The sequence below is a fragment of the Pantherophis guttatus genome, chromosome 3 (genome assembly GCF_059756535.1).
Source record: "Pantherophis guttatus breed Tessera chromosome 3, ASM5975653v1, whole genome shotgun sequence".
In the NCBI taxonomy this organism is placed as follows: Eukaryota; Metazoa; Chordata; class Lepidosauria; order Squamata; family Colubridae; genus Pantherophis; species Pantherophis guttatus.
The window spans coordinates 179,696,198-179,840,376 of record NC_142065.1 but is presented as its reverse complement, the minus strand read 5'-3'; the positions used below and the strand labels follow the sequence as shown (position 1 = coordinate 179,840,376).

At 34.9% G+C, this 144,179-nt stretch overlaps 1 protein-coding gene across 15 annotated transcripts; it reads left to right on the top strand.

The window, feature by feature from the left end:
- Window positions 1-44,843: 44,843 nt before the first annotated feature.
- On the top strand, window positions 44,844-126,223 carry EYA1 (EYA transcriptional coactivator and phosphatase 1). 15 transcript variants are annotated; one of them, XM_087890676.1, is made up of 19 exons: window positions 44,844-45,827; window positions 50,676-50,725; window positions 52,174-52,301; window positions 53,777-53,839; window positions 64,720-64,797; window positions 70,176-70,245; window positions 70,529-70,671; window positions 74,034-74,156; window positions 76,720-76,802; window positions 79,518-79,704; window positions 81,946-82,079; window positions 82,911-82,994; window positions 91,119-91,208; window positions 111,717-111,775; window positions 111,970-112,130; window positions 112,320-112,434; window positions 114,162-114,283; window positions 114,681-114,781; window positions 122,835-126,223. In XM_087890676.1, the coding sequence occupies exons 3-19, from the start codon at window positions 52,178-52,180 to the stop codon at window positions 122,913-122,915; spliced, it is 1,818 nt and encodes a 605-aa protein (XP_087746802.1). In that variant the 5' UTR covers window positions 44,844-45,827; window positions 50,676-50,725; window positions 52,174-52,177; the 3' UTR covers window positions 122,916-126,223. The 15 variants fall into 15 exon arrangements, with proteins under 15 accessions (XP_087746802.1, XP_087746800.1, XP_034285849.1 ...); XM_087890674.1 differs by having other exon boundaries at window positions 81,943-82,079; XM_034429958.3 differs by having other exon boundaries at window positions 74,019-74,156; window positions 81,943-82,079.
- The last annotated feature ends 17,956 nt before the right edge of the window (window positions 126,224-144,179 follow it).

Below are 144,179 nucleotides of genomic sequence, written 5' to 3'. Positions count from 1 at the left end.
TTCTTTGAGGAGATGTAGTAACAAATTAATTTCAGTATTTCAGACTATAATTAAATCAGTCATTATTTGGAAATCATGATTTATAGATTTGTGGGTTAAATGAACCAGTTGACATTTATAGAATAAAACAAGATTAAACAAATCATAGCTTAATGTATTTATAAACATAATATTAGGGCTACTAGTTCTGGCAGACAAAAATCTGAACGTTGGATAGATGATAGATAGTTGGATAGATGATAATAAAAACACAACTGTTATTTAGTAATTCTCTGGGATTGTTTGGCCTCGATGTGGTAGCCCAAATAGTAGATTCTCTCTCTTTTTTAAAAAAAAATGTTATTAAAGATTCTAATTACTAAAAACAAATAGAAATAAATAAATTTAGAGAGAGCAGGAGAAATAGAAAGAAAGAATAAAAAGTGCAAAGAAAGAAAAATATATAAAGAAGTGATTTTCAATATGGCTTACAAAAATAAACATATGTAACTCTTCACCCAACAGGGTTGCAAAGAAATATCTCTTCTTCTTATAACCCAAACATAATCCATAAATCATCAATTTTTTTCAGTCCTGGTATCAGCAAAAAATCTGTAAAGGATTATCAGAATGAAGGTGAGAGATAATTTCAAGCACATTCTATGGGACAATGTCTTTTTAGACGAAAAATAAAGTTTATTCACTGAATAATAAATTACTTTATAATTTTTCAGAATATTTGCCAGAATGATCTTTATTTTGTGTAGCGTTCTTCTTTATGCTGAACTTAGTTTGTTTTTGGTAAAGGAGTGGAAATGTAAAATGATCTATAAGACATAATATAAACTTTCAGAAATTTAGAACATTTTTCTCTAAATCATAGTGGTTTTTTTTAAAAAAAGCTCTAAATCTTCCTTCCTTCCTTCCTTCCTTCCTTCCTTCCTTCCTTCCTTCCTTCCTTCCTTCCTTCCTTCCTTCCTTCCTCCCTTTCTCTCTCCCTCCCTTTCTCTCTCCCTCCCTGCAATATCCATGTAAATATTAGGCAGTCAAGAGAAAAGAGCAGTGTTTTTTTTAAAAGGCAGAGAGAGAGACAGAGAGAGACAGAAAGACAGAGACAGAGAGACAGAGAAGCTGCCTTCCTTTGCCTCTTTAGCCAGAGCAATGACTAGGAAAAACATTGTGCTGCCTCCTTATTCACTTCAGCTGCAACCAAAAACCTGTTTTCCTACCAAAGCAGCATATTTGTTTTAAAGATCAGCCTAGTACATTGAAGATAAACACTCCTGACATATGTATAGATGTTTCTCCATGGAAATTTTCACATATAACAGCCTGCTCTTAATTTTATACTGGATAATTATACAACCATACACTGCCGATTATTTCAGGTGTTCCTGTGTTGGGACTGTTTGAAACATATTGCATCTTTACAGCCAACATAACTTGGAAGAAGATCTTTTCAATAGAATACCCTCAGGGGATAAATGGAGAGTCTGTAAGTAAACAGCATGTCATCCCAGAGGAAAGAATTATTGCCATTAAAGCAGTAATTATTTTTGTCATAACTGAGTGGTTGGAAATTCCTTAAAGCACAGCCCTACTTTTAAATGATCTTGAGAAATGGATTTATTACACTAGGAAAGGTTAAAGGCCACCTCAAATCTAAACTGCAAATGTATTTAATTTTAGAGTTATTGCTTTATCCGTGGTATAAATGTCATAGGAAAAATCCACTCTGCTTGTAAATTAGCAAATTTTAGTCTGAAAACGGGTTAAGTTGTTAATTAGTTTTGTTAACTCTGCTCAGTTTATCTGGCTGAAGGGTGCTGTAGAATAAGTGACAACCTGTAATGGGGCTGTTGGTAGCACTTGAAAATCCTATACCATCAACCTAAATAACTGAAACTGATGTCCAAAATAACTGCAAGAGATCTACCAAACACTGGCAATTCTGCCATAAATTCTTGTGAGCCAGGATCACTTTTGCACGTACACAGAGTAAGTACCGAAATAGGGAAGGATATAGATTTGAAAATGTGGATTTTAATAATAGTTAATTATTGGTTTATTTTAAATATATATAAATTGTTGTTCTCAAGGACAATGCAACGTTCAAATAAAATGGCATTTCACAGCTCACTTGAAAGCAATCCCTGAAAGAGCCAAATATAAATTTCGCAGAAGAGAGGACTTCTCCACCAAAAAGACTGACGTGTCAAACAGTTTTCTAAATTCAACTATAGTCCGTCTGCAAATAGTCTTGAAGAAGATGTCATGGTTCAGTACAATTCATGCTGCATATGATTCTAGATTCTAAAGAACCAGTTTGGTGCAATTGTTAAGGTGCTGGACTAGAAACCGAGATACTGAATTCTGGGCTTTTCCCTTAGGCATGAAAACCAGCTGGGTGACTCTAGACCAGTTACCTTCTCTCAGCCAATGTGCCTCACAGGATTCTTCTGGAGAAAGTAGCAGGTGGGATCCTTTCAGTAAGTACTGTGCTTTGAGTTGCCCCAAATAAAGACAGGGTATCATTCTAACAATACATTCTTCAATTATTGTATTACAAACAATTAAAAGCCCAAAGTCAATTACATTTTAAGTTTAACCAGTGCAAAAGATTTAATTATGGGTAGAAATTCCAAAAATATAGCTATAACTTGTCTAATACTGGCTAGTGTTGAATATGCATAGCAAAATGGCAGTTGAAAATTTCTAAGTGGCATAATTACTTTCTAGAATTAAAAAAAAAAAACATTCTAAAGAGTTATTCATGGGCAATGAATTCTACTTAGGCAGTTTGCAATAAGTGACACATTACTGACACATTCCTGAATGCTTTAGATTAAAATTATCACACATTGGTTTCTTGGTACAACAAAGTTATGAAGTAATTATTTCATTGATGTAAATGCATATAAATCAAAGTATATGACATGGAAAATACCATCACTTCTCATTTACAACCAGAATCACCTGATTAGCCACTGCGAGAAACAAAATGCTAAATTAAGGTAGACCTTGATCTGATTTACCAGAGCTATTCTAAGAATTGTGTTTTTAAACTGGCATTTTCTGTCCAAGTTTTAATTTTTACACTAATTTTGTTTGTTTTGTTCATCATAGGATGAAAAACAAGACACATATAACTTATGAAGTAGCTGTGATCAAGAATTGTTAAATACTATCAAAACAATAAATAGCACGTAATTTCTAGACGGAAAAATGTTGCATCAGACTAAAACAAAGAGCCTATTATTCATACACATGGGTTGTCCATGCCTGCATTACCACTGGTGCAAAGGTTCATCTTTCTATTCTATCCTTCCCCTGTATTGTGCAATTTCAACTAAAGACTAACCATTACAGATAGTCCTTGACTTACAGTAGTTCTTTTAGTGGCCATTCAAAGTTACAACGACACTAAAAAAGTGACATGGCCATTTTTCACACCTACAACCATTGCAGCATCCACTTGGTCACATGATCAGAAATGATATGATGCTTGGCAACTGGCTCATATTTATGACGATTGCAGTGTCCCAGGTCACCCGATCCCCTTTTGTGACCTTCTGACAATCAAAGTCAATCGGGAAACCAGATTCACTTAACAACCATGTTACTAACTTAACAACTGCAATGATTCACTTAACAACTGTGATAAGAAAGGTCATAAAATGGGGCAAAATTTAACAAATGGTTCACTTAGCAACAGAAATTTTGGGCTCAATTGTCATAAATCGAGGACTATCTGTATTAGTCTTACACTGTGTGTGTTAGACTAACAACTCGCAACTGATATATTCCAGATATACTCAGTCTTCATCTCCCCAGTATTCTAATTCTGCATGTGCTACGTCTAGAAAGCAGCAGGTTAAAAAAGTAAGAGTTGGACTATAAGCACAACACATTGTTTGGGCCAAAAGGTTAGGTGAGCTCTGTGGTTTTTCATGATTAGGACTTATTGTTTTTACCTTAAGCATCATGGCTTATCGGACTGTTATTTTAATTCTTATACTCCACTCAGTCTCATTGTCATGAAATAGGTGGCTATATTAAATAAACATATTAAAAAACAAACTTGTTTCAAAAAGCTGAAATTAAGCATAAAGAATCAAGTACATTCATATAGGTAAATTTTAATTATTTGTTTTGTCATCACATCTATTTTTCTGCACTTGTTAAAAATTCAGGGGGATGGAAGCAAGACATCTGATTATAGCTTATTTACAGATTGGCTACAAACATTTAATATATATTTTCTGCTTTTAAGTTTTTTGTTTTGAATTTTGTGTAGGTATACCAATATTATATGTGTCACTTGGGACCTGGATAATGTAAGAGATTGATTAAAAATGGCGGAAAGAAAGTTTATGTCCCATATCTTTTAGATTGAAATATTTTTCTCCAGATGTGGCTATACTTGAGGTAGCAATATAGGCGTAAGTGCCTGATTTAAAATAGTTTAAGAGTAGTAATATAAGATTAGACAGTCTGCCATGAGCTTTCCAGCAGTCATGGGAACATAGAGCATATGTTGCTGTTGTTTTTACCTTTCCTGTAAAGTCTTGATAAAGTTGTAGCTTAACTCTTAACAGCAAAAAACAAACAGCTAGCAAAGTTTATTTTCCTTTTGACTGAGTTTTGGGCCCATTGTTCCGCTTGAGGACCCGTGTTTGTTAGTTTTGGCTCACAAATTCCTCCTCTTCCTTAAGAATAAACTATCCTTAGGCACTTGTACAACTATGCATTAAATGACTGCATAGCCGTTTATTCACAACCCTGAACTCCAGCAGAATTCAACTGTGTGACTTCCTGGCTTAAGCAGGGGTGCATCCGTAATGTAAATACCTAGTTGATTTTGTGGAAAACTAGGACATTTGTTTGTTCTTGAAAAATATTCTTGCTGGAAGCTTTCCTTTAAAGTTGGCAGCATGCCTGCTCAGCTGTGACTAGGGATACTGATCTGATTTCTATGCTTTCATGGACCTTTTTTAAAATACCTTTTTTAAAAAAAATAATAATAATTCAACATTAGTTTTGCTTACAAGGGACATGGCAGAATAAAATCACATTACAAACATTGTAGTATTAGATTTTATCACCATTTATTTCTTTTAGTCTGCCCAGGGATTTCTACATGTTCAGTAGAACTAATTTGCAGTCAGACACTGAGGTCTTCTAGAAGGCCAGCAGGCTCCACAAATTAATTTATCCAAATAACCAATCCCTCCTAGGCCAACCTTCGAAAGACACCAGAACGGACTAAGCACGCAAGGCAACCTTTTGAAGTCTGGAATGTTTTGACTGACTTGAAACAGGCGGCTGGAATGAAAGGATAATTTTCAATGACCCATGGGGATTTTTCTTTCTTTTTTTCCCTGCCATTTGCAAAACGTAGGTAAACCAAAGAGAAAATGCTTTGGTCTAATTTAGAAAGATTAGCAATCCGGAATATAGCCAGGCATAAAGAATCACAAGATGAGGCACACACCAGAAAATACTGTAATTTTACAATAATTCCAACATTAATTATAATAATTCTTTGTCCAATTTTTTTTTTAAAAAAATTGACATTTATATTACTTATCAGAATGTTGAGAAATCACAACAATGCTTTAAGCCATTGCATTTGTTTTTCAATCTATTTCAACAAATGGAGGCATACTCTTAAAAACCAGCTCTGCTTGGTTTTGGATTTCAAGCTATTGTAACAATAATATTTTAGCAGTTTTATTTCTGCCAATTTTATGTTATATTTTAATTTGCTGCATATTGATTTAGTATAGTGGATATATAGATAAGTAAGTAGATACAAATCCTGCAGATGGAAGTAAATTGGTGCTCTGCAGAGGAACCCACATGCAAGCATACTAATGTATATGTAGATTGCTTTCAATGCATCTGTTTTCCATTTTGTATTTCTGAGTTTCTACAGCAGAAGAATAAAATATAAATTATTTGTTACAGAGTAATTCTATCTAAATTTATAAAAATGCACTACTTGGCCTAGCAACCTGTGTAAATCCAGGCATTGTGGCTTGTATACCATATCTTATAACAGAGTTGTATGGGACCTTGGAGTCTTCTAGTCCAACCCCCAGTTCAAGGAGAAGACCCTATATCTATGATGGCGAACCTATGGCACGTGTGCCACAGGTGGCATACAGAGCCGTATCCGTGGGCACGTGAGTGTTGCCCTAGTTCAGCTCCAGCACGCATGCGTGCACCATCCACCTGATTTTTGGCCCTTCCAGGCCCACTGGAAGTCAAGAAATGGGCCATTTCCAGCTTCCGGAAGGCCTCCAGGGGGTGGGAAAGCCGTTTTTGGCCTCCCCAGGCTCCAAGAAAGCCTCTGGAGCCTGGGGAGGGTGAAAAACGGGCCTACCAGGCCCACCGTGCCATCACGTGCCAAAAGCAGGGGGAGCACCGGGGGGGGTCACGGGTGCATGTGCGGGGGGTGGGCCACATTGAATTATGGGTGTGGGCACACACACGTGCAAACCCCCTGTGCTCCCACCGCTTTTGGCATGTGATGGCAAAAAGGTTAGCCATCACTGCCCTATATGATTTCAAAGAAATGGCTGTCCATTATTGCTTATTGTGTTGTGCAAGCCCAGCATATTGTAACTTATTCAATTATCTGTAGTTAAACAAACCATTGCTTAGTGCAATATATGAACCCAGAGTGATCAATTTGATAGCAAATCATATTTTTGCTCTGGTTGGAACTGTGACTATAGTTCATGTTATCAGCTACTGACAATAGCTCAAATTACCCTAGCATTGGCTTAACATTGAAGTTCTTTTAGCATATGGTGGCAATTCAGGTGGAACCCTTTGGCTGATGGCTGTTTGAAACCAGACTCTAATTTATCCCCTGCCATCTGACTAATTTTTTAAAGAATTCTTTTAAGAAAATTAAATGAAGGTTGTCATACTACATAGCAATGTTGCAATCACTAACACCATCTATATTTTAAAAACAGTTCTTAATTCTTGATATCAAAATGAGACTGCTAGCATTTTTTCCAACCAGCAAATGTTATTACAAAAGCTTTTTTCTTTTTAATAAAATGTGTTAGTTGCAAAAGATGCTATCAGATTCCTTCTGATTTTTTTGCCAGCATAAGCTAATAGTGTTCCCATCCCGCAATGTCTTAATTCCATGTAAGTTCCTCGAAAATAATTATTCTTCGAAAATAAAAAAGTGGATAGTATCTAACTAGTGCTTTGACTGCAGGAATGACTGCATACCCTAGAAAAAAGGTGAGTGGGGACTAGAGATGGGATAGTATTGAACAACATCAATTTTCCTTCTGATAAAGAAATGTTTTGTGACATGACAAGATTTTGGAAATTGACAATGGCAGAAATTTTATGATAGTGCCAATGAATATCTATGTTAATTTCATGAGCTGGTGAACTTAGAACAGTGAAAATGAATTTGGAGGGCAAAGTATTGAAAATATATTTTATTCATTTCAATTAAACTTTTCTTTTGATTCAAAATTCAGTCTTACCAGAAGAACCTAAGGAACTGTCCAATATTATAGATAAGGTGGAGCTGTCCAATAAGAATAATCACTCAAGATTCTCATTAAGAATACTATAATCAAAAAATACTCCAATGTTTTAACAATATGGGAATGGTTGGACAAGTAATACTGACTGCTTATAGAAATGTACTATAAAGTAAGAAAGAAACAACAGTTATTTTAGGTACTAAGAAATGTGTTTCAGTATTGTTTTCAGTAAAGAGTATAGAATCCAATATTCAAATATGGGCATGGCAATATTAAACTACAATTAATTTGTCATCAAAAATAGACTGCTGTCAAGAGCGCTTTACCTCTGAAATGATGACCTGCATGGTGAACCATTAAAAATTCTGGAAGATGCTTTTCAGTAAGGCCAAGGGACAGGCAATTAGAAAAAAGTCACAGAATGTTTTTTTTATACATGACAACTGCAGCGAGGCTATAATATGCTCAAAAGTGAAAATGTTTGACACTACCACAATGGAAGAATGGTTGATAAAGATGATAGAACTTACAGAGCTGGCTAAAATAACTTCCTTGGTCAGAGAAAAGACAATATTTATATTTATGGATGACTGGAAATCCCTTACAGACTTTCTGCATGAAATAGAAAAAAAATGCACTTATAACTTATGGTTTAATTAGAAAAAATGAATAATAGAAAAAATTGAGCTTTTTGTAATCATAGAGTAAGAGATAACTTTGTAATTGTATTTGCTGCAAAAGAAATCTGAAGCTTTTTTTCTTTTATTCTTTATTTATGCACTTTTGTTTTTGCTTTCTTTTTTCCTTTGTTCTGTATTGGTTTGTGTTAGTTTTTATTTCTCTTAACATTTTAATAAAATTAATATATAAAAACAAGACAGTGGATACAATTACAGAATGTTGCCCTATACCTTCTCTCCCTTCTTATGCTACCGTTAATTAGGGTCGTGTCTATACAAATAGGAAGGTGTCTCCTTATTTCCAATGTTAGCATGTTGCCCTGGATTTTTAAAACTGCTTCAGCCCCTTCTGCCTAGACTACGGCTCCTGTGTATCTCCATCAAGATCATCTTATTCTTTACGGTTCCTCTGATTTAAGGCAGTTTCCTCTGCCTTCATTGGAAATCACATTTCTTATCATTTTGTTCAAACTGGATTAAAGAGATTTAAATCTTTAGATTTTAAACTGGTCCATCCTAGCATCCGTCTGGGCTTCCGAAAGGAATAATTTTCAACTGCCCTGTTTGTACGTGCATTCGTTTGCTTTTTATTCAGCAAAATTATATCATTTTTCACAAATGAGAATGGTTCTGCTGTTATTTACAGCTGGTGCTTTTTGTGAATGAAGAGATAGGATCTCCATTCTAGCCTTTCTGCATCAGCTATTAGTAATTTATTACATGAAGGGTTATTGAGTTTGTTTTATGAATCAATGTACACGCAGGATCTTAACTGTCTCTCTCATGGCAGCTGTTTCTTTACTTACACTGCCATGGCTGGCATGCAAGGTTCCAAACAGAATGTGGAGCAGAATGCGGGTAATATATTTAGTTCTCGGCAGCCGACAGCATCAGGCACCAGTAGGTCTTGCTCCAAAGGAGGGGTCAGCTACTTTAACTGCAGCGCAAAACTTGGCTCAATATAACTTGTTCTTTGGGGTAGCTTTGTAAAAGAATCGTCATGCCATTTTTATGTTACTGTATGGTATAATGCAAAGTGATTTGAATGAGAAAAATAAACAGGCTTAAAAGTGAAAATAAATAAATCTGAAACAAAAACAGGATGCATCTTTATTCTTTTTATTTTACTATGAGTTCTTTTTTCTTTTTTTGTTCTGAAGCATGAATGCAGCTGGAAGGGAAAACAGTATTTCTGCAAGTGAAATGAGCCTCTAATCCTGGCAATAGTAGCCAGAGATTCCTCAGAGGATCATCCAAGACTTAGACATACTGTAACTATAAGAAACTGCAGCTGTCAAACTGCTATTATTATTACCATTCTGACAAAGCACCATATCAATTCACACACAAAATTTCTATGTGGAATAGATGATAAATGTTCTTATATTTGATCCTAAACATTATTAACTACAGCATTGTGTATATAATTATATTTTGTGTATAATGTTCAATAAGCACTATGCACATATTTTTGAATAATTGTCCCACTTAGATGCTTATAAACATCAAATATTTCCTTTTCAGCTCTAGTAGTACAATGATATTCCTAAAAGAAATCCAAAGTGTCTGCCTTTTTCATCTTGGAATCAAACTATATCCAGGGCTTGGTACTTTAATAATATTAAAACTTTAGTATGGGGAGCTATTGTCTCATGAGAACACTTGTATTTGATTAGAGTCTGTTGTATATGAAACTGCTACAAATAAGTGTTTCATAAATGCCAGACCCTGATGTCCTATTTAATTTCTGCCTAACTACAAAAAAGAGAGTAACTCCTGATTTTTCAGATAGAGAGTTCCTATTTTTAAACAAAGTCTTTGAAGAACTAAACTTGCAAGACAACCTGCTTCCAATCTGTTGCCTAGCTTCTATCATTTCAGGCTGTGAGTAGCCATTCTTTAGGAAATCCTGGAAAAAGTATGATTAAAGTGAGATGGAAAGGGAAATCCAGCTTGTTAGAAAACGTGGGTTCTAAAAGAGAAAAAATCCTTGTGACAGTGTGGGTAATGTGTTACCAGCAGTGCAGAGCTGCTGCAAGCCTGTGTCAAATTTGGCCAATTTCATACACAATGCTAAGCCAAAGTTTGCTTAACCACTGATTGGTGAATAAACCACAGTTGGTTGTGATCATACATTGTGTAAAGCCAAATGGCATGGTTTGAAAAACAGCAATGGCTGGGTGCATATAACTCATTAAGCCACAAACAAGCATACCACATTATAGCTTAGCAATGCCTGGCATGGGAAGTTAGTCCATTACTTTTCCCATTTTGTTCATTATGCAGGGTAGGCTTTCATCACTTTGTCAGTTCTCAGCCTTGGCATGACCATTGGGCTGCAGTAAGCAAATATTATGCGGATAACGTAAAATGACAGAGAGGGATAGCTATCAATTAGCAGCAACTAAGGGAAATGGCAAAACTATCTCTTCCTTTTTTTTCCCCATCTGTTTCGTAAGTCTGTTATCATTTGACTTTGATATTTATAACTTTTTCATCTCTGATTCATCCAGAGGAGACTGTGGACTATAATTAGTTTGAGTATTTATGTTCAACTTTTACACAATGAGTTATTCAGCATTTATATTGCTGTTAACCAAACACATTTTTGTGTTAGCATTTTCCCTGAACTGTGCAGCATGTAATTTTATAGTGCTTTGTTTTGATTTTATTGCCTGAATAAGCACAGCAATGTTTTAGCTGATGAGCGAAAGTATAAAAAGAATTATAGGGAATACTATTTCCTTCTGATTTAAGTGGAGTTATCTAATCTCCTGCTCTGCATTGAAACAAATGGTAGAGCCAAGGGAGGCATTAAGCTTAGCAATCCTTCCCCTTCCCCATTTGCTTATTCAATCAATATGGGTTATGGGATTCAGTATATGCATCCAGATATGCACAATAAAGCTTTTCCACATGAAGGGAGTTGAAAAAGACTTAGGCTATTCTCCATTTAATATTATTTATGAGATTTAGCCAGGATCTCAAGGTAGCTATATTAATATATTTTTTCATTTTATCCCTTCAACAACAACAACAATCCTGTGAGGAAAGCTAGCTGAGAATGTGAGACTGTTTCCAAGTACTCACTAGGTTTTTATGACTGTGGGTTGAACTTGATTCTCAGCCTCAGCCCAATACATTAACCATTGGGCCACTCTTCTATACACAGGAGCCTCTTTTATTTTTACATGCACTCATACAGGCTCCTTCTTGCACAGTGCACATAAACATTGAGAGTAATGAACTCAGCAGGAGATTTAAGCTTTATCTGAAGTACAGAGCTACTGTACTAATCATTCTTTCCAGTGTTTTAGCTATTACTTTGATAGCAGAAACAGAGAATTCCTTCAGGACTATGACTTGAGTAACTTTACTTGTCAGATGACTAATTCCTGCATGGAAAAAATATATGGAGTCACACAGATAATTTATTTTCTGAAAATTCTAAAGGTACTGGTAATTCAAGAGTGGACAGAAGACAAAATGCCTAGATCTGCAGTTCATATGCTATTCAGAAGATATGCAGTTCAGATGAATGAACACTCAGTATTTACTGAGATCATTTTAGAAGTAGCAAAATGCTGGCAGCAAGAAGCCAGGGACTACCAACTATCAGCTGCAAGAATCTGGACATCTACTAGGTAGCATAAACAAAATCACTACTTAGATTGCTGCCCCAAAGAACCTGCAAAGAGTATGTTAACAGAAGATTCTTGAGAGCACAGAGAATTGAAAAGTGGAAAAGTAATAATGTCCAAGCAATCATTAAATACTTTGTTGTTTGGCTTAAGCAAACATTGAAAATGATTTGAAACATAAAAGATATCATATAAGCACAGGACATCTCATTAAAGAATCCATAACCTTATTCAGATTTGAAGGTAAACCTGAAAAAAGGTACTGCTTGAAAAAGATTATGAATGCCTAAATCACTTATATTCAGGCAAAATACAAAGCAATTCTTCCAAATAGTTCTGGAAGAGATTCAGCTCTGACTGCTACGGTTGATAGCTAAAGCAGATAGCATCAAAAAAAGAATAAAGGCACTTACATTCAGATGTCTTACAAAGATTAGAATAATGCAACCAACAACTATCCCTGTGGCATTCTATGGATTGGAAATTTGAACTTTTAAAAGCGACAGAAAGAGAATTAATGCTTTTATATTTTGATATTGGATAAAACTCATGAGAATATCATGGATACAAGAAAACAAACAAATTGTCATATAACAAATTGATCAGGGTAAAATTATCATATTTTGGACACATTATGCAAAGATCCAGCTACATTTTGAAGTTAATAATATGGGAGGGGAATAGCTAGCAAGAGAAGAAGAGGACAACCCATCATAAGAGGGTGGACTCAATTACATTGGTAGAAGGTGCATCATTGAAAGACTTGAAGGCTGGGGAGAGAGCATAGTGGAGAAGATCTATCTGTAAGGATGTCAAACTGGTGGCAGTAATCAAGGTGGCAGCTCTGCTCCAATTTACGTGCATCAAAAGTGTAATGCATGTGTAATGCAGATCCAAGCTTTGACTGCACATTTGTGCCGCCATTTATTTATTTATTTATTTTATTTTATTTGTATACCACCCTTCTCCAACAGGACTCAGGGCAGTGAACAGCCATGGTAAAACATAACATATAAAATTTAAAAGCAGTTTAAAAACATTAAATAATTTTGGCTATCCATTTAAAACAACCCGGATTAAAACCAATTACAAATTAAAACCGAAGGGATGGGATCAAGCCAGTCTGGCTAGGTGAAAAAGATGTGTTTTCAGGGCCCGACAAAAAGTCCGGAGGTCTGGTATCGTGCGTATCTCTGGGGGTAGGTCGTTCCAGAGGGCAGATGCTGCCACAGAGAAGGCTCTCCCCCTGGGGGTCACCAGCCGACATTGTCTGGCTGACGGCACCCTGAGCAGGCCCTCTCTGTGCGAGCGTACTGGCCGGTGGGAGGGTATTGGCGGCAGAAGGCAGTCTCGTAAATACCCCGGCCCTAAACCATGGAGTGCTTTAAAGGTGGTCACCAACACCTTGAAGCGCACCCTGAAGACCCCAGGAAGCCAGTGCAGCTCGCGCAGGAGAGGTGTCAGATGAGAGCGCCCCATCGCTCCCATAATCCCCCGCGTGGCCGCATTCTGGACCAACTGGAGCCTCCAGGTGCACTCCAAGGGGAGCCCCATGTAGAGAGCATTGCAGTAGTCCAGACGGGAAGTGACGAGTGCTTGAGTGACTGTGCGTAGGGAGTCCCGATCTAGAAAGGGACGCAACTGGTGTATCAGGCGAACCTGATAAAAAGCCCCCCTGGCCCCGGCCGTCATATGCTCTTCTAAAGAAAGCTGTGTATCCAGGAGGACTCCCAAGTTGTGAGCCCTTTCCGTGGGGGCCAATGACCTTTCTCCTCCAGAGAGGCTTCTATATATAAGAAGTTCTATCTGAAAAAAATGTTATTATTTATTTATTTATTTATTTATTTATTTATTTATTATTTAAATTTTTATACCGCCCTTCTCCCGAGGGACTCAGGGCGGTGCACAGCCATAATAAAACACATATATCCATAAAATTTAAAAACAGTTTAAAACATATTAAATAATTTGGCCCTATATTAAGAACTAAAACACCCATTAAAATCCGTTCTTAAGCCAGCCCAGCCTGTTGAAACAGTAAAGTCTTAAGGGCATGGCGAAAGGTACGTAGGTCAGGGACCATACGAATCTCTGGGGGCAGTTCATTCCAGAGGGCAGGTGCCCCACAGAGAAGGCTCTCCCCCTGGGGATCGCCAGTCGACATTGTTTGACCGATGGCACTCTGAGGAGTCCCTCTCTGTGGGAGCGTATTGGCCGGTGGGAGGCTATCGGTGGCAGAAGGTGATCTCGTAGGTATCTAGGTCCTAAGCCATGGAGTGCTTTAAAGATGGTAACCAGCACCTTGAATCGCACCCGGAAGACCACTGGCAGCCAGTGCAGCTCGTGCAGGAAAGCTGTTATGGGATATAACAGAATAGTTTTCCTTCCTAAAGGAAGGTTTAGGATAGTTACACATCTGTGATTTGAAAGAAGTACTACAGCTGGATTTGGGTCTGACAATCACAGCAGCCGGTGAAGAATTCTCTGCAAACTTTTAAATGTTAATGGGTCATGATTCTATGAAAAACTGTACTATTGTTTTGTGAATAAAAAAAATCATGAAATTTAAGGATACCATGTAAGTTTAAGGCAAGTTTTTGCAAATGAAATATGAATTTCATATTATTATACTGGCATTACTATTTGATTTAGAGGAGCAGACTTAAGGATTTAAAATGAATTCGAAATACATGCTTTTAAGAAATGAATGAATGTGCTTTGAAAGCACAAATAGAAAAAAATATGCATATGTATCATAATTCAGAATAAACCACTCCGTCAAAAAAAAATGAGTCATCTTACAAATTATAGAACAACTTGCCAAGGGATTTTTTTTGGTGTGTGTGTGAAGTTGGAAGCCTTTTTCTTCATTATTATGAATTACCTTGAGGCAAACATTTTTCAATCAGAACTGATTTGCATAACATTTGTCAGGAGGAAAGTGAAGCAAAATAACTTTATTTAAAGATTTCCCTTTGTTTTAAGTGTCATTAGCAGTTCTGACTAATCAGATTTTTACAATCTCATCAGGCACTTTTAGAATATATCTATGAACTCATCTGGAAGGATGCATTTATTCCTGAGTGTCCTGTATTGCATTACAACCTAGTAACGAGTCAGCCTGCTGCAGATGTTTATGTGAAATGCAATTAACACTCTGCCAATTTACTTTTTATAGGGATACAATCAATTTTTATTCATTTTAGAACCAGAATGCTTTCTTTTATTGTGTGTGGCCTCTGCTCTGATTATATCACTAAACAAATTATTTCTCCGTTTGTTGTAAATGGTTATGTTTAGTCGTTAGGGTGTCATATTATAAATGGATAACATCAATCAAACGTTGACTATAAGTGTTATCAAAGTATGCCTATGAAATTAGTGTTATAGAGCTTTCTTTTAAAAACATCCAGAAGTGTCAGTAAAAGCAGTTTCATTGGAAGGACCACTTAATCTATAGTTCTTGAATTAGAAATGAAAGAATTGTAAGACTTTACATAAAGCTTTCCATGAATTCAGGAACAGATAGAATATGAACTCCACTATGCATATTAATTGGACTTGGGTAATGAGTCTTTGTGAGTGTCTTGGTATCAAAATACAGCAAATAAGTAAATCAAAAACCATCAGCTGTAATTGTTTCTTAAGCCACCTTTAGTTTAGGACAATCAGTTTTGTCACAATAATCATACATGCGCTTTCAGTTGGCTATGGAATGTCATATGCAAACAGGTGTTCTATGTGTATAGTTTCCTCCCTGGTCTAATCTAAGTGGATATAGCATAATAGGAAAGGCATATGGTCTTAAGCCATGCAACTGCCTAATGAATTTCTTCATAGACAGCTGTGCAGGAGAAGCCATAACAAAGTTGTGAGCACATATTTGATTCTTGAAGCCTTTACTCAAGAGTTGTAGAAAGGGGAGCTAGGATGAAAAGTACCGTATTTTTCGGAGTATAAGATGCACCAGACTATAAGACGCACCTACTTTTTTTGGTGAGGAAAAGAAGAAAAAGAAATCTACCTCTGAGCAATTTTGCCTCGTTGCAGCAAACAGCAAACAGCCTGCTATTCTTTCATTTTCATTTTCAGCATAGGTTGATTAGCACAAGGGGAAAAAAAATCTGCTCCAGCAATTTATCTCCTTGAAGCAAGCAGCAGAGCCCTGTGCAAAACAGCTGAGAGTAAAACAGCTGAGAGTCGGGAGGCCGATCCAATCAACTTGTGCTAATTAGGCTGTGCTGAAGCTGAAAGGAGCTGTTTTTTCTTGCTGTTTGCTGCAAGAAGGTAACTGCTGGGAGGCAGAGGCCAAATTGTGGGGGCCATTGGGTGGGCAGGGCTATATTCAGTGTATAAGACGCACTAAATTTTCACCCCCTTTTAGGGGGGAAAAAGGTGCGTCTTATACTCCAAAAAATATGGTAGTTTGTTCTAGTGATTAAGGCGCCAGGTTAAAAACAATGAGGCTGTGAATTCTAGTCCCATTTTAGGCATAAGAACCACCTGGGTGATTTTGGGCCAGGCACTCTCTCTCTCTCTCTCTCAACCCAATTCACCTGTCAGGATTGTTGTTATGGGGGAAATAAAAGGAAGAAGGAGTTTTATATATATTAGCCACCTTGAATTATTTATATATTTTAAAGAAGCTGAATAAAAAAATATTTTAAAAAGAAAAAAAAAGAAAGCTACCCTTGCTTGATACCAATAGACAGAGCCATAATCTTATTTTGTCTAAGGTAACTTCAGATGTCCTATTATCAGAGCTATGCATTTTATCACCCAGTTAAAAATGTATTTAAAATCAGGATCCTGGCTTTAATTCTTTTATTTCACCAAAGAAATTGTCAATTGTACACAATAGCCATGTGCATAAGTGCTAAATCTACACATGTGTAGTTTTGATTCAAGTATTAAATGCAATGAGCAATGTAACTTCTTATCTGAAGTTGGGAAAGACTTGCCAGTACACTCAATCTGCTCATCAAATTGTGTCTGATTGTGGCTGCAATCTTATACCTACACTCCTTGATAAAGTCACATTAAATTCAATTGAGTTATTTCCATATGACTGTTGTAAACATTCTATGTATGGCCTGTACAATATGTATAATAGATTTTCTAATGTGGTTTCTGGATAACGTGGCTTTTGGAAATGAAGTTATCAAGAGCATTTCTGTGTTTCTCACAAAGTTGCTGTAGCACTCAGTTGGCAGAACTGGGCTGCCAAAACTAATACAATTATTAGACAGCAGTAAAGAGTTACAATTTTCTATATCTCTTCACTGCAATCGGATGCCCAAAGTTTTGCAGCTCTGATATGGCACTGCTTCCTGGTAGCATGACCATCTATTGTGCAAATATGCTTACATGCTTTGCAGGACTAGGCTTTGAAATAAAAACTTATTACATCAATGGAAAGTGGAACAAGAGTGAAATATAAATTGGCTTATTGAAATCTCTCTTAACTATTAATGCATTGCCATTTTTAGAAATCCATGAAATTCATGAAATACATGAATTAATAAACTTAAGTGTATAATCATGTCATCTTTTCTATACTGGTGTTGCACTACACACTTGATACAACAACTTAAGCTCCAATTTATGAACAGCAATAGCCCTTGATCTGATGCTCTCCAAATGTGTAAGGATGCTGCAATTCTTGACCAGTACAGCTAATTGTCCCATTACTTATGGAAGACTGAAATATTGTATATAAATGGAAAAGGGAATATTGTATTGTCAAGTCTGCTTCTTTTACAACTTTTTAAAAAACTCTTAAATTCCATCCCTTCCATTTGTACAGTCATTAAAAAGTTTGGTAAATCTTAAAGAATATAAAGAAAATCTAATTGCATTCATCTTATTCAGCAAAGGAACAGTGTTCCTAACATGTTGACTGCTTTAAACTGTCCTCACCTGCAGTGTCAATATTTAACAAAGGAGAAATCTTCCCTTGGTAAATTAATAAATATATAAGTGGCATAATTTTCTTCTTCTTGGAAAGTGCATTCAGATATTCAAATTGAATGCAGGATTTTTTTTTCTTGCAATTGGAAAACTGAAAACAAAAAATTCTGACAACAGATTTCTGAATAGGCATCTGCATATAGAGGTCTGAAATTTAAATGAGCAGTGAACTATAATGATGTCCTTCCCCAACATAAATTTGTGTACTTTGCGTAACAAGATACAAAGAAAGAAAAGGTTGGATTGTTACAGAAATAAGAGAATGAGTTCAAAGTGGTATTGCGATGTAGGAAAAGAAAGTCTGCATGTGTTGACACTGAAAATACATTTTTAAAAAGGGAAGGATTTGGAATCGAAAGCTCCTCATCTTCCATTAAATTAGCAACTGCTGCTCTTAACTATATCAGTATTTCCACTATAAAATACTCTTTTCCATCTCCTAGAAACAAATAACTGCTTTACAATTATCTGGGGCTTTTTTTTTCATAAAATAAAAAAAAAATAACTGAAAAATCCATTTCCAATTTACTATAAAGGAAACTTACAAAAGTAATTCTTTGTAACAACTTTCTTAGTTTATGTTTTGTGGTTTTTATAACTTAATAAATAAACCATTTGAGGGCTGATCATCTATGGAAGAGGACTGATACAAATTTTAGCTATCATTTACTTATTCCAATTTCATATCACTTGCTGAGAATTAACCACACCTTGTTATCAAAGGTGCTATTACTAATACTTTAAAAAAATGGAGACTTTACTTTGCCTTCCGCAAATGACAAAGGACATTAGCTTCAACTTTTACACTAACATGCAGTTTTAATTAACATCTAAGTCTCTTTCCTTAAGGGTGATGCTGTGCCTTCTCTGTATCTGCCCTGGCCCTTTGGAATAGGCTCCACCTGAGTTGGAGGATAGAAGAGGATAGAGGAGGATTCCTCTTTCAAATCTTCTGAAAGTCCATGAAGAGCTAGCTCTTCTTCCAAGTATTGGGCTAGGAAGAGGTTGGATGGGGGTTGTGGGGGGCAGGGGTCAACAAAATGAATGGTTCTCACACCTTGTGTGAAGGATATAATGTGTTTTATGGTGTTGTTTCTACTGGGTGCTGTGAGTTGCCTAGATTCACTGTGTGAGCTGGCAGCCATATAAATTCTTTAACTAAATAAACAAAACCTCCACAAGTATATATGAAGACAACAAGTCACCTTGGGGATCCTCCTCCCCCTTTCCCTCCAAAAAAGATAAATAATCGAAACGGTTCAAAACAATTTAGGAAACTGTAAGAAATCTGATAAAAATGCTTTGTGCATTAGCTTTGTACATTAGCTCTGGAAGAAAGGCACTGCCATTTTGATAAATCTTCATTGTTGTGCTTGTAACTATATATTATGTCAGATACAGTAGACTACAATTTCCATACTTCCTTGTCAGCATGGAAAAAGTCTAATACAACTGTAAGGTACTAGGGGTAGATTGTGCTAAAATATTAAAATGGCTGATCCTAATAAATAATAGACATTATCTGCCCTTAGAGCTTTAATGGTTCTTAAAAACATCAAAAATAGAAAACGTGTATGTTTATTAGCTTTAGTAGGTTGGTTTTTGCTTGGATTAAACTAATTTCTTTAGAAAACAAAACAAGATAATTCTAGCCTTTTTTATACATCTCAGTGCCCAGTGTTTTATATCCAAACAGAGGTACTAGAAAGAGCAGAAGTAAGATAGCAATATGGAACTGAGTTTAGGAGAAGAAGCATGTGAAATTATTTACTTGCCCAAATCCTAGTTTAGCTATACTATGATATGAAAATTATTCCAAAATGAATTTTAAGTAGCAATTTGGGCAAAGTGAGAGAATTGCTCATAAAGGTATTTTTAGAGAAAGTCCCAGACATACTGTAAGGAAACACATGGAAAGAAATCGTTGAGTTGATAAAAGAATAAGAGAATTTATTTATTTATTTATTTATTTATTTATTAAATTTATATACCGCCCTATTCCTAAGGGACTCAGGGCGGTGAACAGCGAACGATAAAAATACATGTAATACAAACGTTAATAAAAAAAAACCCAATTAAAATATACTAAACACTCTGGTCCTAGATAATTCAAGACATCCCAGTTTAAAATAAAATCAAAAAGCAATATAAAGGGAAAGTTAGGCCAGGCCGGCCTGCTGAAACAGGAATGTTTTGAGGGCACGGCGGAAAGTGCGCAGATCCAGAATCTTCTGTATCTCTGGGGGGAACTTGTTCCAGATGGTGGGTGCCCTCACAGAAAAGGCTCTCCCCCTGGGGGCCGCCAGTCGACATTGTTTGGCTGACGGCACCCTGACAAGCCCCTCTCTATGGGAGCGTACTGGGCGGTGAGAGGCTATTGGTGGTAGAAGGCGGTCTCGTAAGTACCCCGGTCCTAAGCCATGGAGCGCTCTAAAGGTGGTAACTAAGACCTTGAAGCGCACCCGGAAGACCACAGGGAGCCAGTGTAGCTCGCGCAGGAGGGGAGCCACATGGGAGTGCCATGCTGCTCCCATAACTACCCGTGCGGCTGCATTCTGGACCAGCTGGAGCCTCCGGGTGCTCCTCAAGGGGAGCCCCATGTAGAGAGCATTACAGTAGTCCAGGCGTGAAGTGACGAGGGCATGAGTGACCATTTTTAACAAGTCCCGATCCAGAAAGGGACGCAACTGGCGAATCAGGCGAACCTGATAAAAAGACCTCCCGGCCACAGCCGTCAAGTGTTCTTCTAAAGACAGCCGTGAGTCCAAGAGGACGCCTAAGTTGCGAACCCTCTCCGTGGGGGGCAATGACTCATCCCCAATAGTCAGTGATGGCACCAATTGACTATATCGGGACGTCGGAAACCACAGCCACTCGGTCTTGGATGGGTTGAGCCTGAGTCTGTTCCTCCCATCCAGATCCGTACAGCCTCCAGGCACTGGGACATCACTTTAAGGGCATCTGAATGAGTTCAGAGCAGGGGTGAAATGATCCCGGTTCGGACCGGATCGCCTGATCCGGTAGCTGATCCGGGTGGTTCGGAGAACCGATAGCAAAAATCCCTGCACCCCCCCCCCATGCCCAGCTGAGACGCAGCATCATCAGAGGCTATTTTTTACTTTTAAAAGCATTTTTTTTTACAACCTCTTCGGCCGAAAAAATGCTTTTAAAAGTAAAAAAAAAGCCTCTGATGATCGTGCGGCTCAACTGAGATCGTAAAAGGCTTTTAAAAGAAAAAAACCCTTTTTTTCTTTTAAATGCCTGTGATGATCCAAGCTGAGTTGCCTGATTGGCAGGCAATGATTTTTAAAAAACTCAGCTTGGATTGTCAGAGGCATTTTTTTAAAAAAAATTGATTTATATGCTGCCCTGCTCCGGAGACTCGGGTGGCTTACAATGCGCTAATCATCCTTTTATATATTTATACAAAGTCAGCTTATTGCCCCCACAACTGGGTCCTCAATTTACCTACCTTAGAAAGGATGGAAGGCTGAGTCAACCTTGAGCCTGGCAAGATTCGAACTTGCAGTAATTGCAGGCAGCTTTAGCTTTAACAGGATTGCAGGCAGCTTTAGCTTTAACAGGATGCTTTAGACCACTGTACTACCAAGGCTTTTTTTCTTTTAAATGCCTCTGACGATCCCAGCTGAGTTGCCTGATCGGCAGAGGCTTTTTAAAAAAGCCTCTGCCGATCAGGCAACTCAGCTGGGATAGTCAGAGCCTTTTGAAAGCATTTTTTAACAACCTCTTCGCAAAGAGGTTGTAGAAAAAATGGTTTTAAAAGTAAAAGAAATGGCCACACCCACCCAGTCACATTACTCCCCCACCAAACCACGCCCACAGAACCGGTAGTAACAAATTTTAGATTTCACACTGGTTCAGAGTGATATTGTTGTGTAACCAAAGGAAAGTTTGGATGTTTTGACATAAGAGCTGAGAGATAAGGGAAAAATCTGGGACTGATATGAAACCAGCTAAAGATTTGACAAGAGAATTTTATGATGCAATTTAAAGTTAAATATGAATAATGTATATACCTTGTAAATCAGGTATAGCTCAATTTTTCATTTGTTTTAATCTATGACATAGATATGCTTTAGATATAAAAATTACAATGCATACACCTTTAGAAAAATGGAAAAACCACACACACTTTTAGTATTATATTAATGAATTAATGTATTTGGATTAACTTTTTCCAGGGCAGAAATTATCTAAATCAAATAATAAGCTAATGCCCAGTTAATACAGTATTACAGTATTACAGTATTATTACAGTATTAATACAGTATTATTAAGAAGTTAAACGTAGGTAGAATATTCAAATTGTTTCACGAGAATAACTTTTTGAGGCTGATTATTGTCAGTTGGGAAGTGTCAATCTGATTGATTATTTTCCTTCACCTTGAATCATTACCTGCTTCATTTCCATTAATTAATTCTAGTGCTTGAAATCTATACTTGAGAAAAAGTTGTCAAAAAGAAAAAAAATCACAATTTTGAAATAAAATCTAAAACAGACAAACTTAACCATCACGTATTTTTAAAGGCTGGGATTTTGGATTGTTGGGAGGAGATGGAAGATTATCATGGTAGATAACATGGAAGTCTAATCATCTGGCACTATTAATATCAATATCAAGGTAATCAAATGTCCAATAGGCTGCCAAACCAGAATGTTTTGAAATACCTGACAGGAAATAATGCATAATAATGCGGTCCCAAATGTGAAGACTCTCAATTATGCCAGATCACTTTCTTTGTTCTGTGCTAATATCTAAAACAATATTTCTTTTTATGTTTCCTTCTAACTTATCAAGTACATAATAAATGAGTATCAATGAATTATATTTTTATTATTATATAATACAAAAATCAAATTCTAGTGTAAGATTTTGTCCAACAATAAAAACATGAAAAAATGAAACAAAAAATGATGTTATGATGATACCCAATTATACATCTCGCTGAGATCCAACTAAATGTCAAACAAACTTATTTTACACATTTACTTCTAGAAACAAAACTAAAACTACTTTTTAGTCCTATCTTAGAAGTTGTTTGATATTACATAATGTTCTGCAGTTGTCCCAAAAAATTCAATTTTCTATTTATTTGACTTCAAATCAGCAGATATATTTTTTGCATAATGTATGTCTACTGAATCAAGGATTTGTCTATTAAGTGAAGATTTTACTGCAAATGATGTCATTTATGTGAATTATATGGTTTTAAATGGCATAAAATTCATTCTTTAGACTTTTGGATTAACAAATATTCCTTCATTTCCTAACTGTGATGCTAACTCAGACTATTAATGTCCCAAAGATGCTTTTTCAAAAGACAACTGGACTTTGTGTTTCCTTGACAATGTTTCACTTGTCATCCAAGAAGCTTCTTCAGTTCTGACAACCTGAATGACTGAGAATCTCCATAGACATTCAGAATACTAATTTTGAATGGCCAAAGTTACAAGATTGTATGGTTTGTTGTAACTATCCTACATAACTGTGGTGGAACCCCTGATTAAAGTGGCAGACTAAAGAGATATACCTGCATGGAGTTGTCATAGATTAGACTAGTGAAACTTTATCTACTGGTTCCCAAGGGATGCAGCCACGCTGGTGAGATTTTTGTGAAAAAGGTGATTAACAACAAAGAAACTGCTTTGGCCTATTTACAAAGATGTTCTGGTTCCTTGCAACTGACATAATTGTTTAAATGCTATAGAATGAGGATCGAAAAAGATATGCTTAATATGGTGCTTTTGAACTCAGCTTGAAAGTTGTGAAATTTTCAAAATACAAATATTGGTTAACATAAATAATCAAATAAATTGGAAAAAAATGATTGGAATTGTAAAATTGAATATGTTAACTATCAGTAATAATTAAACAATCAATTATTCCAATTAAAAGTTGAGTGATATAGAACTTTCTTCTTTCTAACAATTATAGACACATCTGTGTTTGCATACTGTTCTATATTGTGATGGTGATGCAACATTCCTGAAAATGAAAGCTTACATCTATGCTAGATCTGCTTTTTGACATATGCACACATACAAAATGACAAAACGTATTTTTTGTTGCAATGGCCTTTAGCAATATGAATAAAGGAATATATGATATCTTCTAAAGATTTGATAGCATAACTAAAACAGATGATGGAACATAGCTTTCCAACAGGGTATATACAGCCCAGGGGTGAAATGCTCCCGGTTTGGACTGGATTGCTCGATCCGGTAGCGATGGTGGCGGGTGGTTCGGAGAAAATCCCTGCGCCCCTCCCCCATGCCCAGCTGAGCCGCATGATCATCAGAGGCTTTTTTTTTTAATTTTTAAAAGCATTTTTTCTACAACCTCTTCCGACGAAAAAATGGTTTTAAAAGTATATTAAAAAAGCCTCTGATGATCGTGCGGCTCAGCTGGGATCGTCAGAGGCTTTTCAAAGCATTTTTTTCTGCAACCTCTTGGCCGAAGACGTGGTAAAAAAAATGCTTTGAAAAGTCTCTGACGATCCCAGCTGAGTTGCTTGATCCGCAGAAAGGCATTTTATTAAAAAGCCTCTCTGACAATCCCAGCTGACTTGCCTGATCGGCAGAGGCTTTTCAAAGCATTAGAAAAAATGCTTTGAAAAGTTAAAAAAAAAAAAAGTTGGCCACAGCCACCCAGTCACATTACCCCCCCACCAAGCCACGCCCACACAACCGGTAGTAACAAATTTTACATTTCACCCCTGATACAGCCTCTCTGATATATTTAAAAACTCCTTTTTACAGGAATTTTTAAGATATTCATACATTCTCACAGTCTTCCAGAAAAGTTGCAGTTTATTGTTGGGTAATCAGAGACATTTTCAAAAAACTTAGTTCCTGATTTATGATATTCCAGTGCAAAAGCCATTACCGTATTTCAGTTTCCTCTTATGTTTCTGGTTTCCTTTCTTGAACTTTTATCTGAAACAAATCGCCGAAGCTATGTTCATTCACATGCAGTAAACGTATGCTTGTAGTCTACAGAAATCTACCACTATTTTTATTTATGCACAAACTTTGTGGTTGCATTTCTAGTTATATAATTAAGCAATTAATTCAGTCTGGGTCACTTCCTTTACATTTTATGAGTTTGTATTTTGATCGTAATTGTTCACAGAATTTTTCCCCCTCATCCTCAGACACACATTTTGCCCTTCATGTTAATTCATAACTGATCACCTGCAAGACAACTACTTAGTCTGTATGGATTGAAAAATCTAGTATAGATAAGTGCTTCTGGAGACACAACCCCAAACTCTGCCCACTGAAAAAGCTTGTTAATGGGTCCCACATGACATAGCTCTCCGTTTTTAGTATCATATATACATGATGCAGCCATTATAATTTCACTTAGAGCTAACTGTCCAGGAGCTTATAAGGTTTTGTTTTTATTTTCATTCTGACATGGAGACAATTTTTTTATAATATAATAATATAACAAAATGAAGCATCTGAGAAGAAAAAAATGAGTAAATGACAGTAAAAGAAAAAGTCCTCCCTTATGAGAGACTGCAAACTTGTTCTTTTTGAACATTTACCAATTTGTTTAAATGTGCTTTGTAAGCAATGATAACTTGTCATTTTATCATTGATCTGTCCTTCTATCTTGGAGGGATTCATTAAATAATGCATGCACCTCTGTGAATTACCCTTCTTCACTCTAGCATCCCCAGACCATTAGCCAAATATAGCAACATGAGCATCTTTCAACCCATAGAAACCCTTTGGCTTTCATTTAATTAAATTATCCCATTATGAAAACTCTTATAATGAGATTAAATTTAATTATTTAGTAGACACTTATTTGCACTAGGGAGCCTATCAATTATGCATGGGTGTGCTAAACATTTTTCAATCCATCACCTTTTCTTTTCAAGGAAGGTGCAATTTATTAACTGTAACTCAAGTACAATGACAGTAAATGTTCCTCAACGTGCTACAGATTGTTACAAATACAATGTGGAACTTTATGTAAGAAAACGTTGACTATTATTTTTATTGATGCATACAATTTTGTCTAGTCCATTCACATGCAAATGTAGTGAAGGAATGGATTGAAATCAAAAAGTATGATTAATATGATTACTGATGGTGAAAACTTGAGAGCGTTCCTAACGAATAGAAAGATAAGATCTGAGTGTGGGACAGGCCATGTCTAGAATTGATCTTGGATAAAAATAGACCTGGAAGCAGGGAAATAGGAAGAACAAGAATAAATAACAACTTCAGGAAGAGAAAGTATAGGTTTTGTATGAAAGTGGAAAATATATTTAATCAGCCAATAAAAGGCAAAGAAAATGGATATTAATAAAGACATGGAAGCCGCTTAGAGCAGACTGAGAAGTTTCTATATCAATGTATAGGAATTTAGTGAAGTTTGGCTTTGAGAATGAGATAAGAGAGATGAAATGATTGCTGAGTTCTGGGAAGTAGAAAGCATAAGAAATAGTCTCAAAACAGCCCATGTTGAATTTGTTGTTCCTAAAAAGAAACAGTGAGGTGGTCAGCCTTTCAAGATTCTGTTAATACACTCTGCAATAATAAAAGTATTTCTGGAATCTGCGTGAGGGAGTTTTGAATCTTGTAGTAAATTAGCATATTTTAGCTTATGCTTGTTTAATGTTATACCCTGTTTTTGCTTTGGGAAGTCGGGGGGGGCGTGGGGAGGGGGGGTTAAAGGTTGTGTGGGGATAATTTTTAATAAAATTAAAAGATAGATAAATGTATTAATAGAGAAGTAAGAAATGTAGGGGAAATGTCATAATAAAGGAAATGATAATATTAAGATATGATAAATACTGGAGGAGTAAAAAGAAGACACAAAAGATGTATTCAGAAGATACACTGAATGATTGATTATGTATTGTTTGTTTGTTTGTTTATAAAATAAAAAAACTTTTTAAATAAAAAAAAGTTATTATTTTAGGTTAAACATTTTAAAATCTCTTAATACCTCAATAAGACATTCTTCAAAATATAAGTTTCAAAACTTTTTTAAAAGGCTATCCATTAAATTTTAAATTAACAATTTTAATACTTCAGTAAGTTTTAAAAAGCTATCCAACTTTAATTAAACCTTTTTACTTCAATAAAACATTCTTCAGAATATAACCTTAAAGATACTCTTAATCCATTGGGTTAAATTATTTCTAACGCTTGAGTTCATTCTTCAAAATATAAATTTCAAAACTTTCAGGAAGCTATCCATTAACTTTAAAGTTAACCAATTTAATACCTAGATAACTTTTAAAAAGCTATCCATTTTTAGTTAAACATTTTAACTTAAACTTAAAAAATACTAATTTCAGTAAGCTTTTCAAATTTATTACTAAGATCCTCCCCAAAAGAAATTAATCTTCCATTCTTTCTTTCTTTCTATATTTTTTCCAGTCCTCCCCCTGCTTTTATTTTCGAAAATTTTTGAATTTGAGGTTGATGTATCTTTGGAATTTGTTCTCTTCTTAGAATTATTTCCTTTAATTTGGAACCTCCATTTCGACTCTTCCTGCTTGTATAATCAGTCACTTCATTCCTTAAAGATTGATTCTGTCTGTAAAGCCAAGGATTGTCACGGTAAAATTTATCAGTCTGCAGGAAAGAGTCTATTTGCTGCTTTTCAGTTAATTGCATAGAAGCCTCTACCAAAACCTTTTCTTTCCAGTGTGCTAACTTTCATCTTAATCATGACAGCCTCTTTTTTCTCCTCCAAAGTCACATTAGCCTGGTTAATTTCTTCCTCTTTTCCAGCCAGCAAATCATTGTTATTCTCCAAATTTTGATTTTGAACAGTCCTTTTAATTGATTCTAATATTACAGAAGTATGAAAATTTAAGAGTTCTTGTAAGACCTTTAAGTCACAACTTGTGAGTTTGCTGGCTCATATAATAATGATCCTCCATCCTTGATGTCAGCCATATTTCAATTTTCACTTTAAATTTATTTAGCTATCAGGTCAATAAGTCCAATTATTTTCCACACAATTTAGAAGTATAAATTAGTTGAGGTCAATACCATAGTCTTTTCCATTCCACTACCACTTTAAATCTTTTTCTTGATGTGTAATCCAATAGCTTTAACAATGTTGCTAGCATTAACAATCACTTTCACTAATAAGTTTCGTTTTCACGCCCTTAGGCGCCATCTTTTTTTCCCCCCTTTAAACGGAGTTAAAGTTCAGTACTTGCATTTTTTGTTCTCCTGATTTTGCTTTGCCAGCATCCAGGGTCGAAGTTTCTTATAATCCTTAAAATTGCATTGCTGATGTGGTCGCGACCCCTTGTTCTGCATAGAGCAGACTCATCCCGGATCCGGAGCACTGAAGGGCTTTCAGGAAGCTCTCACCCTGCAAACCCCAGGCTTTAAAAAAAAAACCCTGGGGGTCTAGGGGAGCTCTACCCAGACCCTTCTGCTCTTCTCTCCCCCTTTTTCCCTGGGGGAGAGTTTCGAGCCGCTAGACAGCTGATTTTCACTGTTCTAGCGGCAAACGGAATCGCGGGGCTGGAGCTCCTAAAGGAGCATCCATCGGGGATTGCGGAGCCACTGGAAGTCTCCATTGTAACTTTTAAAGGCTATAAGTCGAAGACTACCTGCATCTGTAACAGCTACAAGTTAAAACTTTTGTCAAGGACCATAGATATAAAAGCTGATTTTCCTCAGAGACCAAAGTTCTCTCAAGTTCAAGAGGGTCCAAAAATAATTTTCAAAGTCCAAAGTTCCAAGTAATACAACACAGCATACTGACAAACTTGTAGATAGGGAAGTAGAACATTATTTGTCACAATGACCCAGGCGAAGTGTTGCCTTTTTTATAGCTCTGACTTTATTCATTTCTTAAATGAATCCCACTTCTTTTTTTCTTTGCACAGTAAAGTGCCAAGTTGTAAAGTGTAAAATAAAGTGTAAACTTGTTTCTTTCAAGTAGATGGCTTGACTATCTTCTCGTCATTTACAACTTGTTGCTGGCTCAGGATCTTGCCTCACTCAGGCCAAGGCAATGGCTCAGTCCGTATTTATTTATTTATTAATCAAATGTGCCCATCTTATGTATCTATGTTTCTTCAATTGACTTTTCCACAATGCACTTCTGTTCATTCTTGTGGTGTTCATGGATGCTTGTCATTCTGGACAAGTTGTTCAGCTTCTGAATCTGAAATCTCTCACTGTTTCTGATGCAAAAAAACAGGATTAGAGAAAGTGATGGTCTAACTGGCTGCAGTAAGAAAAAAACAGTCAAACCAGACAAGCAACAGTAAAGCAGGATTAAAGGTTAATCCTTAATTAACATTTAAACAGTGTTTTCAATTAAACATTAATTGATTCTATATTTTTATTAGGATGTTTTTGTGAAATCTTTGATCTTTCTGGAGGCAACGTAACATAAATGTTCAATTAACAATTAACACAAGGACAATGCTTCTTTTGAGGTGAGCATCCAATAGTGTTGCTGGGCATAGAGGAATCCAGACTTTGGTTCTGGAGGCAATCTTGCTGATCTCTTCCTTCTGCCTGCAGCTCATTGGAAGTACAATTTTGAAAGGAACTACAAATCTGCCTCCTAAGGAAAATGAGGTTCTTTCCTTCTTGTGTACCAGTTTCTGCAACCAATTATCTCCGGCTTTTTGTTCTGTAATTATGTCCACAGTTCATGTGATTTATATGATTGGAAGACAAACTAGACAATAAATATTAGAAGCAGGGGATTGAAAAATTCTATCACAAAATTTCAACTTTTCAAAAAATACTCAACGCAGTCCAGCGCTAGACCCTATAGTGCCATGAATGCACGTAAAGGATAGGTGTCACTAATAAAACACACACAAAATGTATAGTGCAACACTGATAGTAAAATCTTCAACTATCTGGAGTAGTGTCTTTTTATTATAAAAATGAAAAGATAGAACAATGTTACTGTATGGTCTAAATTTAATCATTGATAAAACATTAGGATAGTTATGTGCTAATAGTATATGGCTCTTTTTCAGTTTTAATATTTTAATCATAATCATGTATTATTTTTTAAATAATAAGTCACAAAATATTTATTTTATTCTATTTGATTTTGTTACTTATCCTGGTAGAATCCATTTTTGGTCTACCATTAATTTATTCTTAGGTAAGGATATGCAAGATTCTGTTATGCTGACTTCAAATAAAGTTCTTTGCCTATTTACTGTTACAAAATGAATATATTATAGCAGCCACTTTACTCTGACTTGAATGTATGCAAGGTAATTCATAACAATATACTCAAAACATAAATGTATGCATAATTTTCCAGGAGAAACATACTCAAAGCAATGAATGCCATCTTTTGAAACCAAGATCTCTGGCACACATATATGTGCTCTTCCACTGAATAATGACCACTTTCGTGATAATCTAGGCAGGAATCATTGCTGAAGCAAATAACTTTGAAATGGACCATTGGGCCTGCTAGCAGAAACTGAACTATCATACAAAACATATTACAGATTAATTCAATATATAACTTCAACTAATACTGAGACTTATATTGAAAATTATAGGCCCATATTAGATACTGAGCAATATAAAGTGGTGTATAAGTCTAAGTTGCTATTGCTATTGCTAATATAGGGAACTAGATACGTATTGTGTCAATTTTCTGGCTAACTCCCAAGCAGGACTTGTGAAATATCACTCTCTGAGGACCAGAGGAATCAGCTGCATCATACTTATCCTGCCTATCTCTAAATTTAGTTGTATAGCAGTCTGTATTCTTAAGCCTGTGTTCATGTCCCAAAGGAAATAGAGAATTAATTCCAACAGAAATAACTAGAATTTAATATGGGTTTATATCTTCTGGGGCGTCAGCATCAAAGAAGATTTTCCCTTGCACCCTAAACATCAATTCTATCGAGAAATAAATAAAGGAGAAAAACCTATTCCATCAAGAAAATGTATGTGGATGTCTGCCTTCTGCTCATTTTCGTGTAACTTTGGCTTTATCTGTATGAGCAAATCCAGAGAACTCTGCCTACCAGATAAATTCTGACCCGTTCAATCAATAATTTCCAGCAAATTATTTCAGACTGTATCCCTATTTTACAGGATTATGAAAAGAATCTAAGTGCCAAAGCCCACTGTAATAACATCGGCAAAAAGACATTAAGTTGTAAACCTAATCTTGCATAGCTTCTTCTCCGGTAATATTACACTACTAACCAGAGCATACAAAACATTTGCTAGACCAATTCTCGAATACAGCTCATCTGTCTGGAACCCGCACTACATATCGGACATTAATACAATTGAGCATGTCCAGAAATATTTCACAAGAAGAGTCCTCTGCTCGCAACAAAATATCTTATGCCACCAGACTTGAAATTCTAGGCTTAGAAAACTTAGAACTATGCCGTCTTTGGTATGACCTAAGCATAGTTCATAAAATCATCTGCTACAATGTCCTACCTTTCAATGACTACTTCAGCTTCAACCACAACAATACACGAGCAAACAATAAATACAAACTTAAAGTGAACTGCTCCAAACTTGATTGCAGAAAATATGACTTCAGCAACTGAGTGGTCAATGCCTGTAATGCACTACCTGACTCTGTGGTTCCATCCCAACCCGCACAAAATTTTAACCTAAGACTGTCTACTGTCTACTGTTGACCTCACCCTATTCCTAAGAGGTCTGTAAGGGGCGTGCATAAGAGCACCAGCGTGCCTACCGCCCCTGTCCTAAATATCACTTTTTTTGGATTCATTTTATGTATTTGATTCATGCTTATACTTATATATATATTATCTAATACATACTTGACAAACAAACAAAACAAAATAAAATAAAAATAATTGCCTTGAGTGGTGAGTTATTGTTCAAGGAGTCATCCTTTTGTGATCCCTTCATATCATCCCTTTATATCACTGGGACATGAAAGTGATGGCGTGTCTCCCCTCCCTAATATATAAAAATAAAAATCCAGCCTATGCTATCTTGGCCACTGAACCATCTGCTTAAAGTCTATTTACCATCTAATGGTTTTAGGGTCAGATGAGTTATAAAGTGGAATGGAGAGCATGAGATGGGAGAAGTGACCAGTATGTTTTAGCAGGGTTTTTTTATACATTCTGAGAACTCTAGTTTTTCTTTAAAATGGTTGGATGCCGGCTGGCGGGCCCATGGGGGAGGGCCTTCTCTGTGACTGCCCCAGCTCTCTGGAACCAGTTACCTCCTGAGATCCGGACCATCCGCACCCTATTGGCCTTCTGAAAAGCGGTGAAGACCTGGCTTTTCCGGCAGGCCTGGGGCCATTGATCTCGCTCTTGCGATCCGGCGAGATCTGGCCATGAATGGTGTGAATGAGTTTTAATGTTTTTAATGTTTTTAATTTTTAAATGTTTTTTATAATGATTTTAAATGCATTGTGAGCCTTCGGAGATGGGTGGCATACAAATTGAATTAATAAATAAATTTTTCATACTATTTTTCTAGATTTTCTTCAGCTTCTTAAGCTCAGTGGTAGCAAAAAAGGGGTCCTGCTATCTTTATGATATGTTATGATAATGAAAATAAATCAGCCCATTTATTTATTTATTTATTTATTTATTTATTTATTTATTTATTTATTTATTTATTAAGCTTATATGCCGCCCTCTCTCCAGAAAGGACTTAGGGTGGTTCACAGCAATAAAAACAGATAAAATCAATATTAAGTATTAAAAACCCTTAAAAACCCCTTCAGTCCAATCCGGCCTGGTGAAATAACCATGTCTTAAGATCACGGCGGAAAGAGCGCAGGTCAGGGTCCACCCGGAGCTCCAGGGGGAGTTGATTCCATAAGGTAGGTGCGCCCACAGAGAAAGCCCGTTCCCTAGGAGTCGCCAGACGACACTGCCTGGCTGACGGCACTTCAAGGAGGCCCTCCCTGTGGGAACGCACTGGGCGATGGGGAGCTGTTGCTGGCCGCAGATGGTCCGTCAGGTACCCCGGGCCTAGGCCATGTAGGGCTTTATAGGTAATAACCAGCACCTTGAATCTCACCCAGAGGGCAACCGGTAGCCAATGCAGGTCGCGCAGGAGGGGTGTAACATGAGAGTGTCAGAACACTCCCATCACTACCCGCGTGGCCGCATTCTGCACCAGCTGAAGCCTCCGAGTGGTCTTCACGGGCAGCCCCATGTAGAGAGCATTGCAGTAGTCGATCCGGGAGGTCATGAGTGCATGAGTGACTGTGCGGAGGTCATCACGGTCCATGTAGGGGCACAATTGGCGCACGAGACGAATCTATTAGTAGAGAAGAGGTAGTAAACAACTGTTCTTCCTTCCTAAAAGATCCATTCATAGCAACACATTGGTCTAAAATGCTTATACTATATCTGATCAAAAAAATGATTTCTACAATATGATCTATGAATTAGTTATAGAAGAAAATGATCACCTAGCTGATGTGGTTAAAACTTTGTGGTAGTTGTGTGTGTTGGGTGAGGAGGGATTCGTATGTCAGTAGCTCAATATTCAAATTTTAAACACTGCATTATGAATCATGGCAGGATAATCACTGATGAACCTTTTTATCTTTTTTAAAAAGTGATATTCAATTAAGAATTAGGTCATATTAAGGCTTTACGTTTCAACAGGTTGGATTATCCGAGTTCTTCATTCCTTTTACAAGATGAAATAATGGCATTTTTCTATACTGTTCAGATATGTCTGTAGTTCTGTGTGTCATATTGTAAAACTATCATTGACAGACTGAAATGTAGCCATGGTACTGCATCTAAACACCAAGTCCTAGGAGGAAAACTAGAGTTAGGTTTATTTCTTATGTCTACAAATTAATTTGTGGTCCCTTATTATTATATTCATTAAATAATATATAGCTCTAATTATTTATATCACATGTCCAGTCAAAATGTGTATATGTATATTGGATTCATAAAAACAAGCTGCAAGATAAAGAAAAAGATGTCCCAAACATGAGATGGAGAACTGCTCTTCAAAATCAAGAGTGCTGAGTTATGATCTGAGAGAATTTATTTTGTCTCCAAACTATTCAAAATATATGTGAATTGGAATTGCTTTAGAATTGGTGCTTTGGAATTGGTTGCCATCAACATATTGGTATCCTTGGTTCTTACTATCCAAGTCCAAAAACTGACCATATGAGGGTGAGCAATCTGAAATTAAATGCAGGTAAAGCTACTGTTGGTCAATAGAAAACCAGATTCAGTTATTGTAGTTTAGTCTGTTTGGAATAGGCTTGAATTCCTCTCTAAATATGCAAGTGCGTAGTCTAAGGATGCTGCCAATCAGATTTAATGGTAATTGAATATTTTTATATTTATGCCCAATGTACTCTTCATGAGATAGGGCAAAAGTTTTGTGCTGGTTTCAAATAACAAGGTTCCCAGCTCCCAGGTAGCAAGACTTTGCCTTAAGTGACAAGAATAACTATTAAACAGAATGTCAATCAATCAATCAACTTATTTTTTTAAGGGGACTAAATGAAAATGAAGTTCAATGAAAAGAATGATATATTTTTCAGTTTCTGTTGGGTTCAGATCCATTAGTGTTCCGTGTGAAAGGAAAATGTTATAACTTTAGCAGCACTATTCTGAAAAGTCATACTGAAAGATATTAAGAATCCAAATGAAACAAACAAAATGTTAAAAAGTTATGATATTTATGTAGTTACTTACATCTAAATTATATTAAAATAACCAAAATATTTTTACAATCCACAAGGCATGTCACAACTTTTGAGCATGTTTCAAAATTGAAAGTTGAAAAATGTGACATGCCCTAAGACTCCATAGCAATCATGGAACCAGTTGAGGGGGCAATCTTACCTTTGCAAAGTTGCCAAAGTGAAGGAATTGTCTTAAAAAAAATCAGGCAAAACAGCAGCACCAGTTTAAGCAACTGAAGCAGGAAAACAATACTTAGAAAATGCAGCATAAAATCACCCCTAGAGGTAGCTTTGACAGTGGGTGAGGGGTGAGTAGAGAATGATGTCACCATACTGAAACAGTTGAGCACCAATAGAGGCGCAAACAGGTAATGCCGATAAATGCAAGGTCAGAATAGCCTGAAACTGGATTAGTGTGTTACTAAAACAAAAGACAGTTGGAAACTATTCTTCCAAAAAAATTAGTTTCAACACTTCTGCAAAACATAGATAGGATTAAAAAGGCACAAGAATTTAAACCTTCACTTCAGTATAAATAGGGTTTGCATCTGATATACAGCAGGTATACAACTATTTTTCAATACTTCATTTTTTAAAACACTAAATTTGCTTATCAGAGATTTGCATCCTTGAATGCCTGCTTGTGCCTGTTTGGAGGTGCATTGCTTTTGAGAAAAGCCTGACAATCAGGTTTTTCCAGTAGCAGAAGATGCATTTGGTGCAAAATGCTACAGAAAAACTGCTAACAGGTATGCAATCTCATATCACTGATATTGGAAGATCTACGCTGGATGTCGACTGCTCAGTTGTTAAATTTAAGATGTTGGTCATAACTTTTAAAGTTTTAAATAGTTTGGGGTTAAGTCATTGAAGACACAACCAGTATCTTAATTTATTTGGTAATTAAGAGCAATATAAGTTATTCCTTTGAGGACACCTCTAGTTACAAAGGCCAATTTATTGTACTTATAGGAAAATAGTCTTCTCATGTATGGGCTCCAAAATGTGAAATCTCTTCTCATGACATTCCAGAAAGGAATTTAAGACACACTTCTTTATTCTGTTTTTTAAGAATTGTTAATAGTTGATTTTAACAATATTTATATTGTTTAATGTTAAATAATGTCATTTATTGCATTTTGTACTATTATTTTGTCTCATACTGTATATACTAGATTCTGGATTCTTTTGATGCCAGAACAAAACAAGAAATTGAACAAGTCTCTTAAAAAGAATATTGCTATAAAAGTATACATAATAAAGATATCTTAGATGTAGACAAAGATTTATAACACAAAGTTTTGATTTCCCCCCCCCCTTATTCCCATGAATTATTTTTATCGTGTTCCGTGCCTATTCACGTCTGTTTTATTTACCATTCTATACTCCAATTATGTATAATTCTTAATACTAAATATACTACTCTTTAATATTTTTCTACAATATTTTTTTATTTATTTAAACAAGCACAAACTATTTTCCTTTTAAATTCTTTTAAATCATTCTACTTGAACGATTTCTCCTTAGTCTTTTCCAATGATTTGCATGGCCCCAAGCAGACTGGGTATTGCATTTCCCTTGTTTCTTGAAGGCCCTAGCTTCTGTTGACAAGGAATTGGCTCTTTGAAAATTGGTGGTTGTGACTTCCTCAAGATTCCTTCCATTTCTTCACCTTGCCAGCATTTGGCCTCTAGGGTTTTGTGCTCCCTGAATCTTCTCCTTTTCCACCACCATTTCTGTGTTATGAGATTCCTGAAGTTACAGCACCGCTGGTGTTATGGGGGCCATTTTTTTTAAAAAAAATGATTTATATGCAGCCCTTCTCTGGAGACTCAGGGCGGCTTACAATGCGTTAAGCAATAGCCTTCATACTTTTGTATATTTATACAAAGTCAGCTTATTGCCCCCACAACTGGGTCCTCAATTTACCCACCTTAGAAAGGATGGAAGGCTGAGTCAACCTTGAGCCTGTGGAGAATTGAACTCTCAGTAATTGCAGGCAGCTGGATGTTAAATGCTTCCTTAGGAGGCATTAGCCTCCTGGGTCTGCCGGTGCATGCTATCCAGCTTCTCTTATCAGGAATGTTCTTCTTTCTGATGGGTAGGATATAATTATTCAACTGCAGTTTCCTCCCTTCCCAAGGTGTTACTGAAGCTCTCAGTGTGGCTTCAGCTCTTATTTATGGATTGATTATATATATATTTATATAGTTGGAGATCTCACATTTGCAACTCTGAGTAGTGCATACAGGATTAAAATCAGCAAAAGAGAACACAATACACCATAACAAAAATTTAAGGAAAGTAACAGTAACAGGAAAAACTAAACTAAGGTCATAAGAAAGACAAACATAGTGACAGAATCAACTAATCTCTAGCCCTCATGCCCAAGGACTTCCAGAATATTAGCAGGATCAAGATTCCACAAATGTCAGGTGGGAAGGGTGCCAGGAGGGGACTGCAGCCGAGAAGACATGCTTCCTCAGTACAATTAGCAGTCATTTTTAAGAGATGGGAACTTCTTAAACTGGCCTTCTTCCTTTTTATTGCTACTTAATGTTCCAAGGCAAAAGATCTAGCCAAGTTGTTCAGTTCAATTCTGTTTCTTTTTCTCTTTTTGAAATCATCTTTTTATGGTGGTTTTTTCTGAAGGTCTGCTGACTTGTGCTTCTTCAGCTGAACTCTGGCTTTAACTGCTGATTCTGCTCTAGTGCTTCAACCCAACTACTTCTGGTCCTGATCTGTCCTATCTTGTCCTTTTCTGTCTCTTGGGAAAAGCATGAAACACATAGGAGCATGCTATATGCTCATTGTTTCATTCTGGTACTATGAGTACAAACAAACAAATAAATAAATAAATCTTCCTAGTAATAAATAATCACTATCCCATACAGTGGTGTCTTTTGTTTTAGAGAAAATGTTCTAATTTTCAAATTCAGTCTCATTTGTTTACAATACTGTACTGAAGACAAAATTTCCTGAGATTTATATGATGTTTATGAATTAAGTTTGATGAAAAGATAACCAACATTTTCTATACTTATGGTGAAATTTAATTTTACATACATATGGACTGACTGATTGGGCTTAACACAGATACCTGGAAACTGTTTTCACATTAGATGAGAAATGTGCTTAACTATTAATTACTATGTTCAATTGTTACTACCCTGAAAGTGTCTAAAGCCCAATAATAGTTAAAACTTTATTTGTATCTTGTCTGAAAAAGGTCTGTCTTCTGAGTATTAGATAAGCAAACCAAAGCTGCTGTTTTGATTAGCCTATACACAGTTTGGTTTTCTTAACTTCCAGAGCATAAAGTCAAATTCAGTAGGATGAAGCAACTCGGTTTCCTGCAACTATCAGCCTAAGTAAACTTTAAGCTTTATAATGTTGAAAAAAGCCTGTCCAGATTGTATAGTTATTGACATTGCTTAAAAATATCTAGAATACGGGTGCTCTTTCGTGTGTTTCCAATAGCAATGTGATTACAGAGTTCTGTGTATTAAGTTACCACAGACTTTGAATTCTGACCTTCAGTCTAAAACAGCTTTAGAGGTTACTCTTTTTCCGATTTGTGAGATTGCAAAAAAGGAGCTAATGCTTCTGAAAGGAAGGGGGAGGGCAAAATCTTTGAAGCTGCTAGATTCCCTGCTCACATTGCTTCTGCAAATATAACTGCCTGGGCTTTTAAGTATTTCTAAAAGTAAAATAGGAAGTTCTGTGTCTATCATTACTACTTTCATTCTAATATCTTATCCTGCCTGGTTTCAAGTGATGAGTGAAATCTATGGCAGACTAGTGATACTTATACATAGCACAAAATTAAATATATTGTATGAAGGATCCAAACAAGTCATGTTAGTTAACTAAAGTTAACTGATGTTAGGTAGGTATGTCTATAAAATGGACTTCCTTTTTTTGAGTTGGTCTGTTTTGATAGCACTATTACAAACTCAATCCAATCCAAACATTCCTAATATATGATTATCTAATTGATTTGAATGGAACAAATTAATCATACTTGAATTCTTTCTTTTACATAGGTCACAGAAGAACTTAACAACCGATGTAATCCATGCTACATTGAAAAATCAGTGGTGAAATTCCCAATGATGTACTATATATATTAATGTGAGAAACAAAGATCAGATTATAAATGCTGGATCTGGATTACTTCCAATGATCAGTACTCTAAAGAAAATTAATAGAAAATAATGATAAAACAAAACTTTTAATAGATAAAGGTTATTGCAATATATTTATGTGGATGCAATCTGAGAACCAGTTTGGTCTAGTGGTTAAGGGACCAGGCTAGAAACCAGGAAAATGTGAATTAGTCCCATTTTAGGTATGAAAGCCACCTGAGTGGCTTTGGGCCTGTCATGCTCTCACACAATGCCATGCTTGGGCAACTAATGTGGATACAATGCTTGCAGATAATGAAATATGGAAAATTGTTTAATGCATTGAAAAGAAAACAAAGGACATATCTTATTTTATACAATAACACATTGTAGAAATACAGATGGAGACAATAGGTGGGGTGAATCATATAAGATGATGGCGTTGAAATAACTGGCAGCCCTTTTGAATGAATATATATTCAGACATGTTATGCAAAGACCTAGCTCTCTGGAAAAGCTCTCCTAACTGGGAAAGGTCGAAGGAGCAGAAGAGAATGACCAGCAGCAGGGTGGACAGACTCAGTTACAGTAGCAATAAATACACCATTGGAAAGCCTAAAAGAACAGATTAGGAATAGATTGCCATGGAAAAAAATCTATTTGTGTCTAGGACTCAAAAATTACTACTTGATGTCACATAATTAATCAATGAATATTATTAGGGGATTGAAGTAAGAAAGAGAAGGCCTCATAAAAGTCCAGCTCAACCATGGCAGCTTATTTTGTGCCATGGCCAATTATTCTTAGCCAAATCACTGCCAAATGCATTTACAAAGTTACTATTGTGACAAAAAATATATGGAGGAAATAGTACTGAGTTCATAGAGAAAAAGGTTGGATGTAAACCTAATAAATAATAAATAGTAAATGGAATTAAAGGTTTTACATTCTTTTTAGCTGCAATGACAATTAAGGACTTGCTTTATCTTTCTCACTGAAATCAGTAGCTGAGATCTATTTTAAATGTTCTTAGATTTCATAAGATCTCATCCACTGCTAGCTGTACCATACCCTATTAAAGATGAAATATGTTTTTTATTTTTCTTTTGGAATATTTTAAAAGACTTCAGGATGCTAATCACGTGGATGCTAATCTTTTGTCTTTTTCATAAAAGTCCATGAACTGTCTCAGTTATAATTTGGTTGTTGTCAATTAAATATATACCCATAATAATTATGATCAGTCATGAAAAATTAGTATTGTCTGTGTTGAGTGTTTTATTAAAATGAATTATTGACAATCTATCTGGCAAATGACCATGATATTCTGTTCTCTTAGTTTAGGGAGTACATTTTTTTCCCTATAAATCTTTGTGCACAATGTTTTGCAGAAAACTTATAAAGTTCCTGTACTATTTTATCTTGACCTTCTGGGCAATAAAGTGTCGAACTGCTTGTTTCATATGTTTTAAACCTCAGAGGAATTATGCATGAAAAAGAAACTAATTTTAACAGCTAGAAGTTCTAAATCTTATTTTACTATTTGTTACATATCAGTGTAACTGAAACATGTTGTTTTGGAAACAATTTATATTTTAAAAGTTCTTGATAGATAAAATTGAATTACACTTGCATCGCCTATAAACTCCAATAGGGTATGACTTTAATGTAACATGATGTTATAGAACCACAATGACAAAAGTAGTGGCTTTTTCAGTTTCAAAGGTTAGGGTTAGAAATATAATTATGAAAATATAATTCAACATGTCAGGCACTTTTTAGTTCTGCAAGTTTTATTAAACAAACACAATCTCATCAATTTTTCCTCAAAACAAGCAAAGAAGTCATTACTGTCAAATTTATCCTAATAGTAACTATAGGTGCAGGTAAGAAAGAACTATGATAAGTTTGGGATGCTTAAAAAGTGTCAGGAATGAGATCTAAATGATATATGTGGATCCATCCTATCAGTATCATATTTATACTGGGTAAGTTTGTTGGTGGCTTGTTATTCATATTTTTTTCCTGATTGAATGATGTTATTTTTTAATTGAAAGCAAGCCATTCTGAAAGTACTTTGAAGAGAAAGAAAGAAAAAATATAACTAATCAATCAATAAATCTGTCTGTCTGTCTGTCTGTCTATCATCCATCCATCCATCCATCCATCCATCCATCCATCCATCCATCCATCCATCCATCCATCTATCTATCTATCTATCTATCTATCTATCTATCTATCTAACTAAAGAATTTGTGTCCTGATTCCTGTTCTAGAAGTAACTATAACCATAAGGACTTGCGGTCTTTGGAAGGATCTTCAGTCTGCAAAGATATGAGTAAGATTTGCAATTGGTTCATTTTTTTTCTTTATAAACATTCATTAAATTATTTCGTTATTTGTATTAAAAACAGTAGAAAGAGCTTGAGAGTACAATAAAATCTAGTGGGAATGAAAGAAAATACTTTTATCTCTTAAAATTTGGGGTTCAGATGCTTTTTACAACATCACGTGTGGTTAACAATAATATCTGTTGAATTTGGCCAGAATATATGAGTAATATCATTTAAATTGAGTGGTCTGAATAACACCCTCCTGAAATTTATGCATTTCTTCATAACTGGAGTAAATGGAACTTGAGATTTTTAAAAGTTAGAAAACAGAAATAGCAGATTTGTCCTTCTCTAAATTTGTCTACTTGTTTACTCAAGGCATATACCTGTATCTCCTCTTAAAACTATCACTTGAAGCAATTAAGCTTTTTAAAAAATAAATGTATCGATAAAGTAGCATATTTGTGCTACTATGCCTAAAAAGAATTGCTGGATCAATATAGGTAACTTTAGAATCCAATAGAATTGAAATAACTCTGAAATTAAAATAATTTTCTTAATCATTATCTTCAGATTTGATCTGGTATACATTTTTATCAGAACTTCCAAGTACTGCATCTGCTTGAGGGTACTGGCAGTATGTCAGTTCCATATATCTCCAGAAGCATCATGTTTTGAAACTTCACAGCATTTCAGAAGCAGTTTTGTGATATATCACTAGGGACAGCTGTTCAAAAATATTTCATTGAATACAGTACTGTCAATTCTTGAATGTGCCAAAACTAGCTTTTATATGAACTTCTATTTTAAGGAGAGAAAAAAAGTACCTCTTAATACTTCTTCTAATATTCTTTGTGTGTTCACAATATAAATATTGTAGGCCATGCCATAATATATCCCATAATATTTTCATATATGTACAGTATTGTTAGTGCAACATCTGCATCCCAGCAAATTATTCCCATTCAGTATTAAAGTTACTTATGAAGTAAATTGCTATTTTAAAAAATCAAAGATAGCAAGATATTATCTGAAGTTGCCTTATGCTAACCATCTTTGCCCTTTGTTTCAATATTTGAAATGTAAGAGATTCCAGATTGTTTGGCTTTGGACATCATAGGCAGAGATCTATATCCGAATATGCCATACGCAGATTGGGAAGAATACCAGACAGACCATTCTCTCTTCATCTCCAGAAGTTACCCTAGAGACCAGGCTGCATTGTCCCCTTATGATATTTACAGTACTATCAAGCAAACAAAAAGCTTTTGGTTTAGTCCAGCAGCATAGAACGACTTCTGAATTTTTAATAGCATTTTCTTGTGCTGTATCTTAGTGATACTTGCTGATTTACTCAAAAAAGATAGTGTAAACTTTCCCAAAACATTTGAATGGAAGTATACCATCCTTGAAAGCAAATAAAATGTACCCTTTATTATTGTTTTATGGCATTCTGCATTGTCCTGGGGAGAAAGCAACTGTTTAAACATATTCAGAATAACTACAGTGGGCCTATGCAAGTTCATAAACTAAAGCACTTAAGTGTGGTTCAACTGTTTTAGTGGTCAAAGAAGTTCACTGAAGTATGATACCCTGATTTTAAATACATTAAGTCACCCTCATTGATTTCAGTAGAATTTACTACCAAATATGTTATGCATAAGTACTATAATTTGAGAGTGTGGATTGGATATTCAGTGACAAAGAGGAGGAAAATCAATGAGAAGTAATAGTTAACACTCCTCCCACAAAAGAATACACAGTCAAATTATAAAAAGCCACTAAGCACAAGAGCTTCATCTACTATGAAGACAAGATGAAATCAAATACTCAAAATTCTGTTTCCCTCAGATAATGATAATATAGGTGGCTAAAAAGCCTACAGGTGCTGAAAAGCACTGTATTAAAACAAATGTTAGCATAAAACACATGTTCTGATGCTACTACCAAATTTAACACTTTGTTAAATATTTGCTAGCACAGAAATATAATTGCTTAGCAGCATGTTAGTTGTAGTCAAGAATATAATAAGTATACATCATGATTTTACTCAATAATGCAAATCAAAAGCAGATCATTATTCCCAGATTCATATGCACCTGTCTTATTTGAAATAGCTTATATGTTAATCATTAATCATATATGAATAGACATGATTTAAATACAGAGTACATAAAATTACTATTGATTTGTAACACTGAAAAATGCAAAATGTCTAACTAATATTGTATTGTCATTGGTAAGATAACATTTTAAAATATCTTCTAAAAGAATTTGGTTTCAGTCTTAAACTCACTTTCTTGGGTATAACTCTCAGTAAACTGAATTGGTCAGAATAGGGCTGCACTGTTAAAACGTGTGGTTACTTCAAGTCCAGTGTTTGCCATACTGCCTTGTATTCTCTTTTCTTGCCTTTTAGAAAAAAAATCATTGTGTATTTCAAAATAAATATAAAACCACTTTTTCCAATAAAATTTTGTATTAACCATATCCTTGAGAGATAAGACATTACTTTATATATTACTACAAATTAGTTAAATAAATTACTTATGAAAAGAACTCCCAAAATAAGGAGCATTCTGTCATCCCAAAAGTATTTTACCTTAGTAAAGTGTTTCAATGAAATTAAAATATTGCATATGATTTTATTGGCAATGCAGATTAATATAACATTACAAATTCCACTTTGAACGTAAGAATTAAAAGAGGGGATATTTTGTGAATATATGTGTCATGCTACAGAGGCAGACCTAGCAGACATATGTGGATTTTGACCTTAACCTTCCATATATGGAAGTGTCTATCATGATTCTTTTCCTTCACTAAGCAACCAGATTCTGTTCAAGGCTGTCATGGCACAATTTCCTTCCCTTGTGGAAAGTTTACCCAATGTATTTTTTTCTGAAAATATGTAAGCTGGACATTGCACAATATTTTTGTAAAGTATGTTGAGGTTATAAGTTTTTATTTATAACAAATATTATTTGAAGCTAACTTTGTACAGTATTCCAATATTCAACTGTGTACTCATATTACTTCGTGTTGCAATACATTCAGGCACAACTATACCCTTCATTCAAAAAGAGTTTTTACAGATATTTTAACATGTTTTAACAAACAATCTTACTATCTTTGATAGTACATTATTTGTACTGGAACTGGACCAGTATTAATTTAGAAATGGGTGTGTGTTCTCAGATTGGTTAAATTGCTCAAAGCAACATATATTAGCTATCTGGATTTTAAATAGTCATCTTATCTAAGAATTAGCTTTAAAAATTGTCTCTAAAGTATTCCCATTCAACGTTAATATTTAACATACGCAAAGGCAACTATATAAACAAATATTAAGAGTCGTTGTGCAGGAAAAAAATGAGTAGAAATAAGGATAATGCAGAATTACTTCCACCACCACCCCCAAAAAAAGATTGAATCCAAGTATTTTGGATTATTATTATTTTTTTGCCCACCATCGTTTTAATCCCTACATTATAAACACTTGAAAGGTTGCTGGTTATTCTGTCAAATTGCTGGAGGTTGGCACGGGTGAGGGGTTTAGTTTAGCGTTTAACCTTCTTGTTCTCTTTCGTATTTTTGCTTCTTTAAGGAACAACCAGGAACAAAAATCCGATACGCATCCAAACAAGTGCAGACGCGGGAGTTGGTATTGCTGGATCGCCTTCTTTAGCTGTACTTAAAGCAGATCTGGAGAGTGCCGCGAACGCCGTTCTTGGTCGCCTGCTTTGGGGATCGGGCCAAGGCTTTTAAGTCCATCCGCACCTCTCCCATCCCCCAGCTTTGCTCCCGGCTAAGGAACCCGACGCCGGACTAGCCCGCTCGGAAGGTGCAGAGGGAGCTTTTCCGCGCCGCCCGCTCTGCGAAGCTCTACGTGGCTCGGGTAGCGCCGCAGCAGAAAGCCAGCCCGTCGGCCCGCTTCTTGACAGGGCGCGCTCAGCTGCATCTCTTCCCCCACCACCATCACCACCCACAGCTGTTTATGCACATGCCGCGGGATCCTTCATTTGCATACCAAAATTGCTTGCCAGCAAAGGTGGCCTCCGACGAGCCAGCCCAAGGCTGACTTCGATTGTTCGCATGTTCAAACCAATAAGACTAAGCTGTGGTTTGCATTAGGAATAAACAAAAGGGGACGAGTCGCAAGGAGGGTGTGTTGTTGGGGAGGTGGGGGGGGAGGGGGTGAGAGAGGAAGGCGGAAAAGCCTCCGGGCTAGATTGGGGCAGACCTCCAAGCCTGGGCCAAGGTAGAGGCAACGAGCGAGCGCCGACGAGGCTTCGGCTGTTCCTTTGTCTGCTCTTCAGCGATCGTATCTGCGGCCGCGTTTGCGGAGAAGCCGAAGAGCGAGAGAGCGCCTTGGTTTGCTGAGAGAGGATTTGAGCGGGAACTTAGGCGCGCGCCGATTTGGGAACTGGGTGCTGCTGCAGACGGACCCCTCAGTGCCACTTCCGACTTTAAGCCTTCCTGGGAAAGTCCTCGTTGGCTGTTTTCAATTTCGCTCTGGAGACCCGAAGGCCCCCCCGTCCCCGCCCCTCCCGCCGCCGCCGCCACCACCTCACTCTCTCTCCTTTTGCCTCACACAGACGCTTGGCAAGCACAGCCCGCGGCGGCGGCGGCGGCGGCAGCAGAAGTCACCCTCGCTCCGCTCCTCGCCCTAAACGCGAAATTGTCCTCCAGAGCGAGCGGCGCTTCTAGGCTGCGCTTGGAGTGGGGTCGGGGGGTTCCTGGTTTGTTTTGTTGTTGTTGTTGTTGTTTCAATCAGCACAGGCTGTTGAGCTTTTAAAGAATAAAACGATGTGAGCAACACTGGTTGGTTCACGTGAAGGGAGTCCCTAACTCGGGTGGATGCTGCAAAGCCGTTCGCTGTAAGTACAAACCTGTCTGTTTCGAAAACTGCATGGATTTGACAACTGTCCCTTCTTGTAAAACGGTGAGAAACCGCCCCCCCTCCACACACACACACACACACACACACACACACTTTTTTTGGCTCGGCTGAAGTTTTATAAGGAAGTCACCCGCAAGAATGCCCTATGTTGCAAAAACAAGTTTTCCAAGCAACTAAATGATCCCCCACCGAGGGATCATATGCACGTTTCTTCTCTCCCCCCCCCATCCCTGTTAATACCTAATATACGTCACAAAAATTTTTTGCAGTGAAATTTGGCTGAGCTTCCTCTTTATGTAGATGTCTTTCAAGTCATATGTTCTGTGCTTTTAAAGTGTTTATTGTGTTAAATTTGGTTGATATGGACTGTTTAGTTTTCTCAAGTGTTCGCGGGTCACTGAAAATAAATAACCCAGTGATGAGCGATTTAAAAAAAGATCCTTGAATTGGTGAAAGACAATTCAGAAGGAAAGAAAATAAATTTGGAAGAAGGATGTGTGGCAGAAATGTTGACAGCTTACTCTGAAGGAGGAAATCCTGGAAAAATTGCTGAGCATTAAAGGATGACTTTATCAAGCTACCTGACATAATTATAATGTAAAACCTTTGGTATTTCTGGAAACTAAATGCTTACAATTAACTAGCATTAATACACCACTGTATTTATATGAAGCTTCTGAATTTCATCATTCATAAAAAATGTAAGTTTCATTTTTGACCTATTTTATAAATGCCACCAGATGTTTAAAACAGCCAAACCATAATCATGTTAAATTAGCCTCAGATAACAATGTAAGTGCACTTTACAAGGTAAATGATAAAATCTGAATTCAGAATTTTATTAATATTTAAACCAGCTAAATATATTTTTCTGCAAAAGAAAAGTTAAACTGACAAATTTTAAGAATAGATTTCTAGAAAGTAGAGTGTTTTATTTATATTTATATTTTTCTTTAAAGCATACCCAATCTCATTGCTCATTTTTTTCTTGTTTTTCTGAAAGGACTATAGTTTTGTTAATCCATGTCACATTTGTTTAAAACAAATGTATGTATTATTCAAATCTTACTATTTGGGTTGTAGCAGTCCCTTTAAATGACCTGTCTTATACTTTTGGAAGCTGAATCCCTGCACAGTGACAGATTTATAAAACAAGCCATTGTTTCATTTTTCATAAATACAGCAGGGAAGTACATGATTCCAAATCATGGAGAAAAAATGGAAGAATGGCTTGTTGTTGATGTTTTTGGGATTATTCATAGAATTAAAAAAGATCCCTGATTCAAGAGCAGAGATTGTATATATATTTATCAAAAGAAAGATCCATTTTGTACAAATCAAAATATTTTATTTTGACTTCCATGTCTATTTAAGACGACCTAGTCTTTAGTTTTATATTTGAATCATATGTCAATATATTTCATTAGTAATGCCAATATCAGTTGGGTAAAGATCCAATGCTAGTTAAAACTAGTTTTAATAATTCATGCACTTTTGATACATGCATTATAAAGTAATTTTTAAGTAACTCTATGTTTGAAACCGTCAACATTTGTGACTCTTATAAGTCAACTTTTTTTTTTAAAGGGGGGTTGAAAAAAGTAACTAAAAACTCTCGGAGGGGTTAGATTATAACTGGCTGAATATAATTTATTAATTCAAATATAAACTTTAGAGTATTTTTACTTCAGAGAAATTCCTTTTAAATTATAAATTTCTTTTTATAAGAATTGCTTCTAGCAATTTTTTTAAAAGTCTGGAAAACTAATCATTTAGACAAGTACCTTCACTTTACTTGCTCTGTGCTGCTGAGATTTAGAAACCCTTCCCATTTACAGTTTACTTTTCACGGAACATTATTAAATTTCTGGCTTCATACATGATTTTCTGTCAGATGCTTTTGATTTGTAATTTACCAAAGTATAATAAACAGTGCAAAAGTCATGAATTTTCTTCTGCATCCTGAGCTCTGTGGTAGGGAAAATGTGATAAAATGTGTACCTTAAGTTCTGTTTGATGAACTCTTAAAGCAAGTTTGCCTTCTGGAAATAATTTCTGGGGTTGAAGAGCATGGTATTAACAGATTTAATGTGGCTATTCATTGGATTGTTGGAGTAGTATGTGAGGTTTAACAAAATGAGAGAGACAAATTGAATATCAACAAAACCTACATCTGTGAAGAATTATGAAGTTAATTAGGAAAAAAAGACCAACTGAAAAGATTTTATAAGATGGGCACAATTTGGTATTATTTGTAAAGATATTTAACTGTGCACTTTTATGCAGGCCTGCTCACAAGTAAACTTTACAGAGCTTCATGAGTCTATTCTCACCATCCTAATTGTCACTGTAATTTTACTAAAATTTCATGTTTTTAGGAAGAATTAAAAAGCAGTTTTCTTTTTTATCATGTAATGATTATATGGCAAAGAAGTTCCAGATTTTGTCTTTTTAAAACTTATTGATCTGATTTCATAACTTGATTTTTGCATATTGCAATAATCCTATCTTCCATTTTTAGTGCATCAATTCTTCAGTTGATTCTAATTATTGCTACAAACTTCTGCTGTATGGAATGATTTGAGTAGTAAAGCTATGATTTTGAGCAGTTTACACTTTCTGAGTAAAATTTTAAGCTTCAGTAGATGTATATTAATTAAAGTACTAATAAGTATCATTCATCAATGTGTTATTCTCTGTAAATTGGTCATCATACTGTAATTACTCAGTATAGTATAATTTTGCATCCCCCATAGTCCTCCAAAAACATATGAAGTATAGTATTTTGTAAATTATAACTAATGTCACCAACATCTGTGTCTAATTGTTGCTTGCATTTGCATTCTTGAGTGTAGATTTATTTTTCCTGTACCACTATGTGGATTCATTTGACCAATCTAATAGGAGATTAGTAGTTTTAAAGTTATTTTGATTAAAGAATTATTTTTAAATAGTATAATGAATAACACATGGCTTAAATAATCCTTAATAGGGAAAGGATTGCAACTGAAGTATAACACAAAAATGAAGGTCTTCCAAATGAACTCTCACAGCCTCTATAATATTAAAAGATAAGCAAATATTTGTATTATATATGGTATCATATGTAATTCTAGCATACAAAAGACACAGATATTGTATTATTGTACATGATTAGCACATTATATTATATATATTAAATATAATACAAATAATATAAAATATAAATACATATTATAGCAGTTAGTTTAAAATACTACAATATCTGTATACTTAAGAACAGATAGTTTTAATAGTCTACTTTTCCATCTATAATTTATTCAAAGTGTATTCAAGAAGCGTGAGGGAACATATCCTAAAGGCGCAGTTTTGAGTATTAGAGTAAAATGTTTCCATTTAACACTTAACGTCTTTTTAAAAAATCTTAAAAGAATATGGTTTAGTTGTTGCAAACATACACTTGATAGTTTGAATTAGCTTTTTATGGTCTCTTAAAAATACACTATGCGGCATTTTAAAACAACACAAGAAAAATATTGTAGTTCTATGTCTGTTACAGCATGCTTTTTGCCCTTATGTGTAACATTATATGTTGTCTGGCTGATTATAGGAGTGGTGTGTGCTTTCTAAAGTAGTAATTCTGTCTAAGATTAAAAATAACAAAAACTACAAACACATAAGTGAGATTTGCTTAGATAACTTTTATGGCACTTAAAATGCCTCATCTCTCTTGTCTTTGTTCTGTGATCATCTAGGAAATGTCAGTTCAGGTTGGGTGGAATCCTGAATTCAGATTTTTTAAGATAATATATGCCATAGCTGGAGAAGTTTTGTTTGTACTTTTATGCTAGCGATGGATCTTCACCTGAGATACGTATATCACCTGCTCTTTAGAAACACATTTTCTGTCAAGTCTGTTCTTAAATACAGATTATTTACAGGTTATTTTGAAATTTAAAAGCTATTCTACATTATATAAGTCTGAAAAGATTCTGATTTTTTTAAAACAAAAAGTTAATTGTCTTGAAGGATAATACTCATTGAGAACATATAGTAGCTTATTTAGCAATACCATTTTTGTATGTGGGATTCATATTTTAAAAGACTGCATTAAGTTCATTTTTTCTGAGGCATGTATGGTTATTTTTAGCTTAATTTAAATTAGTAGAGGAGGGCACAGATCGAAGGCTACAGAATCTCTGGCCCAGTTAGACATGAAGAAACTTCACAGTTGATTTATAGAAGTATAACATAGCTGTACTTTACATGCTTAGCACTGACTTGAAATTTTTTTAAATTATCTGGAGTCTGAAGTTTAAAACATAAATTGGGAGAAAAGATAAAAATTAACTTGCTAGGCATAAAAGACTGTAAAGAGTTAAAGAGTGGGAGGGAGATATATTTCGGTTAGTGATAATAAAAGCTGGCTGATAGATCTTTAGAGGGTGTTGGAGTGTTAGAGCGTCTTTCCTTAAAATTGCTTGCTCTGTTAATAGGTTCCTTACCTAGGCACTTCTTCCTAAACTACTCTAGGAAGACAGCTTTACATGTTGATTGGGGGAGGGGTAATGCAGTGTGCAGCTGTCATAGACAAGTGATGAATCACTATCCCGTCATTTGGCTGCCTTCCCCATGACATGGGCAGGAGGGGGATAGACCTGCTGGAGGAAACAACAGTTGAAGCTTCAATTTAAAGACAATATGTCTTTCACTGAAGTACTGTCCCCCTCCTCTTTGGTTAAAAAAGAGCATTATGATCCCCAGGAAGATTTCTTTGTTTAGTTAGATTAAGACCTGACATGAACATAGCATAACATAGATTTCTGTTTGTGTCCCTGGTTTGCAGGTGTAAAAATCCCAAGTCAGTTCAGATGTTGCTGCTTCATCCTTTCGCAGGTAAGGTTAAAGTGAAAGTCGCTTCTCTATGGAAAGAAAAGCTTAGAATGAAGTTGTGTTTGTTTACTTCAAGTGACACATATACAAATGAGATTTGTTTCTTAAATTTAAACTGGAGAAATGTTTTCACTCTTTGGAAAATACTTTAAATATTCTGAAATGATTATTTTAAAAAATACTTTTCTGAATTAGAAAAATATTCTGTTGCTTGGAATTTTTTAATCACAGTGATACAGAGCCTTGTATATAAGTTGGAAAACTAGTTCATTTTTAAATATAGATTTGATAAACAGAGCCATTGTCAAAATAATTTATTACAAGAAAGTAGTCATCAGTATTGAAAACTAAATACATTATAATGAATTTTGAAAAATATGCTTCTTTGCATGGGTTTGACAGAATATGAGGTAAGTCTGGAAAGATTCAATTTAGTTGCTTATTGAACTTTGTCTACCTGTAAGTATAATTTCAGATAGTATTTTACAAAAAAAATCCTCCAAGCAAATTTGAAAATCCAAACTAGTAAGTTTATTAGCATTTTGGAAAGTCTAGAATTGATACCAATGATGTTTTCATATTGTAAAAATGAATAAAGTATTTTAGCGCTATCTCTTTATTCAAAAATCATTTTTATTTCAGAATATGTGTTTTGACTATTGCCCTAACATATTTATTATACAAAGCACAAATGGAAATTTATTATAAAAACTGGTATATGTAAGAATGCCAGTATTTTACTAAAGAGAAAACATTGGCAATTTTGTACTTAGCTCAGTTTTTATTTTCTTTAAGTGACAGTTCAAGTACCGCAAAGTGCTAAGGTATATTAATGCTAGAACCATTCATTGTGCATTGGTCTTATCCCTTTTCAGTGGGGCACACTTTATGTAATCCACAAAACAAACACGAGAAGAGACATAATAATATTTTAATGCTGCATTTGTTTCAATAGAAACAGAGGAACAATTAAGTAGTTTGCTAGAGTAAACACATACATCAGGAATATCTCATTCCTTGTCAGTCGACTGTAGGTTCAACGATTGCTTCAAGTGTTTTCTTTGGTTTGGAGGCCCATTAAATTTCAATTGGGTGGTAAATTATATGCAAGCAAGCAGTGTTAATTTTTAATGTGCTTTTATTGTCTCTGACACAATAATTTATACAAATATATGGATATATTATAAGAAGTAACTTGTTTTTGCTATGTTAAGGTTCTAATTAGACATTAATGCATTGTGTATGGAAAGGTGCAAAACTCCTTACCTGGGAATAAGATCCATTGGATTTTATTTCTCACAGACTTTCCAAAGCTATAAATATATGTAGATTTGCACTTACAGAAATGAGATTATGTGTTTGAGGTAGAAAAATTAATTGTAGACATAGCCTGTGAAAAGTCTTGAACTGTTTTTCTATAGTTACATTTCTTTCTTTCTTTCTTTCTTTAGGTCTATGGAAATGCAGGATTTAGCCAGCCCACATAGCCGTCTGAGTGCTGGCAGTGAGTCTCCTAATGGTCCAAAACTTGATAATTCTCACCTAAATAATAATTCCATGACACCCAATGGCACAGAAGGTTAGTTTCTGATCGTGTATGTTGCCTATTTTATATATATATATACCCTGTTTTCCCAAAATAAGACATCACCTAATAGTAAGTCCAATCAGGCTTTTGAGTGCATAGCAATAAGGCCAAGAGCTTATTTCAGGGTTCAAAAAAAAAATGTAAGACAGGGTCTTATTTTCGGGAAAACACAGTAAAAACTTCATTAATTTGCAAACATGAAATTTTGGATTAGGCCTTACCCGTTACATTTGGGGTTTACTATTTGAATGAAAGTGGAGAATATATGGTGGAATGTTTCTCCAGTTCTCTGCATAAAGGCTAGGGATGATTAACCTTTTCATCTAGCTGTTTGTTTGTTTGCTGATTTTAAGTAGCAGCTTTGTTTTGGCATCTGAAAGTTACTATCATGACTTTCAGGTTTAGCATCTTGGAAACCAGACTTCTCTAGTAGATATGCAAGAATGCTTAACTAAATAAATTCTGTTATTGTATACATTTTAATGAATATAAGGTGGTGCTAGGAACCAATTATAATTAGTAGTTTATTTATAGATATTTTGAAGTTTGCTGTTGGTAATGTTTCAGGATTTTTTTTAATCTTGCATGTTCATTTACCTGGTTAATTTGCCACTAAATGAAATATTGTGATATATAAAGAAAGTAATACGGATACTCTGTTGCTATCTCTAGTTTAGGTATATATTTAAAATATTATTTAGTATGAAAATGTGCAAAATAGCAATTTAATATGTTAAAATGCATAAGCACATGGTGCTATAGGAGATGCAAATGTAAAGGACTTGTTAGCGTTCCAATATGCATTGAATAAGGCTATTAGCACAGCAATATTTTAGGGAAACCACACATACAATATGCTGTGTAGGATAAATTAACAATTTCCTTTGAAATATTAAAAAAAAGTAATAGGAAAATTTAACTTTTTTATAAGAAAGTTTACTATATTAAAAGAAAAAAGGTTTTGTTTCACTTGTACATAATACTGCATTCCTTTAATAGAATAGATGGAATAGAATAGTGGATAGAACCCATCCACTGACCATTGTCATCCCCTTCTCCCAACCATCTTTACTCTCAGTTTTAATTAAAAATTACTTGGAGATACATAGAAGGACATCTAAAATGGGAGAGGTGGCGCTATTTTAAATCTTTTGGTTTGGTATATATTGTATAGGTATATGTATGATGAGTATAAGTATGATGATAACTATTTTATTCTGGAGTTAACAACTTTAACTAATTAAACCCACAAGGGTAACTCTTCTTTCTAAACAAACCTATCAGGATGTTAAGTTAAAATTATTTTAATGCAACAATTCCAAATAATTTAGAGAAGGAACAGAACTTAAAATGCCTTACCAATTTAAAAGAAATAAAACTTTTCTGATGGATATTATATACATGTAATTCTGTGACATATATGGAAAAACTACTAGTGTTTTATTTTCTTTGCAATTTCCCTTTAGGTGACATGACTCTGCTCAGCACTGCAGACTGGTTGTTAAATGTTAATACTCAGACCACTGCAGGTTTGTGTAGCCAAGATGAATGCAAAATTGCTAGCATGCATTTTAAGATTTGCAAAGTTGTAAGATTCTGACTCTTGTTTGTTAGTGGTGTTAGTTAACTTTTTTGAAAGGTAATTAATTCACAGTACTATGTACACGTACTTGAAGTAAACTTCATTGATTGCTACAGGATTTTCATGTGTGCCTATATAGAAAAACACACAGTGGGATAGAGTGAGAGTTGCTTTATCTCCTTAAAATGAATTCGATATTTGTTAAGAGGAGTTTCCTTTCCTTTTCCCTCTTACTTTACTTCGATTATTTTGACAAGAATTTGGAGGATACTCAGTTTTTTAAGACAGACAGATTATATTCATTTTTAAATAATAATGTTGGATTTTAACAAAGCATTTGTGGAAATGCAGTCCATATTTTGTTCTTCCATGCTTCATGTGAATTTATAATGTAAGGGGTTAGGGTTAAATAAATAGGGTTAAACCTATTTAGTTTACATGAAAAATAATAAAGGTAAAGTGTTCCTTGACACAAATTCAACTCTTGATTACTATATCTCTCTAGTTTTTCTTATCCACACAAATTCAAATGGTTTTCCATTCCTTTTTTCCACAATATTTCTTCCAATATTCTCTGCCTATAGTCTTGTGCATTCTTGGTGGTGTCCCATCCAAGTACAAGTTTGATCCAACCATACTTAGCTTTCAAGAGTTAGCTAAAATGTTTGCATTGTGCTATAGATAAAATAAGAAGACTGATTGAATAATCAGGTCATTGCTAGTTAATGAAAAGTAAATAATTTGTATAATGTCTTAATAGAAATACAATAATGTTACAGTATATGGAAGAAAGAAATTTGTGTTTCTATAGGGACTTTTTTGCATGTTATAAAACTGATCTCAAAGCAAAATTATATTGCTGTTGAATATATTTGAATTTTATACAATCCAAAGTGCTTTAAGTGATATAATAGAGGAATATGAAACTGCTCTGTTTCAACCCTGTATCAGTGGTGGGTTTCATTTACCTTTGCTACTGGTTCGCTTGTGCGACGCTTCTGTGCATACGCAGAGAGTATTTGATGATGTCCGCGGGGATGGGCGGAGCCTTCCGCCACCGCTACTACTGGTTTGCCCAAACTGGGGCAAACCGATAGCAACCCATCACTGCCCTGTATTCTTTCAATCCTTTCAAATGTACTGCAATATATTATTTTCTGTTATCCTTTTTATACCAAGGTATTATGAGTTAGGTGGAAAAAAAAAATTTGTTATAGTCCAATTTATTCCTGTAACATTCTTAGGAAACTGAGGCTACAATATATAGTATATACTGCCTTGGGAATAAACTCACAGGGCTCAATCAGACTCATTTGTGCATAGGACTTTAGAGTAAATCATAGTATCTGGATGTCATATGCAGGGGTGGGTTCCACTTACCTTTACTATCGGTCCGCAGCGGGAGCGCGTGCTTATGCGCATGCGTAGAAGCTTCTGCGCATGCACAGATTAGCCATGATGACATTGTGGCGGGTTGGCGGAGTAGTTCTATAGAACTATTACCAGTTCTATAGAACCGGACCAAACCAGGAGCAACCCACCACTGGTCATATGGCAACATACAGAGAACATTTTCTTAACCTGTGCATAAATATGTTTATTCAGAAGAAAGTCAAGATCAAATTGATAGGACTTGACATAAATTGCTTCAGTATTACTTATGTTTGAGACATTATTTTATGCATTTATATATTTGTAAGTTTTAAGATGAAGTAATTTAAACTCATTCATACTTTAATCACTGAGAATTTATTGTACATCAGATCTACTCTCCTTTATTTAGATTTAGAACTTTGGTTTATTACTTGTATATTTTTTAAGAGTGTCTATTTTTTCCTTCTCATATATTTTCCCAAGGTAAAATGTACTGTAGAAAACTAAAGCTTAATTAAAAGTTGGCAGAGGTACTTAGATTCCTCACAAGAAATAAAATTATTCAAGAGCAATTTTCTATATACAGTGTGATACTATGATTGGTATAGAAAACTTTAACTATTTAAATAGTTAGAGTTTCAGTGTAGCAGTTGGTATGAGAGATATGAATGTCAGGTTATCCTAAGTACAGTGGGAATTATGCATCCTGCATTTTGAGTCTGAATTTATAATGTAAAAGCATTTGAGGATCACAGCACTGTTATGAAAGGAGAAGCACACTAAAGATTTCTTTTACCCTCTCTAGAGCGTATCAATTTTCTTCAAAGGCAAACTTGTTCATAGTAAAGATTTAAAATGATTATAATATTGAAGTTAACTAGTTACATTAGATACTGATTTTGGATTACTGTAACAAAAATGATGATTGCATATGGTATTGTATCAGTTGTAATATTTAGTGATTTAAATGTTGCAATTGCACCATAGCATTGGTATTATTCTTTTTATTGTGCACCTGCTTACATAGCATTGTTCTTAGAAATACCATACACCATCTAACACTGGAAGTAGATATCTTTTATAGGGCAAGTACAAAAGTCTAGCATTATGGATTCTTTTCAGCAACAAGTGCTGTTTACAGAGGAGCCAATTTTAAAAGAGGGATTTTGCTTTAGGGCAAATTATCCAGAACAACTAGGTGATTTGGGACTTCAGTCCAAAAATATATAATGTGCATGCGTAGGTGATTTTTTTTGTGGAGAAAAGATGTAATGAATGGTTACGCAGAAACAGCCTTTTGGTAAGAAATATGTTAGTGGAGAAAAGTAGCAGTTTTAGAACAATAACATTCTGGTTTAAGCTTATTGGATAAGGTTATAAAGGCCATATGGGCAGTTTCTGCAGATGAAACACCAGTTCACTCTATTTTCCAAAACACTCGCAAAGTGAGAATTGCCTAGAAGGCCTATAGTTCAATTGGAAGTGGGCAAAAAATGTATTGCAGTTATTGTTGTTATTATTTTTTGCATTTTTCATCTTTCTTATATTGAATACCGAAGTATTCTGCTATTAAACATTAGCAATAATTATTTAAAGTGTATGTTAACTTTAAGCTATTATGGTCCACTTTGAACCTGGATAAACAGTTTTATTATAAGCAAGAAATGCATCTTGAATTCTTAGCTAAAGGTACATGGGACTGTACTTCGTTGCATATTTTAGAAATTGGAATATTGATATTTGTTTTATTTATTGATGAAGGTAGGCTTTTGAAGTTAGTTTTTCTAAATATGGATATATTTATTATCTCTTCTTGTTTCCAATTGTCTATTTGAACCATTTGCTGAAATTAAAATTACAATTATTCATATCAATAATTAAATCACCTTGATAATTAATGGATAAATAAAAGTCTACCTAATTTATTACATTTTTACTCTGCTATAACAGTTTTATAAAAGAATTCATAGAAAATAAGTTGCAGCTGTGAATTATTTACAGATGAATACAGTACTAATGACATTGTGGCAATTCAACCATCAACAAAGCTTTTCAAAATTATATCCTTAAATAAAATGCAAACAATACAGTATACAATAAAGTATACAGATTTTCTAATAATAGACCAAACCAAAATTGCTGAATGTGACTTTTTTTTGAAAATTGGTTACACTTATATATTTATTTATTAATTTATGAAAGAAAAAAATAATTTACAGAGTGTTAGATGTGCTAGCAAGCTGTAACCAGTAACTTCATATCATTATAAAGAATATCTGAATTTTTATTAATAAAATAAAATAAAGAATATTTATTATATCTGAAACTTTTGATGGATCATGCATGAGAGGCTGTTGAAGGGGAAAATAGAGGCAAATGGAAAAATAAGAAATGAATATAGATGATTATGATTTATAGATGATGATTATAAACAAAACTATAAATATGCATGTAACAGATATTACTGAGTTATAAGAGTTTGAATATACAGTTTTAACATAAATAATGTTGACTGATGAAACCAATATCCAGGTTTTACTGAGTATTTTGAATTTGAGTCCAAATCTCAAGGCTTAGTATCCATTTGGAGTCTTTCTGGTTTGTAACAAATTGCTATTGCTTGCTGGGGGTACATTTTCTCTGGAAGTTCAGAATTACATACGGTACATGGAAATAATCCTTTATTTTATCCTAATTATGATAATCCTATGAAGGAGATTGGGTTGAAAGTGAGACTGAATGACCTCAAATCACCCAATGAGCTTCAATGACTAGGATGACCTGTGTCTCAGTCCTTGAAATCTAACACCTTAACTACCATATTACACTGTTTGATATATTTTATGTATTTGTACTGTCCTACCAGTTCCATTGTCCACATTTTGCCAACATTGGAATGTTATTCTTGGATGTATCATTCAAATATCTTGTACATCTGTGTGAAAATACAACATCGCCTTTGCCCTGCACAAGTCAAGTAATGTTAAAATGAGGTGTGTCATTCAAGAACCTAACTGCTGAAATATAATAAAATGCTATAGTTTAAGGTATACTTAATGCCCTAGAACAGGGATGGCTAACCTTTTTGCCATTGTGTGCCAAAAGTGGAGGGAGCACTGAGGGGGTCACGCACGTGCGTGCCCTCACCCATAATTCAATACCCCCGTGCCCTGCCCCCCCCGTGCTCCCCTCACTTTTGGCCCGTGACAGCAAAAAGGTTACCAGTGGGCCTGGTAGGCCTGTTTTTCACCCTCCCCAGGTTCCAGAGGCTTTCTTGGAGCCTGGGGAGGGCAAAAATGGCCTCCCAGAGCCTCCGTGTGAGCCCTGTACTTACCTGGCATCCAAAACGGGCCACATGGAGACACCTGGGAGGAGAGGGGCAGCATGGGTGGGGCCAGACAAAAATCAGCTGGCCAGTGCGAGTATGCGCGCTGGAGCTGAGCTAGGGCAATGGCTCGTGTGCCCACAGATATGGCTCTGCGTGCCACCTGTGGCATGCGTGCCATAGGTTCGCCATCACAGCCCTAGAAGTAAACCAAAAGAAACTTTGGAAACATTTCTTTAGATCTTTTCAAGGGAGGGAGGGAGGGAGGGAGGAAATATAAATATATAGATTCACTTACATATCTAATATGATTCAGTGACAGTTGTCTGCCAGGATTCATAGGTTTTGACAGGGAAAAATGTTGCCTATTTACAATAGGTATTGCCTACTTACAGACCTGTTTCTTCTGGAAGTTAAACCCATCTGCTTTAAATCTGCTCCTTAATTTAAAACTCTTACAGAATGATAAAATACTGATACTAGAGCCTTGTTTTTATCACTCTTCTGAAATTATTGAAATCTTGTTTAATAATTCGCAGCAATGCATTTAGTATATAGCAGATAAATAACTTGAGATGGTCCATGTCAGATATGTTACTTTTTAAAATGATGAAAGACCCTTTTCTTTAATAAAAGTAATAAATGTCTATGATACCATATTCTTTTGCTTTTACCATTAATAAAAATGTTATTTAGGATTATGATAGCATTGAAAAAATTCTGCTAGAGTTTTAGACTTCGTATAGCTGTCTAATGGTAAAAGCAAGAACTGCAGTTCTCCCTGGCTCTCTGATTTCAAATCTGACTGAATTTTTCAGCTTCACTAAGCTTCAGGTAATTCCATCAAAAATCCTTATTTTTATGAATATTCACAGATTTTGTTTTCTATATATTAAAATATAACAACATTCTAAATTTGACAAATTAAATGGATTAAATAAATATTTGCTCTTATCTGTTAGATTAAGTGATGAATAATTCAGTCTGAAACAGGAAAAAAAATAGTGTCACCAAAACAAAATAAATGTGATATTTACATAGTGAAACAGACATCATAACAATCTATATATTTCAATCTGGATACATTCAATACTTTTTATGAAGAGTCATCTGGTGGGGTTACACATGGTACTCCATTATACATTGTTTTGGATTGATCTTAAATTTAAAAATATAATTTACTTATTTTGATGACTTTCACATGTCATATTAATAGACAATTAGGCATACAATCTGCTCATCAAGATACCATGCCACCACAACTTATTTTTAAATACTATTTAAATCCTCTATTTTTGTGTGTACATGCACACATATAGTTACAGCATAATTAAAGGGTTAATTTCCTCTTCCCTCATATTGTAATCCAAATCTTGATTAAATAGTTTTTATTGCTGTGGTTATAAAATTCTGTTTCTGTTCAAATATAGTTGATGCTAATCCTTATGAATATCCAATACTGGCCATAAAAGCATCTATCCCAAGACTTTCGGTTAACTGTTCTATCTTCCTTCTGGCTAACACTGCTATATTCATAGAATTTTAAAGTTTATTAGTTTTAAATTCCTTTCAGGTTTGGATTTTGATCAGTTTTTGATCAGTAAACCTTTGCTTTAGTCTCTTTCCCTATTTATTTAAAACATTAACCACTAACAATGGGAAGAATGAACAAAATATCTTTCCAGTACCAACTATTTTACATACAGACAAGAAGATATTAAAAATAGCAACAGTGAAGTGATTCTTCCAAGGTACTATTACAATTCCCAGAGGACAACACTATAGGGCATGGGGATGGGGATGAGATCTCTTTCTCTTTTTTTTTTGCTTTTAATTTTGATTGAGGATTTATATATGCATTAAATGCACTGCTTGAATGATAGAAAGCTGTATATTCCATATTTTAATCTTTTGATCAGCTCCAAAGTGAAGATAAATTCTATGTAAGGGCAAATTCCCTCCATAATATTTAATTCAATTAATTATTTTAAAAATACTACAAAGGTTTACCAAAACTGATCAAAATCCAAACCTGAAAGGAATTTGGGGACCATAATATTTCTCATATAATATATAAAGCATTATATAGTCCCTAAAATTAATATTTTCATGGCAGAAGTATGAGAATCTATTGAAAGTATTAGATTATTGTCTGACTATGTGTCAGAATATTTTAAATAAGAGCTTGTCAGTTTTATACAGACTGGATTAAAAATAAATCCATGTTTTTTATTTGACAAAATCATAAATATTGAATATTTTTATAAAAATAAATAAAATAAATGGCAAATAATAAAGTTAAATATTTAGACTTAATCAACTTTCAACTAAATTAACTTTTTTCTCTATAAAACATTTTGTATATTTTATAAAGAGAGGGTCATGTATTTAAAAGGATTAAGGGTTTTAACTTTTAATTTTATATTAAAATTTATTTGATATAATTATAATTTATTTTATATAATTATAAAATTATAATCTGTTTAAAGTAAAATCTGAAATTGGTGCAAATCAATTTTTAAGTCTCCTTTTATTAATTGTATTTTTATTCTAGACCTTTTATTTATTTATTTAAATGCTACCTTTCTATTTATGGCTCAAAACTGTTCCTTTTATTATTCTGATGTTTTTTGTAGAGATTACTTTGTAATCAGTACACTTTTTTCAAAATGAATGTTCTGAGAAAATTACTAATCAAAGATGTTTTTAGGTATGAATTCGACAATTATATGTAAGAACTTCATTTCTTTTTAACTTTATAAGAAAGAGAAAATAAACAAAAATGTAACATATGCATCAGAAAACATTGCTGTTGGCACTATATGTGCTATTTTGCAATACTCATTTGTTAACTTCATGATAATTACATGATTTTTTACTCATTCAACTCTTAAACAGCTAATTTTGCTTGCCTGGTTCTTCGTTATTTGCTGTGTTTCTATAAGTAAATTTGTTAATATTGGGAGGAGGGAAGGAAAGAATACAGGCATAGGTAGGTAGGTAGGTAGGTAGGTAGGTAGGTAGGTAGGTAGGTAGGTAGGAAGGAAGGAAGGAAGGAAGGAAGGAAGGAAGGTAATGTAATTTTGTCATTACATTACATTACATTACATTACATTACATTACATTACATTACATTACATATTGGCACTCAAAAGACGGTAGCTGTACATTTTGTAAGTGTGTATAATTCCAAAACAAATTCTATATATTTTACTAAATTTACAGAATTCTGTATTATGAAATAAATGCAACAGATGTGCCTTGGGATACAGTTTTCTTTTTTCATAAAATAACTTGCAAGTTATAACTTTTTAGGAGGCTACATATAGAACTCACCCACACACCTGCTTTAAAGACATCTGGTTGCTATCTTGGTGCTTAACTATGTGTTACATTATTATGTAGCATGTGCCCAATCTTTATTTGACTTCCATTTTTATGCACCTCTTGTATATGATAGTCTAGATTTAGATTAGGCCCACACATGTATCTTAAAAACAAGCAGAAATTATGCCTGACAGTTTGTTCTGGAGAAGGGAGCATTTTATTTTGTATTAAAGTATCTTATTCTGGAGAAAATTATGTCTGCAGTGTATTTGTTCTCTCCCTAGTCTGATTTAGGTCCTGTTTGCTTAAGAAAACTGTTGAATATATAATTAGCATATAGCATCGTTTGATCTTTATCAAATGTTTGTTTGTGTGTGTGTTTGTAAGTGTGTGATGTAGTAACCGTTGTAACAAGATCAGGATAAAAGGGATAAAATTAAGATTATAATATAATATTATATAATATTGTAAGATCATGTTAGATTTGGAAAGGGGAATAATTGGCAATATAGGAAAAATATAGTCAAAGCTAGGCAAAATTCCTGCAGTGATTGAATAAGGTTTCCATTTGCTCAAATAGTGGAGTTTTTAAAATGTGGTACAAGTGGTTTTTGTACACATTTGCTGCATTCCAAAGCATATTTTTCTTTAGAATAAAGAATGCATGTTGAAACAACTTACAATATCTTTCTGTTTTCACTCTTGAGACTGCTTTCAGAATATGTCATTTTGCTGCCAAACTTTATAGAAAATTCTTACAAGCTCTTACTCCTGTATCATACATTTTTAATTGCAGCAATTGTTATGTGCAGCAAAATAATTTTGCATCTGTTTCTTAATGCTTGTGTATGCCAAACAATCTAAAAAGCAATAATGTATACATGTATATTGTGTTTGTTTAATTGAATTTGATTTTTTTCCATTTGCCTTCATGATGTTTGGTGGTTAAGGCTTTCCTTAATAGCAGGAAAAGTTGAATATAGAAAAGCCCAGCTTCATATCTTACAAAGTAAAGTGTTATATTCTGTTCTCTTCACTTTCTTAGCTCAGTTTGGCATTTGTAGAAATAAAGTAACTACTGTTTCTTCTACATTATATACTAACAAAAACAGTGCAAATTGTTTAATATTTTATAGGTGCTTGAAGCCTATAAAAGAACTTTTATCATATCATGCAATGTGATGGAGGAAAACTGTTCTAAATAAGTTAAATTCTTATGGAGATTGGCTTTGTTTGTCAGTTCCCATAAGTATTTGGGTCCTTGACAATCAATAAAGCTATAAAAACAATTCCTCAGGATTGAATAAAACGTTTTCTAACCAGTCAGTAGAAATAGGAGATTTCATTCTAAGAGAAAGTACAATATATACTTTAGTAACTCAAAAAGGAGAGAAAGATAACTATAGTTAACACTATTTATGTACAGAGAAAGTAGCTACAGCTTTTCTCTTTAAAAAAGGCATCTTTATAAATTCTTATCTTTATACTGATTTTCACATTGATAACACATCCTGTGTTAACTATCCAATTGGCTTTTTTGTATATTTTCTTTATATAGGCAACAACTTTTAATGTAAGATAATGACAACATCTGTTTTTTAATGTATTTTAGTTTTAATAACTAAATAAATGAGCTTGTCTTGTCACAATAGAAACTACACTACAGTTAGGAGAAGAACTTTAAAACAGGAATAAAGAATAGAATAGAATAGAAATGTTTGTGTGTGACCTCCTTTTGACACTGGGTCATGGAGAATTTCTAGACTGTATTTAATTGCCATTATCGACTTCATCTTGGTTCATCTAAACAAGGAATGTAGGGTGCTGGAGCTACAGTGAAGTCAAGGATTGGCTAGGCTGCTCATGAACATTAGGGAACTGGGCCCAACAGTCTGACGAATGTACGCACCTCTGCATGCAGAATGCACACAAGTGTGCCAGGTCCTCCCTATGCTTTTCCCATTTGGAGCACTTTATTATCCCAGCAGATATGGAAAGTGATGGGTACTGCCTAGGATGCTGAGGGAAGCCCAGATGCCTGCCAGACTTTTCCACCAGTATACAGATGTTCTTTAGTAAAATTATACCATATGAAGAATAGAATAGAATAGAATAGAATAGAATAGAATAGAATAGAATAGAATAGAATAGAATAGAATAGAATAGAATAGAATAGAATAGAATAGCAGTTGGAAGGGACTTTGGAGGTCTTCTAATCGTCCAAGGTCCCTTCTTTAACTCATGCTATCACCTCATAGAATAGGGAAGAGTCTTGTCTGAAATCCTTAAAAGCACCTGTTGATAAGTGTAGATAATATTGAATAGACAAATGGTTTGAAATTGCTTGTATTCAGCAAGGGGAGCATATAAGAAGTCTGCAGCATATAAAGAATTAAAGCAGTCCGGTTTCTAATTACAATGTAATACATGTTCAATATGGTAAAACATGGCAAAGAGATTAAAAGGATGAAAAATAAAATTATACAATTGGATGGATTTATTAATATTGTTCAGATGTGAGAATATTGACTTTCTTTTATGTTCATCACTTTTGATATTTCTCTAGAAAAATAATATATCATTTAACTGATTATTAATGAATTATTTACTCATTTTTAATTTAAGCACTTCTGGAATTGTATTCTATAAATGCACTTGTTGAGATTTGTGATGTGTTGCATTTTTGTATGTTATCCTACTGGATGCTTACAGTATATACGTGTTTTGCATGTATGCATGGGTTTGTGCACAAATAATAGGGTATATAGAACACATGTTATTTGTGGTTTCTTTTTTTTTAGTTAAAACAGAGCCAATGAGCAGCAGTGAAATTGCTACTACTACAACAGACGGGTCTTTAGAGAATTTCTCAGGATCAGGTAAAAAATAAAATATTTTCACTGTATTTAAATGTCTGCGTTATAAATAAAAAAATAATGCTTTTAATACTTACTTAACAACTTGTTTCCATGGGAGAAGATTATATAGCAATAGCAATAGCATTTAAACTTATATACCATTCCATAGTGCATTACAGCATTTCTGAGCAGTTTAGAATTAACATATTGCCCCCAACAATCTGGGTCCTCATTTTACCAACCTCGAAGGATGGAAGACTAAATCAACTAGGATCAAACTCCAGGCTATGGGCAGAGTTAGCCTGCAATACTGAATTCTAGCTTCTCTCTCTCTCTCTGTGTATATGTGTCTATCCATCTGTGTGTGTGTGTGTAATATATATTTCTTTCTTGGGATCTATAGTAATTGGCAAGGAATACAGTTTGGAGGTTGCAAATATTCCATGGGGTGACTGCTATAATAACAGATTTATTACTGCAAGATCATTAGGAAAAGAATAACATTCAAATCTGCCAGTTTTGTAATAGTTTTAAATCATACTGATACACTAACCATGGCTATTGAAAAAGATTAACACAGAACCAGAAAAGTTGCAGAATAGAATTAGATGCAAGGAAAGTACAAGAAAGACATGTAGGACATGCATTGTGTATAGTATGAAAAGAATCTCCCACCCTTTCTCATAATATTTTCAGAACAAATAACAGGATTTGTTTTTACATAATGAAGTATATAGCTAAACTCTGGAATCTAATTCTAGAAAATGTAATACGTTTCACCAACATGGACAGCCCTAAACAGTTATTAGACAAATTTATAGAAATAAATATATTAATGACCATTATTTTTAATATAGATTAGGTCTAGTAAAAGGGTTATGTTTTTTTTAATGTCAGTTGCTGGTGAGATAAGATGGAATCATTTCTTTATCTCACTTAGGAACTTCTCATAAGCATTTATTTATCCATAGTACAGTAGGATCAGAAGACTGGAATAGAAAAAGGTTTTATCTGATCCAGCTTAACTCTGAATCTTCCATGACAGAAATTGTGAAGTAATCACCTGCCAGTCTAATTCAAATAGTGTGCAATACAAGTGGAAAACCTCAAATACTGTTAGCTAGGCTTCTAATTCATTATTTATTTATTTTATTTTATTTTATTTTTATACCGCCCTTCTCAGCAGGACTCAGGGCGATGAACAGCCAAGATAAAACAAAGCATAGCGATGAACAGCCAAGATAAAACAAAATTTAAAACAATTTAAAAAGATATTAAATAATTTCGGCCCACAATTTAAAAACACCCCAATAAAATCAATTACGAATTAAAACCAAAAGATGGGATCAAACCAGCCTGGCTAGATGAAATAAGTGAGTTTTAAGGGCCCGACGAAAAGTCCGGAGGTCCGGGATCATACGTATCTCTGGGGGTAGGTCGTTCCAGAGGGCGTGTGCCGCCACAGAGAAGGCTCTCCCCCCGGGGGTCACCAGCTGACATTGTCTGGCCGACGGCACCCTGAGGAGCCCCTCTCTGTGCGAGCATACTGGCCGGTGGGAGGCTATTGGTGGCAGAAGGCGGTCTCGTAGATACCCAGGCCCTAAGCCATGGAACGCTTTAAAGGTAGTCACCAACACCTTGAAGCGCATCCGGAAGACCACTGGAAGCCAGTGCAGCTCGCGCAGGAGGGATGTCACATGAGAGCGCCCCGCCGCTCCCATAATCCCCCACGTGGCCGCATTCTGGACCAGTTGGAGCTTCCGGGTGCACCTCAAGGAAAGCCCCATGTAGAGAGCATTGCAGTAGTCCAGGCGGGAAGTGATGAGTGCTTGAATGACCGTGCGTAAGGAGTCCCGATCCAGAAAGGGACGCAACTGGTATATCAGGTGAACATGGTAAAAAGCCCCCCTGGCCACAGCCGTCATATGCTCTTCTAAAGACAGCCGTGCGTCCAGGAGGATGCCCAAGTTGTGAGCCCTCTCCGTGGGGACCAATGACTCGGCCCCAATAACCAGCGATGGCACCAGCTGGCTATATCGGGACGCCAGAAACCACAGCCACTCAGTTTTAGAAGGGTTGAGTCGGAGCCTGTTTCTCCCCATCCAGACCCGCACAGCCTCCAGGCACCAGGACATCACTTCAAGGGCATCATTGGGGTGGCCTGGGGTGGAGATGTACAGCTGAGTGTCATCAGCGTACTGATGGAATTCCACCCCAAAGCCACGGATGATCTCAACTAGCGGCTTCACATAAATGTTGAACAGGAAGGGTGAGAGGACCGACCCCTGCGGCACCCCACAAACAAGGCGCCTCGGGGTCGACCGCTGCCCCCCTGCCAACACAGATTGCGACCGGTCAGAGAGATAGGAGGAGAACCACCGCAAAACGGTGCCCCCCACCCACAACCCCTCCAACCGGCGCAACATGATACCATGGTCGATGGTATCAAAAGCCTCTGAGAGATCTAACAGGACCAGGATAGAAGAGCAATCCCTACCCCGAGCCCTCCAGAGATCATCCACCAACGCGACCAATGCTGTTTCCGTGCTGTGCCCAGGCCTGAAGCCGGACTGGAGCAGATCTAGATAGACAGCTTCATCCAGGTACTGCGGAAGCTGCCGCGCCACCACACTGTCAACAACCTTCGCAACAAAACCAAGGTTGGAGACTGGACGATAGTTAGCCAAAACAGACGGATCCAGAGAGGGCTTCTTGAGGAGGGGCCTCAACACCACTTCTTTCAAGGCGGCCGGCAAGACACCCTCACTCAAAGAAGCGTTAATAATCCTCTGGAGCCAGCCTCGTGTAACCTCCCGGGAAGCCAGCACCAACCAGGAGGGACACGGGTCCAATAAACGTGTCGCATTCAGCCATCCAAGAATCCTGTCCACGTCCTTAGGAGCCACAGGATCAAACTCCTCCCACATAACACTCTCAAGACCTGCCTCAATCATCCCGTCTGAATTTACCCAATCAGAGGCCAAGCCTTCCCGAATCTGAGCGATTTTATCATGCAGATACTACACAAAATCCTCAGCTCAATCCTGCAAGGGATCATCCCGCGCTCCCAGATGGAGAAAGGAGCAGATCACCCTATACAGGGCGGTTGGGCAGTTATCTGCTGACGCGATGAGTGGAAAAATAGCTAGATTTTGCCATTTTTAACACCACTAGGTAGGTCTTAATATGAGACCTCACCAGTGTTCAGTCAGATTCGGAACGGCTGGTCCTCCAACCGCTCTCCAGGTGTCTTTTCCGGTGCTTCATCTCCCTCAGCTCCTCGGAGAACCAAGGAGCTAGGTGAGTTCAGTGCCTGGTCAGAGGCCGCAAAGGCACGATGCGGTCCAAAGCCCCAGCGGCCGCACTATCCCAGGCGGCCACCAAATCTTCAGCCGAGTCATGAGCCAGAGTCTCAGGAAATAGCCCAAGCTCCATCTGGAACCTGTCAGGATCTATCAGGCGCCTGGGGCGGAACCACCTAATCGGTTCCGCCTCCCTGCGGCGGGGTGTCGCGGTTAGAAAGTCAAGTCGAAGGAGAGAGTGGTCAGACCATGACAAGGGTTCAATGACTATATCCCCTGTATCAAGACCACTCGACCACTGACCAGAGACAAAAACTAAGTCCAGAATGTGCCCGCCCATGTGAGTAAGGCCATGAATTAACTGAGTCAGGTCCATGGCCATCATGGAAGCCATGAACTCCCGAGCCACCTCAGATGTTTCACCGATGGATGGCAGATTAAAATCCCCCATGACCAAAAGCCTGGGGGTATCGACCTCCACCCGGGCTTTGACGTTGAGCAGCTCGGGCAGGGCCATTGCCACTTGGCAGGGAGCTAGGTACGTGATCAACAGGCCCATCTGCACCCCACAACCCCACTTCACAAAAAGGGACTCACATCCGGTTATCTGCGGTACAGTGGTCTCCCTCAGATCAAGACCTTCCTTTATAATAACCGCCACCCCCCCGCCCCTACCCTGAGCTCTCGGCTGATGGAATGCGCGGAAGCCTGGTGGGCATATATCCACAAGGGGAGTCCCCCCTCCTGGCCCAACCAGGTCTCCGTAATACCTGCCAGTTCCGCTCCCCCCTCCTGAATAAGATTGCAAATGAGGGGGGCTTTATTTACCATGGACCTGGCATTGCACAACAACAGCCGAAGGCTCGGGCCCTGAGAGTCTGTGCAACCTGGGGAACGGGAAGAGCTTTGGGGACCGGGGCATGCCACTGCTCGAAGATAGTGAGTGCGCACCCCCACCACATGATATGGCCCCCTGCTCCCACCATATCTGCCCCTCCCACTCAGCGTTTTGATAGAAACGCCCTTAGTTCTTCAGTAGCAAATCAGCAAAGTATGAATAGAGATCCTGCTTGGGAAATTAATTCATCCATTTCTTGCTATCTCAAAAGCTAGGTAGAAGATATAGGAAACTGAAATACTGCTATATTCATAACTGAATTTGCTCTGTTTAAAAATTGTATTATTTTGTTGCTGTCCACTCCTCTATAAGAATTTCTGCACTGTGTGCCAATCTATTTATATAAAAACCACTGCTGCCAATTTGTGATTCAAAGAAAATGTGCTGTCAAGCTGGTGTCAGTAAATACATAGATGGATGTATTTCACCAGGATGATGTGTCTCCAGCCTAACCCTTCAGGTTTTCCAGAGGTGCGCTCATTGCTCGTATAATCGATTGCACCTATCCTGCTGCTGGTTGTCATCTTCTTCTCTATCCTTTCACAGCATTACAGACTTGCTAGGAGAACTGAGTCTCATATATTGCGCCTAAAATAAAGTAATTTGAACCTAGTCATTTGTGCTTTGAATGGGAACCCTGACTGATGAGTTCTATGATCCATCTGAAGAAGATTAAACACAACAAACATGGCCCTTAGGTGAAAAATATTCCTCAGCTTTGGTTTAGATAGTAATGGATTAAAAATCTGCAGTGATATAAAGAACATCCTGAGTTGTATAAATTTGTTGAAGTCAAGATTTTAAAGATATCATTTATTTTACATGAATAAGTGTTTAATATAGGTTTTTAGTGTGTGAGGAAGAAAGAGAAAGACAGATTTACTCATATAAAATGTAGAGTATTAAGGAAGAGGGGAAGTTGAAAGAAAAAAAGTAACTTCAAATATAATTAAATAGAGCCAAGTATGACAGGAAGTAAAAGTTATGAATGATCCCTTAGGAGCAATTGAAAAAATGTAATTTGTAATTAAAATACAGGGAGTCATCGTGCTAGTCTGACTTTAATAAATTATTACTTGACAATAGTTTAATAAACATTGTTAAATGTCTAAAGTTTCCTAACAAAAATAATATTTAGATTAGATATGTTCTGTGTATGTGCTTACACTTCCATGTGCTTTTTCTCCCCTTCCCTATAGCAATTGGGAGCAGTGGCTTCAGCCCAAGACAAACTCACCCGTTTTCCCCACCTCAGATATATCCTTCCAAGTAAGATATCTTTACTTTAAAGAGAAAAAAGAAGAAGAAAAGTTATACCCAGCTTTTTATCACTGTTATTGACTTCACCTGTTAAATTGTAGTTAAAATCAGTTTCCTGTTGCAAAAGAATGAACTTCAAAATAATAAAATAAATCTTTAGCTATAGAACTATATTAATGTACTTGCATATCACTAAAATGTTTAGATTGTGCCATGCACTTTTACCAATATGTCATTCTATTGTTTTAATGCATTTTTTCCCTATTTTCTATCATTTTGCATGTAACAGCAGACCATACCCACATATTCTCCCTACCCCTTCTTCGCAAACTATGGCTGCATATGGGCAGACACAGTTTACCACCGGAATGCAACAAGCTTCTGCTTATTCAACATATCCACAGCCTGGGCAACACTATGGAATCCCATCATATGGTGAGTGAAAGTGGAAAATGGCAACAGGTTTCCCTGTTACAGAGGGATAAGCAAAAACATTATTTAAGCAGCTAACAGAATTTGCAAATACTGTTTTAAAAGTGCAAAAAGAACTTGACATTAAAAAAAAAATAACTGTAAAGATTTTACAGTTTTAAAAAGATTTTAGTTAGGCTTGAGTATTTGAAACCTGTACATTGAATCAAGTGTTGGTGCTAAATAGAGCGGTATACATCATTCAAAAGAAGTGGTTTGGAAGAAACAGGTGCACATGCAGGCATTTTTGAATTGTTAAAGCAGCTGCATCTTTTTCTAAAAAGTTGATTCCAGTTCTTTTGGCATACATAGAGATAGGGAACATATGACAGCCCAGTTGTGCAAACCTGTCAAAAGATGCAACTGTTTTAACATTTTAAAAAGAGGTATTTGTACATCTGAAAGATTTATACAGCCCCAATTCTATTTGTTTAGTTGTGAATTTATAATCTGCTATAGCCAAGGCTGTGCTAAATGGTGAACAAAAGCCACCTTCAGTGTAAGAACATCAATAATATGCAATAATAGAAGTACAAAGTGAAATCCTGGATCAAGTTGCTACCTCTTTTCTAAATAGCTTACTAAAATTCAGATTTCTTTTTTAAAATGATAGAAAGATTTTGAGATTTTAAAATGTAATAAATGCAAAGCAGATTTTTCCTAGTTAATCTTGAACTGCAAACTTTTTTTGCAACTGGCTTCCAATGGTGGCAAAGGCTTTAACAGTTTTATTTAAGCATCATTATCCATCTCAATTAATTGGAATTGATCTATAACCTAAATACATTGAAAGACAGCTGAATCATGTAAAGTACCTTGGATAATAAATATCGCCAATGGTTCTATGATAGATATTATATTACCTCTGGATGAAAACAAATTGTATATAGTACAATAGTCAAATGAATAAAACGGGTTTTTTAAATATACATATTTGAATACAAAATAAGATGAGTGTAAATCCATAGATAATTTTCTTATTTAGTCATTTGATCAGTTTTCAATATATAAATTTTACTTATGACTCTAGGTAAAAATGTTTTAAAAGATTAGATTCAAACATAAAATTAAATTAACACAAAATAGCAAAAAAACAGTAAGCTCTTATGCCCATATGTAAAAGCATAAATTTTAGAGGCTAAAAGGCTTAGATGAGCAGAAAGGCCCTTTAAAATATTAGAAATATCACAGAGTTAATAGCAACCACTCTTAAATCTTACATTACATAGATATCAGCTTACTTAGTGTGGTGCATTTTTGAATGGACTCTTTTCCATTCCCCCATTATGCAATATAGTGGTGTTAAATGGGAAAAGGTAGTAGAGATGATTGAAGTGTATAACATTCTGGTCTATGATGTTTCCACAGGTTTTTTTTCCATTATATCCTAGCTTCAACATTTTTAATGGAACTTTATTTTATTTGTATTAGGGTTCAATATGCATGTGTAGATCCTCATAATTCTCATTACTATCATTACCAAAATTCTAGTAACATCATTTATATTTTTCCTCTAAAGAGAGTAAAATAATAGGAAAATCGTTTGAAATAAAGGTATCCCGCAGAATAATAGGATCAAATAAAAATTTACACCAAAGCTGTATATAATATTTCTATAATGTCTGCTTTCCTTTTTCAATAAACCTCAAGGAGAAGATGATTAGCACCGAAGAAGGTCTTACCTTTCAAGTTTATTCATAACACAAAAATACTTCATGTATAGCTTGAAACAATATTGGCATGATCCACTTGATGAGTTTCCTCTGTATGTCAAGTCATTATATTTATTTACTCCAAATAGATTGTTTTTTCAATGCAATAAAATGACTTGTGTTATGGAAACCAACCACAAAGTGAAAGTCGTGTACAAGGCTTTCATGTAGCATTTCCAGGAAGTGTCAAAGATAACTACTTTCTAGTACAGATTTTTCGTGCAGTCCTTAAAGTTGGAAAAAATAGCCAAATCTTATGGCTAGTTGTTTGGTAATCTAACATCTTAACTTTCTCTGACTCTGTATAAATGGGATATTTTTTTAAAAAAAAAGTCAGTTCATATTGTTATGCTGAAGAAAAACGTTTCTAGATTGCATCTCTATATTTGCAAAGAATTTTGTTAATTTAATAAGGCTGAACATTTTTGGGTAATGATATGAATTTTATTTTTAGTAAGTATTTAAACCCTATTTGATTTATACCTATTTTAATCTATTCCTAAAGAATCTGAAGAAAGGACTGTAAAGTTAGAAAACATGAGTTGCTTTAATGAACAGCAGGAATGGTTTTGAAGCATATAATCCCAATTATTGTGGATTCCTGGCACAGCCTCAATGGACATGTATTCTTAAATACAATCTGTGCTAAAAAAGATAATTTTCTCCTTTTAAATGGCTCTTTTGTCATAATTTGGGGTTGTAAACAGTACTAACTACAGAAAACTTAAACATTGTGTATATATTGGTCCTAGCAACTGATAAATATAAACATGGTTTAATTAATCATATGTTTAATATGTTAATCATATTAAAGTTCATAGACTTTATCGAAGTTCATAGACTAAATCAAAATATTGAATTTATTTCTTTTAGTAGGGCAAAAATGGATAATTCTTATATTTATGATATTGAATCAATTTTAATTCAAGATAAATTCCTTTTTATGAGTAGTTTAGAACCACATATCTTCCACCTTCCTTCTTTTTTACTACTACTTGGTATTTATCAGTTTCTAGTCATAAAGTATTTAATAGGAAGCACCCAGAAAAAATATATTAATGACTTCGTATTTGTTGAAATGAAAAAAAATTAAAAGTTTATCAGATACTTCATGTCTTCAAACTAAAATGATGCTTTATTATTGCTTCTTCATGCTGTCCATTATGTTTCTCTCTCTATAGAGAAATTTTGGAGCAAGATTTGCATTTACAAGGCCCTTATTTTCTATTTACTCAACAGTTAAACTCACCAAATTCTAAAGGACATAAATGTAATATTCTATGTTGAAATTCATTTTTCAACATAAAAAAATGTTGAAGCCCCACTGAACTCAATTGAAGTTGCTTCTTAGTAGACATTCATACAATTGCACTGTACATAATATAATCTAGGATTTGTTGATCAACAAATCCTAGATTGATTGTATTAATTTACTCTAGATTAAGTATTTAAATTATAATGATTACATTCAATGAAATAGATAATGAATTGTGGTTTAGTATGCCTTTGCAGTTCAATGCATGGATCATTGTGTGATATATTAATGCCCTCTAAGTGTTGAAAATGAACAAATAGCTTTGCTATCACTAACTGATTTAGGTGCATTGTGGGCAGGCATCAAGACAGAAGGTGGATTGACACAAACACAGACACCTGGTCAAACAGGCTTTCTGAGCTACAGTGCAAGCTTTAGCACTCCTCAACCAGGACAGGCTCCATACAGTTACCAGATGCAAGGTCTGTATAAATGATTATAATTCATTTGGTTATAGCATATTATTTTGATTTATTAAATTCAAACTTTAATTCATTCAGTGAACCAGTTGGTGACAGTTATACAATTTAAATATTTTGTATTTAGGTATTGAGAAATAAGGTCATTCCACAGAAGTCCTGAATATGCCAACATAAATTATTACATGAATACAACATAGATATTTACAATGAAAATACCATGAATGTATATTGGATTATAAATATTCTAGCCTCCATCTGAGCTGAAACAGTAACAGTACAAGTTTTTTTTATTGTCCGGAAATCAAAATATAAACATTTTTATACGTGTTTGACTGCTACACTATCTGTACATATTCATATAAATTGTAGTTAGATGGGACAGGACTTACTGCAGGTTAATTGTTCTTGTGTCTGAACATCTGAATACAGTTTGTGAATAAGCATTTTTTCATTCAAGCCACCAGTTTTAATGATTTTGCAATATCAACATGTTCAAAATTGTTACTACTATTAGAATTCCATTTCTTAAAGTCTGAATCTTCATCATAATAAAATACGGTAGTGTGGAAAGAATGTCAAAAATATAAATATAAGTTGGGAGAGTTGTATCCATAAGTATGGGAGGGGGGTTGTTTCTGAAAATTTAAAATAATCTCTCAAATTAACTTGTTGGTACAATTTAGTTAATGTCGGAATACAGCTTTGCAATTTTTTAAAGTATAAGATATTACCAATTGCATATTAAATGTGTCTTCAATAGTGTACCTTTTTTCTAATAACCTGTATTTTTATGCCAGTATTTTTAAAAAAGTGTATTCTTGAAATGAGAAATGAAAAGGAATAAAAAGAAACAATATCTAAATTTTAAGTGGGTCAGGTTCAGCACTTACATACATAATAGTTGTGAATATCTGTATGTGGGACAAACATCACATCAATTAAAAACCAGGATCCACGAACACATGCTGGCAGTCAAACACCACGATCCCAAATACTTAATTTCTACCCACACTGACACCAAACAGCACCAATTCAATTGGAGCAAATCATCGGTCACACTACCATCTGCCACATTCGTGAGTTCATTGAAGCCTGGCACTCCATAAGCAATCCTAGCAATAGACACATTGACTTACAACCAGCCTATGAACCCCTCAAAATCCAAATCAATCACACAGCCAACTAGAGTCAACACTGACCCTCAACCAACTCACACAATCCACCACCAGCAGTTCACCTCCTAATGACTCTGACCTGAGATAATCTCTTTATCATAAGACCCATCATAAAACCCATCACAAGACTCACTGATTATTCACAGCTTTACGTATTACAAGTCTTATAATGCCTATTCAGAATGATTACAAGTTAGGAGAAGAGAAAAGTATTTATATGAGGCATAGAGAATTATAGATCAGTGTCACCCTATTTAGCATATCTCTTTCTTTTCATTTTTGTGTATAAATTCAGTTTGCTTTAAAAATAGTTATAAAACTATGTCAAAAATATACATTGCTCCAACAGAATGAGTTTTTCTTCTTTTTCATAATCCCATTTGAAAAAATTATCAAATGTGTAAAACAATTAAAGGGTTATTTACTTCAGCTTTTCTGTATATAACAATATTTCTATCAATTACAGATTTTTTTCTTTATTGCTTTTTTAAAAAAATCCATCCTTCACATGTTTTCCTTCTAAGTATCCATATGTTCAAATTAGCTTTTAGGCATAAAAGGAAGTACAGCTTTGTAGATAAAAACATTAAAACAAGAAGGCCATCTGTCTATTTGGGAAACGAAATTGACAGTGAATTGCAGTATCCAGACCCTTTTAGTCAGTGGCCTTTCTACTTGAAATGCCATGTAATAATACTTTGTGTATCAGGAGAAACAGTAATTTCTCAAGAAAGAGAAAAGTGCTGCCCAAGGCTATATAGTGAATAACACTAAAATAATTTATAATTATCTGTGCTACCATTAGACATGACACAGGTTTGCCTTTAGCTAAAACTTTTTCTTTCTATAGCAAGAAGGTATATGTAATGATATTAAACTGCTTAAAATGAAAACTCTGATGACCTAGTTTCTTCCAGGATCAACAGAAATTAATTTTAACATAGTTTATGTCCTGTTAGTGAATGTCCCCAGTTAGCCACTATGAGAACAGAATGTGGAACTAAATATTAGAGATTTGCACTATATTTTGAATTCAAAGAATTATAAACATATTTTTTTTAATCTTGAGTTCAAAACAGATTGTTCTCACCTTACTGTTTTGAACTTTGAACAACTCTGGTTCTGATTTGCAACTGTTGTTTTTGTTTTTTTGTTTTTAGTTCAAATGGGGCTAATATGTTGAGCACAAAATGGAATTGTCAAAACAGCACTGCAACACTTCCATTAAGATTGAAACAACCATGTTGATCTTAAGATTGTTCTTCAGTCTTGAAACAGAACATTTCAAATTCAAAATATGTTTTAGATCCCTGCTAGGCATGTTTTAGTCTGACTGAATGTAGTTATACTAAAGATTTAGATACTTTCTCTTTAATGTTTTGTTTCAGGAAGCAGTTTCACAACATCATCTGGAATATATGCTGGAAATAATTCACTTACAAATTCTACTGGATTCAATGGTTCGCAGCAGGTAAATATGAGAGGTGGGGTTATTTGAAACATTTTTCTCGCTTTTTATTGAAGTATCAGTGTACCTTTACTGTAAGAATGAACATTGACTTCCTGTCCATTATTTATTATCTTAAATACATGGCAGAAAAAGAATATGCAATGGAAAGACAAAAGCAGAAAAACACTTGGTAGAATTGTGGAAATTAATTGAAAAAGTGTTTTGGGTGGCTTGCAAACATGAGCATAGCGTCTCCATGCCATTCAATGAAATAGCTCAACTTTTTTTAGACAAATCATAAAGAAAATGTTTTACATTATGAGTTGCCTTAATTTTAATGAGCAGTTGAAGTAGTTGGGTTGTTTTAATTAATGCCAGAGAAATGGCATGGTTTGATGAGCTCTGAACCATTTCTGAATATTTTTAGTCTTTACACCCCTAATCTTTTTCTTACACATACATACTCATGCAAAGAATACTAAAGAGCAAGAAATAATAAGCCAAAAAAAAATTAAAGGCAAGCACTAATTAAAATGAAATACAGCTAAATGTAACACACACAACATCACTTGATATACTTCTCTATATATTAATATCTTACAAAATATATTTGCTTCTACTGTGAGCTTATCCTACTTCCTAAATTGCCATTTGTTCTTTAAAAGTTCACCTGTCTCTTTAAAGATCACATCAATATCAGTAACTACAACTTTTTCTTGACCCACTTACTCTTGCTTGCCATTTTGATTTGACCTTTATCTAGTTTCTCTGTGATCAAACCATGTCAGTGTATTTTCTTCACATGAATCATTCACTTATGTATTTAATCCACACTTCTAACGTTGCTACAAGACCTTATAGATTTAGCCAAATATAAACCACCAAGAGGCCATCATACTTACTTTTTATTTGACATTGAACCATTTTATATATTCTTACATTTCCTTTATTTTTATTATATACCACATTACTGCTTTTGGCAATCAACTTTCAGCTCATATGTTCATTCAGATCATTCCATAATTAAATGTACAATAAATCTTATTTCTCATCTTTGTACATTTTTGAATGATGTACTTAAACAATAAATATATAGTCTACCCATTTCATGCCCAACATAAAACCTAATTGAATTTCCCAGATGCTCACTGTAACTTCTAGTACTCATAATTAAAATACATCTTCCAAAGCACACTTACTGTAACTAAATATTATGTATGTTTTTGTATTTATTTTTGTTATATTTTCTTTTCACAAGGATGCAGTAAAATATTCTTCCAATAACATGTAATGGATGCAGTCTTCACATACATGTTAAAAAGTTGTACTACCACTCAAAAAGAAATCATGAGCATAAATTAAAATTTCCTCATTTATACCAGTTTTATTTGAAAACTTACTATGTTAACATTCTTACAGCAATCATTATTCCTTTTCCTCAATTATCTTTGACACTATTATGTATTTCCTTTTAGTTTGACACATATCTGAGAATGTATAAATCATTCTATGCATAGAACTGTACTAGTAGGAGCAGTAGTGGATTCAGCTTACCTTTGCTACCAGTTTGGAACTGTAAGCATGCCTGCTCAATACCTCCTGCGCATGCGAGGAGTAGTCCATGATGACATCCAGGTGGGTGGGTGGAGCCTCCCGCCGCCACTACCGATTCGCACGAACTGGGGCGAACCGGTAGAAGCCCACCACTGAGTAGGAGTGAGGGTCCTCAGTGTTCTCTGAGCTTGGTTTTTTTTCTTGCAGACGTTTCATTACCAAAACTAGGTAGCATCATCAGTGAGTATAACCAAGTTCTGGGAGCAACAAGTACCTCTCATTTCAACCCTGAGCTATAAATATTCTCCTTTATCAATGTAGTAATAGTTCTTACAAAATGATCAGCTACATAAAGAAAAAGGAACAGGAAAAAGGAAAAAATGATATTTCAGTGTGCTAATGGAATAGCTCCTTCTATCACCTTCCATCATCAAAGGGTGCCAGAGCTACCATTTTAAAAAGATTACAAAGCAAATACAGGTAGTCTTCAACTTATGATCTCAATTGAGCCCCAAATTTCTTTTGCTGAGTGAGATAGTTGTTAAGTGAGTTTTGGCCCATTTTACAACCTTTCTTATGATATTTGTTAAGTGAATCACCGAAGTTGTTAAATTAGGAACACGGCTGTCAAGCGAATCTGGTTTATAGACTTCGCTGGTCAGAAGGTTGCAAAAGCTGATCACGTGATCCTGTGACACCATAACGGTCATAAATATGAGTCCATTGCCAAGTACCTGAATTTTGATCACAAGACCATGGGGATGCTGCAACAGTCATAAATGTGAAAAATAGTCATAAATCACTTTTTTCAATGCCGTTGTAATTTTGAATAGTCACTAAATGAACTGGTGTAAGTCAAGGACTACCTGTACTTCACTCAGAAAAAGACAATTTGATATTATAGTAACTAGAACTTTGTGGTTTATTTTTATTTTAGTAACAGAATTTTAAAGCTTTTTAAAAATTCAATATATAACTTTCATTTTCCAAATTTAGTTCAATTTTTGTAGAAACAGTTTCTATAACTACCTGTTCTTTAAAAATAAATGTTAGAACAGTAATTTATTTAAGACTAAGGTAACAGAAAGTGCATACAGAATTTGAATTTATATTAGAAGTAAATAAAATGTAATTTGCATGCTGGTGGAAAGTGTAATTCAGCTTTTCTCTTGCCTCTGATAGGAATATCCATCTTATCCCACCTTTGGCCAGGGTCAGTATGCACAGTATTATAATAGTTCTCCATATCCCTCACATTATATGACAAGCAGCAACACCAGCCCCACAACTCCTTCTTCCAATGCAACTTACCAACTTCAAGAACCACCAACTGGCATCACAAATCAAGCTATAACAGATCCTACAGCAGGTAATTGTTCTATTTTATTACCTCAATAAACATATCAGATGCATAAAGATAAATTTATGTTATTGTTTTGCCAGTACCGAAAAGATGGGTTGAAGGTAAATTGTATAGCAATGAATTTTCAGATGCATGATTTTCTACAGTTTTTGTAAAATAGTCAAAGTTTGCAGTAATAAAAATTGCAAGATGAGGAATAGTATTTAAAGAGTCTGATTTCCTAACCTAAACTATTTTAGGTGCTGGGCTAAGAGTGCAGTTTTGTAGCTGGTTATACTATATGTGAGTATGTGCAAATAAACTCAGTGAGATTTGTTTCAGAATAAGTTCATAAAAATAGTTCCAGAACAAGAAATTTTTGAGAAAAGCAAAACATTTGGCCACAAAACATTAAGTACAGGTTTTCCTGGTGGTAGATAGGAGGGAGATGTAGAATTGCATTTCTGCCTGCTATATTTAGGGAACTACAAGCACAACCAAAATTTCAAACTAGAATATATAAAACTGTTAAGGTAAATTTAATTCCAACAAATTAGGATCAAAAGATTATTATTTTTACTTGTTCTCCTGGAGACAACAGATGAGAAGAGAAAGAACTAAAGAAAACCACAAAATGCCGTACAAAGACCTATAAATAGAAGTAGAATAGCTATGGCAAGGAGGTTGGACTAAAAGTCCTCCAAGATGCCTTCCAATCCAAACTTATTATTCTTTGTTCTATGTACTAAAGCAAAGATAGTACCAATAGTAATGGGCACCTAAGGTTCAATCTCAAAACAGCTTGTCTATAGAAAGTTCAATGTGTTGGACAACTTGTTTCTCTAGTCCCAGTTTTATTATGCTTATACTAAGATAAGGACTTAAACAAGATACCCAGGTTATACCTGTCTGAAGAAATTTTGTTCTAACTGGCAAACGGGAGAAGGAAATGTTTGAAAATTCATTTCATTGATTTTAGTGCTGAATGTGCTTATATATGATTAGAATTAGAGACATTGCAGAAGTAAAAGTTGGCATATTCAGATAAGAATTTCATACACTAAGCTGATTTAATTCTGGAATACATGAGCTAGTATTCTTCTCTTATTAAGTTATCAAGTAGCTGTTATTGGCTTATATCTTTAGATATCAATACTTCCAAATGAACAAGCACTCTTAATATTCGCCTGAAAATTGTCATAAAACCATGAGAGACTTTTGTCTCCTCTTCCCAAAGAAAAATATTGCTACTTCAATATAGATTGAGTTTAAGTTGTCAATGCAATAGATTGAGGAAGGTCCTTATAGTAAAGAACTCATGGGCCTTCTCGGAAACAATTCTAACTAAATATAAGGGAAATAAATATATATATTCAATTTCTTGAAGAAATTGAATTAATTATACAAAGGTAAACTGAAACTATTATTGTAAGTCTATCATATTATGAACCCTGACCTTCCTGAAAATCTCTATGGGAATCTTAATTCGTATTATTTTCATTAACCCTATAATATAGTTAAAATTGATCATGAGCTTAAACCATGAGTAAGAATGTAAAATTAGGCACACATGTGCTTATTTTGATAAGTACTGAAGCCAAATTCTGTCCCAAATTTCTTTTGTACAAAGGACAGGTCTTTTGGCTACTGAAAAACACTACTCCATTATTTTTTTTCAGGAAAAAAACAAACAAATCCAACAAACTCTCAAAAATTATTTTTTGTCTTATTATTTTGAGGCGTGTGGAGCAGGACGGGCTCCTCTTGCCATCTTACCCTCATTTCCAGCTCTGTCTCCCTAAGCCTAACCAGAGGAAATGGTGGGGACCGGCTGCACATGCATTTAAATATTTTCTGGGAGGGGTTATTTTCGGGGAGGGCTTATTTTAGCGCATGCGCTCAAAAGGCCGATTGGGCTTATTATCAGGGGATGTCTTATTTTAGGGGAAACAGGATATACTTAATTGATATCATTGAAATTTAGGCATTCTTGACTTTAGATGGGACATATTTTGAATTCTTAAAAATTGGAAGTCATTTTTTTGAAGCAATAAGCATTTGATAATAGACAAGAAGTGAATTTCCTTTATCTAGTGATTGTTGTGGATAAGATTAGAAAGAGCTCTTCCAGGTTTGCTAATATTAACCCAAAAGTGAACACAAGATGATTGTATTGGCCAAATCTGTACAGTCTACTTAAAATAATGAAATTCAGTAAGCTACAATTGAATTAAAATATGAGCAATTTTCTCTTCTCTTTTCCAGCAGAGTACAGTACAATTCCTACAACACCCGTTAAAGATTCAGAGGCAGATAGGTTGCGTCGCAGCTCAGATGGCAAATCACGTGGCCGAGGCAGAAGGAATAACAATCCTTCACCACCACCTGACTCAGACCTTGAGGTACTAGATACGAAACAGCTATTTTATTTGTATATTGATTCATCCTTTTCAGCAGAATTAAGGAGAGTTGGTAAGGAAAGCAAAGGTGAATTCATGAAAACTGTTAAAAATTAGGTGAAACAACACTTAGCAACACTTTTATTTTTACAATATTTTTACAAGTGAGTTTTATTCCACAAACTTATTCATCTCTAGCTGAACTCCTATTGTTTCTTTCTCAAGATAAAAGTTACATAATTTGTTCATGACTGATCAAGTTCAAACCTTGAATGTTACATTTTCCAAAGAAATAACTAAGTTATAATTAATGTTCTAGTCAGTTGATTGTGTTTATGGATACAACAAACAACTAATGAACTAAGACTGTGTGTTTCCATTGTATAATTTGTGTTTGAATTTATAATATTCAACAATTAATTGACTATACCCTTATTGCTATAAATATTTATATCTAGCTTGAACTAATTTTATGACAGATATATGTATGGACTAAGGCTATGTTAACTTCAAAAATAATTTAGAAGATATATTTTGAAAAGCAGAGGAATATGAGCATAGCATGTCACAGTACCTGAATTATTTTTAAAACTTGGCATAAACATGAAAAAGATATGGCTGCTTTAATAATCAACTATCTATTTTCTATCTTGAGAAATTTTGCAATATGTCATCATTGTTGACATTATATTATAGTATGGACATTCGTCTGAAATTGAATAAAAGATAGATAAGTTTATAATATGTACTACTTTCAGAACAATTATTTTAGGTAAGTCTACTATACTTACCAACTATAAAACATGACTGGTGTGAATATTTTTATGTTTATAGAGAGTTTTCATTTGGGATTTGGATGAGACAATCATCATTTTCCATTCACTTCTCACAGGATCGTATGCTAACAGATATGGGAGAGTAAGTATGAAATACAACATTTGTATATGTGTGCATGGAGAAGCAATCTACAGAAAAAAGTAAAAACTTAATAGGATAATAGGATGAATTATTGAAGCTAAAAGCGAAATAAAAAAATAATTGTCATTGGGGTTTCAGTTCTTCTGAAGCATTGAAAGTAAATAGTCAATTCTGGAGATCATCTGGAAATCTGAAAAGAAATAGCATCCTGGAAACATCCATATTGTAAAGAAATCAATACAAATGTTTCTGTGTAGTCATCAGGAGCTGATAGTGAATTCAGAAAACTTTTAACATATAATTGTAAAAGTAAAGTCATTTATAAACTTATATTGCTTTTCAAACAAATAGATATTTGTATTTTAGTTGTAGTGTCTATATAACAATACACTAGGAATCCATGCTGCAACTTGTCCTCATGTTGACATAAAAAAAATTATGAATATTTAAAACTTTTGGTATTTTCTTTATTACTGGTGTATAAATGAACTTTCTTTATTACTGGTGTATAAATATACTGAATTCTGGATGAGAAAATGTTTGCCACTCTAAAAAATAGCATATTTCTAAATACATAAAAATTTTTATTTTATTTTTTTATTTTATTTTGAATTTGTATACCGCCCTTCTCCCTGAGGACTCAGGGCGGTGAACAGCCAAGTAAAAACATCAAGTACAAATATTAAAATACAGTTAAAATATATATATATAAATTTGGCCCCATTAATTAAAAACAATAAACAAAACACTTAATGTCCATTTTTCCACTGGATGAAAGAAAAAAGGTACAAAATTATTAAATGAAATTTGTAATGTTAGAATTGTAAAACAAAGTAAACCCAATTTACGATATGGATAAAAAATGTTGAGTTCCAGATTTTTAATACTAGACATAAATAAAATATTCTATGGGAATTACATAAAGAACTTTCCATATCTGCCTGTCAGTATTATCTGTTATTTTTTTTTTAGATTAGTATATCACAAACTGTACTAATACAATGTGACCATAATGAAAAATAAATCTTGCTATTAAATAAATGGGCTGGTGAAAATTGGTTATATCATACAGGGTTATGATATGATAAAATATTTCATTGATGGATGGATTATGTGTCATCAAGTTTTAGTGACCAAATAGCTAGATTTTCTCCATCTGTCCCTAAACTGATTTTCTAATAAAATCTAATCTAATAGTGCATTTATGGCCATTGCCACTGAATTCACTCAGTTTTGTCCTCCTCCTGTATGTCTACTAATTATATATGTCTAGCCTAACAAAGAGAAGGATTAGGGGTGAAATGGCTAAATTCTCTACTAGAATGGCTGTCAGAAAGAAAAGCAAGTCAACTTATTCTCCAAAGCACCTGCGAGCAGGACAAGAAACAATGACTGGAAGCTGGTTAAGGAGGATGGAATAAGTACTCCTGCGTTGGGCAGAGAGCTGGACTAGAAGATCTCCAAGGTCCCTTCCAGCTCCATGATTTTATGATTCTCAGCATTAAAGCCTTCTTCAGAGGGCTAGTTTGCATAATTTGTCCAAGTATAATAATTTGTGGACAGCTGTTTGTACCTCTGGTGAGAACTTTAGATGGATTTGTTCTTTGACCCAGTTGTTTATTTTGCCTATCTCAGGAAACTTTTTTAACATCATATTTCAGAAGTAAAGGTTCTCTCTGTTTAATTTTCATTTCCATAGTGTGGCACAGAGAAAATTTGCCTGCACGATTCTGACCTATATAGACCTATCAGGGCATCTGAATATCTTTTCCTAGGCCTTCATTGCTTCTACCAAGTGCTAATTTGCAGCATATTTTTTGAATGCTGGTTTTTTTCCCCCCTGTTGTTATTGATCCTAAAAGGTAGAAACCATCTTCTGTTTCAGTAATGGTTAGACCATTGCTTACATGTTACTATAATCTAACTTATATTTTTTCCAATTATTTATCCATTAGTCCTAAAAGAAAAGTGTATGTTTTCAGATTTTTTAGCAATAGCCTTGAATAAAGCTTGGTGAAAGGACCACAAAGAAAAGGTTTTGGAGTAGCAAGCCTATATTAAAAGAAAGCTACTTGCATAACATTGGATGTAATTATTGTTATGGACATGAACAAAGGGTTGAACAAAGGGTTTAATCAATTTTTTTCACACTAATCATGATAGCAGTAAAAGTCCTAGAGGAGAGAATTATTATATTTTCTCAGGAATAAAGTATACAATTTGAATGCTGTTGAAAAACAGTTTTTTGTGAACACTACCTTGAATATAAACAACTAACAGCTGTGTAGATGTTATGCTGAAAAGAAAGTATAGAAGTAGTGGGATATGTTCTTTGAATATATGCAGTGATGCCTTCTGTGCATCTGTAGCTATTGGTTTACTACTTATTAGTTCACCAGTGACCAGCTGGGATGCATTATGAAGTGGACAGGTTCTCCTGCCTGACAGCTGATTCTTTGAAGCCCAAATTGTCCCTGCAAAATATGGAGCAAGAATTGGAAAGTAGAAAAAGTAAAATAATTCAAATATAATATCAAGTTATATTTTGGCATTTTGTACATGAATGTCAGGCTTATATATTGACTCTTTCTTGTTCTCAATGTCAAATACTGATTTTTAATTCTTCAAAGAGAAAACTGATAATTTGCCAGTTTAGATTAAATGGAAACTAAATTGATTCAGATCAAGAAAGAGGTAGGAAATCACTGTGCAGAAAAACATTAATTTTTAATTTTTAAAATTAAAATTAATTTTAAATTAAACATTAATTTAACATTTTGCACAGTTAAACCTAAGCATCTCTGAATGTTATGGTAATCTTTCTCTTGCTATTGTAGATAGCTGGAACTTGTAGCTGAATAGTGGTTGTATTATGTCAATTATACCTAGTAACAATTAGGTATAATTGACATAATTACATATTAAGTACACCAATGAGCCTTGGTGGCACAGCGGACTAAACTGCTGTTAAAGTAGCACTTAGCTGCCAGCTGCCTGGAATTACTGCAAGTTCAATTCTCACCAGGCTCAAGGTTGACTCAGCCTTCCATTCTTTTGAGGTAGGTAAAATGAGGACCCGGTTTGTGGGGGCAATAAGCTGACTTTGTATAAAATAGAACACCATTCGGGGGAGCCAAAAAGCCCTACTGAGCAGGTATATACAAAAGTATGAAGACTATTGCTTAATACATTGTAAACCGCCCTGCGTCTCTAGAGAGGGGCGACATATAAATCGAACTAATAACATAAAATAAAATAAACATTAAAAGAAGACTATGGAACTTAGCTAAAATTCTGATAGTTTGTTTATGTACTGGTACTTACGGTTCAACACCTGATCATTTGAAGTTGTGTAGTGTTAACTTGAAATTGTTTTTTTTTTTATTTAATTGTAAGAGATATATTTCATAACATGCTATATAAAAAGAAGGGGAAAGCCCAACTTCGTTGATAGAAGTATTCAATTCTGACTTTGGAGATAATTAGAAAATAAGCTGAGGCAGGAAAAAAACCTGAACTTTCCTGTTTTTCAACTCCTATTTCACCAGAAAACAAAGGGAGCAAGGATTTTAAGATGACATGCTAATACGGGTAGTAATAAATCCTAATAAATATGCTATTCATATTTATAAATGGTTCTTTTTAATTTTGCAATAATTATTCAGAAATGAATTAAAATAACAAAGATTAAGAGAATAGTTTTCCATTATTTTATCTCAGTCTACATGCCAGTTCTGGCCACTATTGTGTTGAATAGTGTTGAAGTATACAATCTTTAAAACAATGTTGTGCTTTTTAATATTTAGATTCTCTGTTAGGATATTTATCCTATAGACAGGGTCTAAGTGAACAAAGATATTTTATCTCCAAAGATATATAGGGGGTTAAAACAGCTCTAAATATTGTGAAGATAAATTTTTTGTTCTAGTTGAATGTATATGAGAGTCTGTAGTAGACAACTGATATTAATCATCATAATAGGGTTCCGTCACTTTGGATGTGGGAGAAATGAAGGTAATTGAATTAATGGTAATCATGTAGACAATAGGTTAGATTTAGAGAAGAATTGGACTACAAGCTTTGTTCACCTTGTTCACCATTGGACTCAGAAGTTATGAATATAAGATTTCTCCTCTCAATTAGTGTAAACCTGTACATGTCTAGCATTTAATTTAGCAATAACTGAATTAGTTATCTCTTGAAAGCCTACAAATCGGAATTTATGTAGTTTGCTTTTCCATTTTCTTTATTTATAGTTATTTATTTATAGTTTTCTAAATTTAAATAATAAGTAATATAATATGATAGAACTTTACAATAATGATCCCATTGTGTAAAAAAAGCTACTTGCAAGATGGTCTTTGAATAGCTAGCATTTCAACTTTACCTCACTTAACTCTTTCATGTTCTTTAAATTACTTGCATCTGATCTTAATTTCTTTATCTTGGCCTCCAATTTTACCTTCACTTTAGGATTGAATATGTTTATTTTTGGTTTTCTAATTTTGGTACTCAAATTTTTTTGTAACTACCACTGCTATACTATAGGCAAGCTGATTGGTTTGTTTGATAGATGTTATTCTGATCTTTGCAAGCATCTTATTCCCATCTTTCATTATAGCTGCCACAAAATTGGGGGCAGGGCACTACTTTCTTGTGTTGGCAGTTTTTGTCTTCCTACTGGTGATTGTGCACATGCCATATTTTTTTCTTTTGATTCTTCTTGTCAGAGAGTTCATAAGTTGTTACAGTGCTGACCTGTACTTCTAGTTCTTTTGTTATTACCTGTTCTAAGTCTTGTAGCCTTGGACAACTATAGTATGGCTCCATAAGATCATAAAAAATATAAACAAATAGTTTGTTCTTTATATATATATAGTATATATTATATATTAAAATGCAACCCAAGACTTTCCACTTGATGTGGCCCAGGCAAACCAAAGATTGAACAACCATTTTCTAAATTATCATTTATATCAGACGTTCCCTCTATATTTCCAATTTTTATTTCAGTGCTTTTTATGACTCTACTGTAGGTAGTCCTTGACTTATGACCAGAATAGGGACCAGAAAATTCATCATTAAATGGTATGGTTATTAAATAAGATAGCACATGACCATCCCCAATTTTATGACCTTTTTTGACACTGTCATTAAGTGAATCATTATGGTTGTTAAACTCAACATCACATGACTGCTACTTGCAACCTTTTCTATTGGCTTTCCCATTGACTTTGTTTGTTTGAAGCTGTCTGGAAAGATCACAAATGGTGATCACATGACCGCAGATGCTGCAATCATCATAAATGCATGATAGTTACCAAGCACCCAAATCACAATCACATTATTTGTAGGGATACTGTGATAGTGCAAGGACTGGTCATACATTATTTTTTTCAGTACCATTGTTACTTCAAACAGTGACTAAAAGAATAGTCATTGAGTATGGACTGTCTATATTGTTTTTGGGTCTATTGGGTCTATTGTCACACTTTTTCTGAACTTCTTCCAAGTCTGCATCCCTGAATAGTTTATTTCTAATAATGAACCTCCTTTTATCTGCTAATAGTTGTTCAGCAATATTTGAGTTTGAATAAATTCTTTCTAAAATTCAAACATTCACATAAAGTAGCTTCATACTGTTGGTTCCAATTTATAATAGGCCATAATGGCTTGGTTTTTGAATCACAGTATATTGTTATCTTTTTTGTGGTTGTTCTTCTTCCAATAATCCTACAGGGCTAAGCTCTGTTGCCCAGGCATCCTGAATCCTGATGCCCACTTGTCAATAATTATCCATGAACTCTAACACCTGATGCGATCCTTGCTGAACCAGGCAAAGACCGATCAGGTCATTGAATCTATTACAGGATTCTTTTTCTATTTAGTCTCTATAGTTAATGGACTGACAGATACATATAGTCAGGCTCTTTGTCTGAGACATCTCTGGCCTGAAAGACTCTGCTGATAAAATATACTAATGCCAGCAGAGCTGTCAACTTCAACAGAGAATCAAAACCCCATGCCCATGACAATGTGTGTCCATGGGGAAATTATTATTGTTATTGTGTTGTGTTTTATCACATAGTCATCCAGATGTTTAGACATCTTTTTCCTCCCAGAGTTCTGGGATAAGCTGATGTTGTTTAATAATGTTAAAGGTATCATAATAGGATGTAAGATTACAAGTAAAGCTGCCTTTTCCAATTGACTGATGGTGATTTTGTCAATGTTGATCGTATTCTAGTGGTGCTCCAAATGTTTTGGAATTGTACCCAAGGCAGTTATTATTATTGGTACTATCTTTCTTTTGCCACAGTCGTTCTACTTCTATTTGTAGGTCTTTGTGTTTTGTGATTTTGTCCAGTTCTTTCTCACATGCACTATCCAAACTTTTTTGCCTTTTTTATTGACAGTTAGTAAGTCTGCCATGTTATGTGGAAGGGCTTGTCTGTTTGAATTCTAAACCCCATAGCACTTCAGTTTTTTTCATTTTCTATTACCATGTCTGTTTTGTGGCCCCACCAATTCTTGCTTGTAGGCAAGAATTTCAGGTATTTCTTGCAAATAGCAGATTTAAATTAAATCTTTATTTTATTTAAAAGTCAAGAATGCTCTATGGCTAGTGATTTTTTTTCTTTAAGAAAAGGGGAGACTACAATGAAATATTAGTCTGCATCTCTCCCTTCAACTTTTGCTTTCTATTCCATCTTTATCTTCAGATGTAATAAAATATTATATCTTCAATTCTTTTTCCAGTAAGAATTAAATTGTTGCTTCCATATGTGAACATTTTTATGTATGTATATATAAGTATATACATATTAGGGAAGAAAGGGATAATATGAACCAAAAATATTTATTTGCTTGGTTGATTGATGTGCCACTCATTTTATGTAGAAGCGACTCTAGCAGCTTCAGGAAGTTGCATATAGAGGATTAACAATCTGTGCCACCTGCATAGTTCCAAACTCGAGGCCTTGAAATTGCTGTATCTTAAGGCCTATTACATAAAATATGCTTCTGATATAACAATGTCAACTAATATCAATTTACAAGTTAAGAGTTTCCAGATGAGTATTTTTGTTGGCCTGCCCAGGCAAAACAACTTTTATAAAAAGGAAAAAAAATACTTTACAGTGACTTCACTGATATTCATATTTTAATAAGAACTTAGGGCATGCCTCAAAAGGGGGTGGGTTTCATACATTAAGTAGAAGTTTAGATAAGCTGGTGCTCTGTATAATCAGAGTAACTTAGTAAGGTGTCCACAAGGAAACTGTATAGTATTGGCTCTTTTTTAAAGCTGTAAAGACTCTTTTGTTTTTAAAAAGCCAATTTTGTTTACATTTATTTAATGTTATGTTTTGCATTTCTAGAACACCATCTCCCTTAAAGAGGGACTCTGGGTTGTGTATAGTAAAATATCAGCATATAAAAGAGTATATAAAATTAAAATTTTAAAAATTTGTAAGTGTGATGCTACTGGCTACTTACATAATAAATGAAATACAATATATGAGTATATATTTTTGTCATTTTTATAAAGATTCCATAACAATAATATCCTGAACTATTACACAGAAACAGCAATAGCACTTAGACTTATATAGACTATAGTACTTTACAGAACTCTGACCAGTTTACAATATCAGCATATTGACTCCAACAATCTGGGTTTTTAATGACCTCCAAAGGATGGAACAAACTCCTGGCTATGGACAATGTTAGCCTGCAATACTGCATTCTAACCAGTGAGCCACCACAGCTCCTATCTAGATGCCCATTGTTAAGAAAAATCTGTAAATGTAAATGATTATAAAATAATGAGTGGAGCGGAGAAGAGTGGAGCGGAAACAGAGCAGAATAGAACAGAACAAAGTAGAATAGAAATACAATAGAATAAAGTTTACCTCTAATGACCTGTTGCCTTTCCTTGTCATAGTACCTGGTAATTGTTTTATTATTTATCTTTTTTTGTTGTTGTTGTTGCACAATTTGTAATTAGAACAGTTTTGGATCCATAAAAGTCCCCCTCCCCCAAGGCATTTTAACCATAACAATTTATCTTCTTTTCTCTGATAAGTCTAATTTTTTCCTTTTTTTCCCCTTTTCTTTTATGAGGATCCCCCTACTTCTGTTTCATTGGGACTAAGGATGGAGGAGATGATTTTCAACTTGGCAGATACGCATCTGTTCTTTAATGATTTAGAAGTAAGTAATTATTATTTGAATGACACACTGAATTTTTGAAAGACTAAATAATGGCTGAGTGACCACTACTTTCTATGAAAGTACTATTTCATAAGAGAGGAAACTGGCAAAATTAGTGCTCTGGAGTCTTCTTTATCAGTTTATTTATACTAATTTCATGGTAATTGGTTGTCTGCTTCTAAGTGTAGCTAACTAATATGCAACCCACTGTTTCTCATTGGTTTCAAGTAGCTGTCTATTGGTATCCTGGCATAGGTTGAGATAGGAACAATTCCTCTGTTCCTTCCTATTGGTATCTCTACACAAATAATTCCTTCTCTACAATATTTACCCAGTTTGTTCCTGTGATTTGTCTTTCTCATTATTTCTACCCAAACCACTCAACTTGTGTTATCCACTTAAAGAAGCTTAATCTGTATCTACTGTTGTCTGTATATATATATTCTTTCAAAAATATAAATTATAATTTGTTACTTCTGGAGTTAATGCTTATAATACCTGTAAAACATGTTGGAAATTTTAATGGTCATCATAATTTTCTTTAGTGTTATTAAGATATTAATATTTTAACTAAATTTTAAATATAAATGTGATCATATGGTAGTTATTGAGTAAGAAACCATTCTATCTTCCTAATAATTACTTAAATTAAATTGCTTAGGTCATTTGCTCTAATATGAATCAGAGAGAGGAACTGTGTTGAAATTAGGTGAATTCAATAATCTTGCATATGTTAAATGCCTTTTAAAAACTGGGGTTTCTGTCTTCCCCAATACTATACACTCTGTGCACAATTATTAGGCAAGCTGTATTTTGGAGGATTAATTTTATTATTGAACAACTACAGTGCTCTCAGTCAATACACAATGTTAATAAACCTCAAACCTGAATATTTAAGAAAATAAAAGTGAGGTTATGGCTTTCTTAGGTGAAAATCTATATGTGCACAATTATTGGGCAACTATTAGTGTGCAGAATTATTATGCAACTAAATGAAAAATCAAAATTTTCGAATCTCACTCATTTATGTGAAGCCACTGGGTGAGATCATCCGTGGTTTTGGGGTGGAGTTCCATCAGTACGCTGATGATACTCAGCTGTACATCTCCACCCCAGGCCATCCCAATGATGCCCTTGAAATGATGTCCCGGTGCCTGGAGGCCATGCGGGTCTGGATGGGGAAAAATAGGCTCCGACTCAACCCTTCCAAGACCGAGTGGCTGTGGCTTCCGGCATCCTGATATAGCCAGCTGGTGCCATCACTGGCTATTGGGGGCGAGTTACTGGCCCCCACGAAGAGGGCTCGCAACTTGGGCATCCTCCTGGACGCACGGCTGTCTTTAGAAGAGCATATGACGGCCGTGGCCAGGGGGGCTTTTTATCAGGTTCGCCTGATTCGCCAGTTGCGTCCCTTTCTGGATCGGGACTCCTTACGCACGGTCACTCAGGCACTCGTCACTTCTCGCCTGGCTACTGTAATGCTATCTACATGGGGCTCCCCTTGAGGAGCATCCGGAGGCTCCAACTGGTGCAGAATGCAGCCGCGCGAGGGATTATGGGAGCGATGGGGCGCTCCCATGTGACACCTCTCCTGTGCGAGCTGCATTGGCTCCAGTGGTCTTCCGGGTGCGCTTCAAGGTGTTGGTTACCACCTTTAAAGCGCTCCATGGCTTAGGGCCTGGGTACTTACGGGACCGCCTTCTGCCACCGATAGCCTCCCACCGGCCAGTACGCTCCCACAGAGAGGAACTCCTCAGGGTGCCGTCGGCCAGGCAATGTCAGCTGGCGACCCCCAGGGGGAGGGCCTTCTCTGTGGCAGCACCTGTCCTTTGGAACAATCTGCCCCCGGAGATACGTAGGATCCCAGATCTCCGTTCTTTTCGCTGTGCCCTTAAAACTTTTTTATTTCATCAAGCTGGTCTGGCTTAACCCCCTCCCCCTTAGACATTTTTAATTATTAATTGATTTTAGTTGGGTGTTTTAAATTTTATATTGGGCCAAATCTTGTTTAATTCTTTTAAAATTAATCTTAAATTTTGTATGTTATGTTTTTATTCTTGGCTATTCACCGCCCTGAGTCCAGTAGGAGAAGGGCTGTATAAAAATCTAAATAAATGAATGAATGAATGAATGAATGAATGAATGAATGAATGAATGAATGAATAAATATTCATTAAAATTTCAAACACAGACAAAATCAAATTTTGCTTCTGCCATAATAAAGGCAGCGGTTTATTTAAAACTAAACCACTAAACAAACTTGAGGAGCACTGCCAATAACCTTTAATCACAGTCTTTAATCGGACTATAAAACTCACTTGAGTGTAAGACACATCTAAATTTCAAAGAGGAAAACAAGAAAAAAAATCACTTTTGGCCTCCCCACGTCTAGTTTTTGCCCTCCCCAGCCCCCAGAAGCACTCTGCAGGCCTCCCAAATCCTTTGCGTGTCCCAGTTTTTCCAAAAACAGGCCCGTTTTTGGCAAAAATGGGACACAAGGATGGGTTTTGGAAGGCGAAAAATGGGGCCATATTCAGCCTATAAGATGCACCAAGATTTCCACCCACTTTTTTGGGGGGAAAAGTGAGTCTTATAGTCTGAAAAATATGGTACATTATTTAGGGAGGCAAAAGAATCCTGAAGATTCACATACAACTTTTGTTGATCAAAGGTAATTGACAACAATTGCCCTTTAAATATTTCCTGATGTTTCTTTTTCCCAAAATCTAACAAAATGTACTTTATTTAATAGATGAGCTGATATTACTTAAAATTAGTGTGTGCAACCACTAAATGCGGTTTCTCAAACATCTGTCCTGTATTTCAATTTCATTTATGAAAGAGACTACTCAATGATATGGTAACAAGTTAACATAAAAATTATTACTTTGTATCTTAAATATGTAAAATAAACACTATTTCAAGTGTTGCCAGTATGGCAATTTCATGTTGCACACACAAACATAAACATGTTTCAATAGGAGATAATCTGACCAAGTGCATATATGAGATTCTGAGAGTCTGTGTTCTGATTATACAATATATAATTTAGTCCAAGTTTTGCTGAAAGACTATTCTATCTTAATTCTGTGCCAAATAGCCTATAGTTTTTCCTAATCAAAATGGAATATACATCCATATGTTTTTAATAGTTGCATACCATTATAATTGACCATAAATATCTTAATTTAATTGTTAAATGTCAACATTCCAGGGATTTGGTCAGCTCCACTGTGTATCAAGTGTGACTTTTAAGTTTTATTATTTGAACAGTAGTTCCTTACTCGAACCATAAAATTGATTTTGAAACCGGGATCTTACAAAAAGCAGTTTCTGGTATAGCATCAAGGATTATGATTCCAATTGAACATGTCTGAACTAGTGCTATGTGTCATGCTATTCCCTTTAATTAGGATATATTACAAAGAGTAATATTTTTGAGCAAAGTTTCAGATAAGCAATATAACCTAGAGATTCACTACTTGTAATTCTGATAATTACTAGCTTAGCTGACTTTAGGATGATTCAACAGATTCATGAAAAATAGCATTATTAATGCCATGATGGCGAATCCATGGTACATGTGCCCAAAGTGGCATGCGAAGCCATGTCGCTGGCACGTGTGGCCTTGCGTGTTTGCCTTCCGGATTTCTGGCGCACCTGCGTGTGCGACAATCAGCTGTCCTTTGTGCCTGCGGCAGTGCTGAAAACCAGCCTGCGCATGCATTCCAGCCACTTGATTGTCGGGCATGCATGCATGCTAGAACCCGGAAGTTCAGTTTTTCCAGAGAGCGGCACCGATGAGCATGTGCGACGTTTACGCGCTACCTTTTTAGCACTCAGTGCCGAAAAGGTTTGCCATCACTGTATTAGCTTACTGGCTAACTGTAGCTACAGCCAATAAATTCAGAGGCACCATGGTCAGGAAGAACATTAGAATGGAGCTACAGCTTTATGTTCTGCTTTAAGTACCGTTGAAAAACATTTTGATGTCTCTATGACACAGAATACTGGATTACAGAGACTTTTTATTTGATCTAGAAGGTTTCTTTTGTATCGTATTTCATCCCTCCCCCCCAAAACAGGCTATCCCTATTCCATAATTTTGAACATAAATATGTCAGAGTCAGTGGTGGGTTGCTACCGGTTCTGTCCTGTTCTTTAGAACAGGTCTTAAAAGCAGTGGGAGGCTCCGCCCACCCACCCGGAAGTCATAATTGACGATCTGTGCATGTGCAGAAGCTCACGCAAGTGCAGCAAGCGCCCTTGCACACTCCCATTGTGAACCGGTAGTAAAGGTAAGTAGAACCCACCCCTGGTCAGAGTAAATAATTTGTCCATGCTATCTATCTATCTTGTGTTGAAAACGGGGAAAATATGTGGGACTTTTTTTGCACCTACTCTTTAACATAGCTTTGGAAAAACAGCATGCTGTAATAAATATTGAAATTGCAGGCATGTTATGCTAGTGAAATCATCAGTTTTATTCATAATAGGTCATAGATGTTAGATAGATGGATTAATAGGCAAAGTGACTATATTAGAGATGTTAGTTCTAGTGAAAATATATGCAGATGTTTTAAATTTGGGGATTTTATTTCTGCTTACAAGATTACCTGTGTTTCCTGCTTCTTGCTGAGCTATGACAACACTCTTTATTAAAGTATTTTGGCACATCTGGTCTCAGGCAGAACCAGGAAGTGTAGAGGCATGAAAAAATGTAAAACAATGGCAGGGCAGTTATCTGAGACTTACAAACCTTTAAAAAGATTTGTTTCCCTCTACATTGAGCTTTGAATCTCTTTTCATTTAATGGGCAATAGACGAACTTTTATAAGTTTATAGTATGATGCCTTTGGCTCTGGATCTTCCTGATTTCTGGCACCTACTTTTTTTCCTCTGAAGTAGACCAGTGGTAAGGTCATAAGTTTCTTTCATTATAGATAAACTGAACATGAAGCAGCAATGAATAAACACTGTAGCTCCTATGGTGTTTTCAACATCAGCCTATTCAGCTATCTGAAAGCATTGAATTATGTATAGGCTTGCAATACAATATATTTGACCTTTTGGTTTGTTATATCTATTGGGTAAGAACAGTATCTATCCATATACATCTATGCTTGTTTCAGCTATTAGCTGTACATAGGATTTTAGTTTGTATAGTATGGAATGATCTGAAATGCTGCTTATCCTAAAAATATTTTTTCCTTTCCCTCTTTTCTTCACTAGCCAACTTTTAAATGGTTCTAATTTGACCTCACACACAGTTGGTATTATGCCCACAGATTTGTGGCAATTGCAAACAAACTTATTAGCTCTGCATACCTACACTCTCAAATATTGACAGCAAGTTGTTGCAAGCAGAGGACTTTAGAATGATATCTGTCCAAAAATAATTGTAATAATTATTTCTGAAACAAATAGTGTGGCACTATGGAATTGCAGCAATATCATTTTCAATTTTTTCATCTAAATGATTTTTCTGTAATGTCCTACAGTCTTGAAAAAAGCACTGTGGTATCTATGAGGTTTCTACACGCCGGTGTTTATATTTTATTTATGATGGAACAGACAGATGCTGAATACATTGGCAACAGTAGACACTTTCTTACTGAGTTAAGTTTTAAAGTAATATTCCTTATTCCTTAAATACTTTTTAGGTTTGATGCCCATTTTAAGACTGAAAAAGAATTCAACAATTTGGAAATTCTTGTAAAGTCATCAGTTTAATTAGAGAATCTCAAAATGATAACATCAATACTGATTATAATTTAGGGAGAAATCATATATATTCTATCCAGAAGTTTAAATTTATGGGTTTCTTATTTTTATGAACTTATTACTATGCAAGATAGTGTTATTGACATTAGGATTTCAATTGGAATGTTTTATTGATAAAGATATAATTACCTTAACTGTAACTGTTTCAAATGTAGATGAAAAAATAAACAGTGTTGCAGTTCATTATCTAAGAAATGGTCATAATATCTGCTAATATTAAAAAATATTTAGCAAAGGTTATCATTAAATTAGAACTGAGGCGCTTGCTTATGTTCCTTAAACTGCTTCTTATTTATTTTTCTACTATGAAAAATATATTAAATTAGTCTCTGTGTTGCCTGAAAGGAATAGTGCGGTGGTTGCCATATATATATAAATATAATATGCATTCTGTTGCAGAAATATAAGACATTATGATTCATTTTATAATTTATTGCAAAGAAAAATATTTTATTTCTTCAATTTCTGTGCCTTTTGCAATCTTTGTTTTAAAACCCTTTTTTAGAAAAAACTTTCTGCAAAAAGTTTCTGTAATTTTCTTAATATGCATGTTGAAGCAATATAGAATTTAGAGGGGAAAATAAAATACAAATCCATCAGTTTATTGCTTAATATTCATAAATCATCATTTTGTATTTTAATGCATAGCTTGTTAGTTTGGTTACCTCATCCTAAAAAAACAGTTTCAGAAAATAGTGATTCATACTGACATTAATTATTGCTATTGAGGTGTCCATCTATTTCAATATGGTTTTCTGGTGCAGTTTTTTTCCTCTATGTCTTAATCAAGTAACCTCGGTATTTAGGGAATAGTTTCATCATCATAATAGCAACTCTGTACTGAACTTTTTGATGTTGAACTGATAAGAATTTGGAATATAATCCATAAAGCAGATGGGTGCTCCAAACTGATAAAACTACTGATTCTGACATAAATATTTAACTTTCCTTGGATTAGGTGTTAGCATATTAACACAAAGTTATAGCATAATACAGTATTGCTCCAGGACATAATTCTGAATCTGAGTTATGAACATTCAGGCAGCAGCCATGGCCAAAAGTGTACCTTTATCCAATTTCATTTTATGCACAAGCTTTTACCCTTTTTGTTAGAGTGGCATATAAAACTCAGTGTTTTCAGTTATTATCTGCAAACCTAATTTAAAGGTGACCAGGTGGTGCAGTTACATCATAATTGTACTGCTGCCAAGTTCTTTGCATGGTACTGTACTTGACAGGTGTCTGAAAATTCACCTGCTCCAAAAGATTTTTCTAAGCTGTTGACAGAAACTGGATATTGGGAGCTTATAAAAGCTCCACTGAATTCAATTCATTTTCAGATCAGATAAAATGGTTCTATACAACTTTTAAAGCATCTTTTAAGGCATCTTTAAAACTGAAAAATCTAAAATGTTTATTTCAAGTAAAACTGTTGGCCTCATTAAGGATTTCTTCAGGGACTTTTACATCCCATTAATATATAGGCTATATTGTTAATGATAAAGTGACAGCATTTCTGTAGATCTTGCCCTTTCTTTGAGCCATAAATAGTAGATTATTTTTCCTCTCACTCCAACTCCCTTTTCAGAATGAGGTCTGGGTAAATGTATTACACAGATACATTTCATGCTCTACACAATTGTAAATAAAATAAAAAGTTTATTTAAAAGTATTTTATTGTTAGATCTCCAAAATAATTCTTAATACATATCACCATAACGATATTATTTGAACTCTGACCTCCAGTGGCAAACTATAAATCTGTAAAAATCCTACTGTATCCTGAAATATTTATTAATTTTGTCCTCCCTATCCCTCCATTTTCATACCCCATTAGGTAATAATACTATTGCTATTTTGTTACTAGACTTTAAGCCATCTTGAACATTTTAATAGAAAAGTCAAGTAAATTTTTGAAAAGTAAATGTAAAAGTAGAGTAATGCTAAAAAATAATTTAGCATTCACTGTAAATGATGACCAAAAAGAAAAATGATATGGATCGGTGATCAATCAAATGCTGTCTTTAAAAGTCATAATATTTGCATGATCATATAATTAGGCCCCTGTCCTCCATAATGCTTATCATATCTTAAAACATTTTTAAATCGGCAAGCCTGAACTAAACATATCATTATAATGCTTTTAAAAACCATCAAGCACAAATGATCCAGTTAGGATAAAGTAAATAAGAAAATCCAGAAACCAGAAGGAGTATTTAATTTCACTTCTTAGGTCAAATATTCTTCTACAGATAGATCTGGATGTGTGAACAACCTATTATTTATTATTTAAATTTACTCTGTGATTATATATCCTGAGTAGACTCTTAATAAATGGTAGAAAGTCACAATCCTTTCATTACCTTGAAAGATAATAAAGATAAGGGGGGGGGGGAATCCCATCTGAACATCTGGTTGACTCTGTGACAAATCATGATAATAAAGATAAGCCTGCTGAATTTTTCCAATAAATAATTATTGTTTGTTGTTGCAAAAAAAATGAAAAATTAAGTTTTTATATAGTTTACAATTATGAGACCTTCAAAAATATATGCTTGGTTGCACAAGCTTGCCAATTTGTATGAATTTTCTTAGTGCAAAATGAAAGGTACAAGACTTTAAATAGCTAGTATGTTATAGCTTTCTCGGTTACATTTTTTTCAATTTATATTATCTCTATAATTCTTAGAATATTTTCTAGTTTGTCAGTAACCATCTTAAACCACATTGCTACTGGCAAAAGTTGTTATTTTTTAAACCTGGAACTATTGTTAACATAAAATGACATTACGAAAATTGTTATGGTATAACTGCAACAACTTGTTCAGAAGAATGGCATTCTTCCAAGTTTGTTGTTATTCAATAAAGATTGTTATTTTGGTCATTTTAATTTGTGGAATACTTATTTCTCCTGGAATCAGATCCTATTTATTATTATTATTGTTCACCCATTTCAGCAGGCCCTAGTATTCAGTATGTTCGTTTAAATACAGTTTTTTTCCTGTTACTATGAATATGCATGATTTTATGTGGATTTTAGATCGCAGTGAATGAAAAACATCTGTTCAAAGCTTAGATCAATGACCTAGAAATTAAATCCAAAATTACTGTAAAAATAAATTGTTTTGCCTTTCAAGTCATTACAAAATAATTATGGTGTGAGATATGACATTTTTGGTTCTACCGTATCATGTTTACTCTTAAGATCCGCATTATAATTCTGAAAATGGATTATTTGTAACACTCGATGTTTTCATTCCTAAATCCAATGTATTAAAATAAGGGATGAAAGTTTTCATAAATGCTAGTTTTCATAGTCTGCCATCAGTTTAAAAAATGCTCATATTATTGCATATGTACTGACTTTTGGCAATATTATAACTAGGTAAGTATGAATAGTTCCTTTGGAATATGTGCTTTTACATTACAACATTAGTAAAGATTACAAATTTAGTGAAAATATAAAGAGGCAAAGGGTTAACAGAGCTAGGTCTAAAATGATAGATAGAAACGATGCAAATTAAAATAATGAAAAATGTAGATTTTTTTAAAAAGTGTGAGATTTGTAAAATAATTTGATAAATATTTACTGTACACATGAGTGATTTGTCCTTATCCTTAATGGATCATGGACCATCTTATAAAGATTAATTAGAAAACTTCTGTCCTTTACAATCTGAAAGCTGCAACATAAAAGGAAAAGAATAAAAAGGAGGATCAAAGAACAGACTAAGGTACTGGTTCTTAAAGACTTTTGTTTCTAAGATAAATTGGCTTTCGTACAGCTGCTCCTATTCTGGATATGGTGGAAAAAGTGTCCACAATGCATTCTCAGCTAGGGAGACCAGATTTTTTACAGTCCAGTTGAATGAAGAGATAATTGCATGTCTGAAGTCCCACACAACCTCCTCCCACCAAAGCCCTTACCTGGCTCTGACTAGCAGAGATTTGTACAGTGACATTAGCATAATAATGAAAGAGGTAGATAAGCAATTATTTGTTCTGTATTCCCAGAAGACAGTAATGCTAGAAAGAAACAGCTATACAAGGACTACTATATAAAGCTACCATAGTTAATAGTGGCCCTTAAGCACACAAAAGTCTAGTATTCAAGGATATGCTACTGCCTGGACTTGTTATCTGATAGTCACATTGATCAGATTTAGCAGCAGTTTGCTTTTGATCAATCACTGTTGCTGAATAAGGTAATCTAGGTAAATATCTGCTGTAGAGTTCTATCAACAGGTAAATAGACAGACTTTAGGATAAATTATTAGATCTGAGTCAATTATTCGACATTGCCAGATTTCAACTAGAAATTTCAAGGCAACAGTATGAAGAGGGAAGGAACTTGAGTAGGAATCAGCATTCTCAGGACAAAGACTTCAAATACTGCAAGGCGTTTAATATTTGTGGTCGGAATTTCTATTTCATTCAATTTTTACATCAGCATGTCTAGAAGTATTATTAAGGAAAATTCTTAAGAGAAAGAATAAAAAGATTAAAACCTTTTACTAGATACAATGAAATCTGCATTTTATAATAGTATAAAGGTGGAATTGAGGCAGTGTTTTGCAACTATGCCTGTTTATTCAGAGGTTCTTTTGTGTCTGTATTTTTCAAATTTTTAAGTGTGCTAAGATTAAATATATAGATATATTGCTTTATATGAAAAATGTTTACAAGAGTTTTTAAAATAATAAAGTATCCAACTTATTTATATATTTTAAAATATGTTAACATTGAAAGTAGGGTTGAAATATTTTGGCCTTAGTTTCTTAAAAGAAAACTCTACAACCATCTTAATGGCTGTCCAATTTAGTGCCGTTCAAAGCTACGATGTAACTGAAAAAGTAACTTTCCAACTGGTCAATGCACTTAGGGCTACTGCAGTGTCCCTGCAGTCATATGATTAAGATTCATGCATTTCACAACCAGCAGGCATTTATTATCATTGCAGCATCTCATGGTCATGTGGTCATCATCTGCATGCTTCACAGCCAGCTTCTTACAGGCAGACAGTGGAAAAGCCAGTAAAATGCAAGTTGCATTCATGTGATGTCTTACTTAATGACCTATGGTGAGTCACTTAATAACCATGTTATTAGGCCTCATTATAGTAAGGCTATAAGTCTGTTGCAGTCACATAATGTCTCAACGACTTCTTCATTTATCAACAGGTTTGCATAATTAATTATAATTATTGTTATTAAGCGAAGACATGATTTTATCCTGCTTAGTTTCCCAGCATTGCATCTAGGATAATTCTTACTATATGGTTGTCTACAAAGTAGTAACTTCTCTGTGACCTGCCAAGAATTTTGTAATTGGTATTTTGCAATTATACTAAATGTAGAAATTGTATAGAATTAAAGAACGTGCACTCTGAAATATTGTTACCTGTAATTAAATGTATTTAAAACTCTGTTAGCTATTTTTTCCCCAATTTATACACATTTTGATCTTGTAAAAAAAACCTATGTGATGGCTGGTACTATTCTATATATTATTTTGAAATACATTTTATTCAGTGTAATTATTTATGCAGATTAGAATATATAAGATTGTTATCAATATCTACTTACAATGAGAAAAAATATGTTTATTGTGTAGAAGAAATTAGAGAGGCTATTTTTAATGTACATGTTGTTGTGTTTGATTTTTTTTCCCTTGGACATTTTCATTAAAAAATATTCTTTTCAAAAGTGTGTTTGTCCAAATTGTATAATTTGGCTTCTTCTGGGTAATAAATAACATGTGAATTCTGGTTCACAATTTAAGCCTATTGTTAAAACAAGCTACATATACTACTGCTAAGAGTTAAAGAAGTTCCAGGGATATTGATCAATACAGTGGAAGTATTCACACTCACTGCTAAAGTACAATTCTGAAAAATTATGGAAGACAAAGAATGGTCATCCTACTGGTGTTCCATTGGGACTACTTAGGACAGTGATGGCTAACCTTTTTGTCGTCATGTGCCGAAAGTGCACACACGACAGCACATGTGCATGCTGGCACCCATAATGCAATGTGTGCGCCCCCGTACGCTCCAGCCCCCTGCACATGCCCGTACAACCTTCCGCCGCCCTCCCATGCATGAGCACATGACCTTCCCATGCTCTCCCCGCCCCTCCCCGTGCATGGGTGCATGACCCCCCTGCCCCTGTTTGGTTCTAGTAGGTCCCTCGCAGTATCCTGGGACCAAAAACGGCCACGTGGTGGGTGCACTGCGCCCCGTGCCCCATTTTGGGCCTAGTAGGCCTCCCTGCAGCCTCTTGGAACCAAAAATGGGCCGCGGGAGGCACAACGCACACCCGCACATGTGCGCCATATTCCCCATGCATGCGCGTGTGACCCCCGCGTATCCCAAAAATCAGCTGACCAGTAGGTGCGCATATGCGCGGTGGAACTGAGCTGGGCAATGGCTCACGTGCTTGCAGAGAAGACTCCGCGTGCCAGCTATGGCACACATGCCATAGGTTCACCATCCCGGATTTAGGATCTTTGACTAATGAGCAAAGCAAAGCTTACAAACTCAGGCATTTGTCAGAATTGTTTTATTATGAGGTATCTTTGTTTTTTGATTCAGAATAAAAATAAAAGGGCAAGAATCATTACTTCTGACTTTGGTATATTTTTGAGTCACACATCACAATGAACATGGACAGACCCATCTGGCTTGTTGGCAGTGTCTACTGACAGGAGGAGCTAAGCTGTATTGATAGACTGCTGTGTTTCAGAATGAAACAGCTGTGTTCCACTCTCATTGTTACATAAGCATGAATAATTCTTACCAGTACATCTTAATTTTTCTTTTTGTGCATATAGTTTTCTTATTTGAGCAGAACTAAATTTACTACATAAAATTCATCAATATATACACAAAATATTATCTTCATATTAATATATATAGTATAAAGAAATTAGGTTTATAAGTGATAATCTAAATATCTTCTATATTATCTGAAGAAATTGTCCATAAGTGTACACATTCAGATTTCACAAGCATTTTCCTATTCTTTAATTTCCACTCTCAGGATTTTCACTTTAGTGTTTGTCCTCACAGTATTTGTTATTGTCATTTTTATTTATTTTTTTGGTAGGAATTTAAGGTGTATATCTATTTTTTTTAAAGGAAATTCTTCAAGGTTAGTTTTAATTCTTTGACTGTTAATCCACAAATTGTCAAATTCAGTGAATTGGATTTCAAGAGCTCTCTTTGTTCTCTATATCTGTGCCTATCCCACAGGTAATCTGTACCTTTTCTCTACTCTCTGAACAGAATAATTATTGTGGGAAAATGGTTGCAAAGTACAGACCAGACAAAGATGACAGGTTCACCAATAGTTGCTCCTTTTTCACATGGTTTTATGTTGTATTTTAAAAAGATTTTTGTGATAATGGGTTATGCAGTTCACAACATATTTTAAGCTTTTATTGTTCTCAACTGAGAGGCAATGAGTACAGGTCTGGAAAAAAGAATATGGGTTTTTGTGATATTTTTTTCACACATCAGCATTATGGTTGCATATAAAGATATATACTTTTGCAAATTTATGTTTTATGACTTTATAAGAACTGAAATTTACACTTTTGCTTGTGGTTCGAACTTGCACATAGAGATAATCCTTGATTTATGACTGCAATTGGTATGGAATTTTCATCATAAATGTCTTAAAACACAAGGCTCCACCAGACCCAATTTTATGACAGTTTTTAAGCAAATTATATGGCCGTAAGTTCAAATCCATTCTGCCAAATTCACAATTTTGTTGGAAACCAGCAAAAAACATTGCAGATCATGATTATGGGAGGTTGCAACCAGTCATAACTGTGACCTGGTTGTTAAGCACCTCAAAGGGAGACATGTGACTTTGGGTAAGACATTTTACAATGTTTGGAAATCTTATAGGCCATTATAAACAACCAGTTGTAAGGCAGGAACTACCTTACATATAAATATATAAAAGGTGCAATAAAATACATTTAATTCTTGTAAAAATAACCATGTACAAAAGTATATTATAAATAGCACACTTTTGAAATGCAATTAATATTTAATAGCATGAAAATAGAAACCAATTTTTCTAATAATTTTTATGTATGAAAATAATAACAGCTATGTTGGCCATGAGAAAAAGAGTCCAACATGGCTACAATTATAATTCAATGTCAATATTCTATTTAGAAAGAAAATTTAAATCATCACTGTAAGATAATATTTAATAGAGGGACATTCCTTCCCACTTACATAATTTAGTTTTAATTTACCTAGCAGAGCAGCTGAAATAATTTCTAATCTTGTTCATATGATTGTCTATGTTGATATCTCTCCTAGTTTCCCCAAGAGATCTATGTTAGGTACTATAGAAACACATTGATTCTAAACACGAATTTATATCTGCAAAATGTGAGAAGAGAAATGTTTAAAAGTTTGTTTGTTTGTTTTCCAGCAAGCTTTGGAATAGCTTTTAGCTTTAGTCTCAGAATGTGTTCTAATGGTACCCAAACTGAATTGGGTATTTCAATTATAAAAGTAAATAATAGCTGTAATCCCATCTGCTTATTTTTTTTTAACTTTCAAGAACTCTTTAGGATTTGCTAACTTGCAACAGTTTTCTAAAATTTGACTCAGTTTTAGGCAGAAGTTCATAAATAGTGGCAGCTCTATTATACCCCTCTAAATATCCCTTCTAAAAAGTGGGGGTATTTAATCCAGTGATATTGTTTATCTCACCATTTTGCAAAGACAACTATGACTTCATTTTTTATTTAGTAATATGTACCATTTTGCATTTTGATAACTTGTGGATTCTTTAGTTGTTTCACCAAGATTGAAGAATAAAAATTAAAAGGTATTAATCCTAAGCCTAGAAGTTTTATTATGAATCTATTATGAACATAAAGATCTACTCATTACACATTTTTTTCATTCCAATATTATAATTTAGGACATTTACTGCTGCTCTTAAACTATTGGAAATGAAAAATTCTTATCAATCTACTGCATTTTATCAAGATATCTATGGATAGATCCATGTCTGCCTTCTGCCCACCACTAGCAACCATACATGTTGCCTAAGTGCAAATTTCACTAAGTTTAGATTTTATGTCCAGACTAATAAATATAGAACTATAGCCTAAATGTACTGTGTTAAGGGTATTATGCAAATTACAAATCTATGCACCTGAGTATTTGAAAATTGATTCAATATTATATTTGTGTGAATATTCTCCTTTTTCTAGTATGAAGAAAAATGTGTTTTTCAACATACTATCAATTAATGGTGTTTCAATAAAAAGGCATTATACAAAATTGAATATGCTTTCTGTAGTAGGAACAGTTTTTGTCAGTTGAAAATCCCATGCAATTTAGAAAACAAATTTTAATAACAAAAACATATCTTTAGGTTTACACCTTTCAAACGGGTCAGTAAGTAAGACAAGGAAAAAGAAAAACTGAAAAGAAATGGAATAAACTGTACATCATTTCACATACCTGCTATTGTTTCAGTTGGAAACAATCCATTTACTTAGTAGGTTTGATAAATGATTGTGGTATATTCCTTTTTTGGAAATAAAAATGGAGCTCTTAATTTGAAATATGTTTAAGGTGAATTTAAGGTGCTGGATTTTTTGTTTTTTGTTTACTAAGCAGAGATTTTTGCAGATATGTAAGCTTTGCAGTTTTAAACATTTTGTTCTCACACATACTTGGACCAAATTTCTCTACTGTTCGTTCAGTAGAGAAAAATGAAACAGGAGGATAATTGCAGAATGACAGATAGGAGGGGAACAGAGATCCACTGATCATTTCCTATGAGTTGGCCAATCTCCAACAAGTCTCAAAGGACACTGTGATGTGTAAAGGATAGAGGAAAAGAGCTAGTTTTGATGGAGCATTTCCCTGTCAGCTCGTTTTACTTTGTAAAGCAAATCACTGAAACAATTAGTTGACAGCATGGTGTTAGTTTCCTCATGGTAAATTAGGAAGATTAAGCAAACACAGGACTGCATTTTAACTATGATCAGCATGTTTGAATCTGTAGTCTGTAATGATTTCTAATTCTCAGAAGAGGTTACATTGGTAATATTATTCGTATTGTCCTTTTTAATCAAGTATAAAGGTATTTAGTGACTTTCTATGTCCTTCATTTCATTTTGCCTGAGAATGTCTTTGCTTTACATTTACTTTATTTTTTTTAAATTTACTTGAAGCACATGTTATCATTTAATCAAATCAGATAACATGATTTTGGAAGTTGCAAGATTTGTTGTTATAATTTTATTACATTGCTTTTCGTAACATACAATGAAGAATAAAATAGAGTTTGCATTCCTGTGTCACTAGACATTTGAGGAACATATAATTAATAAAATGATGTAAATATATGTACCATATGATCCTACTTCATGGAAAAGTTACCTATGAATTTCCACTTCTATTTTGTATTTAGTTATGTATTTATAAGCAAATATTGAGATAATATTTAACATTTATTTTAAATTTGTAAAAATGAAGGACCTGTAAACTAATTGTTTTGTATAGTGAGTTAGATTCTTGCAAAGTAAGCCTCAGTCTTTCCTATCTAAAGAACTTTTTGTCTTCCCTTCATTCCATGAACATAATTTAGAGATAAATACTATCTAATTACTAAGGAACTAAATGTTATATATGAAGGATATATGGTTTCTGGAGACCAACTTGTACATGCACTTATCACTGCTTGTTTTGCATTTACTTTTGCCCATTTCTAATTTGGGCCTTCTTTCAGCATCTTTATCTTTTCTTTTACTTGTTCAGTGACTTCAGTCTGTCACATCAATTAGTAGTATCTTTTATTCATTTAAATTAGTTTTCCAACAGTTTTCGCAAAGTGTCCTTGTATCAGTTTTGGATACTTTCTATCTCTTACTGTAGTTTAGTTGTATTGTTATAATTTGTTTACATTTAACGAATTATAGTTAAATGACATGACTTGGCATAATGTATTGACATTCCAATAAAGGACAATATTTGTAGCTCAGGATTGAAATGAGGGATCCTTGTATTTACATAGTTTAAATTCAGAATATTGATTATAAAAAATACTTTGCTAGTCAAACCTAAAAACAAGAAATAATAGTATTTCTACAAAAGTTTCACATTTTTCTTAGATATTATTTTTTCTATGTTTAGAATTCTAGATAGAGTCTAAGACATTTATGTTAAAGAGTAGCTATTTGCTTTAATTATAAATATGCACAGAACTTTATTGTTATTTAATTCCTTTTACAAATGTGTTTGGTAATTTAAAATGTATCAGAACTTTCTGAGAGGCTTTGAAATTGTCAGTCAATCAATTTCCAAAAGTATACTGTGAAAATAAAGAAATTTTCTAGTTGTTAGCACGTGAATTATATTTGAATCAAATCTCAATTGTCCCAGTTTAGCAAATTAAGGTTTGCAGAAATTAAGTCTTGAAACCTATTGAAAGTGAAAATTGTACTTAACTTAGGTACTGAACAATACTACAAATACCTCTTTCTATTTAAAAAAAAAAATCCAAGCACAGGATGTTTAGAAAATAGATACAATAGATTAATGAAGATTTAAATGGATTCTGTCAGTTAAATTTGTTGTGCGATTATTTCTGTATTTATTTATTCATCATTCCCAGAGTAAAAGAAACTTTGTTTCCTTTTCTACCTGTCTTTTGTAGTGGATACTAAACATTGATCCTGCTGACTAATTTTCCTGCTTTGATTTTTCCTTTTGTCTTCTTAATTGAGAATGGCTTCTCTTTACATTTTCTCCCCTTTTCTGTCACAATCATTCTTCTTTCAGTCTTTTTCTGTATGTTTGTTTTGAATTGTTTTCGATACTATTTCTTTCCCTGCCATCAAGATAACTCTTACCCAAAGCAGTGCTCCAATAATGCATCTCACTTGCTTTTTTTAACACCTGAAATTTAGTCAAAGAATGTTTCTAAAAATCTCACACTGATTAATAGCAAATAGTGGAATAGATATTGCATCGAATTTTAGGTATACCTTTTAAAATCCAGCTAGCTAGTATAGATAGGTAGATAGAATCATCTAGTTGACATGGAACATTTTCATTACCATTATAACAGGGCCTAGAAAAGTTTAGTAGTTTAGTAGCAGACCTCCCCAAGAAGCTAAAAAAATAAGCTATTTGTAATTTGACCCTAAGGAATATATTTGCTGTGATTAGTTTCACTCATTGTTTTAAAAAAAGATAAGAACTGTAATAGCATTATCAATAATTTAAACAACAAAATGATTATTATAATAAAGTTTATAATATAAGTAGGAACTATCTTTTAAAATAGCAATCCTCTTAACACTATCTTTTTAAAATTTATGTGAGAAAGAGAAAAGGAAAAATCAACTGAATCCATAGTTCTTGAGTCACCTTTCTTCTTTTATTTGCCTCATGAGCCTTTCCTTAGAGACTTTGAGACCTGTCCAAAACAGTGTAGGATATAATCCAGAAGGTCTAAGGATAAGAGCTCCAACAAACCAATAAAACTGTACCCTATCCATTTTCTTTCCCTGCTTCCCTTACACTACTTTTACAGAAATAATTTTTGAATTAAATTAGATTAATATTTCTTTTCAATAAAAAGGTGATTATGTTATATATAATTATTTTCTTCTTCCTGCAAGATCCTGAAAATATCAACAAAAGAAACTTTATTCTTGAACTTTTTATGTTGTTTTAAAATAACTATTCTGCTTGCAAATTTGAATGTAAATTACGATGAATAAGCAAAGTGTATATGTTTGTTTGGGCACACACTCAAAAATGCAAATAGATAGATAGACCTTTACTTACAACCACAACTGGGACCAGAATTTCAATCATTAGTCATTGCAATCATAAGTTGATTTTTTGACAATTTTATGGATCTTGTTCAGCGAATCCAGTTTCCCTTATGGCTGTTATTTTGCCCGAAATCAGCAAAAAAGTTGAGATCACGATCACATGACCACTGGTAAATGCAAACCAGTTGTTGAGCACCAGAATTACTATTATATGACAATAGGGAAGATGGGACAGTCATGAGTTCAAGTGCAGTTCATATCAGTTTGCCCTAGGCCATTGCACCTTTGAAATATTGTTAAATGAACAGTCATAAATTAAGGACTACCTGTAAAGCGCAAAGAACTGTACTTTTGCTAATTTTATTGGTGATGGAAATATCTATTTGCATTAAATACAGTGTTAGTTCAGTGCATTGTTGGTGTGAAACTGAGAAATATGTCTTAGTGGAAGTTTTGTTCTACTTTATTTCTGATTTCTGTTCCAACAATGGAACATAATTTTAATCAGAATAAATGTATGGAATTGTAGAAGTACACTTTGTATGAAAAATGTGTAATTTTTGAAATAATTGTATTTATTTTATTTTTTAAGTTTGTGACTTTGATTTTACTAAACTTCAGATTGTAGAGGTTTTGTTTTATTTTATCCAATCTCTCTTTTGTCATCCTACCTATTCAGTATTTAAGTCCTAATGCTGTTTCATCTATTTTAAAGATATCCTGTGTTTTCTCTATTTAAAAGACTTACACTCATAGTCATCATGTGAGGCCATTCTTCGGGGGGGGGGGGTGTTCTTCTTATCTGAGGTTGTTGACCTCAGGAGAGGTGAAGAAGGTTATGGGGTCAAAGTCTTTTCCTCCTTGGAACTCACTGCTTGCTGGGAGAGGGTTGGCTGAGAAATAGATGTTTTTTAAAACAAAGGTTAAGGGTCATGATTTTAATTCTGTTAGAGAACAGCTGTTTTGAGTTTCTTTCCACGTCTACCTCCCTTCCCTTCTTCCAAGCCCATAGAGAGATTGAAAAAAATTGTTCAGAGAGAACCAGTAACACAGAAATATGCAGCTCTGGAGTATTACAGCTTTACAAATGAATCATCTTTGCTATTGGTATTCACATTAGAACTTTTAAAATAAAGAAGCAATAGACTTTTAGTCTATTTAACTCTACTTGGAGTTAAATACAATCCTGAAAGGTGTTTTATTTATAAATAAAACAGCAGTAAAATATCACTACTAACAGTAGTAGTGAATCTGTTGTTTAATGTTCAGATAATAATGTATATTCATTTGTCCAATTATAAGCATATAAATCAATATTATACATATAAAGGACTTGTTTTATGCAGTGGCTTTAAGAAGTAAATCAGAGAATTCTGAAAATCTTCAAAGTGTTTCTACTTTACTCTGGGTTTGCGCTTTTTAGAAAATGCAGAAATAGTGGGAAACAAGTAACTTTTTCTTTTTTGTCTGCACTCTTCTAAAATGTTAGCCTCGGGCTGTGTTAGTGTGTGGCTCAACAGCAATCAGAGGTCATAGTTTCATTGGTGGTTAGCATCAGATTTAATTTTTCTAATAAGTTACATTTACCAAGAAATCTGGTTTGAGTTATACACACGCACTGCCTGAAAACCCTTTGGAATAACTTAAAACTTGAGGGTGGTTGAAAATGTATAAGAATATGCATAATTATTTTAACAACTTTCTTTCCAAATGCAGGGTTTTTTTCCTAAATTGTAAGAATAATGTCTAAAATTACTTTTATGAATTAATCTATAGCAATATAAAAAGTAAATATGATTGTTGGTTTGCATGTCTTTAAAAATGGTTAGTATTTCTTGTATTGCAATTGGCAAATTAAAGTAAATATAGTGGATTTTTTCTCCATTATAGGAATGTGACCAAGTTCATATTGATGATGTTTCATCAGATGATAATGGCCAGGATTTAAGGTACATTTAAACTAATGTAGGACTGTGATTGAAAAAGTTGAAGTTTTTGTTTGCTTGCTTGTTTGCTGCTTGTTTATAATAACTTCTGAATACCGTTATTTCTATTCTTTTTCAAGTCATCTAAATTGCCAGTATCATATTCAGTTATCTTGAACCATCTGATAATTTTTAAAACTTTCTTACATCTAAAACAGCACCTATAACTTTGGGACAGATGGGTTCCCTGCAGCAGCTACCAGTGCTAATCTATGCTTAGCAACGGGGGTGCGTGGAGGAGTGGACTGGATGAGAAAGCTAGCTTTCCGATACAGACGAGTAAAAGAAATCTATAACACCTATAAAAATAACGTTGGAGGCAAGTATCCATAATATTCCTGTCCATGTAGCTACTGTCTCATTGCTGTGTGAAGTTTTTGAATCTTATAGCTATGTTTTCCCACCTATTTACAGCTGTAAATTCTATAGAACTGTAAAACATGGTAATGGATTATAGTTGACATGTAAATGCTACAATGCTTGTTCTCCCTCACTCATCCCCTGGCAGGTCTTCTGGGCCCAGCAAAGAGGGAAGCTTGGTTGCAGCTTAGAGCAGAAATTGAAGCCCTTACGGATTCGTGGTTAACACTTGCACTGAAAGCACTCACACTAATTCACTCTAGGTAAGTAGATTTCACATAGGTAGTAATGCAAACTAACTGGAGACATATAACATAAAAATACATTTTACAATTCTGTAAGTTACAATTAATACATTATGCACTTCTAGGAATAGCTGGTTTAATTAAAATTAAAGCTTTCTAAAATATGGCATTTTAAAATTTGGTGAATTGATGTGTAGTGTTGTTATAAAAGTGGACATGAATTGTTTCATTTTTCCCCTACTGCATCATGCTATAGTAGATTAGTTGATAGTGATGGTAGATTTAATTGATTATATAGAATCATTTAACTAATTATATAAAATAGTTTATACATATCCCAGGCAATAAAATTAAACTCTTTAATTTATTAAATTTATTCTTAGGTTCATAGCTTGTCTTTTCCAGAAAAATCAAGAAAGTATATAGAGCACTTCCCCACATACAACAGTTTTACCTCACAATAATAGCCATATAAGGTAGATTTGGCCAATTACTATCTTTTCAGCCATACATTTCATAAATCTTGATTCTTTTTCTATTGTACTGCATCCTATAACTGTTTAGTTTCTGTCTTATGATGCATGCAGAATAGTTCTTAACTATAATTACACAATATCAGAAAAACACCATTGTTAACCAATAGCATGCTGATCATCCAGCTTTCTTCAAGGGACAAAAGAGAGGAAAACATGCTACCTTCCATGCATTTGAAACATGGAGCATAAGGACAAGATTTCTCTGCTTTTGTTATATTATATCCCATCAAGCAAACCAGTAAAGGTCTCATCATTTTTTAAAAGGATCTATATGATTACAACACAAAAAGTTTATTAGAACACAAAAAGCTCCTCTTCTATCAAGCTCTATATATTTTTTTTTAATCCTTCTTTCCACTGCTTGCCAAGATGGGAGAGGGACAAGTTAGGAATGTATGCAGACTTTCAAGCTTTCCTTTCCACCAGTCTATTCTCCCACTAATAGAATTTGCTGGAATTCAAGTTCCAGAGTTTCACAGTAGGTAGTTGGCATGTAGACATATGTACTCTTTCTTCATAAACGGCCCTTGTCATTTTCCTCCTCCTTTTGCATAAGGAATGTATGACTCCACTCTTACCACTCTGCTCAGTCCACAATTTCCCAGTGCCCAGGTAGCACTACATCTGCATTCCACAAGTGTCCAACCAACTACAAAATGTTCACTATTGGGACACAGTGTTTCTGTGCTATGAAAAACTGGTATTTCCAGAACAGCTAGCAAGAATACCAGCACTCCAACTAAATTCCTGCAGTTTACCAACATCACCAAATGAGACTCTCTCTTTCTTAGGTCATTATGGGAAATATGACCCTATATTGAAGTAGAATAAACCTTCTTATAGTATTTTTTGAGAGGGGTGAGGGAGCAAGGCTATAATAAACACAGAATCTGCCTTAATACTATAAGGACTTAATGTTCTCCATCAATTCTTGAGAACAATCCCTACCTTTAAATATCCATCACTGATGGTCTGCTTTATACCTCCTAGTATCAGTCGTCTTAAGAACCAAGAGCCAGAAAAAGAGCAGAAACTAGAGAATTTGTATATTGGATTCCATATGAATATCATTTCTCCATCTATGAACCCTTTCTAGCCTTAATTTTAGGGTAAATTTTCTTTCCAGGTTTTTAAATGAAACTAATAATTTGCTTATGGTGTTGCAGTATTTATTTGATTATTATAATATACTTCTTTACATTCTTCTAGGACAAATTGTGTCAATATTTTAGTAACGACTACTCAGCTTATCCCAGCTCTTGCCAAAGTCTTGCTATATGGTTTGGGTGTGGTATTTCCAATAGAAAATATTTACAGCGCAACAAAAATAGGTGAGTGTTTACAATGAATAGAATCTGTTATGCATGTTCAAGTTCATATTCTTCAAATTCCAAATCGAAAATATCATTGAGCAGTTAAAACAGATCATATAATTATTTAGAACTAATTGTTATTGATAATTCTGATCTGGATCATTAAATGGTTTGTTATGCTTTCATTTATTATCTATGGCTTTGTTATTTGAACATTTATTTCAATTGCCCATTTATAACTTAATGATGTTAGCATCAAGTTAAATGAATATTATCTACTACGTACAGGTGTTCAGGAATAATTATTTTACACTATAAAGCAAAGGTGTCCAGCTGTTTTACTGCTTCCTAAACTGAAATAAACTACACTATTGTTTCCCAGATTGGGGCTTGATAATATACTTGAATTTTCCAGGAAAAGAAAGCTGTTTTGAGCGCATAATTCAAAGATTTGGAAGAAAAGTAGTTTATGTTGTCATAGGAGATGGTGTGGAAGAAGAACAAGGATCAAAGAAGGTAATGACACAAGATTTTTTTAAATAATATATAATTTAATCAAATAAATTATACTTTATTTTAATTAAAGTCTTCAGTGTCTCCCCCCAAGCATGACCATAGTGACTGGGGCTGATTGGAAGGACAGTCCAAGACATCTGGAGGCTATCAAATCAGAGAAAGTTGCTATGTATACTTCCTCAGAAGTAGATCCTGTGGTAAAATAAGAATATTTTACAGTTACAAGCTAAAAATAGAAAATAAAGTCACTTCTCCAAGGATTTTAAAATAAATCACCAGCTTCACGCGTCCCCTGCAAATTAATATGTTGCCTCAAATAATGTTTTAGCCATATAGCAGACTTCGTGGCCAAAGTCTTCTAAGTTGTGCCTTTAAAAAAAAGACTCAGAACTTTTGAACTAGTTATAGTTCAACAAATAACATAAAACTGTATGTTAACAATCAACCTTAAGGTCAAATAAAAACCTTTACCAAACACAAACATTAGCTGCTTTCATATATACCTGTACTGGTGGTTTCAAGCTTGTTCCAAGGACTATGCTTTTGTAGTGGTGAACTAGTATGTAGTTTATTATTCTTAGCTCCTTTGAAAATAATGATCTTTTAGTCACACTGCGCTGAACATTTTTTCATTCTTAGGACCAATCTATCTCTGGTAATATACATATTTGTCTTCACTGATACTTTCTCTCTAATTTTCCTGAAAAGCAACCATAAAGGCTGATGCCTGGACCAGAAGATATTGAGGGAGGAAAGGCTTCTTTATTACACATTTGAACAAAATGGGAAACATATCTTTCTATGGGGATTTCTGGCTCTTTTTCAATGTAGCTTGGCTAACAGATAGCAGTCATCTTAGATTACCACCTCATACATGTACATATTCATGTGAGCAAATTCAGACAACACATTTGATTTTGCAGCCTTCATAGTTACACGCAAAATATACACAAAAACTTTCATACAGCACCTTTTGTGACAGTTTGCATACTACAGCTGCAAAAATTCGAATATTAATGTTCTACTCACTTTATAAGTTTAACTTTATAGTAGCTCCAAAAGTTGAAAACAAGCTCCAGCACCCAAGGCTTTACAAATGATTAAAATCTGCATTTAAAGACCCCATGAAGCTCAAGAGGATCAGAACACAAGAGCATGCTCAGTATATCTTCTTCTTTACCTTTATTTGATTTGTATACTGCCCTACTCCCGAAGGACTCAGGGCGGTGAACAGCCAAACAGTAAAATACATAAATACAAAATTTAAAAAACAGGATAAAATTGAATTAAACAATTTGGCCCAGACAAATTAAAACACCCCAATCATTTAAAAAACAGATTAAAATCTGCATATTAAAAAGAAAAGAGGGAAAAGATTAGGCCAGGCCCGCCTGGTGGAATAAAAAGGTCTTCAAAGCGCGGTGGAAGGTGCACAGATCCGGGATCCTCCGTACCTCTGGGGGGAGCTCATTCCAGATAGTAGGTGCCCCCACAGAGAAGGCTCTCCCCCTAGGGGCTGCCAGTCGACATTGTTTGGCTGACGGCACCCGGAGAAGCCCCTCTCTATGAGAGCGTACCGGTCGGTGGGAGGCTATTGGTGGTTGTAGGCGGTCCCGTAGGTAACCAGGTCCTAAACCATGGAGCGCTCTAAAGGTGGTAACCAAAACCTTGAAGCGCACCCGGAAGACCACCGGGACCCAGTGCAGCTCGCACAGGAGAGGTGTTACATGGGAACGCATGTCGCTCCCATTACCACCCGCACGGCCGCACTCCGCACCCGCACAGTTGGAGCCTCCGGGTGCTCCTCAAGGGGAGCCCCATGTAGAGAGCGTTACAATAATCCAGACGGGAAGTGACGAGGGCATGAGTGACCATGCGTAAGGAGTCCCGATCCAGAAAGGGACGCAACTGGCGAATCAGGCGAAACTGATGAAAAATCCTTCCGGTCACGGCCGTCAAATGCTCTTTTAAAGACAGCCGTGAATCCAGGAGGACGCCGAAGTTGCGAGCCCTCTCCGTGGGGGCCAATGATTCGCCCCCAATAGTCAGTGATGGCGCCAACTGACTATATCGGGATGTCAGAAACCACAGCCACAGCCACAGCCAGTATATATATATACCAAAGCTCAACAAATCAGTTTAAATCAATTAAATTTTAAATCATCCTTAAATTCAACTACATTAGGGCATAATATCATTCAAAAAATAGAGACATGTACCAAAGCAATCATTAATAGTATTAGATGTTCTGTTTACATTTATAACACGCAACCTGTATTCTTGTAATCTCTGCCTTCACGCATCAACTTTAATTTCTCCATAACAGATTTTTGAAATTGCATAACATATTTTTGAAATCAAGGTGCAAGCAGTGTTTTTGTCTTTGCCCAGAAGAAGAAACAGACGCTGTACCATCAATATGCTGATACCTAATTATACCTTGGGTTGGCTAAGTGAAGAAACTAAAAACTTGTCCCAGTGCTTGGGGGTTGAATAGGCCTGAATGTGGGGACACATTGGTTTTAACTCAATCCTACCAACATTGATATTGGGCTATAGATATTAGGGCCTCTGGATCTGAAGATTTTCCATTCATATCCTTGATGGAGGTCCAGTTGGGATCACAACTTCTGCTTAAAAAGCAAGTGGCAACTGTACCCAGGCAGCCTTTACTGAGCAACCTCTATGCACCAACTGTGCTTTTCCTGTCTGAATGATGGTCTGAAGGTGGTTCTTCAGACAATCATTCATGTCCTAGTCAGACTCAACTACAGCAAAATGCTGCCCTGGAAAACTACTTGGAAGCTTCAGCTAGTCTAGAACATGTAGAAATGGATGCTTCTATTTTCCAAACTGCAATGTTTGCTGGTTTGCTTCCAGATGCAATTCCAAGTGCTGATTATTACTATAGCTATAAACCCTTGCAGTTATATTAGTGGCCAAAATTGTGGAAACCTTTTGGGAAAAGTGTATTTTTGAGGTTTGATGGCTAATAACACCAGGGTTTGGGGTTTTTTGTTTTTTTGTTTTTTGTTTTTTGATTTTCAAGATAATCATATTCCACTGCTGGAATGGCCTGGGAATAGCCCAGACCTTAACCCAATTGAAAATCTATGGAGCCAACTAAAGAAACTTGTTAATCAGAAGGGACCCAGCAATAAAACCTAGTTAATAGAAGCAATCATTCAATCTTGGTTTCACATTATAACAGCTGCAGAACTAAAAGACTTGGTTCACTCCATGGGAAGACATTGTAAGGCCATAATTCATGCTAAAGGTTACCCAACTAAGTATTAACTGACATGGTGATAATTTTTGTCTATATCATTTTTTCCATGGTGATAATTTTTATATATCTCATTTTTTCTACGTGTTTCACTTTTCTTCATATACTGTAACTGCTATTCTAATAGCAAATAGCTAATTCTACTTTATTGTAATGCTACAGTGACAGAATCTTGCAAGTCTGAAAGTACATTCCCCCTGTCTATCTTCTTTAACACCTGAGAAACTGGGAGGGTCTCTTCTGAACCTCTTGCTTTACCCACTATCCGTCTGTAGCAGTGGTGAAATCTAAAATTTCTTATTACCAGTTCTGTAGGCGTGGCTTGGTGGGGGGGGTGTAATGTGACTGGGTGGGTGTGGCCAATTTTTTTTTTTACTTTTAAAACCATTTTTTCTACAACCTCTTTGGCGAAGAGGTTGTAAAAAAAATGCTTTCAAAAGGCTCTGACGATCCCAGCTGAGTTGCCTGATCAGCAGAGGTTTTTTAAAAAGCCTCTGCCAATCAGGCAACTCAGCTTGGATCGTCAGAGGCATTTAAAAGAAAAAAAGGTTTTTTTCTTTTAAAAGCCTTTGATGATCCCAGCTGAGCAGCGCGATCATCAGAGGCTTTCGTTTTTACTTTTAAAAGCATTTTTTGGCCGAAGAGGTTGTAGAAAAAATGCTTTTAAAAGTAAAAAAAAAGCCTCTGATGATTGTGCGGCTCAGCTGGGCATGGGGGGGGCAGGGATTTTTGCTACTGGTTCTCCGAACCACCCGCCTCTATCGCTACTGGATCGGGTGATCCGGTCCGAACCGGGAGCATTTCAGCCCTGGTCAGCAGGCTATGCTGTCTCTTATCTGACCATTTTCTTGCCAGTGTCTCTTTGTCCGATCCATTGCAAATATTTATCTTGCAATCTATTTCTATATTTAATCTAAATAGTATTTCTTTTGTATTGTGATAATTGAAAAGTATACTGTGCTTGGTAAAAGAATTATGCACTTAAATTTGTGCTAACATTTAATATGCAGTTTTTAAAATGTAAAATACAACGTACAGTGCAATCCTGATCTTGTTTTCTCATAAATTTGGTGAGGCTTTATCTCATATAATTGGATGTAGAATTGTAAGCTAAGAAAGCTACTATGCTTGTGCAATAAATAAATGGATATCAACCATCCTCAGGAGGCATTACTTTCATGTGTTCTTTGTTGCCGGAAGGAATTTCCAGCCTAGGACACAAGGCAGCAGCCACATTTTCTCCTGGCAAAACAACAGTTGAATTAAATGGGATTATACCAACAATGAATTTGGTAACCATATGTATTCATGCCTAAGAAAAACATCCTCCTGAGTCTGTGACCATTCAGATTCTTACCTCACCTCAAAAACACTACTTTTCAAGCTGTCTGTGACTATATTTATATGCCTTCAACGTAAAGGTCTCAATTGTGGTTTTTCCTAAAGCCAGAATAATGAAGGAAACCCTGTGGATCTCTTGTGCCAATGCTGCCAGCAGGGAGATTTTCGTCCCATTCAGCCTGATCTTTTGGGGAAGGAACAAACTGTGCTGGCTCTTTGCCCATCATAGCAAATGCACCTTCTCTATTCTTTTGGCCTAAGCGTGGATGAAATTGCAGGAAGATGTGAGCTGGAGCCAGGGCAGAACTCTTTATAACACATGTACAGCACACGGGTGGTGTTATATAACCAAAGAATTGCAAATGTTCCTTCCGTTGCTGTATGAATAGTCAGAACACAAACTAAAATAAAATGATTTAAGTTAGGTACTCTTACATACCACGCAAACTAATTTTATTCAGTCCCAGTTGCTATTTGTCTCAAGTGGTCAAGTCAGAGTTCCACCCTGCCTACCAGCTGACAGTCAAAAAAACAAGCTGCTATCTTGCCAGCTGCTCTTCAACTGGATGTGTCTAGTCATCTCTGCTGCCAATAAACTAATTCAAGTATGCTGTTAAAATATTATGGCTTAGAGCCTAGAATATTCTGTATTGGAGAATAGATGAATGGTATTCAGAACAGTATTGTATGCAAGGCTGATATATGGCAGTTGGATAATTAAAATATTTGTCCATGTAATAATAATTGAGAAAAATTATCTGGACTAATTCACAGGATAACTGATCCAGATAAGAATGATGATGTATGAACTTTCTCTCTCTCTCTCTCTCTCTCTCTCTCTCTCTCTCTCTCTCTCTCTCTCTCTCTCTCTCCATATATATATATATATATATATATATATGACATGTTTACCATACTAGAAAATATCTCCATCTGAATATTACCAATATTTATCATAATGCTTAGTTATTTACCTAGCCTTTCCCAAATTGTCACATTTTTCATTCATGAAAATAAAGGGTTGGGGTTTTTTTCAGTTCGAGCTTGTAGTATGTAAGATCAGTATGTTACTGATACTGGAGGTGTGAGGTGCTATAGAAAATCAGGCAAGAACTATTAACTAAACAAAGGGGGTTAAAACCCTTTTAATGTCCTAGAAACAAGATAATATTTAGAAGCAATTTAACAAGTTCTGCTTTGATTTGCTGGAGATGAGGAGGAATGACACCTGCAAGATTCCATTATTGTAGCTAATGTCTGATCTTCCAATAGAGTTCATTTACTGGCCTGGTCTAGCCTAATGGGGCTGATGGGAATGATGAAGAGTTATTTTACATTAATTCCTAATTTTCCTTTCAAATTAATTGCTGTAGCTAAAAATGTAGTAATCTTAATAATATTAAAATATGTATTGATACTTATAAGTCTGTCCAAGCTTAGCCCGTGTTGTGATGTTTGTTATTTTAAACAATTTTCTTGCTGATACCATATAAAGGAAAATATCAAAAAACAGTTCCTTGAACAAAATCTGTAATAAAAAAAAGTATAAGAACTTGTTGAGAATATATCTGTACGGTCATTGACAGTATTCACATTATTTACAAATACGTTTACATTATATATTCATACTTTCTTGTATATTGAATTTTCTTCTTGGAAGGTCAGCATTATCAGTCTTATGAAGCAATAGGAAAGTTAAACAATTATATTATAGGATTTTTACTTAGACTACTTATTTGTCAACAAGAAGGCTGAAAGAAAATGTTTGGTAATGAACATTAATCATCACACCAAATATGTGATCAAATTAATCATTTTAGACTGTTTCTCTTTATTTTGTTTCTGTCTCCCCTAACCCTATCAAACTGGCCTACTTGACTATTGTGAAAAAGAGTTTCCAAACCGCTTCTCAAATTAAACTATTGACATACAGGTTGATGGGGATTTTAAAAGAAATTAATAGTTCAGATAAAGAAACAGAAAACTGAATATTAGGGATTTTATGGGATTTTATGAATCCTTTGCTAGGATTCCGAGGGCTGCACATGGATTTCCAAATGAAGAATAGAGGTTATTTGTCCTGTCTTATTTGAACCTTTTGCCATTTTATGGTTGGTCATGATGGTTATGGAAACTTCTGGAGTGGTATTTAAATGGAGTGTAAAGTGTTGTGGCTTAAAAGGACATTTGACAATCCTTCAGGTACACACTGTAAATAGCAACACTTAGTAATTTATTCTTTGGATTCCAAGTATGAATATTATTTTGCTGTTTTATACATTGGTACAAATGACAAGAATTAGCGCATTGTTGACAATTAAGAATTGTTGACATACTATATTATCTTTATGATGCTTCACTTAAGAAGCTCTTTGTATATCCCAAACCTAAATTGGTTCAACATTTTTTTAATCAAAGCACTTTGTTTTATTTTGAGATTGGTATGTTCTGAAACATAAGAAATATGCTGGGCCTGACTTAGAGTCACTTGGCAAAAGAATCTCAGAATATTCGGCCTGAATTTGAATACATAATGAAGTACATATCAATTGTCTCAAAGGTGTTTTTTTTCAAAAGGCAATTGGACTTTCTTATTTTTCCTTGAAGATGTTTTGCTTTTTATCTAAGAAGCTTCTTCAGTTCTGACTGAGAATCCCCATAGATACATAGCAAATTATTATTCTAGTATGACTTTGCATTAGTGGGGTAGTTCATTGTATTTCACATTTCAGAGTAAATACATAATCATTATTTTTTCAAAAGTTATTAGGTTAGAGAATAAAATTATGGCTTTAGGCATTACAGCTTCTGGGTATTGGCCATTGGGGCACCTGACTCCAGCATCCAGAATTCTTAATGGAAAGCATTATCCTGAATAGAATCCATTTCGAGGTATATTTGTAATAATACTTGCAAAAAAACTAAAATAGACAGGCCTTTAACACAATAGGTTTATTTAACATACTTGCTTTCAGTGTGGTCTGCCTTTATACCAGGGGTGAAATCCAACAGGTTCTGACAGGTTCTGGAGAATCAGTAGTGGAAATTTTGAGCAGTTCAGAGAACCGGTAGCGGAAATTTTGAGTAGTTCGGAGAACCGGCAAATACCATCTCTGGCTAGCCCCAGAGTGGGGAGAGAATGGGGATTTTGCAGTACCCTTCCCCTGCCACACCCACCAAGCCACACCACGCCCACCAAGCCACGCCCACAGAACCAGTAATAAAAAAAATTGGATTTCACCACTGCTTTATATGTTTTTCTTTGCTTACATTTAAGTATGAATTTTTTATGGGGTTGATAAATTTTGACAGTGTTTTTGCATTCTTGTTGACTTGGTTTGCAATATGGAATAGCTAAATACTACTGTGTTAATAAGTAGTAACATGTAACGTTGTCTCCCTATAATGTGTTTATATTGCTCACAGCATGCCATGCCATTCTGGAGGATCTCAAGTCACTCTGACCTTATGGCGCTTCATCATGCATTGGAACTGGAGTACTTATAGTAGCACTTTGTAACTTCGGAACCTCCCTCACATCCGTGGACGGTGTTCCCGAGTCTTGTTTCAGCACTGGCCTACAGAATTTTGTGATTTCATCATGTTGATGTGCAGCTGCAGATGGTCTTAACCCTTGCCCTTTCAATAAATGGAGGAGCACATCTTTGTCTTCAGAAACAGCTGTTCATTCTAGTACTGTGAATCCAATGAGAACAAGCCATGAGGAGAATGTTTTAGCAATGTCTTCTTACCACATTCACAACATTTAAACAATGTTCATACCTGTGAAGAGACTGGGAAGTGCTTTGTGATTTCTAGAATCTCCAGTGTGGTAGGAACACATCTTAAATACAGCAAACCTGATTGCACAACTAAGACTGAACTTTTAAAAAAATGGACACATTTTTAAAGGTTTACTTTTTTTTCTTGCTTTTTTCTTCAGATCCAGGGTACTCTGTAAATCTTTACTTATTTATGAACAGATTCTGTTTTGACATCATTTAAATGTGGATATGTACAATATGTGGGAAGGCTATAACTCGTCATTGCCTTCTGCTCACAAAAAGATTTTGGTTTTAGCACATTGCAAAGTAGAAGTATTTCTAATTTAAGCAAATAAGTACATCACTGAGACAATCGTGTACAGGAAGAATGTTTTTGTGTAAATTTCTAATGGACAATGTTTTACATATTGTTTAGGCAAATATTATTGAATAGTAGTAATGGATTTTTGGTGAAGAATGAGGCAGTATGTGCACAAACTATTGTGCTGTGCCTTATAAAAGAATTGTGTATAATGTGTAAATTGAAATTTTTAAGATTAGTTTGTCAAGACCAAAACCATGGTTGTCAAGTGTCAATGAGGAATTACTTTTTATTCATTCTTTTAGGCTTTTTTCTTTGCAAATTTATTATATCACAATATCAACTCCCTAGTTTTATCTTGCCTATAATAGGCTATCCTGTCATTTATACTTTGTACTTGAATGTATAAGTTCAAGTGTAAAATATACTTCATTCAAATCAGATGAGAAAAAATTGCATGGTTAAATTGTCACTTTTCTTTTAAACTGCATATGTAGGCCTGATTTGGCATTGTTTATGTGTACTTTGCCAAGAAAAGTAGCAGTTTACACATGAACATGTATTCCTAACTGATATGAAGCACATGTATTAGTACTGCTTGCAAACTGAGCACAGTGTTCTGTTTCTTTATTTAACTGGTTTGAATCATAAACTGAACAGCTCCTGTCCGTGGAAGGATGTTGATACAATAGAAGAATCTTCTTAATGGGTAAAATCAATTTTATTGATTATTTGTCCCCCAGGAATTCCCAGAAATACGTTGCAAAGAAATGGGATATGTTCCAGAACAGGATTTTAGGAGAAAGGAGATAGTGACAAAAATTGCCTTTCCCTACTTCTATTTTTACTTTCAGCAGCAATATTACTGGAATTCTGCCAATGAAAAAATATTTGCATTCAAGTCATTGTCTTCTCATGCAAATATTGAATGTGGAATCTATTCTTTTTGTCAGAAATATAGAGAACTTTTTAAAAAGATAACCTTGTGTAATGTATCATGATTTAATAAAATAAAAAAATATGTTTTTGCACTCAAAACCTAAATATGAGATGTACCACCCTATCTTAAAATAAAACAGGGAATGCTTTGGGGGATTCAGTCAATGCTGACTATGAAAATTAATCTTGCTCTTTTAAAAATAACCAATTTGTTGCAAAAAAAAATTACATACTTTAACAACCATATTCTATATGTCTTGCCAGTACCAAATTCAGTGAGCTTAATTCAAAAGTAAGCATGTCAATGATTGCAGTCTAAATCTCATAAACACCTGCTATGGAAAAGGCCAGGCACAGTGGGAGTTAAGATTTTTAATATGGGTAATTCAGAAACACAAATCCCAAATCTTTTCTAACGCTACATGAGTGCAAATTATGCAGTTATGAGTGCACCCTAACCACATGGTGTTTACTTAAAATAAGAAGCTATAACATAGATTGGAAAAATGGCAATGCATATTTCTTTAAGCATTAAAATGCATAAAACCTGCAAACATTTTGAAATGATTTTATTTGTAAACCCACAGTTTGAAATGAAATTAAAAATGGCAAATGTCTGGTAGATCCTTAATTTTGACCGTTTCACACTAACAATCAGATTTTTGTATTGGTCCGTTGCTGGCAATGGGCACAGTAAAATTGTTATTGCCAATTTTGTTTTTATTGTTTGTAGTTGTTTAATTAATTATACCCTTTCTTACTAACCTGCAACAATCCTGACAGTTTTATTTTGAGCTGACTTATATACTGTAAACCAGTGTGGCTTTCTTGGTCAGAGTTAATAACAAATGCATCTTGTAGCTTCTTCAAAAAATATTTCCTACTATATTATACCAACACCGGTGTGTTTTTTAATCAGGCTTAAATCATATTTAATCAGGATTCTTAACTATTAATAAAAGGGAAGGAGAAATTGGCACAGGTTGAGAAAATATATGTAATATCCTCTGAGCATCCATGTTTATAACCATGGCTAAACAAAGCCCTTATTACACCAAAACCTGCCTGAATCTATGCATGAGTATAAATTCTTGGCCTAAGTTTTAATACTGGGCACAGCTGGCTTATCTAGAAATACATATTTTACTTATATTTTACCACTTTCTTGATTTTTATTTTTGTGGAATAAACCAGCTTTTAAGCCAGCTAGTAGCAAAAGTAGCTATTAGGCAATATGTGTATGTGATTCAGCCAAGATCCAACCTGAACTTGTAATTTGATTTAAAAATTCAGTTCACATTCATAACCTGTAGGTTTAGCTGAATAAATCCAAATAGGCACCTGTGTGAAAGTTTGATGATTCCCCCTCAATTTGAATCAAAGTTTCACACAGCCTTATTGGGGCAACTCCTCTTTTTGTGGGGGATGCATATTGCTGCTGAAGTTTACGTTATTTTGTGGCTTATTTCAAACTGTTTGATTGTAAATGTAGCCTTTCATCTTCAGTAACTTGATTTACCAAAAACAAGCCAATGCTAGGGACTACTTAAAGTCTGTGGTTAAGCAGACATGTAAGTCTTTTAATTGCGAAGCTGGTTTTTGTTTTAGGCAAAATAAGCTTTTTTCCTGCCACCGCTCCCTTTTTTGGGGGAAGGGGGTTAGTCTGTATGCTGACTAAAAGTATGTCTGGCCCTTGTTGTACGAACAGTGTGTTGTGTCAACCATTATGTACAGAAACTTTCCTCCATTCACTTTGCGTTTAAATTAATAAAATTGATTTGTGACATATAGCCATTTTGAATGTATTTGAATTGTCCCATCCCGTAACATATAATTTATTTATTTATTTATTTATTTATTGGTTCGATTTATATGCCGCCCTTCTCCGGAGTCTCAGGGCGGCTTACAATGCATTAAGCCTTCATTCTTTTGTATATATCTGCTTAGTAGGGCTTTCGGCCAGCCCTAAGCGGTGTTCTTTTTTTATATACAAAGTCAGCTTATTGCCCCCACAATCCGGGTCCTCATTTTACCTACCTCGGAAGGATGGAAGGCTGAGTCAAGCTTGAGCCTGGTGAGATTTGAACTCGCCGTAATTGCAGGCAGCTGGCAGCTAAGTGCTACTTAACAGCACTTTAGTCCACTGCACCACCAAGGCTCCTTAGACATCTCCTTTTCAGAAATCTAATAGCATATTATATGGGTTTCTTGGTAGAAAATTCTATGGTAGAAGGTTACATGTTGCTATGATGTATCAAGCCTCATCCAAAGAACTCAAGTGCAGAAGTGAAGGCAATAGAAACAGCTCACTAAATAGATCTCCATAGATTCAAAGTATTTTTGAGCGTTTTGCTAGGCTGGGATTAAATTTCAACAGTGCTTTGGAATATATGGGAATATACCACCTTTATGAGGGTCCTGGGTGTTCTCTGAGCTTGATTGTTTTCTTGCAGATATTTTATCACCCTAACTAGGTAGTATCATCAGTGCACGTTTCAACCCTGAGCTACAAATATTCTCCTTTATTGATAGCACCTGTCTGCAACTCTTTTTTGTATCCCTTTTGGGATTGGTTTGATGTGTTTTAGTTTGTCTTTGTAGTTTGCTCTTCTGGTCTCTTGTATTCATTTTTTTATGAGGGGGGCTTTTGTAAGCTGCCAAAGAGTCATACAGGAGTTAGGCTGCCCATTTAAATAAATATACTCCTTAAAAGTAGGAAACATCTGTTACTATGAATACATGGCAGCCTTTTGCAGCCGTCAAATCTAAACCATTGCATAGGTTTACTATTTAGGATTTTTTTTTTAAACAATCAGGTGATATAATCACCTATATTCATTTTGGTTTAAATTTGTAAACTATCTTCAAAGATATGTCCCCATTGCATAATATAATAGTTTAGTTATAAGATTGCATGATGAACATCTAGTCACAGGTGAAGCTTTTACAGAGGAACACAATCCCATTAAAAAAACCCAAAGATGATGTTTTCATTGGTAACCCTGGCCTGTAAAGCATTGAGGAATCCAGAAGAATTAGTGCTATCAGAATCCCATTGTCTGTTTCCCAGTTTAATATTTGTCTACTAGAAATTCACAAACCTACATTGTTTAATAAATGATACATCTTTTAAAAATTTTGACATTATTTTGCAGTGCACATCCATTTTATCTATTTACTATTTGAAAACTAAAAACTCAACCTTCACCTTAATATTGAAATGAAATGCATAATAACTTTTAAATATATATTTTCCACTAAAAATTCACTCTTCCATTTACAATTGCACGTGTTCAAACATTTATCCTGCACTACAAAATGTATGGTCAAAACCAATGAGCTTTTAGAGGAAAGGAATGTCATGATGATGATCCAAATTAGATATAAAGAATATAAACATTTTACTATTATTTATGTTTCTAGAGGGGGGAATACTTTATATTAATGTATACAAATATATATATTTTTGTGAATGACACTTGGGCTTGTATGCAAATACGTTGTGGTTAAAAGATCTGCATAAGGATATATTTTAATCTATATTTCTTGAGAGAAGATTACATTAGATTGAGTCTAGTCTGAGTCCAGATCAGATGTATTAAAATTAATATGACTATCTTACTGATTTCAATTGGTATGTATAAACCTTATCATTGACCATCACCTTGTAATGGTGAAGGGGGCTTGCAACAATATGAGCTATACCTTTGGAAGTATATGAATGGTAATTTATGGCATGGAGGTAATATATAAATTATTACCTAATAGCTACCACTATTAGAAAATAAAATAGCAACTTATTCCACTATTCTACTATGAAAGCAAAATGAACATTCGTAATCAAGAAAATGTCAATATGATACTGTAGGATGAGCCTCAGATTGAAGATATCCCAAAAGCTACTGAGAAAGAACGGAAAGTAAGTGTAAGTACATATTTGTATATCCAGTACAGATATGCCCAGAACTAAAATAAAAGTTTGATGCTGCAGGATATGAATACAATCCATACACAAAATGTCAGAATCAGAAACCAAGATGATTGTAATATTGTTAGAGGAAATCAAGATAGAACATAGATGTATTTGAACTCAATGAACAACAAATTGTTCAAAATTACCAGAATGTCTCATTATGAGAAGAACATCAAAATATGCTGAGGACAAGAACATAGAAGAAATGAAATAGTCATCATTCTAAACAAAAAGATGAAGATGCAAATCAAAATATGATATAATGATTTCAGTTCAAGTCCAAAGCAAACAAATCAATATTATGATGATGCAAATGTATACCACAAATGCAGAGGAGGTGCAACATTTTTATGATGACTTGAAACACCCTGTTGACAGAATAACCAAAAAGGTATCATACTATTTGTAAGAGACTGAAATGTTAAAGTTGAAAGTAAAATAGCATCTGGAATAATAGGAATATTTGCCCTTGGTTCTGAACCAAAGCAGGAGACAGACTAATACATTTATGCCAAGAAAATTCAATGGTTATAACAAATGAATTCCTCTTAACAATCTCAAAGACATCTGGACATGGACATCACCATATAAATAACACTGAAATTGAATTCTCTACATTCTAGAACCAATAAAACAAGATCTAGCTGACTGCAACTCAGATCACAAATTCATTGCAAAATTACAACTTAAGCTAGAATAAACAAAATCATAAAAACAAGATAGAATTTCTGCAGTATTCAATATGATTATGTGGTGAAGGTAGATTAGAATAACTCAAATGAAACTTATAACATTATTAAAGCAAACAAAAATAAATTTGGGAAGAAAGAGGAAAGAGCTATATGCAAACATACTGACAAGAGCTGAAGAAAAATAGACAAAAAGAACAGATAAATTTGTCTGCTCTATGTAATGTCAAGCTCTACGTAAGAGCAAGAAAAGAAAAGAAAAGAAAAAGTTGTATTTAAGTAAGTAATCTTATTGATTATCAATAAGTTGATAATCAAGTGAGAATGTACAATGTATTTCTTTTAGAAAATTACAGGATTCAAGGGAAATCTTTATACAAGATGAGCAAGATATAAGACAAAGAAGACAAAAGAACTCTTGGATAAAGATAAAAATAAGAAAGTAGACAAATTGAGATTATACATACAAAGGCTTAATCACTAAAACAGAGCCAGAGATTCTGGAAAGTAAAGTTCAATGACTCCTAGAAAAATTATACTTGAATCAAGGCTGCAAGGTTTGATGAAATATCAGCAGAACTATTTAAAAGCTTACAAATGATGCACTTCAAAGTTGCATATGGTTTGCAAATAGCATGAAAAACAAAGCAATGGCCAAAGAACTAGAAGAGATCAGTTTATACTCCACTACCAAAAAGGATGATACTAAATAATGTTCAAATGTGTAGCACTTATCAATCAATTAAACTTGTCTTAATGGTTAGTAAAATACTAAAGATTTTATAAACTATAATCCCTAATGTCTAATTATAGAGAATACAAGAATTGCCAAATCAACAAGCTTGGTCTCTGCCAGAGTTGTCTAGTTTCCTTTCACAGAGCTATCTTTAGTTTGACATACCTTCCCTGAAAGTCTGACAGGCATTTTCTTAAGAAATGGTTCATGAGGACTTGGAAGCAATTGAATTATAGAGAAGTTATAATTTGATTAATATGCAATCCATAAAATATCCATTTGTTATATCTATTTGATAAACCACTGTATTCCTTTATTAATATATAGTTGAATCATATATCTGAGTGTTCACTAAATATTCTTACTAATACTTAAATTTTGAACCACTTCTAATAGAAATAATAGCTTTTTTGGATCTATATTATCAGGAAAAAATGACTTAATAATGCCTATAAAAATAACAAACTACTCTGAACTTCTCTTTAATTCATACACTATCCAAGTAAATGGTTATATTCTTAAAGTGTTTCTAATACTAAACCAATGGTGGTCTAAGTTTAATGCATTTACTATGGTCAGACAAGTGATTTCTTTATCTTGGATGTAACGTAATGTGGTTTGTAACTGTGGTTAAGTAGGTTTTGCAAATCCAGTCAGTTTTAAATAAACCGGGTTAAATTATGCTTTAATGTAATATGTTAATACAGTAATGGCATGACTTGTTTCATATTAGCCAAAGTGCCTTTGAAATGTCAAGATATGTCACCTCCACAATGAAGCATTCCTATTCCATATGTTAATTGGCTACAGATCAATGCCAAAACAAAGGAAACAACATTGTGACCTAATTCAACATAGCAACCCAGCTGTAATGACGTAGCTTTGGTTGTAGCTGGTGGTAATGGTTGTAAACCAACAAATGAATGAATCCATTTATTATTTATTTATTTTATTTTATTAATTAAGCTTATATGCCGCCCTCTCTCCAGAAAGGACTCAGGGCGGCTCACAGCAATAAAAACAGATAAAAACAGATAAAATCAATATTAAAACTTTCACAACTTAAAAATATGTGGATAACTTTTTACATAACAAACCCATATTTATATATTGGCATCACTAATTGGTTTATCATCTGTATTTACGAAACCATGCACTCAGGAGGATTATGACCCCAAAACGAAACGCTTACACATACCATGTCCTTACACTCTTTAGAAAATATACAATCAACAAATACTGCAGAAAACCACAGTCCAAGAATCAAGGCTACAGATCCTGTAAAACAGTTTCTGTTGGCCAACTGTTTTGTGCATAACTCTCATGGTCAGGTTTTTAAAAACTTGATTGTGGACCATTTTAAGAGTTTAAAATCCTGCTAATCAAAAAAGTTTTAAAGCTTAAGCATCATACTGAGCCAGATCAAACAGTGTTTGAGCTGCTTTGGGAAAAATCCAGACTTAACTGTTGTTCCTATTCATTTCAGGTATTCCAATTCATATACAGCCAGAATGGAATAAAAGCTATTACTCTGCAAATTGACTGAAGCATTGCATTCCTATGGTATTAAATATCAATATTGGAAGATATTTAGAATATAGATTAGATTATTGAACTCCCTCCCAAGGGATTCCCAAGAAACCTAGGCATAATGTTGTAAAGTTAAAGCAGACGTTTATATAGTAAAACAGATATAAAGTATAAATTCTCCATTTAGGTTAATGTTTGTTGTATTGCATGAGCAAAATTGAATTCTTACTATCCAAGGAAACACTTTTATGATATTTTTCTATTTGTTTAAATTATTCATATACTACTTTACATAAACTATTTCAAAGGGATCAAGAGTCAAGTTTCCAAACAACAGTATAGATAGTCCTTAATTTATGCAACAATTGGGAACAGAATTTCTGTTGCTAAGCAAAGTGGTTGTCAGTGAGTTGTGCCCAATTTTACATTTTTTTTTTAACCATAGTTTTAAGTAAATCATGCTGTTTTTAATGAATCCAGTTTTCCCCATTGACTTTGCTTGTCAGAAGCTTGTGGAAAAGTCAGAAATGATGTTCACATAAACTTGGTGGACAGCAACCATGGTAAATACATGCCGGCTACCAATTTTAATCACATGACAGTGGTCATAAGTGCAAGGCTCAGTGGTAAATGATTATTTCCAATGCTGTTGTAACTTTAAACAATCACTACATAAATGATTGTAAATTGAGAACTATCGGTAAAATAAAACACTCCATTTAAAGCAATGTATGCAGTTTGAAAATTATTTGGAAGAAATGCTTCAGGATTGGAGCAGCATCTGTTATTAGTAATCAGCCTTTTTTTTTTCAAACTTCCACTTGAAGATGAAAGAACATGCCAACATCTTAAGAGATGGAACTCTTAAAGCAGCTACTTCTTCTTCTTCTTTTTTTTTAGCTGCCACAGAAGCTTGAAAAAAGCAGACTTTTTAATTAATAGCAGAGGATTTTTGCACAATGACTGAAGCGTTTCTTCCAAAGCATCTTCATGGCATGTATATTCTTATAAAGCAAAGAGAAAATACATCTTTTACACAAGGAAGATGAAAAAATGGAACTTCTCAGAAGGAAAAAAAAATGGAACAATAAGGGCTCCTCAATATTGGCCAGGGAAGCATGGCAAGGATCAAGTGACACCAAAGAGAATTTCTACTTGCAAATGATCACAAAATAGAAGTCAACAGGTTCTTCTACCTGAAATCTAATATTCATTTAAAAATAGATGAAATTACATTTTAGAATGTAATAGAAAAATTGAAATCAAGAACTAAGCAAAACAATATCAAATGCTAATATCCAGGCAATTTTTACAATTTAAATTGCATTGAACCTAAAGTTGAATCAACTTTAGATTCAAATGTATGGATAATATTCCATCATATAGCAATTGGCAAGAAGCCCATCCTAAAAAACCTCTTAGAAGTACAATGTGAATACTTCTCCACAAACATACTCTGCCAGTTTTTAAGCAACTTGGGGTCTTTAACCCCTGATACTAGCTAACTTCAATTTTTGAGACGCTTTACATCCAGCTATCAACACTGATCCATATTACAAAAAGTGTAGTCATTGTTTTGCAGTGGTAGCACTCTGCACTATTTGTGGATGGTCATTTCTTTCTACATGCTCACCCTCTCCCTGTTCCTCAAACTGCCCAAGCAGACCCATTTCAAGACCAGTTTCCATCTGGAAAAATACAAATAACTTCTTGTTTGGGAATACCACTTCCTGAAAATGATGGCCTGCCTCCAAATGATCAGAACAACGTATTCTAAAGAATACTAGAATATTGTCTTACCAGAACATGTAGCTTTCACTCAATTACTGGCTTGCATTGCTGTCAATTTCCTCTTTTCTCAACTGACCTCAACTAGGTCAAAATCATTGTGCAGCAGTAGAAAGCTACAGTACTGAAATTCTCCAATTGTAATCTGAACTTTAATGCAGACTTCTTTTAATTCCTTTTCTGTTTTAAATTCCTTTTTTTTTTTTTTACATGTGTGGTGCATTTAGAATTATTTTGGTTACTTTTTCTTGGCCAGACCACACTTTATGAAATCATTTGTTTTCTTCTGTACCATTATTCTGACTTTCATTTGAAAACATTACACATTTAAATAAACAATAGAGACCTAAATAAAATTCCATTCGTGCTTAACAATATGGTTTTGAAAAACCTTCCTTCTTCAACCATTCTTAAATTACATACACAATACACAATGATCTGTCCTTTGACCACTTCATTAAAAAAAATCTCATAAAGATATTTCATGTGTTAAACTAGCAGAACTTTCTAAAGATGTACGTACATGTTTCTGTTTCCTGTTCTGACCTAGGCTTCCTTAGAAATTAAACAGCAGTCCGCAAGGCTTGATAAACAGTCTTTCAGAGGAAGGTTATTGACACCCACCTATCTCACATGGAACGCTGCCAAAGAGCTAATTTCCAGACGTAGGGCAAGACCAAACTTGGCACAGAGTCACAAACAGAATTTTCAAATCTTGAAGCGGCCAGATGATCTAATTGCTTCCTGCAAAAGCTCATGTCCCGTTTGCTTCTCTTTTATGTCTTATGGGAGGGACCAATCATCTCCAAGCCTTACTCCCAAATCGATCCTGTTCCCTTAATTGTTCCTGTCTCCTGGCAGCTCCACGCATGCACACACTGGAAACAGGTTCATGCTGTTCTTCTGCCTCACTGATATCAGACTCCAGAGACTCCGGAGGCAGAAAAGAACTACCAGATGGCCTTGGTCCCCTCTCTGCTTCTGACTCACAACCATTGTCCAAGCCTTCCCCAGACTCCAGGACTGGTCCACGTTCTTCCCCAACCTCCTCACTGTCCGAATTTGCTGGCCTCTGGTGGGCCACAACATTTCCTAAGTTATTTCTAAATTAAGGTGACCAGATTTTAACATTGGTAAAGAGGGACATTGTGGGCGTGGCTTATTTTATGGGCGTGGCTAGCTGGTCATGTGACTGGGTGGGCGTGGCTAGCTGGTCATGTGACCGGGTGGCCATGGCTATGTGTATAGGGTAAGGTGAACAGATTTTAACATTGGTAAGAAGGACACCATTGTGGGCGTGGCTTATTGTGTGGGCGTGGCTTAGAGGCCATGTGACTGGGTGGGCGTGGCTAGCTGGTCATGTGACTGGGTGGCCATGGCTATGTGTATAGGGACTACTCAGAGGGCTGAAAAAAGTCATTTCTGACAGGTCCTCGCACTTTTGACTGGTCCTCACACTTATGACCATCCTCACATTTATGCCCGTGCAGCATTCTTAACAACCATGTCACTCATTTCACAACTGCTTCTCTTCACCATGGTGACAAGATAGGGCAAAAACGTAAAATGTGAGGACAGTCATAAGTTCGAGGACTGGTCAAAAGTGCGAGGACCAGTCAAAAATAACTTTTTCAGCCCTCCGAGTAGTCCATATGCACAAAAGGACTAACCAGAGGGCTGAAAAAAGTCATTTCTGACAGGTCCTCGCACTTTTGACTGGTCCTCACACTTATGACCATCCTCACATTTATGCCCGTGCAGCATTCTTAACAACCATGTCACTCATTTCACAACTGCTTCTCTTCACCATGGTGACAAGATAGAGCAAAAACGTAAAATGTGAGGACAGTCATAAGTTCGAGGACTGGTCAAAAGTGCGAGGACCAGTCAAAAATAACTTTTTCAGCCCTCCGAGTAGTCCATATGCACAAAAGGACTAACCAGAGGGCTGAAAAAAGTCATTTCTGACAGGTCCTCGCACTTTTGACTGGTCCTCACACTTATGACCATCCTCACATTTATGCCCGTGCAGCATTCTTAACAACCATGTCACTCATTTCACAACTGCTTCTCTTCACCATGGTGACAAGATAGGGCAAAAACGTAAAATGTGAGGACAGTCGTAAGTTCGAGGACTGGTCAAAAGTGTGAGGACCAGTCAAAAATAACTTTTTCAGCCCTCTGAGTAGTCCATATGCATTAAAGGATACAGCAATAGAGAGGGATGAAGGAATGGAAATTAGAGTAGGAGTGAGGGTAAGAGAGGGAGGAAGAGAGGAGGAGAAGGAGAAAGGAAGAGGAAGTAGGGAGGAGAAAAAGAGGGTGAGGGGAAGAGAAAGTAAGAAGGAAAGAAAAGAGAGAGGTGGTAGGTTTGAGGAGAAAGATTGCTGTACAATAAAAAAGATGAAAGGGAAGAAAGCCAACCCCAAGCAAATATAAAGATATTAAGATAAAGAATGAATTGTTAAACTTTAAAGAATAAAAGAGAACAAATATGAATAAATAGCAATAATTAGAAACACATATACAAACATACAATGTATTTTCTTTGAACAGAATATTTGGCTGGTTCACAAATTTAAACAGTGTTTAGTCATTTCAATTAAATTTACAATTTCTATATTTCCTTTTTGCCATATTTATTCATCTATTTTTTTAAAAAAACAATATTACCCTTCATCCTCATCTCTAATCTTAATCAAATTCAATTTTTCCCTTCTATTCTATATTATACCCCTTCCCATTGTCATCTATTTTTATATCCATCCTCACATTGTTTAATTATGTAATTATGTAATACAGTTGTTTAATACAAATTCAACATTTTAATATAAATCAATTAGTTATAAAACTATCTTTTTGTATATTAATCAATATGAACATGAATATTCCAATTATTTCCATGCAATCCAATTTCTTACAAATCAATTAATTATATTTACCAATAATAATAAACCAAATAATTTCTCCCATATATTCCTCTGAACCACAACTTAACCATTTCTGCTTTCAACACAATATACAATTAATAGTATCTCAATTATTACAATTCCCTAGTTAAATACAGCTTTTTTTTCTTTTGTGTTTTAAAATCTTGAACTCTCCTCCTAAATTTCCCATTGTTTGCAGTTTTTCACCTACCTTTTTTGGGGAGGAAAAATAAAAATAAAAATAAATCTCTCTGCCTCATTTTGTCACGTTGCACCAAAGATCCTGGTTTCGGTTTCGTTTCTGCAGCTTAGCTAGGGGAAAAAAAAACTGCTTCAGGAACTCTTTACACTGATTGCCTGTAGGGCGGCCCTTTGAAGCCCCGGGCAAGAGTTTAAACAGTTTTTTTTTCTTCTAGCCATCAGCTGGGGCTCAAGAGGCAGCAGGACTGAGGAGGCAGAATGAAAAATCGGGACTTTTTTGAAACGCCGCGGGACGCGGGACAAATTGCTAAAAAGCGGGACTGTCCCGCCAAAAGCGGGACGTCTGGTCACCTTATTCTAAATAAGTAATAGAGTAAAAATGCTTTAATTAAAACAATAAAGATAATTTTTTAATATTTTTCATCCAATTTACATGCATCTGCAGCACTAAAATTGGGCCTCAAAACTAAAGAAATTTGCTTAACTTTTAACCATGGCAAAAAAAAGAAGATTATAAAATTGGGTGCGACTCACTTAACAATTTAGCAATGGAAATTCTGGTCCCAACTGGACTGGACTGATGGGGTTTGATTATTTTAATGAGTTTTAACATACTTTTAATTTGTATTTTAATATGTTTTTATCTGGTTTGATTTTAATTGTTGTGAGCCGCCCTGAGTCCTATGGAGATAGGCGGCATACAAATCAAATTAAATAAATAAATAAATAAACTGTTGTTGTAAGTCAAGGAATATCTATATTTTACTTGCTCATTTACTTCAAGTAATATTTAAAAAGCAAACCAAATAAATAAATGTTCTACTTAGAAAACTGCAGCACTTTCCCAACACTAATTAAACACCATCATATAAAGAATCTAATTCTCTATTACCAGTCACTTTTATTATTCTTTTAAAACCCAGGAGAAAGGGCTTATAAACTGATACCTCTATAAAAGGATAATTGATGTTTCATTTACTGTGATAATTAAAACTTTTACAAGAAGCTCCCTAGGGTTGGATCCGAACACTCAGAGTAACCATTCTCTTAACTGTCCAGAAGATGAATTTTTAATATGGCTAATACAATGTAAATAATTAAAGTGTACAATATTTTTTTAAAAACATGTTTATTCATTTAAAATTGTATAGACTATTGTTCAAAGCAAAATTTTCCCACTGTGGTTTGCCCCATTGTAAAAATATAATTTAAAATTAAAATTCACTTACACCAAAAGAGTATACTATAAATAAAGAAAATGATCAATAAATGTCCCCTTCAGAGCAAATTTGAAAATATTATAGTACCATCTCAAAATATTTCACTGGATGCCAAAAATAAATGCCAGGTACACCTTTGAAGGCAGTTTTTCAGAAATGGAAGGGACGCTTCCTTTTGCATATTATGTCTGTGAATGTAATATCCATCACTTCATGATGAATGAGAAAAGCCATTTTTTCATATATACATTAATTATTTGTAATAAAGGCATGAAAAAATAAATAAAATGATGAATGTCAGAGGTTTGTATTTGGGTCCAAGACACCTAGAGACCATGAGGTTACTTATTTCTGTTTTCTGCAATGCTAATATCACATATTTACTAATTTGTTGTGGGCAGAACATAATTCACATAATCATCTGATTTCATAAACTTTCCTTTTTATAATGGCATTGTTCCAAATAAAACTATGCTATCTATTTGGATAAATTTATTTAATAGAACTTCTGAGAGAGTGTCTTATCCATCTCAATTCAATGAATTTATGCAAAAATCCATTCAAAGATTATGTTTTTGCATAACCCTATACATTAGACAAGGCAATGTAAATACTGGAAATTCATAGATGTCATGAAATAGAGTAGTCATATTGTGAACATTCAAAAAATTAATAGTGTCTTGCATTTTTCTGAGTTTGTTTCTGTGACATATATGCTCTTTCTGCTGCTCATGGGTCTCTGCTGCGCATGCAGGAGATGCCCATGCTGCCCCACCCCTCCCAGGAGTCTCCACATGGCCCGTTTTGGATGCCAGGTAATACAGGCTCGCGTGGAGGGTCTAGGAGGGCGAAAAAGGGGCCTACTGACAGTCCAGAAATAGGCCGTTTCCTGCCTCTGGAGGGCCTCTGGAGGACCTCTGGAGGACCTCTGGAGGGCCAGGGGAGGCCATTTTCACTTTCCTGGAGGCTCCAGGAAAACCTCCAGGCCCTCCAGAGCCTCCAGAGATTGAAAAATGGGCCTACCGGAAGTCCGGAAATGGGCCGTTTCCGGTCTCCAAAGTGCCTCCGGACAGCCTGGGGAGGCTGTTTTCGTCCTCCCCAGCCTCCAGGAAAGCTTCTGGAGCCTGAGAAGGGTGAAAAAGAGACCTAATGGGAGTCCAGAAACAGGCTGTTTCCAGCCTCCGTAGGCTTCAGGGAGGTCTGCTAGGCCCAAAATGGGGCACAGGAAGGTCATGCGCGCAAGTATGGGAGGTCAGTGTGTGCATGCGCAGGGGGCAGGGCAGCACAGGGGGGTTGCGTATGCATGCATGGGGGTGGGGCGCCCAGAGGGCATTGCATTATGGGTGTGGGCACACACACACGCAACTCCCCTGCACTCCCCCCGCTTTTGGCACACGACAGCAAAAAGGTTTGCCATCACAATGGCTTAGGTTATGCCCGTTATTTTTTTAGCTCAAAAATTATGCTGACCCAAAGGAAAAAATATTATTAAAAGTGAAGCAGCCTCACTCTAGCTGCACAAATGTAGACAGGACACCCAAAATGGTAAATCCTTGTGCATGTGTGGAAGCCTGTGTGCACACACAAACACACAGATAAAGTGGCTAACTCTTCTTTTCTTGAGAATGATGGGGATGTTCTAATCAAGCACTCCTGAAACCTGATCTCAGCATGCGGTCTGATTCTCTCCTTTTAAATTTCCAGCAATGATGAAATGGTTTTATTCTTTGCTTTTGTTTGTGAAATTTGCTGCTTCCTTGCCAAAATATATTTAAGGATTAAGCAACCTAACAATTTAAATCAGTTTTTTCCCATTCCGCCTTGGTCTCTTGTATCCACCCACCTAGGTAAAATAGCTTGATTGAGCCACCACCAGGATTAATGATTGAGAACTAGTAACCCATACAAAGGCTTAACCTTGAAAAGCTATTAGCTTCTGAACAGGAACAAGAATGCTTTTCCTCCTAAAGCCAATCTGGGATTATAGCAAAATCTGGCAGTTCAGACTGAATAACATCCCAACAATCTGAATTGCAAAAACATTCACTTTAGAAATAATGTTGGATTGCTGGCTCCTTCTTCTTTCTTACGATAATTAAAATAAACAACAGCATGCTAAGCATAAATCCTATTGGCAAAGTCTTCTGTGATGTCTGCTTTTCTTTTTCATTATGGACTGTTTGTTATATTTTTGATTTTTAAAAATTGTCGGAGTTTGTGATTACTTTATGGTAATTTATTAATTTATTCTTCACTTGTGAACTACTCTGGGTGACTCAGAAGAACAATAATTACAGAAGTACAGAAGAACGATAATTACAAAAAAATTGTTTCTTGTTAAATTATCACATACAATTAAAATATTCATCTACTGCAATTTTAAGCAAACATGATTGTAATAAAATGTTTTTAAATGTCAATAGACAAGTGTTTTTCTTATCACAGTCTCTCAAGCAAATGCTTTTTCATTTTAATTTCTACTAAAACAGTCAAACCCGGGGTGAAATGCTCCCGGTTTGTACTGGATCACCCGATCCGGTAGTGATGGCGGTGGGTAGTTTGGAAAACAGGTAGCAAAAATCCCTGCGCCCCCCCTTCCCCATGCCCAGCTGAGCCGCACGATCATCAGAGGCTTTTTTTTTACTTTTAAAAGCATTTTTTCTACAACCTCTTCGGCTTTAAAAAAGTGCTTTTAAAAGTTAAAAAAAAAGTCTCTGATGATCCCACAGCTCATCTGGGATTGTCAGAGGCTTTTCAAAGCATTTTTTTCTGCAACCTCTTGGCCGAAGAGGTGATAAAAAATGCTTTGAAAAGTCTCTGACAATCCCAGCTGAATTGCCTGATCGTCAGAGGCTTTTCAAAGCATTAGAAAAAATGCTTTGAAAAGTTAAAAAAAAAAAGTTGGCCATGCCCACCCAGTCACATTACCCCCCTCACCAAGCCACGTCCACAGAACCGGTAGTAACAAATTTTACATTTTACCCCTGAGTCAGACATATTGTTCATAGTGCTTGAGACCAAGCACCACTACAGTGGACACATGTGATAAACCGTCATCTGGTTTGTTTAGTGACATACTCAACAAGTAAAGGAAGAAAAAGAGACAAGAGAAAAAGGGAAAAGGGCCAACAGGGAAACGATCAATGGAAAATGAAGAAAAGATGTGGAAGCTAATTTAAGTAATCTTCTTTTTAAAGAAAAAAATATAAAGAGAGTTGTTTTAGATATTTTAATAATTTTGATCTCAGGGGAAAACACTGCTTTTTAAAATAAATAAAGATCAGTTGAAGAGAATGTGACTTTGTTAGTTCAGAGCAGATGTTCAAGCTACATACAATAAATACTTGGAGCAGAGGTGGGTTCTACTTATTTACTACAAAGGGAGCACGTGCACATACGCAGATCTTCAATTAGGATGTCCAGGCGGGTGGGCAGAGCCTCCCAACGCTTTTACTACTGGTTCTAAAGAACCAGACAGAGCCGGGAGCAACCCACCACTGCTTGGATGGTGAATGACCACCACATATAGCAGAATACCTACATGTAGAATATTCTGTAAGAGTGTTTCCCAAAGTTTACAGATGAGTGAGACACTCTCAGACATGCAGTTGATTCACAAATTATCCTCCATTGCAGAATTCCAACTGAATCTGGTTGAAGAGATTTTGCTGCCATGTTCTTCCTTTCCCTCCTTCTTATAGCTGATCTAATTGCTTAAATAGTGTTTATCAGTCATTTGGTATTCTTCCTTAAGTGGCTTTCTACTTGTCTTTTTCTGTGGCAATCTTCAACCAGCTGAAGTATTAGCACAGCAACTCCCAGAAGTCTCAGCCAGCACTTTCAAAAGAAGGGCATAGGCCAAAGTCCCATCGTTCAGATTTATTGCTGGCTCAGGACGCATTCTCTACATTCCTAAGTGCTCACTGTGGTCCCAATTCGACACCTTCTCTTATTAAAAAGGGATTTGCAAAACAACTAATGATATAAGACAACTCTCCTAAGTAATTAGGAACAGAGGAAGATAAACTGTATATCAAGTTACATCTCCAGAACTGTGATTGGTTTTCTCCAACTAAGAGTTGTAAGGACTGACTAATCACTCTACACAACCAATGACCCCTTTAGAGTTTCCAAGCAGTAAACTTCTTACATAAGGAATTTGTTACTACACCTTGAGAAAACAAATCATTTTGAGGTGTTGAAACAAGTAAAGATTTATTACAGAACAAAGACAACTGTGAATTAAACAATTCCTGAGATGGCAGATGTAACAGTGGGTTTGGGGCTTAAAAAAATCAACAGCATTTTTATTCCATTATGACTACATCGAAGGGTGAGTAATAAGAGTTGAATATTTTGTGTTTTTAGCTAAAATTAGTCTTCCACACTATAGTAGGGCAAGATATATGTTTCTTTTTAAAAAGGTAATTTTGTCCAGCTTCACATCTACATCTACATCTACATCTACATCTACATCTACATCTACATCTACATCTACATCTACATCTACATCTATCTATCTATCTATCTATCTATCTATCTATCTATCTATCTATCTATAACTTAGCACATTTGCATTGTATATAGTGTCCTTTTTAAAAATAGTATGAAATTATTGGCGACAATACCTGAGAACTTTGTCAGTGTTTGTCATAAATGACAAAAAATTGTTGCACAAGATGCATAGTAGAAAGTCCAAAACAAAACTTTCTCAGAAGAAGAATAAACGGTGAGCAAAATACTTCTCCCAAATCTTTCTGTACTAGTGAGCATTTGCCTTCCTTCTCTCCAGGAAGAGATGACTTTGAATCCTTTAGTGTACTTTTGATGTTCTACATAAAATCAGGGATTTGATGGAATTTTGAGAAAGCTAAGGCTGCAGCTTGATGCAGCAAAAATATAAAGTGATTTTTCCCTTTCTTTGGTTGATAGATAAATTCATTATTTTTAAAATTCTACTAAGCCTTTTGTACAGTTTATATAACACATTCCTGAGGTTTTCTACTTCAATATGAAAGTGAAAATGTCTCTAATTTTCGTCAGGTGTCAGAATGGTCTTGAAGGCTACTTCTAAGGTCAGTGGACTACTTGCATCCATGGGTTGCTCACCTCTGTTTTAGATCATACTTGAGCTTATTATTTAGGAGCAACTGGCCAACTTTATCTAGCCTTAGGGCTAAAATATTCAGATATAAGTGGTGCTTTGCTGGGAGAGTACCAAAAATATCAAGGCCATAAAGGTAAAGGTAAAGGTAAAGGTAAAGGTTCCCCTCGCACATATGTGCTAGTTGTTCCCGACTCTAGGGGGCAGTGCTCATAGCTGAAGAGCCAGCGCTATCTGAAGACGTCTCCGTGGTCATGTGGCCGGTATGACTAAACACCAAAGGCACACGGAACGCTGTTACCTTCCCACCAAAGGGGTCCCTATTTTTCTACTTGCATTTTTTACATGCTTTCAAACTGCTAGGTTGGCAGAAGCTGGGACAAGTAACGGGAGCTCACCCCGTTACGTGGCACTAGGGATTTGAACCGCTGAACTGCCCAGCTTTCGGTCGACAAGCTCAGAGTATTAGCCACTGAGCCTATATCAAGGCCATAGGAAAGATTAAAACAAGAACCAGGAGGGCAGTGACCAAATACTTCTCTATATTCCCAAGAAAACAACAGTGGACAAGTTTCCAAGAATCAAGCTTGACTTGAAGGGCCCAGAAAATATCTTCAAAGTACCTTTGAAATGGACTATCAAGACCAAGATTTTTTTTTTATTCTGTAAAATATTGTATATCACTTTCTGACTGTTTGGGATAACTTTTCACAAGAAATATATGAGAAGATGGGGAAAATAAGAATACTTGACAGGTCAGGAAGATGTTTCATATCCAGCAAGGCCATGGGTTCATTGGTAGCATCTTTGAAGACTTATGCTTGCAAAAAAAAAAAGAATTGCTGCTGTTCAGAAAAATATAGTCTTCTTTACCTTGTCTTCTGCCTGTGTGTGGAACCATAGTTACTCAATTTCAAATTAGTATGGCAAACGGGTATGTTGGCTATGCATTATAATAGTTTAAATCTCACATATTTTAGTGGCACCAGACAGGGAAAGTTGGAACTGACAACAGATATTTCAGATACAATTACCTCTAATATGCAGCTTCCTGACCATCCTAAAATGCTGGATAAATAAGATCTATTGCTACTATAGGAAAGCAAGCATTGTTGACCAATGAGAATCATAACAGAAGGAATGTCATGTTCTATTTCATATTCCTCACGGTTTCAGAACTATTCAGATTTTGTTCCCATCATATGCTATGGTAACAGAAGGGATTGGATTTTTTAAAATTCACATACTCTGACACTATTTTTCCACTATGTGATTGAACAGTAATCTTGTCAACATGCCTTTTGCATTTTACTAATGGTGCTTGATTTCCAAAGCTACATATGTAAAAACCACATGAGTTGGACTGGAAAATAAAAATATAAAAAAGTCTCCTTATTTTGATATAGTACAATCAAAACCATTTTGTACAAATGAGTGTCAGATGTTTGCATTTTGTTTATACTATCAGATACTCTCCTTGTCAGAGTTGGTACTTTTCAGTAAATATCATTTGTTTAGACTAGAAGTTTTAGAGGGAAAACATTTTCTAAAGCCGTCTTTCAAAAGAAAAAAATC

Coding starts and splice junctions, on each gene's coding strand:
- EYA1 (XM_034429956.3), top strand. CDS start 52,178: ATGGAAATGCAGGATTTAGCCAGCCCACATAGCCGTCTGAGTGCTGGC. Junction 53,840..64,719: donor TAATACTCAGACCACTGCAG/GTTTGTGTAGCC, acceptor CTTTTTTTTTAG/TTAAAACAGAGCCAATGAGC. Junction 79,705..81,942: donor TATAACAGATCCTACAGCAG/GTAATTGTTCTA, acceptor TCTCTTTTCCAG/CAGAGTACAGTACAATTCCT.